The sequence below is a fragment of the Buteo buteo genome, chromosome 11 (genome assembly GCF_964188355.1).
Source record: "Buteo buteo chromosome 11, bButBut1.hap1.1, whole genome shotgun sequence".
In the NCBI taxonomy this organism is placed as follows: Eukaryota; Metazoa; Chordata; class Aves; order Accipitriformes; family Accipitridae; genus Buteo; species Buteo buteo.
In genome coordinates this window covers 20,227,592-20,335,496 of record NC_134181.1, presented here as the reverse complement: position 1 = coordinate 20,335,496, position 107,905 = coordinate 20,227,592, and the positions used below count along the sequence as shown (strand labels likewise).

Below are 107,905 nucleotides of genomic sequence, written 5' to 3'. Positions count from 1 at the left end.
CTTTTTACAGCTTGTTTGGATGTGCTCTGCTCCTTCCATAAGACACCAGCCGTGTTTTAGATGTACATATTCCCCTTACTCTTTTAACACCTTTATGGCTTAGTCAACAGTGATTGCAGTGTAACGTTTAAGTGCAGTCCCTTGCTAACATGAACTGAAATTACAAACAGACTGCCACGTGCAAAGTCTGTATCTAGCCCTCTCTTAAAAAAGAGGCTTGGCTATCGCTAACTGCTGTTTTAATCACAGTTCAGCATGAGGTGGCGGAAACTAGTTATAGAAATTGAACTGTGCATTTGTAAGATGTAACACACGGCCCCTGTGTGGTTTTTTTTTTTTCCCCCTAGAAGTTATCTGTGCAAAACGACTGCAAGGGCAGGGGTAGCATTTTGGTTAGCCCAGAGCCCCCCAGCTGGGCGTCTGACAACAGGCCCGACCTGGAGCCACTCTCCCTCTGGACTTCTTTCTTGTACTGAAAACGCTGTGGTCCTGCCTGAAGGAAGTGTGAAGGGAGGTAATAGTAAGAGGATAAACAGTGCCATAGCCCACTCGCTTCAGTTTTAAATAAATAAAAAGTTGTTGTAGTAGTAGTAAAAAAAAAAGGGGGGGGTGCCTGCTGGCCGTGTTTCGGGGCGGTGAGCGGGGAAGGCAGGCCGGGCCCCCCCTGCCCCCGCCGGGCTCCTCCTGGCCTGCGGGGCCGCGGGTGCCCTCCCGCCCCCTCCCCTCCCCTCCCCTCCCCTCCTCGCGGGGTCGGGCCGGCGGCTCGCGCTGCCCAGACCCGCCCCCGCGGCCGTCGCTCCCCTCAGCCGCCCCGGCCCCTCCCGGCCGCCGCCGCCGCCTGCCCAGGCGCCCGCCGCCGGCACGGGGTGGAAACCTGGAGGCCTGCACCTGCCGCCTGGGGGTTTGCCCTTAAATGAGACGGGCCCCTGCCAGAGCGGTTTCCCGGGGGGGGGTCGGCGCCGGGGCTGGGGGGCGCAGAGGAGCCCGAGGCGGCCGTGGGCCCGGAGGGCCGCGTCCCCGCCGTGTCAGAGGGCACGTCCGCCCCCCTCCACCGCGTCCCCAGACCTGACATCTGACGGCAAACGGCTTTCTCCCCGGCCGTTTGCACAACCAGACTGCGCTCGCAGTTGGCGTTGGAAGTTTGAAGTTTTCTCGCGACGGGCTAAAGACCAAATCCCACGTAACGAAGCCCTCCCTGCCTGGCCTGGTGGATGTGACCCAGCAGGCGGGCTGCCCCGCAGGGTTTACGCGGCTCAGCTGTGAGGGGGGGAGTCTGCTCTGAGGCCAGGTGGAGGGGTTGCGTTGAGGCAGACGGATTTTGACTGTTGGAGGCTCTGGTGCGGCAGGTAGCTTCTGGAGGTTAAGGTGTGCTTACGTTTATGCCTTAGCTGTGCAGCTTCTGGAAGCAGCACGCACCAGAAGTAACGTCAGTTTGGGGCTGCTTACCTGCAGTTTGGCAGTAGAGGCTTTATAGCTGATGAGCTGGCTTTCGAATCCAAGAGTTCTCCTTCACAAATGGAACATAAACACTTGGCAGCACACGTCTTTGAATGATGGCTTACGTCACTGGAGAAGGCTGGGAAGTGGGGGTAAGGCCTAAGTCTTTTTTCTTCTCTTTGATGTATGCGTTTATTCCTTGTGATTGAATTTGTAGACCGTGTTGTGTTGCAGAAGCCTTATCAAAGGGATTGCTGTCTTTACTTGCATGCGGTTTAATGGAATAAAAAAATAAATATATAAAGTGATAAGCTTTAACTGTTTCACCAAAGAAGAAGTGAGTTTTGGGAAAGAACTGTGATTTGACTGTTACCGTTGTTAAAGAAAGGGTCGTCACACTCTGTCATCAGCCACAAAACTTGTTTCTCACCGTTGTTAAAGAAAGGGTCGTCACACTCTGTCATCAGCCACAAAACTTGTTGCTCAAAAAGAAGCTTATTCTATGTTCGCAATCAGCAAAATGGCTTACCTGCACTTGTGTTGCCATATTATATAACTGAAGAACAGAATTAGCGTTGTTTATATTTTGTCTCTTAGTTTCATGTTCCTGATAGTGCTTAGTTTGGAGATGATACATTTAGTCACGTATTTTTGCTCCCATTCTCTTGATACTGATAGTTTTACCTAGAAATTATTTATATGTTTGCCTGTCCCACAGGGTGTTTCTCCCCAGTTTAGGGAGAAGATAGCTTATTCTTACTACTTTTGTTTGAGATAAAGTGAGAGTGAGGAGTTTGAAATGGCCATTCTCTATTTTAATAGTAGCAGCTGTGCTTCAGATCAGGTGTTTTGTGTTGGAACTTCTTCATGTGCAGAGCAGACTCACACTAGACAGGCTTACAAGTTTTTCTAGTTTATGTGAACCAAGATGTTTTCAACAAACTTTTGTTAGTGAAACTCCATTCCTGATTTTTTTAAAGAAAAAAAAACTTTCAACACTTTCATTTTTTAAATACTGTTTGTTTCATTTCAGTCAGTTAAAAGGAATCATAAGGCTTGCTCTTTCACTAGTTGCATCCTGTTTTGTATAGATCTGTATTTGACAAAGTCTGTGGTAATGCATTTTGAGTCTACCACTTGCAGTATCCTCTAAAAGCTAATTGCATCTCAAGATAATCTGAAATATTCTAAAGCAGAAAACTTTCCTGATATGTGCCAAGGTTTGCCTTTAGTCAGCTTAAAATTTTGCCTTTTTAGATCTACTTGTTATATAGATTTTTTTAAAAGTAAACCCCAAAAAAACAGAGGCCTGATTTTTTGTCTGTTTGTTTGTTTTTGTTTTTCCTTTTATGTAATCAGCTGAGGGCCATTGTGTTATTTAGCTGGATATGCAGTTGGAAGTGTAAAAATTTAAATAAAGATGATGGCACGTTAATTCCTGTTTCTTATATGGTTGTGTTATTATATTCCTTTTTCATTTCACTTTATATACTTAAAAAAAAATTAGCTATTTGATGTTGCTTTCTGTGTGTTTGCTGGTAATAAAAAGTAGAGTTTAAATAAAATGCCTTCCCTTCTGTAAACATTACTAAAGTACTGTTTCAATTTTGTTTATTTAAAGTTAGATGTCTTTGAGAGAATATCCTTTGCTGTGTGTTTTGTTTTGATTTTTTTTACTTTTTTACTTTTTAAAGTAATCTTTATTTAGTGGCAGGAGTAGTAGTTTTTAGATTTGTCAGGAGCATCAGTGGATTTTTAGTTTGGCATTGTAATTTGGTTAACTTGGTTTGGCGTTTACTGCCTACACTAATCTTTGCTACCAGTAGATGTCCCCTTTCGATCAGGCTTTGCAAGTACTGTACTTTAAATACAAATGCATAGGGGCCTGTGAGTTTCATTGTTAGCAACTGCAGTAGCAGCTTCTGCATACAAATGTCAGTAAATAATCTCATGTCTGTTAGTCTTGAAATCGGAGGTCATTATGTTTCCCATAAAACAGTTTATTTAATTTCTTAAAAATTTTGTTCTTGTTCTTCTGTTTTAAATGTTTTTAAATTTAGAGCAGGGCATTCATTGATATTTGATAGGGTTGTTTTGAAATGTATGAACTTATTTCAAATTGTGAAAATTACAGTAGCATCTGACTCTATTTAGTTGGAAAAATAAACTTTTAAAAATTGCTCTACAAAAATAAATCATTAAAACATCTAACAGAAATCCAGTGGAAAAGGGGTGCTTTAAGTGTGACCCAAATATGAACATACTCTTTTGGAACATGAGATACTATGGGACCAAGAAATGAAAGCAAAATGACTCTTTAGTCTTCTAGCTTTAAGAAAGAAAAAAATTTCTACCAGTAGCGTAAAGCTAAGGGTTTACGACTGATTAAATTTGGTAGCAAAAAACATGATTGCAGCCTAACTTGGACATGCATGTGATTGTGATGGCTCTCTGCTTCCAACTGGTAGATCTGAGTGTGGTGCTTATGCCTTGCTGGCTGATTTACTTGCTCTTGGCCTTGTGGTTGTTTCTTGGTTTCCTTCTGTGGTGTAATGGCCTCAATATTGGGAGGGTTTCTCTCGAAGAGGTGGTGACTTTCTCAAGCTGCTTGTTCAGCTCCTCATTGTTGGGGGTTGTAAAATACTGTCGGCAGAGAGCAAATCTGCTGTTCTTGTTGGTTTGGATCCTGTTTCCAGCCTACTCCAGATCCACAGCTGCTGGATATCCTGGCACTGTGGCCAGATCTACAGGGCCACCGGTACCTACCCTTCTCCTGATGCTGCCTTTGCAGAGCAGGCTGTGCATATAGCTCCCAGGGAGCTGGAGCTCAGCATGAGGAGAACCAGACTTGATGTTTACTTTGCCCCTCCGTCTAAGGCCCATGTCTGATGTTCTGAATCATGCTGAATGTGTTAATTTCCCCTTGCAAAGAAAAAGCCAAATTGAAGACTTAGGCTTGTTTTCATTTTCAGCCTTTCCCCCATTTCTCAGGTCATTTCCTTTGGTCCTGTTGAGCACCATGAACTGACAGTCTTCAGAAATTCTCTTTGTAGAGGATCCAGTGTGTGTTAATCACTCAGACTAGAGTGTGTACATAGTATAGAAAGAGGTAACATAAAAATGGGGAGGAGTTTTTAATGTTTAGTATTAGATCTTCTTGTGTTGCTCTAGCACTTGCCACATTTTGGGCCTGCCTCATTTGTTCAAGAGAGAATTCTGTGAAATTAAGAATGATTGGGCAGGGGGACTTGTATATTAATAGTTTCACTACTTAAAGAATTAAACAAACACTCTCTCCCACAACCCTTAACCTTCAAACGCGTGAGTTGTCTTTGTAGATTTTTGTTGCTTTGAAGCATTCCCTGTATTGAGTGTCGTGATGTCTCCCACACAGTTCAAGAATAAGTGAGGTATTTTTAACTCATTTAAAACGTGAATGTAACAATAGAACTATAAGGAAAAAATCATTAGCTCTCTAAGTGAGGAGTTTAGAAAAGAAACTTGTTTCATTAAAAAAATACAATAAGCTCATTTGCAAGGTATGTTTTGAAGTGAAAGCATATAAAACCATACATTTTGACATTAGGAATTCTAGTTTTAAAATGCTTGGGGTTTTTTCCTTTTTTTTTCTTCCTCTTTCTTCCTGTGAGTGTAATGAGTATTTATTTTTACTCAGACTTCTGACCCTGCACTAAGAGTGTTGAGGTAGCAGAAAGTACAAAGGAATGGTTAGAAACAAGGGAGAGTTTAAAGAGAAGTTAGCAAGGTTGAGCCAATACCAATAGAATAAAAAATGTAGCCCTATAAGAATGCAACCCACCTTGTGTCAAAAGCCTGGGAACATTCAAGAGGGCCTTTTACCGTTTGTAGACCTTCAAGGACATTCTTCCCTTGTTGAGCAATGAGTAAAAATGTGAACAACAACATGTCGTGTTGCTTTTATTTTGGGAGAGCAGCTTTTACAGTAGACCTGATAAATGTGCAATTGTTCTGGTTTATATCAATCTCTTGTACTGATCCCTACCTTCTGGCTAGACTGTTACAGCATTGTAACTTTTGAAAGTTTTTTTTTATTCTTGCTGTTTGTTTTTAATCGTCACACTTAATTTTCTGCTTGCTGGGGGGAAAAGCTAATGTGTTACTGCCATGGGTCACTTTTATGTGTGTATTCCCTTTTAAAATAACTTAGGGTGCTTGAAATTCATTCAAATTAGCTTTTAAAATACTCTTTGTGCAAAAAGCTTCAAAATCTTTACTCTGGGTACTTTTAAAAGAATAATACTAAAAAGTATGCAAGAGCAAAATGAAGGAAACATTGTTATATTTCTTACCACCATCCACAAGAACAGGACTAGAGGTGGAAGGAAACAACATCAGAATAACTGAGGAGAGGAGGAGTGAAATGTATGATGATATTTTGGGGAGGGGGAAACTTACAGGAATTTTCTTCCAGAAGCTCTGAAAAACTGTTGATTGGTTTGTTGGAAAAATCTCTCTGATGTGTGTGCAATGGAGTAGCAGTAGAATTTAGCTTGCTTTGCTGCACTGAAAGCTAGCCCTTGTGGACTTGTCAGGAAGTAAGACCTTTTCCTGATGTTTTCTGTACTATTTTGCTGTTAGGGATCTGTCTTCCTAGGTCCAGGTGTTGACTGCCTTCATTATGGATGGCAGATACACAAAGACCTGCTGTGAGAGAAAAGTAAAGGTGTGATGTAACTGAACAGCAGAAAGGCAGGCAAGGAATAGGTGCTTCCTCTTCTCTAGTCAGAGCATGAGGGGTTAAGTGAGGAAAGGACAGTTTGAGTCTCATCTCGACTGTAACGTTTGTTGCTACAACTTAATCCAATGAATTCTTATTTAAACATGCTCTGAAAATATGGGTCTCGTTCCCATTGGATTAGGTGTGTCCATCTTGTTTGATGCAATGCAGTCCTTGTGCAATCCTGATTTTTACTGTGAAACTCCACACAAACTCAATTGAATATTAATTGTAGTAATAGCATTAATTTAAAATGTCCTTGAAAAAGTCAGGACTACCTTTTTTGAAAAGCAATGCAGAAATTTACAAACACAATCAATTTTGCTTAATTTTTACCGGCACTGAAGTAATCCATGCCTGATGAATATAAACTGTAAGTCTGCTTACAGTGCTATATGTTTTGTGTATGGTATTTACAGCTTAAATCCTTCTAAAATTACTTATCAGAAGTACATTGTATTCCTGATGGGATCTGGGGTGCAGATTAGATGATGATCTGCAGACCATAAGTAGATATATCCTAAACAAGCAGTAAAAAGTTGGAATTACACCTGTTAGTGCTCGTGTGAATAACAGACCATTTCTTTCACTTGTGAGGAGGAAAAGACTTATAAGGATGGCAGCTTCCATGTTTTCAATGAAATGTGACTTCTGCTTGTCTCTAAATTAAAATCTTTTTGCTCAGCTGTAAGATACTGGTGACTGAGAGATAACACCATGTCAGTGGTTTTATTAGAGTAACCTGATCTTACTTTGTAAGAAGTAAGCCCCCAGAAAATAAAGGGTCCTGGATCTCCAGGTTGTGGGGACAGTTTTGGTGCTGGTTTGGAAAAGAAAGTAAATTATAATGCCATGGGCCTAGACACGATGATGGCATTGCAGAGAGTCAGTGTGCCAACAACAGGGGAAATTGCGAATGCAGTGAAAGAAATATTGAGGGTTGTGTGTTTTGGGTTGGTTGGTTGGCTTGTTTTTTCCTAGTTTGTTCAATGGCACCAGGACATCATCCAATTGTTCTTTTTTAAATATAGACACTCTAAGGAAATAGCACAGGGGTGTTGTAGTGTAGTACCTCACAACTGAAGTGGGCCCGACGACCTTCCAACTACAGGGCAAGTTCAATTTTGGATATTGTGGCTTTCAGAGGGTTTATAATGACTAGTCTATTTTGGCTAGTAACATAGAGATTAACATCGCTCTTCTAAGGATTTAGAAGGTGGTATGATTTTCTGACCTGTTTTGAACAGGAAAAGCAGGTTGGAAATATGCTGAGGAGGCAGGCTGCTGTATTAGCCAATACTGTGGTTAGGATGGGATAAGCTGGAGGCAAAGGACATTACTGCTGGCAGACTATTCTTGGGGTAATTCTGGATAAGTCAGAAATGGAGCAGTGAAGGCGGGGGGGGGGGGAAGTCAAAGCACTTTGTAGATTGAACTAAACCAGCTTTGAGCTGGGTAGCTCTGGAACTGACAGGAATGCAGCCTCAGCAGCGTAGTTACGTCCAAAAGGCTGGACAAGTAGGGATGCAGTTAACAGCACAGAGGTTCTGCTCATGTTGCTAGTCTCATGAGCTGCAGTCACAACTGATTGGAAAATGATGGACTCTAGACTTTTTTTGAGACAATTAAGATAAACAAAAGTGTGGGAAAAGTTACTGGATACAATTGCAGTTTGTTTTTTGCATGTCTGTCGTTAAGCATAAATGAAGGTTTAGCCTCTAGATGTAGAATGGGAAATTGGATTTGAAATCAGAAGGAAGAGCCAAGGAACAGCTTTTCTTATGCCAGCACCTCAGTTTTCATCCCTGTAAAACAAGGCTTATTTAGCAAGAGGGAATATGTAATATTTGTATTGATGCCACTGTAAAAAGCACTTTGAGGTACAATTATGGAGCTGATAATGAAGCAGACACCCTTGGATCTTAGAACCCTTGAATTTTTAACTCCGGCATTTGAGTCAGAAATTCTTCAGAAAAGCTATTACTGAATTAACGAGCAACTTTTGAATTCTATTTAGCAAGCACAGCACGTATGTTCAGAAATTCTTCTCATTCCTATGTATTGTTACTGATTTCAGAAATATTCAGTTTCATATTAGCTATAGATATAAAACTTGTGAAGTATACAGGGAAATATGGTTGCTCTTCAACAGACTATGCCACTAAAAATTGAACTCTACAAACTCTTTGTGTAAGAGGACTTGCATTTTTTCCTGAATGCTCAAAACCACTGCCCTCCCTGCCCCTACTTGAATGTTTTTCTCTATTGTTCAATGTACCCAGGAAAAATAAGACTCTGTGGTTTATCATTCATTTTTATTTTTTTACCCACATAAACCATAGGGTGTTTTTTAAATTTTCTTATTAAAACCACTCCATCCTTAGTCCCCCAACTCAACAGTGGAACATTGATACTGAAGGGATTAGTTTTTCAGTACCTTTCTTGATGCAAGTAACACACAGTGCTTTGCAGTTCCTTGTTGCTTAGAAAGTATTGTGAGTGAGTAGCCATGCTGTGCAGAATAGTAACTAGTATGACAATCTGCTTTGCTGGAAGATACAATCTTAGGGAGAATACCAGTTTTCCTCTCTTCTTGCTTAAATGGGTTCTGCTGATGTGCCTTAGAAATTATATAAAGTTGTATGCTTGCCACTCTTCAGTCACTCCAAATTTGATAGATTAACAAGTTGTTTTTCATGAATGGCAAATAAAATCTAAGATCTGAAACTCAATCTCTCTGCTTCTTCACCAATGGCAAGATTTGTAAATAAATGACCATGAATAATATGGAAAATAATCCAAAATACTCCCTGTCACAGTGGTGGCTTTGCAGTGCTAAAAGGGATAAAGCATAGTAGGTTTGTTTGGTGTGTTTTTTTAATATGAAAATGGAAGTGGCAGTTTATACCATGAATGATATAATAAAATTAGTGTGAAAGGAAAGCTTTTGTCCTACCTTTTGATGCTCATGAGTAGGTCCTCAAATTGTGTTTCCAGAATGCCTTTGTGGCACAGCCTAGACTGTGTTTCAGATCTAAGGGTCTTGCATTTCTCTGGCCTGTTCTTTGTATATTCCCTCTTCAGGATATACTCCATTTCTGTATGGTGGACGCTTTGTAACCTCTGCATAGCGAACATTTTATATTGAGTTATCTGTTCTGTGATTTTTCTTAAACCTTTCTCTGAATAGATTGCACAAGTAGTCTAGGCCAGCAGCTGCCCAGAGCAACGGCCATCACTGCCCAGGTTTCCTCTGAAACCCCCTAAATCTAGACTTTGTGAAAGGAGCTCATATAGTTTTGGCTACATTTGGCTACATTTGAAGTATGATGTTAATATTTAGTTTAAAATTATCTTTGTTTTCCACATAGTATCCCAACAGTGAATAAGCTTGGTAACTTGTGATCTTTTTTTTTTTTTTTTATCCTTGCTGCCCCAACCCCCACTGCCCTGCATAAATTGTTCAGACCTTCATTTAGAAGCACAAAGAAAGAACTTAAAAAAAAAAAAAAAAAGAAGTTTTATTTTCTAGGTGAATACAGTAAATGCAGTCCATTTCAGACCAATAGTCAAACCACACATATAGCCTTTTGACTCAAATGTATTAATGTATTGAAGATAATGTTCTCTTGATAATGCTTCATGATGGGAAAGCATTCCTCCCTTTCAAAAAGTGCCTTTGCATTTATCTTACTGCAGCATTCCCTAAAAGATTGCTAATGTGGAGGTTTATAAATAATCCTTTCTGCACTGCAGTAAGCATAATTTAATGGACATTTCTGGGAGGACGTGCTGATGGGAAGATATTTATAGGAAGTATCAAGGGGTGCCTGACAAACTGAGGTGCATGGTTTGGCTTTTAAGTCAGAGCTCAGAGCAGAAAGGAGGGTGTTGATGTTGGTGAATAGAGGGTTTGTGGCTGGGCAGTGTGAGCACACTTTGTGCCTACTGTTCCCAGCCCACCCACCATGTTCTGAGAAGAGCTCAGCTCTTCAACTGTTGTAAACATTGCTCCAGCTGTGTGAAGCCAGGGGAGTGGCTACAGTAGTTGCTGGAAGGCCAACCAAGGCCAGCCTTAATTATGCAGACTTTTTAGAGAAAATAATTTAAGTGTTCCCAACATTGAGCAAACAAAGACTTCCTCTTAACCCTACTAGAGCAGGAAGCCCTTTTCCTGAAGGACAAGTTTTTTCCTTTCAGAATCGCCTCTCTTCCTGCAAGCCCTCACTGAATCATCAGTCCTACCTGGCCGTGCCTCTGAATCCGGCCCCTTTTGCCAAGTATCTTCTTTCTTACAAAGGGAGATTTCTCCATGCAAAATGCTGCACTACTTTTTAGACAAATAAGGCTGTAGAGGAGGTTTTTTTTCCCCCTCACTTAATTTCCTTTGAGACATGCACTGTGGTAAATTTGGGGATAGCAGGAATCTGTTCTGTAAGATTTAATGCTGCTGTTCATAAATACACCTTCATGTGTCCTTTTCTTTAGCTGCGCTTTTGTTTTGTGGAAACAACCAGTTGTGTAATACTATCTTTCAGGTAGTGCCTTTTGTGGCAGGGGGAGACTGAAGACTTTCTGAACAGTTGTTTAGCATGGCTGGTGTTTGAGGCAATAGTCTCATGTAGTTTGCATGGTTCTGTACTGTTGCAGGAAGAAGAGAAGAACATTGAATTAATTGTTCATATCTAAATTATTCACTACTTTTAAATTAATGAAACTGAGAAGAGAAGCATGTGTTAAAAATTTCTAGGGCTCATCAACCACCATCTGTTACTTAAGTGAAGTTGATGTTGCGGCATAAATAAGGCATTAGGTGAACCTGCGTATCTTTTGGTAAGAGCAGAGTTTTGGAGCTGGAGGGTAGGGCTGTACATATGAAATAATAGCAACAGAATGGGGTGAGGTAACACTCTCTAACCAAAGAGTTGACAGGAGGCATTACTGCCATTGCAGATGTGTGTTGTAGATAATACAAACACTTGAACAGCACTATCCTGCCCCGCTCCCCACACATTGGCTGCGTAGCAGCTTGCTTCCTTCACGAGCATGGTGAGAGCTGGGGACCTGTTGTCAGTGCATCACACGAACCTGTCTAATCCTGGCTTTTGAATTAGGGTTGCTAGCTGGGATGATCTGTATTGCTGCTCCTTCTCTTCTCCCAAGTGGAATCTGATAGGTAGGATTCACTAAGTGGCATGGAGGGGGAAAGAAGCAATTATCCCTCCATTAGCACCTTAAATTTCCTCTGGCTTGGGACTGACCTTAAATGGTGAGTCTATCTGGGGGGTGGTGAGGGAAAGCATTGATAAAGCTGTGAATAGTTGAAAGTTTGAGTTATGGGAAAGATTGGTGATGAAACATGATCAATATGTGGTATGTTGAAAAACACTGAGACTAAAAGGTGTACATCATAACCGATAAGACTCTAAAATGTTTTATATATGTGACCTGAGATGTCAACCAAAACATATGTTGAGTTCTGGGAACCGGGGATCACAGTACTTAACAGAGATTTTATGTTACCTCTGTGGGACATAGTGGAAAATAACTTGATGGAATTCAAATGATGATTGCTTAAGAAAACACTTACCGTAGTGGCCTGCACAAACTCAGATAATTATGTCATACCTACTTGCAACTCATCTGTATTTCAGCTAGCTATGATATTTCTTAATTTCTTGACTTCCTATGATTAACATTAAACACTTGCTGCATTCCAGCTGAGTGGAGGTTGTCTCCTTGGTGACTAACATGAGTTTTTTGCATTTATTTGAAATATCTCATAATGGAAAGTGGGTTAGAACCAAAACTATAGCACAAATTGACTGTAATACAGTGATACTGAAAAATTAGTAGGTTGTAAGACATATTTGTCCATTTTACCAAAGCTTATTCAGTGCTGTGCTGTTCTGCCCCCTTGAGCCTTGGGGTTCAAGTATGTACCCAATAACCGATTGCCCAGCTGAGAGCCTCCAGTACGGCCAACAGTTACTAGTTATCTTTGCCTCCCTGGCACATATGCTTCCAGGCTTCCCTGGGCCCTGCCTTTTGAATTGGGCCCCCACCCCGTTACTGTTTCAGTTGAGTGGATGAAGTACGGGGTAGCTGGGTCATGTGTCCTGAGGTCTCGGTTTCGAGATGCACCATGTGCCAGGGTAAGGAATGCCTTGCTGTTACCCAGAGTCCTTTAACTAGCCGGAGTTACGTGTGAGTTAGATTGAGAATACTGGGGTTAATCATAAAGCTCAGAGTAAGCGGTTTTGGGTTTTGGTTGGGGTTTTTTGTTTGTTTGTCTTGTTTGGTGTTTTGGTTGTTTGTATTGGTTGTTTGTATTGGTTGTTCTGGTTTTTTGGGGGTGGGGGGTTGGTTTGGGGGGGGCGGGTTTTGGTTTGGTTTGGGGGGGTTGGGTTCTTTGAGGGGGGCTTTTTGTTTTTTGGATCTTTTTTGGTTGTTTGGTTTTTTTGGGGGGGGTGTTTTATTAGGTTTTGGGGTTTTTTTTGTTTTTTTTGTTTGGGTTTTTGGTTTTTTTTGTTTTGATTTTTTTTTAATTTTGTTTTATTTTGGTTTTGGATTTTGTTTTTGGTTTTGGGGGGTTGTCTGTTTTTGGGGGTTTTTGTTTGGGGGTTTTTTTTGCTTTTGGGTTGCTTTTGGGTTGCTTTTGGGTTGCTTTTGGGTTGCTTTTGGGTTGCTTTTGGGTTGCTTTTGGGTTGCTTTTGGGTTGCTTTTGGGTTGCTTTTGGGTTGCTTTTGGGTTGCTTTTGGGTTGCTTTTGGGTTGCTTTTGGGTTGCTTTTGGGTTGCTTTTGGGTTGCTTTTGGGTTGCTTTTGGGTTGCTTTTGGGTTGCTTTTGGGTTGCTTTTGGGTTGCTTTTGGGTTGCTTTTGGGTTGCTTTTGGGTTGCTTTTTGTTTTGGGGGTTGTTTTGGGGTTTTTGGGTTGTTTTTGGTTTTTTGGGGGAGTTTTGGGGGGTGTTTTGTTTTTTTGTTTTTGGAGGGTTTTAGGGTTTTTTTGGGGTTTTTTTGGTTTTTTTGGGGGGTGGGGGGGTTGGGGTTTTTTGGGGGGGTGTTTTTGGGGGGGGATTGAGGGGTTTTGTTTTTTGGGGGTTTTTGGGGGTTTTTGTTTTCTTGGTTTTTTTGGGGGGGTTGGTTTTGGGGGTTTTTTGGTTTTTTGGGGTTTTTTGGTTTTTTTGGGGCTTTTGGTTTTTTTTGGGGGGTGGGTTTTTTGGAGGGGTGGTTTTTTGAGTTTTGGGGGGTTGGGGGGTTTGGGGTTTTGGGTTTTTGGGGGGTTTGGGGGGGTTTTGGGGGGGTTGGGGTGTTTTTTGTTTTTTGGGGGGGTTGGGGGGGTTTGTTTTTTTGTTTTGTTTTTTGGTTTTGGGGGGGTTGGGTTTTTTGGGGTTTTTTTGGTTTTTTGGCAGGGTTGGGGTTTTTTGGGGGTTTTTTTTGAGGGTTGAGGGCGTTGGGGTTGTTTTGTTTTTTTGGGGGGTTTGTTTTTTGGGGGGTGGTTTTTTGTTTTTTGGGTTTTTTTTGTTTTTTTTTTGATTTTGTTTTTGTTTTGTTTTGGGGGGTCTTGGGGGTGGGTTTTTTTTATTTTGGGGGGTTTGGGGGATTTTAAGGGGGTTTGGTTTGGGGGGTTTTGGGTTTTTTTGTTTGGTTGGTTTTTTTTTTGGTTTTGGGGAGTTTTTTTTGTTTTGGGGAGTTTGTTTTGGGGAGGTTTTTTTGGTTTTGTTTTTTTTTGGTTTTGGGGTTTTTTGGGGGTTTGGTTTTTGGGGGTTTTTTGGGGTTTTTTGTGGTTTTTGGGGTTTTTTTTGTGGGTTTGGGGTTTTTTTTGTGGGTTTGGGGTTTTTTTTGTGGGTTTGGGGTTTTTTTTGTGGGTTTGGGGTTTTTTTTGTGGGTTTTGGGGGTTTTTTGTGGGTTTTGGGTTTTTTTTGTGGGTTTTGGGGGTTTTGGGGGTTTTTGGGGTTTTTTGGGAGTTTTGGGGGGTTTTTGGTGGTTTTGTTGTGGGGTTTGTTGTGGGTTTTTTTTGATTTTTTGGGGTTTTTGGTTTTTTTTATTTTTTTTTTTTTGTTTTGGTTTTTTTTTGTTTTGGGGGTGTTTTGGGGTTTTTTGTTTTTGGGGGGGTTTGGTTTTTTGGGTTTTGGGGGGGTTGGGGGGTTTGAGGTTTTTTGGTTTTTGGGGGTGGGGTTTTTTTGGTTTTTGGGGGGGTTGGGGGTTTTTGTTTGGGTTTGGGGGCGTTGGGTTTTTTTGTTTGTTTTGTTGTTTTTTTTGTTTTGTTTTGGGGTTTTTTGTTTGGGTTTTTTTGTTAATAAAAGACATAGGAGTAGAAATAAATAAACAACCCCATGTTTAGTCTAGTTGCACTTATATTATGTGAGAAAGCTCTCTTTTCGTGCAGTAAACAGCTTTGCTCTTCTCTCTTCTAAGAGCTACTTAAGGGTTGAGCCTTTGTGTCTCCCACCTTTTCGGTGGGGCATCCTTAGCTTTTACGGCCATTATACCCTTTCAAGTCTTCTAGAGGGTTTATACCAGTTTAATCTTTCCTGCTGTCCCCCTTCTTCCACATCCTATTCTTTTCTTGACTAGGAGAGAGTTGGACCACCCTCTTAATTAGAATAAAGACTGTTTCCCTTCCTTATGTATGTAAATGTTTCCACATGTTAAGCATTAGTTCTTTCACTAAACTGCTTAGTTTTTGCTTCAGTGAGGTGTTAAGTTCTCTTCTGTCCCTTTGATGGATACTGCCCCTGGCTGCAGAGCAGTTTCACTGAGGCCCTGTGTTCTGTCTCAGTCTGTACACCGAAAGCAGCATGCCGTAGTTATATGTAGCTTATTACTGGCTCTTGATAGAGACCGCAGGCTACCCACCACTCAGGGGTAACAAATTTCTAACCTTTTCCTCTTTGTAGGCTTCCTAGCATTTTCTCATTCTAAAAGCAAGTCTCCACTGAACTCTTCTGCTGTGTTCTCCTCAGCCCTGTGATTAAGTGTATCTGACTGCCTTATTAGCAGCAGTACCAGAAACTGGGACTTTGCTTTCAGTTGGAGACGTCGTATCTTGGTTAGCTGTCATTCGATTAGTGTCTTCTGGGAAAGGCTATTTTCTATCACTGTTTATGGTCAGAAAAAGATATAAGACAGTCCAGTCCCTAGCTAATTGGAAGTAGAAATAGCAGTAACTTCACTGGAGCTTGGTACCGAGGGACACTATAGAAGCTGCGAACCTCCTGATAAGCTCTTTGATTCAGTGCAGGGGGGCCAAAGCTGTTTTCCACAGTGACCTTTCTGCATGTGAGATTTCACCTCCTATTTCTGCTTGCTTATGTTTATTTTGTGGGAGTCATACTGAGAATAAAGCAACTCAAAATATACAAATGGGGAGAAATAATTCAAACTGCATGTGATCCTAAACCTCCCTCTCAGTTGCAAATAGAAAGCTAAAGCTGGTATGCCGTTAACTTTATGCCAAATATCTGTGCCTTTGGGAAGCTCGCAAAGTATAAGCTGGATTCAGGTATGTTTCGTGAGCACTCGCATTTCACTTGCTAGACAAAAGAGACTCCAGAGAAGTGTCCTGAAAACTCAGTGAAAAGATGACTTCTGTCTAATTGTTTGTGAACTTTTTTCTTACCTCTGACTTCTTGGGGAGGGAATCGGAACAGCAGGCATAAAGATAGGATCTCTACATTGATTAAATGTTGTAGCAACCTTGCCCCTACCCCCCAAGCTGCAGTTTGCCTTCTAAAAAAAAAAAAAGTAATCCTAAAAAAGTCAGTATGCTGACTGAGAGTTGATTGTATCTATCTGACTTAGTAGAGTGCCAGCAATACCAAATGAAGACTTAAAGGTGCTTTCTTGTTTTAAACAAATTTGAGAGCTTGAGGAACACTTCCAGAACAGCCAAACAAGGGAGTTCCACATAACTCAATAATGTGACTTCTTGTTTTTTTAACATCACCACTGAGCATTTTTTATGTTACATGATACCCAGTTCTGATTCTGCTTTGTTGGGCCCATCTGCAGCAGAGCTCTACTGTCTGCAAAGTGGTCTTCAGTGATGCACAAGCTACCCGAGTGTATTTTGGATGAAAGAAACATCATGTAGTTTAAAAACTATCTTACAAGCTGAGTGGAAAGATAGAATTTAATTGCCTTTTCATTTTTGCTACTTTGTTTATGACAGACTTAGTCACTGTTTAACTATTTAATGTCACTCAGTATTATACTGTATTTAGGCTGTATTCTTCCAACCAAATGGGATTTTTTTTTTTTTGCTACAAATGGTAGAACTCCATTTTACTCAGCTAGTCCAAATGTTGTTTGAACTGCTAAGAGTTCATGTACTGTTGGAAAAAATCTTGAGCATAGTGTAATACATGTGCAAAATGATATAAAGCAATGAAGGCACAGTCCCTGTAGGGGGATCCAGGAGGGAGGGCAAAAATGGTACAGAAAAAAGGAACAATAAACACTAAAACATGCCCTGCTTAGCCAGTGATATGTTTAACTCTTGCTTATCTAAAGGGTGTTTTATACAGCTTAACTGCTATCTGAAAAGTATTGCTAAGAACTTTGGGAGAGATTTTTCCGCTTTCTGCCATGAAGTAAGAGTTGAGGTTAACCTTTTCTAGTAGTGGAAGACTGCAACTGGAGACAGACCTGCTCAGTAACTGAAATATTTTTTTCTTCTTTTTTTTCTTTTGTATGTTTTGTGTTCCTCTTTCTAGCTAAGGAAACCTTATTGGTCTCCAGCGTCATTTTAGCAGCTGGATTAGTTCCAAAGGTTTTAGGCTCAGACAATCAGCATTTTAGACTCTTAGTGAAACTCTGCTGACAGCCACAAAATGTATATCTGTCTCTGTCTCCCCAAACCACGATGTCATTCAGCCCAGTATTTGGCCAGTGTTGGATTACTTGTTTCCTTCATTGTTTGTGCAATTTTTCCATTATAACTTCTGTCAGTGGTGAGGTCAGATGGCAATGATGACATTCTTGGCATAGCTTCTTTTTTTCATATCCTTAGAAAAAATAATCCCATAGTAGCACTTAATTCAGTTTCAGTATTGCCTTATTTGTCCTATTGGCTTGATGACTTGTATTCCTCATCCAGCTACTGTGACTACAGCCAGGCAAATGTCACAGGGTGGTATTTGCTGTTACTTGAATAAAGTTATCCTTGACCTCTCATATTTGCTTTGTGTTGAAGATTTTATAAGCAAATTTTTATTCCTGGTAAGGGAAGAATTGGTGGGAACATGGAATTGTGCAAATGCATGTATCGGCAAAACGGTAAGTGTGCCAATTATTGCAGCTAGAGACAGAAACATTTACTACAAGAACTTAAGATGATCACACAGCACAGACCTGAACAGAAACTGTTGTAACAGGCAGTTGTAAGGATTAATGTCTTATGAGCAACCAGTACGCATGGAGACACTGCATAAAAAGCACACAGTGTACATGTTGAATTAATGGCAGTAAAACTGTAAATCTGCACATCTGTTGTAAACTGAAATGGTTTCTGATTTGTAAATGGTCGCACCTTTATTATGATGCATTTCTTACAATGCCAGACCTTAAAAGTAAAACATAATTCATTAAATCACAGAAAACCAGTGCTTTGGAGCAGGCTGTGCAGCAGCTTTGAAGGCACTTGTTCAAATGACAGCAGACTGGAAAAATCTGTTCTTACATCATACTCACAGAATTTCCTACTTGAAAACAGTGACATACTGACTTCTAAAAGTTTTTCTTGTCCTTTTCCAACACATTGTAAGAAAGACTTGGCTGGTGGATACACCAGGGAGTTCATGGAATATTTACAAACAGATCCTTTTATTGCAGTGATGAAAAATTTATGATGCGAGTGAGAGAACCCGGAGAATGCTCGGCTATTCTGTTGTGTATGTTTCTTGCAGTGTTGTTGCCACCTTGGCAGACAGAATCCATCTCATGTTTTGTACCAAGCTATATTAAATTTAGGAAGGCAACCCTGACCTTTCATGCCTTGTCCTAAAAAATGCTCAAAACCAGATTAAATCCTGAAAGCTGATGTTAGTGTTAAAGCAAGTGCCATGATAGCTTTACTCTTGCTACTCGCAGAAATCTAGTATGTTGTTTGATATAGGAATTGTATGTTTGGCACTAGATGCTACAGTTGTTAAGGTGTAGAGGTGCTTGTTTTTTAAAACTACCTGTTTTCTAGGAACGTTTGCTTTCCCAACTGTCAGGATTTTCAACAGTCTGCTTCCTTGTCTTCTCTGCTTTTTATTAAAAGAGTTCACTGACACAAGAACTCCTAAAAGTACTTGCTCCCTTTTCCCTCCAACTTATTTCATGTGATACCACTGATTATCCAACACTGCATTCCCAAGCAATATTTTCATCAATGTCTGAGTCCTTTTTTGGTGCATTGCTTTTCTTTGTAAATTATTACACAATCAAAAATTACAGAAGAGAATGGACTGACAGTAGCTTTTCTCATATACTGGAGGTCAGGTGGATAGGAAAGAGAATGAGTGCATGGGAAGATGGAACAGCATTGATACTAGAAATAAAAGTGGAGTCTGATTATTAAGGCTGGTGGAAAAAAAAATAAAAAAGCAAACACCCAGCAAACAGTATCTGGGGTTTAAATACTCACTGTTAGTTATTTGCAGTATGAACTATCAGAAAGTTATCTGTTAGCATTGAACTTGATGCAAGGGGCAGGACCTCTCTGAACAGAAATCCTCTTTATTACTTTCAGACTGTCTCGCTTGTATAACTTTCAGGCCCTTCAGCCCCTTTAGACCCTCTTACCTAGAGAATCAATCTGTCCAACCTTCAGGAATTTTCTGTGCTGTACATCTTTTTGATTTCTTCCAGACCCAACTTTTTATACTTTCATTGGTTCCTTTTCATCTTTACGGATGACAGAGCTCCTACATGCAGAAGTGCTTATCATCAATATATTTGTCTTTTTTTTATTTGCTTTGTCACAGTGAATCTTTCTGTAAGAAAAGTTGAATGGCAACATCATCTTCTGAAATAAATCTGCAAGGGCTTAGGCCGTTGGGCATCAAATCCCTGATTTGAGAAGGATATATATATATACATACGCACATGTTTTCTAGATGTCACAAGAACTACTTCTAACAAGATTGGGTTGGTTAATTAATGGTCTTGCACCAAAACATGACCTTGTTGAAAAAACAGTGACTCTCTAAGATTTTTTTGTTCTTTGCTTATTTGCCCACCCAGTTTTATTGTTCTTCTCTGAAATGCTTGTGTTTCATTATCACTGTATATATGTGACTGGGTTTATGAGAGGTTTTTCAAGTGTTTCTTTATGGAAGGTTTAACTCTTTCTGCAGTATGTTAAGAGGCCAGGACTAAATTATTAGATGCACACAAAAGCCAGCATAGCTTGCTAACAGGCTGAGCTATGCACAGGCAGCTTGATGTTTGGCTTATTTAGGCATGAGCTATTGAAATTTTCTTATATCTACGACCGTATGCATTTCTCTGTGATGTATGTCAATTGCACCAGCTAGGTATTTTTATGAATAAAGGTGTCAAATGAGAAATATCATAGAATGCCTTTTTTTTTTTTTTTTTTTTTGGAGGGAGAGCCCTTGTAATGGGAGCAAGCACAGACTACAAATGCTTTTGCAGCTCTTACCAGCAGATGTCACAACAATGACAGTAAGGAAGAGGTATGTTGGGTTTTTGTTTGGTTTTTTTTGGTGGTTGTTTGTTTGTTTTTTCAGTTTCCAGACAATATTTAAAGATGATAATAATAATAATAATAATAATAAACAAAAAAAACCTTCACTCTAAATTTGCAGAAACAGCTCAGAGAACTGGTGTAGTTTGAGTTCTTCAGCAGATCAATCTTTTCTAAAAAATAAAATTCATGGTGCATACAAGCCTTTGCAAAACAAGTATCCTATTTTTACAGTTTCTTTATCTTAGTCTGGTTTTTTTCCTTCTGTTCTCTTTTACGTGTAGCAGATGTTACTGGTAACAAAGGTAAAATAATTAATTTCTTAGAGAATCTCAGCAAATGACAGTGCTTTCTGTGTGTTAAATGTTATCCTTTTTAGTAGGCAGAATAAAGTTCACTGTTAACATCCGTTGCCAGAGCAGTCTGTATGCAAAACTATCAATGAATTTAAATATCTATTAGAAAGCCTTTTTCTTTTCTGAGTTGGACCGAGTATGCTCTTAATGGCCTTTCACATACCTTATTACTTCAATCACTACAGCACTCTCTAGTTCCTGAATATTATTCTTGTAAATTAATTAAAGCCAAGGGGAAAAAAAAAAAGATGGGGGGACCATTTGGAAAAGATCTCAATCCTCTCCTGATTCACTACAGTGGAGTAAGCATTGGATTCAAAGCATACAGTGGTATTTTGAGTTAGGCTGAGAGAGATGGCAGGGAGAGGGATAGAAGTCCAGAAACAAGCAGAGGGAAGCAGATGGCACAAGTAATGCTGTGGAGTATCTCAAAGAAATACTAGCTACAATGACAAAATTAAAAGGCCTTCATGTCTGCCAGTACTTCCTTTGGGTTTGGGTCCTAAATGAACAGAAACTACTGATTATTCTTCTAAAGGAACTGACTGTAACAAGACACTCCTTCTCTCCGATTACCTGACATTACAAAACAGTGTTTTGCAAGGTAGAAGTTATGTTTTCACAATGCCTGGAATAAAGACTCCTCTCTGCAATACAGCAGATATGTGTGTCAGTGTGAGTGTGCAGGGTTAGCCGTGCTCAGCTTTAAACGTCCTGGCATGACTGCATATCCTATCATCTCTTTTATCCTATCAATCTTAGTGAATCAGCCTTCAGCCCATTTGCATCTGAAAGAAGGCTTGAATTGACAGTAAAGTATATGCAGTCAACCCATGGATTATTACTAGCGTTGGTATATGCTAATTATATACTGGATAATCATACTAGAAAACATGTGGAACAGCTTTCAAACTACTTGTGCTATTTTTAGTAAAACTCAGATATAATTACTTTGCACTCAGTTACTGGCACTGTAGCTACCCCCTTCTGCTATATTTATAGATAAAAAACATTGGTGAAGGTAATGGGTCAGGACATGCACTCTGAATAAGAGGCTAACCCTAAGCTGGTCCATGTTCCCCCTGTGCAATGTGAGTACGAGATCATTGTGTGATCGCTGCTCCTGTTCTCTCGCGCAGGTGTGCATTGCTAACCAAAGGCCAGAGCTTTTGCTTCAACGTTGAATTTGGAACACTTGCGTACCTTAATATGCCTAGGGATTCCACAGATAAGTAAAGACCCTGTAACAAAACTGTAAGGGAGATAAATATCTTTTCAGTAGCACTAATAACCCTGAGAGGAGATATAGATTTTGAGGCCTGAATCTACTGTACCATTCCCAAAGGCACTTCCCTCAGTACTCCTTGATCAGCCAAGATTTGGCAAATAATTTAGACTTTGTAGGAATTTTACATCTGTTTCTGAAACTGCATCTTGCCTACGATAATATCCTTTTAGGAATGGAAATTACTGTTTATGATGTGTTCCCTGAATAATAATTTCTGGAACGATTTCTCAAAATAATCTTGTGATCATCTAATTGAAACAATGATACCTACAAATAGGAAATCGCTAGCTACTGTGCAAACTGATACTCTGTAAGCACTGCTGATGATTCTTTATGTATGTTTTAGGCTCATTGTTGCTGGCTTTCAGTTGAGCCACAAACTCTTATCATATTGCTTCGAAATCACCACTCTTCTAGGGGGAATATTAAATGTTCCTCATTTCATATGTCACAACTGAGCATGGTCGTTTACCACTGCATCGCAAATAAGGAGTTTCTTCCCGCTCTGCATTTGGGTCTGCATTTTAAATAAATGACAATGCATTTGCATTCTTTTTATTTATTTGAACACTATGATTTAAGAGCCTAAATGCAAGTTTTTCCCTTTATTTTTGCAAGTAGCACTGCAATCATAACTTACAAAAATGTTTAAAATACAAAATGTACATGAAATTACAATACAAGGCTCTGTAAACATCTAGAACTTAATCTTTATTGTCCCACATTTTTAAATATAAAACTTCAATTTGAACGATTTCCAAACCTCAAGGAATGACATCCATTATGAGTATCAAAAATAGAATTTCAAAGCTTTGTTTGTATCAGAACAAAACTGTCATGTTATTTTCATTCTTTGGTTTAAAAAGGATGGCAGTTCCCCTGATAACAAAGAAGTTTTACTACAGAAATTCAGATTGCTAGTTCATGGTAATTTCAGAAATCACCACCCCCCACTCCACCCCCCAGATTAATATACTACTCCTTAATCTTTTGGTTTTAACATTGATCTTTGACCCTCCTTATAGAAAAGCTACCTCATCATTAAGGCTTGCCTTCAGGATAATCTTGGTTATTAAAAAGTTTTGGAAAAGTACTCGGGGAGAAGAAAGGAATTAAGGGCAAGGAAGTGGATGCCAACAAAATATCAACAGTTGCCGGGTTCTTTTGTTTAATTAAATTTGCATAGTCCAATAGAGATTGTGTGCTTTTTATATCACTAAATTTATACAAGATTAACAGTCTTTACCTACGTTATCACACAAGCTAAAATAAAATTAAGACCCTTGTATTGAAGCTTTTACAAGGCAAATACAAAACTGCTTTAGTATCCAAAGCTATATATATTTTTTTTTAAATTTGATTTTTAAATAGGAAAGCATCTCTAGGTCTACAGGCATCAAGGTATTTAAAGGCATCAGGAAATTTAGTGCATAGCAACTCCGGATTGTTTGGGCTCCTATATTTTAGGTACAGTGTGAATTCCATCTACTTGGAGAACTTGCAAGGAGAGTCTGTACCAGTAGGATAAAGGAGCATAAATCCCATACAGTATGGAAAGCTTTTAAGTTAGAATTGTCCTACAAACAATGGTTTAATGCAAAAGACCCAATACATGAATGAAAACTGGAACATGCCACCAGCACACAGTCTGAAGACAATTACATAAGTTTACAGTGTTGTGTGGTTTCTTTTTTTTTTTTTAAGGTGTTAAAAACATAAGTAGATGTATTTCTGAGCATGTGAATCCTTTTCTAGTATCTTTAATGTAAATGAGTAGAGGACAGAGTAAAGCACCACTGCTGAGGGACAATTACAATATCACACTTTTCAGATTACAGCCCTGCCAATTTTTTTTCTGCAAACTTAAAGATTTGCACCATTGAACAACACATTCACAAAAAGGATGCTTAAGATTCCCAGCATGCAGGTAGTGGCTTTGCATTAAGTTGTTTGAAATAACTACAAAATATCAAGATAGTAGCATTAGGCTGCACTCTTAAAAGGAAGTACATGATAAAGTGTTATAATTTCACCTGCTTAATGTATGGTCGTTTTAAAAGTTCATGATTCAGCTATCACAAAGATGTGATTATAGCTACTTTAGTGATATTGCTTGGGCACTGACTTGAATTTAGGTGTAATGTTTTGCCTGCAAAAGGCTCAATGGAAAGTTTTCCCCATGACGGTCTGCCAAAATGCAACATCAGTAGAATCTGTGTTTATTCTTACAGGTATTATAATTCAGTAATGGTATCCACTTTAAGACTGTTTTACTTAATTTTAAGAGTCTATAGTAGTTTTCTACAGAAAGAGGCATGTGTTCTGTATGTGCTAAACCACTAAAATGTCCACAATTGTCTGAACTAGTTTCAGTGCAAATACACTTTCTATATTTCAAAATTTTTGTGTGTATTCGCTCTTAATTTTCATTAGAGCATCATCGCTCACCCAAATGAGGAACTAAAACTAACATCTTGAATGTTTTGAGGTTCAGTGTATTTCTGATCGATCTTTGCTGTGATTGTTGTACCCTGTATGTTCTATATCAGAAAGCTTTGTAAACGACAGTGTCTGCTGGGGGAGGGAAATGTGTGTGGCCTAAGCAGGCAGTTTCAGATCCTCTCCTAGGTTTCTAATCATAGAGGCCTGAGATTTTTTAATAACTATGTAAACAGATTGTTTCAAAGGTATCGGATTATGTGGGTAAGGGAAATGCATCCTTTGAGCACAGCACACAGTTTACTACTGCTATGAATCTTGTGTATTTCTTTGGTAGCTTCTGCTTCACACATTCACAATTAAACATGGGCAAATTATACTACCTAATCACTAATTCACAGTAAATGACTTTTCAGCAAACTGATGTTTATAAACAGCTTAAATTTAGGGAACTGTAATTGTCATCTCCTTAGGGCTTCCAAGTGGCATGGTCAGGCATACAGCATATAAAAGATACAGATGTGATCAAATGATTTATTGCATGGAAAACTTGAATGCCACTGAATTGGTGATTTCAAAACCATATTCTGCAGGGACAACAGGAACACTTACATCCTCAGCAAATATTAAAATTTCTCCTGTATCTAACATGGCTTTGATGTTGCTGTTTTTTAAAATCCTGCTGCTCAAATTTGATTACAAATGTAACTTTCTAAGAAAAAGCTATTTCAAGAAGGAGCCTGTGCTAATAAAGAACAGGAAGATTATCCACAAAGTTATAAAAGTTAAATTTTGGAATGTTATTTCTATCCCAACACTTTCATGATGGAATGGTCTTTTTGCAGCCTATCAAGTAACGTTTTCAGTTTATAAACAAGTGCAGATCTACATTTGGCTTTGCTTCCTATGAATCTAAGAAAGAAAACACTACAGTATTTGTATACACAATGGCTTCCGTGGCATTGGCTTCAGATGACAGGTATGATTTGCCACTGGAAGATTGTATTAAAAAAAATTTAAACAATAGAAGCTTTAAAGGCTTTCCAAAATGACCAGAAGGTGTTACAAATCATCTGCTACAAACTATACTATCTCTAAGGGAAAGCAGCACACTGAAGATGTGTATTAAATCTTTTTCCACATTCAGTACTGTGAATATTATAAGAGCAAACTAACATCTCCACACATCTGAAGCACATACAATATAAAAGTATTCTATTTAAATGCAAAAAGCAAAGCTTGTTTGTAACTTTAAAACGGTTAAAATATCTGGTGTAGATTCTATGTGTCCGTTTTAAGAAGTCTCTTTACAGCATCTGAGGAACTATAATTAAAATGCTCTGTCTCTACATCAAAAATGTAACCCACTAAAAGGGCTTTGCAAGGATCCACTGTTCCAGTTCATAAAGGCCACAGAGTTGGAAGCACAGTAAGTCTAAAGAGGAAGAGGACGAAGAAATATTCAGAGAAACTGTTATATTTTCATGGACGTTTAGCTGTAAGCTTATCCATTACTGGATTCCATCAGATATTCTTGTCTCCAGAGATCCAGGACAGGTACGTGCAGACTGGCTGGCCATTGTTGTTCCATGTGACACTGAGATCTGTGACATATCTCTTCCTATGATCTCATTCACTAAAAAAAAAATAAAAAAAAAAATTAAAAAGTGACTGTTTTTATGCTTTCCAAAAGGCAGAACTCATCAGTGTATCCCTTTTCAGTGCTAAGCCTTGATGCAGTTAAGTAACAGAGGATGAATGAGGAACCTAACTTCAGTAACAGTTGAGCAATGGGGGAGGGGAAAAGTCCTAGTTTCTCTTAGTATTACCCTTTGTACTTACCATAATCCATGTTGGAGAATCCCTAAAACACTTGAATAAAATAAGCACATACATGTTCATGACAACCAGGTAACTGAAAGGCACAGCATAGGTCAGTTTAGTACAGATTTCCCCACAGAATTCTCTTCTGTTCAAAAGTGTTACAGGCACAAATAACAAATAACTCTAGTAACTCCTGGTTCTTTCAAGCTACTTACAGAACTTCCTCAGAACTTGGATTTGGGTTAATAAAATATTCTTTTTAATATTGTATATCTATTTAATTGGCCAGTTTTCTGAATACTTGCATTTCTGAAAGTACAGTAATAAAATCTTGCTTAGTTATCAGTCAACTTTTCTATAGTGAAGAATTAAGATTAACTAATATGCAGGTCATGTCAGTTTCTAAGTCTGTGTGTGTGTCAAATTCAGCTACTGTTTACAAGTGAGGGACACCACCATGAATATGACAAAGTAGCACTTAAGTTATCAACAAATGACAATTTTGGAGCGTTACTCTAAAGCCTAGATAATTGATTGCAGTACAGTTGAGTTTGGAAGATGACAAAAATAATTGTTTGAATGCATAAGCGTAAATGAAGTGATATAAATGTCCATTTTAGAAAATGGGCAATGGTAAGTTTAACTAAGAAAACTGAATAGTATTTTAAGTGGAGATGAAAAATATCACATTAAAGAGTAACGACAAAGTTTAGACAAATATTAGATGATAACCAAAATATAAATCATTATTTAAGAGTTAGAAGAGGCAGTCAATCACGTTGTTTTCCATGATGGAGTGGCAGTAGGTATATAGTATCTCTTAGCAAGACTTTGAATATGCTGAATTATACTAACAGAAAAGCCTCTGACATGAGTTTGTTTGGACCTTCTATAAACAGGCATTTAATGGGATCCTTTTGTTGAGTAAGGGCCATTCCTAGTAAAAATAAGAACTTTTTGTTTTGCTAGTAAGCTGCTTCTATGGAAAATCTTAACAGATTTGGAAGCTAGGCTCTTTTGCTCTTTTGTTTTCCATTGGGTAACTTTACAGAACAACATTGATATACTTCATCACCCTTCTTAATGCTTCCTTAATTTTCCATAGCAGGATCTAGCTTCCTACTAACCATTCTTGTCTGGTAGAAGCATAACAAAATCAATCTACGGGCAGCGTACATTGCTCTTTACAGAGTGTTCCACAGTCTGAGCATTGCCTTTTGCTGCAGCAGTAGCGTAAGTGGGTCTGAAAGAAAATGCAGTAATATTGTGAATGCTCTGAAGTATGTACAACGTGTATAAAATCCAACTCTGAAAACAAGTTTTGTCCATATTCTTTTAGTTTACTTAGGAAAGCTTTAAAATCACCTTATGTCATATACCTGTATGTAACAATGGAGGAGGTATTTGTTTTCTAAAAGTCAATCAATGGCAATGGTATGCTCTTGCATGAATGCAAGGACAGCATGTTAAAAATACATGTTATTGCAGCCTTTACGTTTTGATAGATATTTATCTGTACTGGTAATATCAGAACAAACTGGTCCATGCTGTTGCAATGTTTTGTAGTTCCCACAGGCAAAGGTGTTTAACTGAACAGCATGTAGCCATGTGGTGTTAAATTTTCCTTAAATCACATTACACTTCGAATACAATAGCTGGTCATGTGGTGTTCTATTTGCCAAGTTCTGCATAATTCATTATGTAGAGTATTAAATTAAAGTTACAGCTTAGTTCGTGTGGTGTGTTTTGTTTTTTTTTTTAAATAATCATTGATTTGTTTACAAGAAGCTGTTTTATAGCTCAGTGCAATAGCTCTGTTATGCTTCTCATTTTGCTGTTGGAGAACTTTTTTTGGCAACATTTTTAGCATGTGGCCAATACAGATTTATCTGGTTTATATTGATTTACATTAGAAACATCTACCATTTCTAAGGGAAATGCAGTACCTTGTCTTCTTCCCAACAGAAAATTCTAGTGGAGTAGTTCCACTTGCCACAGTGATTTTGTTAGGATTCCTAATTTTTAAATCCAACCAGTATTCAAGTGTGGTTTTTTGGGTGGTTGGTTTTTTGTAATAAGAAGTATCTAAATTGGCGTTTTGTCAGAGCGCCATGCAGGCCTAAACAAAAGGCCAGCATCCTTTTTCTATTGTGTCTGGCAAAGGTGTTTTTTCACTTTTTCACAGACTCTAGCCTCCTGATTAACACGTCTTCCTATTCTATACTTTCCAAGAGTGCTCATTTCAGCTGTCTGGAAATCTGTGAGCAACAAATGGATGGGGGAAGCCTGCAGACTCCGGAAGACTATATGTAGATTTAGATTATGTACAGATGATGGTAAAAATGTTTCAAAGAAAGCCCAGCCTGCAGAAGCCAGCAGCTACGATCAAAGTGCTCTAGCCTTTTCCAGTGCAATGGTCTGGCTGCCAGGTTCGAGACAACAGGGCAGCGTGGTATCGAGAGTACTGCCGTAACAGGCTATTTGAGCAGGCATGGGCCTGCTGCCAGACTGGCTGTGCCCAATGCGTTTGTGAACAGTGCAAGGGATGAATAGGGACAGTGGGGAGTACCAATCTAGCATGCAGGCTAGCAGATGGAGGAATGGGCATTTAAACCAGGAAAGCAGCTTTTCTAGAGAAGGCTGGTCTTTTCAAGCCCCAAAACAGCATTGTAAAGAAGCCATATTGAATATTTATCAAAATTAGGCAGCCTGAAAGTCCTTTGGAACAGCTCACTGAAGAGATGTACAACTTGGCTTCACAGCAGCAAATAATGAGATGCCTGCATGTATCTAAATTGGGAAGCATTTGGCTTTATTTGAAGGACATCCTGTGTTTACCAGCATTATCATTAACTTGTCTTTCTGACAGTGGAGTGGTATAAATTCAAGTTTAAAATGTAAATCATGTAGTCAGTAAGAAGAGTTAAAACCCTGCATAGAAATGTACAAGACTGAAGGCGAAATCATATGACGTTTTCCTTTTTGTATTAATTTGTGATGGAGAAAATCATATTAGTTTAAAGACTAACATAGAAGTCTAAAGGTTAGTATTTGAGTGCATGACACGTTACCTTCTTCCACACAGGGTCAATCACAGAACCTTCAGTGGTCTGTGATTAAAACTGAAAACTTAATTCATCAGCATAAACACAGGTTTTCTATAATGTTGTCTAGCAAAATCCAAGTTCTCAGGGGACAAATTGGGAGAGGAAGTCAATTTCAACAGTCCTGAGAAAGGACAGAGCTCAGGCTATACTGATGATGCTTTATGAACAAAAGACAACTTCTTTTCTATACTTCCAGAAGAACACTTTATCCCTCCTTTCCTGTTTTTGACTATGGGGTGCATGGGCTATGCTGTCCTAGAAATATAGCTAGGAAGTTTTCATATGCCCTTTTGTTTAATCTTAAAAGCCATCCAGTTACTAACTAAATACTGGAAAACCAAGATGTATGGCTTTTTTTAATATATGCACTTATTTTTTTATAAAATTTCCTTTCTTTCTTCAGCACAAGTTTCTAGGGGAAGGCTGCAGAACTTGCTCAGGAGTCATTAATACAGATCTCACGTATGTTGTTAAGGTTCTCTGTGGTCTGTCTGCCAGGTTCACTTGTGTTGTCTCGTTTGTACTTCTGTTGGCTTTCTTCAAAGAGGCAAGATCATGAGACTTAAGATGGAGGTGAACAGTTATGTGAGTAGGACCTTGACTCTTTCAGACTACTATCCTCTTCCCTGCTCCCCCACCCCCCCCAGTTAAATCACTGCCTGTTTAGTATGTTTGGTGCCAGGTGTTCTGACTGCTAATCCCATACCCTGGACCTCTGCTGTCAGTAGATGAGGAACCAGAAATATTTTACATACTAAATAATTACAAAGGTCTAGCTAATATTTAGTACTCATTTAGTACCCACTGATCACCTAAAATTGTTTTGGATGATCAGTGTCAATTGAGCGGATAACATCAAAAGTGTTATCAAATGTTTTATGTGCTAACGAATCCAGGTTGCTAATCTTGAAATAATGACTGGATCAGATCAAAAGAGGGAGGGGTGGCACATACTACACTGTATAGAAATGTGTCAGATTCTTTCACTACAAAAGTGATAACTGCATTTTGAGAACTTGTTTGTCAAATATGGCATGGATCAAAATGCAATACAGCTTTGCTTTTTTTTTTTTTTTTTAAAATTTGGCTGCAAAATGGAAGTTATTTTAACAACTTTCCTATGTCTATTTAATTGATCTCTTTAGCAGTTATCCCAGATTTCAGAATTTCAGCTCTTACTTTATTTGCAATAGTTTCACCTTTTTCTTCCTTGGTATTTATACATAGTATAAGTTGGCTGGTAAATTTATACTAAGAGTTAAAAATAGATTGTGCAAAATTTAACCTTCTGCTACAGACAGATTAGATTGGACCTGTCAATACTGGCAATACTGTAGTATTGTACTGCAAAATTTTTTGTGGTTTTTGTTTTGTTCTTCCCCCTCTGTGCTGCATCAAAAAAGCATGAACATGCTACACTGAAAAAGCACTGAAAGTCATCTGGAGGCTCAAGCCCCTGTAACCTTTCAAAAAAAAAAAAAAATTAAGCAGCATACTATTGTCAATACCAGTGGACCAGAGTAGAAGATAACCAGCTCTGACTTTCAGATCTGCTGTCAAGCTTGTAAAATAAGAGCAACCACTTATTCTGTTTTACTGGATTGTTCCCACTGTTTTGATTTCACATAGTGTTCTGTTTGTTTTTTTAAGTCCCTACTGACTGCACACATGAAAGACAGCTGAGCCACCGAGATTGACAGAAAAGTGGGCCACAGCTCCTTGGAGGCCTCTTCCTGCCTGCCTGTCCCCCATCTTTTTAGGCTGAGGGCTTTGCCTCTTGGTCACTGAAGACTTACACTGGGACAGCTGATAAAGTTATTTCTCCAGCTGTTTGCTGCATGAACAGCCAGACTGTTCATAAAGATCTCTTAAAACTGTTGCAATTTGCAATCCAGAGTTTTAAGATAAACTAAAATTAGGTTGAACAGCTCAGCCATTTGTGTGGTGAGTGACACATACAGCCAGGGGTAGTAATCTTATCAGCTATTCCAATAGAGATGCATCCTGTGAGCAGTACTGACCAACCTCTCAGGAGAAATTCTCACCTACAAAAAGTTATCCATGCTAGCCGGTTTGAACAGAACAAAGTTCTTGTGTTATGAAGCATGTCAACATCATGGAAGCTGATGCTTTTAATAGTAAGTTGCTGAGTGTTTTGGATAAATAAATAAATAAATAAATCTATAAATTTAGAGTAACAAGTTCTTAAAAGAGGAACTGGTGCTTTGATATGTTCTTAAGATCTATGCTTTTTTCCCCACTGGTTTGTTTAATCAATTCTACAATGTCACCTTTATTTTTATTCTCTCAGTGTGAGACCAATCCATAATTAGTCAGTCAACTTGTATACCTGTACCACCTTACTGAATATTTTATATTAGATTAAAAACACATTTAGATGTAGCATGATCTCCAAGATAGGTGTTTGAAGTTCTAACATCAGAAGTAAAGGCATTATCTTTTAAAATCAAATGACAACCAAATACTAGCATGTTTCAAAATTGCTCTGTACTAAATTCCCCCTATCTCTGTGAACGCTAGGAGACAAGTATTTTGTACTGGAGCACAAAGGAAAATGTAAGCAATTCCTGAACCTAAAGGTGTTTCTGGGAATAGTGCAAGTGACCTCTTCTCCCTTGCAGGAAGCTGGTGATCTATAATCAGCATCTCTACTTTCTACAGGACAAAAGAATCTCTCTGACAGGCAGTTACCAAGCATTTTAGGTTTTTGTAGGTCAAAAACACTGCCTGAAAACCTCCACGGAGAACTACAAGCAGACCAGTTCGGATTACAAACCATTAGGTATGTAATGGGCAATAGTAGAGACCTAGGGAAAATACATCATGATGCTTCGCCAGGATGTTCCACCAGCCTCCAAAATGTGTTTGTCCTAGGGAATTCCTGAGCCAGAGACAGTATCTTCTGTGCTGAATGGTCCCATGTGGATTTTTTTCCACAGGGTCTTTAAGATCTGTGCAAAATTCTGTCATCCGCAACATTCTGAGACAGTAAGTTCCAAAGCTTAACTACATATAGCTGTAGCAATGCTTTTTATATGTGTTGAACTTGCTGCATGATTACTTGCTGGACACTTTTGTTATTTTCTCTCCCAAGAAGTATTTTCCATTACCTTTTCTGTGCCATACATTCATTTTATTATACTTAGCATATTTTCATTCATTTTTCTGGCTGGAGAGTCCTAGCTGATTCAGCATAACTTCTGTTCCAAGTCTTTGGTCATGCTAGTTGTCCTTAACCAAATCACCCCACAAAACAACATGTAGGCATTTAATTCTTTTGTGACACCTGGGTCAAGATGTGGGCACATAACAGATCTATATAGTACCATTTGTTCATTCTCTGCTGGTTTCCTAAATATTCCTAGCGTTTATCCACCCTTTTAAGATTACTTTTAACACTACTGAGCAAGCTTTCATAGAGTTGTCCATTTCAAATTCAAGACAGCTTAAACGAGAATAGTTTGGAGAGCTTGTCGCTGTATGTATGGAATTAGGGGCAGGTTTTTTTTCCTTCCTTTACCCTAATTTCCACTCCTTTAACTGATTTTCTTTAATCACAAAGTCTTCCTGTAGAGGTTTCTAGACAGTTTTTGTTTTTCACTACTCTAAAGAGTTGAGCAGCAGCCATGTCACATTTACCAACTTCCAGTCTGCTGGCACTGAATCAGATTTAAGCAAAAGGTTATACATTACAGTTAATAGTTCAACTGTTGCTTACTCTTCCAGAGCTGTTGTCTGTCATGTCATGTAGTTGAGGTGAATTGTCACTGTCTGTTCATCTGTTCTGAAACCTTTTTACTGACACTTCAACTTGAGACAGGTCCTGCAACATGTCCCTTTTTCAAAGGACTTTGGCATGAGAATCTCTAGTTCCTCAACTTATGAACATCAATACAAAAAATTTTCTAAGTTAATTTATCTAATTTTAACTGAGTTCCTGATTTGTCACCTATTGGCCAGGTTTCACATTTACCCTAATAATTTTCATGTTCTTTTCTGTTTTCTGCATTTGGAAGCAGCTTATAGTCTCTCTCACTGCACAGTAGTTGTACACTTAATCTGAACTTTCATAAATAGTTTGCAGACTGCTTGCAACTATATTACTTAAGAAAAAATAGGTGGTCAAAAGGGTAAGTTTTATTGTTTTCCTATAGTTCCCCTTTTGAATTCTGTCACAGCCTGTAATGCTGAAACTGCTACAAAACAAAGATAGATTTTTTAATTTTTATTTTTTTTTTAAGCAGTTCCTGTATGCTCCTTTGGGCCAAATAAAAAGATGTTTCCCCTTGTGGGTTCTTCTCATGACTTAGTGCTCCATGAAGCAGTCATCACGCTTACCTATTCTATAAAGGATGACTCAAGTATTCCATTAGTGTATTTCCTGCCTTTGTAGATTGTCTGATCTGCAGCACACTATAGTTACGGTTGCTCTCCTGTTCAGCAGTATAATTTAGAAGCTATACTCTTCCTAATTTAAGCCTGAAAGTTAAAACTGTAAGCATTCTGTACTACTAGCTGATATAGTTAGCTTGTCTGGTTTGACACTAAGCATTCTTCAAGGTACAGAACCATTCTACTTACTTGCCTGTGTAAACGTATCTCTTGCATTAGTACCACACTGACTATCTTTCTTACAGCAAATACCTAAAACAGCCATTATTTTATTTTTAAAAAATGCCATGTTTCTCAATTGCATTTCTCAGATGCTAGCATTTGTGTGTAAGCATGTTTCTCTCTGGGTCTGGTTTTCTGTTTATGTGCCCTTTTAAAAGGGACCTGTCAGCATATGTTTCATAATTCTAAGGCTTGCAAACCTGTGTGTCGCTCTTTAGTTATGATACTGGTAATCGGGGGTTATTTTATTATTAAACTGAATTTTCATTTTTCTAGATCTCCTGCTCTTCAACGCTTATTCTGTACCTACCAGATTGTGAATTGCACAGCACATAGTCTGGAACACAGAAATAATCTAAGCCATAACTGGTATTTTATGAATTGATTTGCTGTTTCAAGATACAGAAATGTCAACTTGGTGTAAAGAGTCCTTTCCCTAGTTTTGCCATTCTGAATAGTAGCTACTTAACTTACTAATAACATTTTGATATGTAAGGAAAGCAGAACTAAGGTTTTGAAATATGGTAAAAGACCAATTTCATTATTTATTTTCCTTTCATGGGCAAACTTAAGATCAGTCTACACACTAAATGTGTGAGAGTTTTATTAAGGCTACCCATGGAGCTTGGTTACTTTACTGTTAACAATCCCACATCTACTGAACACTTACAGCTATTGTCCTTCAAATATCTATGGGGAAAGTAAAATGTGTTATATGTGTTTATATATATGTATGTGTGTGTATATTGGGGGGGACAACAGTATAGTTCTTTGGCATTTTAGGCATGTTTGTAATAAAGTTAAAAACACTTAAGAAAAAACACAAACATGACCAATATACCATGTGTCAATTTCTAATATTGTTGCTATTTAAAAGTCACAGTGCATAATTATCTTGTTTATATGTGAAATAAGCTGAAAGCACCTTAAAATAAATCCAGACCATCTTTCCCAATTATAGTGCACATTCAACTAGAAATCTATTTATGAATCTGTATTCCTAACACTTAGATCAGTAGTACATACCACTGTGTTCCATCTATTTAAATTGACATTGCTTCATCTTTTAAAAAAGGAGAAACATTCTATATTTCTTATAGTTAACTAATCTGGCCACTCTACAATCTTGCCCATACTTGGCTTAAGATTTTCATATCCTCCTCTGTTGTTTTACTAGATCCTACAGCACTCAGGAAGTTCTGTGGCAGCTATATATATTTTAAGTGGAGGTTTTTACTGAATGAGTGTACACCTGGTTCACAACTTCTGAATTTCCAACTATTTCAGAATACACAGGTGTCCAATTATAGCAATACTTAAGTATTACATAGCACTTTTCACTTGTAGATCTTAAGACTATTAAAACACTTTCCCCTTTCCTTCGTGCTCCAATTTCAAACATTGAAGCATTTCAGTAAGCAGACTCACCCTCTAGATTTTCCACATAGGAGTTGGACATGAGTGCTGAATGTTGAGTCCATTTCTCTGTTGAACCTGATGGCTGGTATTCCAGGTCAGAGATAAAACTGTCTGTGTCAGAGAAGAAGACAGACATAACTACTGACTGGACTAAACCAAGAAGTTACAGTTCACTCAACCAGGAAGTGACTTTCAGTTTTCTTTTAATAGCACTAACTTTAAATACCCCGTTTCATTCACAACTACTACATATGTTGACATAAGTAACTATTTATAAATTATCAGAGTGCCTATTAAAAACAATACCACTTATCCTCTATATTTAGTTACTTTTCAGTTAGCAGCCAGAGCCATAAAGGTAATGGTTAATATTTTTGGATGTCTACCTAGTTGTACCATCACGAATTTTATACTACATGACTTTCATTTTAGTATTTGTGTTAGTTTAGAACATTCCTTCTGCAATTTTCTCAATCTGCTTTACTTACTGTGGTCAAATTAAAAGTGTTTATGCCCCTTGACAGCACCTCTACTGAACAAGGTAGGCAAAAGAGTACTAGTAAATAAAGCCTTTCTTTTTCCTAGCCTTTAAACAAAGGAAACTGTTGCTGTAAACAGCTGTTAGCTTCCCCTTTACTTCTCCAGACTATCTGTACATTTTGCCCAAGGTACTGATCTGCAGTCAGGCCACACACAGTCTGAAGTGTCAGATAACTAAGTATTATCTTCGTATAGGTGGCTCTGTCAGACCAAGGCAATGTGAGAAACCAAGGAGGAAGTAGAGTATTCCAGTATTCCACTGAACTGTGTTTCCTGGAGGAAAAATGAATGTAGAATAGTGTATTTATTACTTTAACCAACACGTGCGTGTTTCTTCAGTTGTGATTAGTGACTATGCTTACAACAGTATACTGGGTTGGGTTTGTTGGTTTTTTTCCTGCCCAAGACAGAGCTGCAAGTTTTAGTAAATAAGGCTTTAGTGTAGTAAACAAAATTACTCTGGAAAGTGGCGAATTTGTGCCTTCTGGATAGAGCCACAGATTTGCTTTGCCAGCACGATTTCTAAGCCCTGCTTAGGGATGACTCCTGAGAGAATGAAAGAATCTGTTCTTACTTCTTCCTGAAATTCAAGCAGTTCAACTTACGTCTTTGGATGACTTCTTATGCTTAATTGTTTAAAGCATAAAGTTACATGTGTTTAAACAGGAAGTGGAAAGCATTATCTGAGTTTCAATGAAAATGTCCACTGCCATTTTGGAGGAAAGGAATAGATAAAGTACAAATTCTTGTCAAATAATAGGAGATTAAGAAAAGAACATTTTTCCCACCAACTATGGTAGAACCAGCAAACAAGTGACATTTAAAGAAAGATCTAATGAATCCAGGGAGACAGGCAGAAAACCACCTTGGGATGAAACAAATTAACTTTTACCAGCAATCCTCTTTAAAGCTCAGGCTTTCAAAGGAGCAGACAACAAACACACTGACACCCTCCAGAGAGCAGAGGAGTTAATTAGCTCTTTTAAGCAACAGTCTCTGTACCATAAAGTCTACATAGCTTATACAGTAAGGATTATCTGTCACTTTAGCAGAGAAATACAATTCTGAGCAATTTTTCTAATTAATTTAATACATAGAGGGATACTGAGGTTCTTGCATGTCCTAACAAAGCTGCTGACATTATTTAGTATTTACTTTTATAAAATCCCTGACAAAACTTGTCATGCATAGCATGTAACATGTCTCCAGCCAGCACCTCCTGGAACAAAGCATGCGCTTGCCTCAGGCACACAATATTCGTTGTTTGTGAAACATGGTAGATAAAGCAACAGCCTTTCAAAGTGTGTAATATAGCATAAAGATTTTGTTCAATGCACACTGAAGTTAAGATAGAACTTGAGGTACCAGATAAACATACATTAAAAATACCTTTCTAGCTTATAATTTCATAAACATTTGAGAAAGGTTTTTACTTCCTTAAGCAATACTAAAATGTGTTTTGTACCCAAAGAATGTAACACTAAAATAAAAACTATTAAATTGAAATAGAAATCAAGAAAACTGACATCCTGTAGATCTGCCTATTTAGCTGATCAGAAATCCATACTTTTATGAACCACCTCTTTGTCTTGGCTCCTCCCCTAAGAAAGGTTAAGAAAAAACTTTGGGTCAAAGCAGCACATCAACTTAAAATTAGAGTTCTATTATGGATACAGGCTGACCAAAAAGCTACTGGAGTTATACCATTTGGTTTTCAGGATCTCTTCCTACAGGAGTCAAGCTACTTCATTTTTTTAGCACTATCCAATTAAAAGTTTAGCCTGTGTATCCTTTACTACTTCTGAACTGAAGTAGGATGTGTGGGCACTGGGACTTAACCTAGAAGATGTACTGGTTTTAGAAGAGTAGATCCCCCAAAATATTCTATAATGCATGATTGTTTGCAGTGTCACTATAGTAAGTAGCACAGAGTGGTTTTTTTCATATGCTTTGCAAAAACAAGTTTGATATAATTGTATGGCAGATTGTATCAACTGTCTAGGTTTGGTAGTATTGCTGCATCCACCTGGGAATTCATGTGTTTTAGAGGACAGATGAGTCAATTGCTGTATTTACAGAGCTAGTGAGCTGATGAGGATCAGTAAACCTCAATGAACATTATGGATAAGACTGCAGCACATGCTTCCTCAGATACAGGCCTTCTTTTGTCAACTCCAGGTAGACCTATCAGCTGCATTTATGTGACAAATCCCTGCAGCTACGTCACATGGGTTAGTGCAGTATATTTAGCCCATTTTTGACTCCACATGACCAGCAAGTAGTACAGTGTCAACTTTCCCTAAGATAAAAAAAAAAAAAAAAAAGTTGCCAGGCTATAATTAACCCTCAGTCTTCTCTGCTGTGGAGCAACCAGCTGATTCTGTTGGTTTGTGATCAGAAACAGTCATAATGGCAGAGCCACGTTTGCAATGGCAAACTATCAAGGACATGGTGGGTTGCCTTGCAAGTTACCATTTCAAGCCATAAGACAGGCTTACTTCTAATAATTTCAGGTTCAATGCCAAGTTTACCAAGAAATACTTTTTTTTTATTAACTGATAAGATAAGGCTGTATGAAATGTTAGGAGTATAGTTTTCCTGTGCACATTATGTTTATAGTGATATAGACAGACTGAATGTGCCTGCAGAGTCACAGCATAAGCTCTGCAGTTATTTGGTACAGTAATAAATATCCCTGTTCATGTCATGGTTATGGTGTCACACTCTGCATTTATGTATCATGGTGAAACCAACTCACTTAAGTCATGTTTACCCCCTCCTCTCATGCAAGTAGATAGACAAGTATTATATATATACAAGAACACAGTAAATATTAAGCGTGAACCTTGGAGCTAGAGGACACATGCTGTGCAGTGGAAAGCAGTGCAGAAGTGTCTAAGTGTATTTTTGCCAGCGTCACAAGGGCACGCCTAACTCCTTCCAGTTCTGCTACTGCCTGTTGTGAGTGTCTGCACCATGGTGTAGACATGCTACCTGCATTCACAGAATAAATTTCTAACCTCTTCTAATTCTTAAATGGGAATCTTTTTGCAGTGGTGCAACTAGTTGAGCTTACTTTGAATTGGTTACAAGGTGTTCTGTGGCTCTCAGAGGCAAACAGGAAGTTTCATACCTTAGCTGGTCATAGATACCTGAGGATTTACACACCAGCAGTCTATCACTGGTCTTCTCAATAGACGTCTTGCTGGCACAGAATTTATGAACACAGTGAGTGAATCCACTAGAAGATAATGGTCATAGCATCCTTTAACTGTTGACAACCCCAGATGGAGAACATTCTCTTCACCTTTCCTCACTGTTCCAACCTTTTCGTTCTAATCTACTGCTCAGTCTGGATCTTTCTCTATTTTCATTCATAACACCCATTTCTAAAAGTAGATTCCCATTCTCTTCCAATACATTTCAGATTCTGCCTTATCACCTTACTTAACCTCAACATCTCACTGCAGGAGCCCATAAGCTTATGAGAAGAATTAGAATTGTACACTGCTTTTTATTCCTAACTCCATATGGCCTGACAAAATATATTTAATATACAGAATACTAGGAAAGGAGGAGTTTGAACACAACCTTACTAAACAATTTATACTAGTATGATTTTCAGAATGCCTTTTATCAACAGGAATATTCTAAGAGTTCTGTGTACAATGTAGGCTAGAGTTCTTGTCACACAAATCCATGTTGGACATGCTGCAAAATGCAACATTTTGTTCCGTGCTTAGGAGACAGTAAAAAAACCTTGAGTCTGAGATGTACATCTCAAGAACATCTAGAGTTGCACTGGCAAGAAGACAGGTTTTTGAGCTGCTCTCCTCCATACTAAGCTAGACTCCAGCATTCAGTATTTTTTGTGCTTCTGTAAACCGTCAATGCTCTGTTTGGCAGGGTGCTGCCTTAATTAAGAATGACCTGTTAATGCATAAGTTTTAAATATATAGAGAAATACAAAGTACAGTTGTTCTCCAATACTTTCTTATTAGTTACTACTGTGATTCTCTAGAAGTTAAGCTGAAGCTCCAGGTAAAAAACTACCTGTAAAGATGTACAAATTTTCTAGCAAAGATCAGAATAATCTCTGAGCTTCCCAGCAAGAGAATTTATCAACTAGAGGGTTATCACAGAACTTTTAAAATGAATGAATGCAAATGGCTTAAAATTCTACATGGAATGTGTCTGACAAAGCAGACTTAACTGCTTTATGTACACAAACCAGTTATGATTTATAGTAAATCTACACACTGGATTTTCTAATCTCCAGCTTTATGTAATGGAGATGCAATGAGTAACAAAATGTAAGAGGATTAGTAGAAGGTCATCCTCATTTGCTGAATACAGCCTAACATAATACCTTAAAAATGGTTAACTACAGTTGTACATGTTAGAAATCTCATTGCTGTAGGAAGCCATGAAATCCAAGGTAAACTCTTTCCTAAACTGCAAAGCGTAACAGATTAAATGTTAGATCAACAGTATTAGAATAAATTTAAATCTAAAACTCAACAGTGGGATAGGTAAGCCACCACAGTAGGAGCACTTTTTAAAAACAGACTGGGGAAAAAAATGAACAAGGCCTCATCATATAACTAGATTAAGTCTAACTTTGACTAGCTTTTTTTTTTTTTCTAGTGGGGAAGAAATGGGACCTTTATTAGATGAGTATACAACAGAGCACAGTATGGATGATGGATACAGGAAAGGACAGAAATGACCAACTGCCTGTTTCTTGTCATTTCAGCTGCCTTGTTTACACCTATTTGCAGCCCTAAGTATTCCGCTGTCTATACAGAGAAATGTTAGCCTGGGGATTTGGGCAGAGGCCACACTTGCTGAAAGATGTTAAGGGAGAAAGAAGGCTCAGCACAGTGGGGTGGGGAGGGCGGGAGGCAGGGAGGAAAAGCGGAGGGGCCAAATAAAGAACAAGAAGCTGCATTTGCATAGTTCCAGTTCAGAAGTTTACAAGCTTGTGCAGATTGACTATTGCAAAGACCTAAGCAGAAAACAAGTACTGTTTTTCAGAAAACCTTTAAATTAATAGCATACAGTACAAATTACTTTAAAATTGTGTTGTTTCAAGTGTTTTCTGTAATATCATTTGAATTTCATATCTAGGTGTCCTCATGCATTTTGATCCCTTGTTTCTTCAAGTGAATTAGAAAGTGTTTCCTGTAGGAAGCAAGGATGGGAAGAGGGGAAACCAAATAAAAGAGCCAATTCAAGGTGGAGATTAGAAAAGCCTAAAGACATCAGTTGGATCCTGCTGAAAAACAAGAAAACAAAGAGCCACAAAAACTTCAGGGCAGGGGGAAGGAAAAAAGTGTACTTTATGTAGACACCCAGATAGAGAATCTGCCGTGCAATTATGTAATCCTTTTTCATAGTCTGAACAGAGCCTAGCTTGCTCTAACTGGTAAAGGGTGAACGAATACAACAAAATTTAAAAAGATACTCCATCCTGGTCATTGGCATGCATGTTTGACTGCAGAGAAGCTATAAATGGTGAATCCAGATGTGTTACACCTTCCAGGAGATGCTGGATCAAGACTAATCCAGATGCTCTTGGCTTGAGCACTGATAGATAGAGCAGTTTTGTAGTTTTGTACTAAGTAAGTAGTGGATTTGGTGGTTTTTTTGGTGTGTTTTGAAGAAAAAGCCTGAATGTTGGCTAAGAGGCAGTAAGATTCACTTTTAGGAGTCTTGCTTAAAGGCATTTATATAACTGTTATCCAGACTGCCACTTCTGCAAGTGGGGTGTGTTGAGTTTTTTTGGTTTGGTTTTTTGTTTGTTTTGTTTTTAAAGAATTTTAAATCATACTCTGTCAAGCTAAACAGCTTAGTAATTCGAGGACTAATTTTATCATGAGGTAGCACTTCCATACTCCACTCAAATTTTGGTAAAATGTCTTAAATTATTTTATTTTCTTGGCAAAGAAAATATTTACTATGCTAATTTTGAAATAGTGAATGTTACATAAAAGAAAGAAGATCATTTATACTGTCAGGGGTTTTTTGAGTTTTTGTTTCATTTTTTTAAGATTACTGGCTTAAATATTTAAGGTCAGTAATCCAGACATGATTTATAAAATTTTCATTTGGGTTTTTTTGAGTTTTTGTTTCATTTTTTTAAGATTACTGGCTTAAATATTTAAGGTCAGTAATCCAGACATGATTTATAAAATTTTCATTTGGCTTTGCCTTAGTGTTTTATTTTGAGAGGTTTATTTGCCTTAATTGGTAACCCTTAAAAACCTATTTTCCAACTAAATATAGCTTTCAGGTTTAATATATTAGCTGGGAGAACATACTGTATCAACATTCATTTAAGTATGCAATTATGTTTGGATTTTTTTCCTTAATTGTTATAACATTAATGTAGAATAACTGATTTGCTATTTGTGTCTAGCTTGTTTTGTACAGAAACTAAAATTCAACACAAAAGAAAAATTTTGAAAATTATTTTTTAAACCACAATAATATGTTAAGATACATTATAAAAAAGTGTTCCTGTCTAAAAATGATTTTTTATTTAAAGCTGATTAAGCAGAGGAAGTATTTACTCATGTTGAGAGAACTGAGTAGCTTATTTCTTGTCACTATGCCCTTCAAGATTTTTGGAACAGGTTTCAGGCTAGACATCTGATTTGTATTTGCAGATTGGAAAAGGAAAAAAAAAAAACCAAAACCAACCCACAACCCAACCCCCCAGGCAATCATCAAATGGCGGTAATATGAAACTGAAATGAAGGTAATCTCTATGCTTGCAAATGTATTGTTGCTGCCAAGTGCTAGTGTAGCATTTAAAACCATGTTCAATTTTCCATATAGGAAGCGTATAGTTTAATCACCAGTTATCAGACCTTCTTTAAACTTCTATAGCAAGCATTATTTAAAAAAAGAAATTAATAAAGCTGTGGCCATTGACTCATATGTATATTGATTATACTTCTCTAAAGTATTAGCAAGTGGCCACGCTTTTAAGTATGGCTCTTGCAGCTTTTCCAGTGATTTGATATCTTTGTCAGCACAGGAACAACTCAGTAATTTCACTGTGTTAAGCAATGGAAATAGTTTCTAAAAGCAACTAATATTTGTGATACGGGGAAAAAAAAAAAAATCGGCTTTCTTTTTACTATGCATTCATTTTAATTTCTGAGCAAGTATAACCAAACTGCCGAGATGATCATAAATGCTAACTCTTCTGCTTATGTTGTCAAAAGTTTAACTATGGTATTTAGTTGTATTTTATTTATTTCTACATCTTTTTTGTGGATGTGGAGGGCAGGAGTATGAGAAAAAGCTAGGTTCTAACATGACACTTCTTGATACATGAGTTTTCTTTTCCCCTCCTCTAGTACAGAAGTAGAAAATGCTATTTTTTTTGTCGCATTCTGTTTCATAAAGCCTTGCTCTTCTCCCCTCAGCAAGTCCTTGATAGAATCAGTCCCTTCCTTTCTAAATGAAGTTGATTGATAAGCAGTGTTTCTAAAAAAAGGGAGCTTTGTTTAATTAGAGTGGCCATTTAACTAACTGAAAGCCCAACTACATTATCAATTTCTCTCATTTTCTTCCTAGTATGCTGTGTCTTTAAAGGCATTATTTACTAAATTTTCTTACTATTGACTGGAGGTAACAATAACAAAGCTCTGTTTATGCAAGGAACTGGGACTGACATCGGTATTTTAACATACACTTAAGTCTTTACACTACTGCTGATGCAATTAAGTAATTAGTAAGGATGATTAAAAAAACCCAACCCAAACAAAAAAAAAACCCTAAACAAAAAACCCACAAGAACCCCCAAAACAGTTAAGACTACTGTAGAAAAGAGATACTAGTAAAATTCCCATCATCAATATCAAACACCTTTTACACACCTTTTAAGGCCAGGCCTTCTGTTCTTCCAGTCTTATTAACAAGACATGTTCTTTAAATTGCTTTGCATCTATGCCTCAAATAATAGTCTGATGTTTAGGATCTGGTATCTCTTTCTTTTCACTTTGTTGGACAAGTTTTGTAAATTAACACTGTCCAAGTATTTTAAGTAAAGAACTTTATAGCCTGGCCTTTCGCACTAGAATGTCCTTGTTCTGTTTATGTTAAGTGAATTTCTCAAAAAGCTAGCCAGAGTGGTAAGGAGAAGGCCAACAGCTACTGTGAGCAGAGGTGCTGAATGATGACAGCAGATCTACAGAATGTCTGTGAAAAAGACTAAGACAGTGCCAAAATGCATGTGATTGATATATTTTCAAAAAAACTAGCCTGCCCTTCAAAACTGGGACAACTCCAAGAAACAAGACTCCAAACTACATTCATGCAACTTAGATATATTGTTATGACTTTCCCTGAAACATACCAACAAGACAATAAGAAAAGGCTTCAAATTAATTCCTTGTATATAAGGTGTCAACGTGTAGGAGTTAATTCCTCGAGCCCTGTTTTGTGACAACAACAAAGTCTATGGGCAAATTAGACTAAAGTATTTGAACTGTAGAACTACAAATTTACAGCTGATATGATTAGTTTTAAGTCATTGCTTTGGACACAAAAATACGACTCCATTTTGATGATACCAATTTACTTCTGTGAAGAGGAGCGTGTTCTAAACAAAACAAAACAACCCTCCCACAGCCACGTTGTAGTTTAATGTAGATTATATCCCAGTATTAGAATATTATATCCACTTACCATCATCTAGTGTGATGTCTTGTAGTCCTATTGTTTGAAAACTCAACTCTCTGTCTTCAGGTTCTGGTTTAATGTTAATAGCTGCCCCATCTGGTGAAAATGGAGATGAATCGCATACGGTATGGTGGACTAGGGATGATGCTGCGTTAAGACCTCCCAGTGCTGGACTATGTGCTTGAGGGGAGTGCTGTCCCGAGTGACTTACAGTGGTTGGTGGGGGAGATGAGGCAGGTCCTGAGCTAGGAGATTGATAAGGCATAGGTTGTAGCTGGGGTGAAGAAGGTCCAGACAGCGGTGAATGGACCAAAGGGTGGGAAGCTGTTGGGGATGGGGATGAAGTGGATGCTGGATTTGTAGAATGGTATGGGACTTGCTGCAGCTGGGGAGAAGCCTGCCCAAGGGACCGACTCATTGCAGAAGGGATGGAGCCCTGCCCAGCGCTGGGGCAGTGGTATCCCATTGACGGTAGGTGAGAAGATGACTGTCCTGAATGAGCTGGGTGTGCTAGCGGGTGCCCTGCTGTACTTGATGTCGACACAGAACCTGCATTTGAAGAATGAAACTGCATTGGTGGTAGAGCTTGGCAGCTAAGATTTATCAAATGAGGTACAGCTGTGTCTTGCTGAAATGAAATAGTATCAAATCCTTGGCTGGAGGCAGAGTTCATAGGAAGACCAGACTGTCCATTGTATACATCGTTAGACTGCATAGGCTGGTAAGAAGGCCTCGCAGGAGGTGCTGATGTTACCTGAAAAGACTGAACCACAGCAGGAGGCAAAACATGACACTCTTCACTTGGACTAAGGTTTCTACCTTGCATATGTGGCAGGTGGGATACTGCTGAGGTCACCATTGCTGTGTATGGTGGTTGAACTGGACACACAAGGCTCCTGGGTGATGTAGACAGTAAATTGTCATGTGGATGCCCTTGTTCTGGTGAAGGCAATTGAGTTCGGATAGAATGCAGGCCCTGGACATTGCTTGTGTGAGGCAAGGCCAAAGACGGAACAGCAGACAAATCCACCTCATCTCTGTGCTCTTGCTTCATTATAACTAGAAGAAGTAAAACACTGTATTACAATTCCAACCCATATGTATCCTGTGATAAATACACACTAATTGCTGTTTAACAGCCACAACAGTGTTGTTAATGTCCTTGCTCTAATTTCCTTTCTTTTGCTCTTTTTTTACTTTACGCCTGCTATATTAACCCTTAAGAGTCAGAAGACCTCTCCTAGCATTTATTCAAAGTCAGTTACCTTCCCTTCTAAAACACCCTGCTATGTAACGCATGTTTTTTAAAGACATTTGCAACCCAGCCAAATAAAGTCCGGTACATCTAAAGAATACAGCTCAGAGGTGTGTGGTGGGGGCTGGGGAGCACAGGGTGCGCTGCTGCTGCTGGGCTCCACTGAAAATAGGCAGACAGGAGTTCAGTATCAGGCACCACGCAAAAGCGGAATGAAATTTTTAGCTGGCTTCAAACTTTCCTTAGCCTCTGATCAAGATGACAGCTGAACTTTGGCAACACAGTTAAACTAGCTCAAGTAGTGCATGTTGGTTTAATCACAGCCGCTCTTTCAGCACATTCCCCAATTTGAATGATGGTAACAATTGTTCTTATAATACAGAGACTTAAAAATTGACACACTTTCAGTTACAGGATTTTGGTGTTTTGTTGTTTGTTTGTTTTTTTTTTTTTTTAATCTATTGGTAGGCTCATGAAAAGATATTGATTTTAAGCACAAATAGAAAAATGCTAACTCTTAACTGCTCAATTACTACTTTATACAATACACTGTTAAAGAAACTGTTATATATATTTATAGATAAAAGGGATTTTAAAACATTCATGCAATACCAGCTGCAGTGATAATTAAACTTGCTTCTTATTTAAGCAGTGTCATTACTGCATTCTACCATTTAAACAATTTAAATATGGATTTCTCAAAAAAAAAAGTTTTAAGACGTATCTTATAACTATCTTAGGAGCTGATATTCTTAAGAAAGCTTGAAAAATACCACATAAACATGATAACACATTTAGTGTACACTTAGTGTACCAAATACCTAGGTAACATTGCTTAAATTGCACGTGAAGGTATGAAGTAGGTAATTTTAGAGCACACGTGAGCAAATCTTATTTTAAATAGCGTAAGCTAATGGTAGTTGGCTTTGTTGGCATACACATTAGCTTTAAGAAGTTTATATTAATATCCATGTCTGACTTTAAAGACTCCTTCAGATACCTGACTTCAAGTCCTCCAGACAGTACTAGAGGGTCTAGCACCATCACTGGTACCTTGTGAATTCTGACTACTCTAAATGGGTATGAATTTCTTAAAAGGAAGTAAGTGGCAGACAAAGGAGTAGCCATTGCATATCTAGTAGCAAGCACTTCCTCACACTAAACAGAAGGGATTAAGATGCTTTAACTACATGTACAGTTAAGATGTACAGTTTTCGCTTCTGGCTAAATTACTGTGGTGGGTTGACCCTGGCTGGATGCCAGGTGCCCACCAAAGCCACTCTCTCTCTCCCCCTTCTCAGCTGGACGGGGGGAGAAAATACAACAAAAGGCTCGTGGGTCAAGATAAGGACAGTTTAATAAAGTGAAAGCAAAGAAAAACAAATGATGTTATTCTCTACTTCCCATCAGCAGGTGATGTCTAGCCACTTCCTGGGAAGCAGGGCTTCAAAACGTGTAGTGGTTGCTCCGGAAGACAAAAATGCCCCCCTTCCGTCTCCCTTTACTTAGCTTTTATATCTGAGCTGACATCATATGGTATGGAATATCTGTTTGGTTAGTTTAGGTCAGCTGTCCTGGTTATGTCCCCTCCCAAGATCTTGCCCTGCCCCAGCCTGCCATTGGGGGGGGGGGGGGCAAAAATGTTGGAGAGACAGCCTTGATGCTGTGCCAGCACTGCTCAGCAGTAGCCAAAACACGAGCGCAGCACTATGAGGGCTGCTATGGGGAGTATTAACTCCATCTCAGCCAGACCTAATACAGTTACAAACTATTTTCTCTCAACATGTTGCAATGTGTCCGGAGAGGGGAAAAAATATTTTTTTATCTTCCTTGTACCTAAACCTGTTTTGTTTTGTTTGTTTGTTTGTTTTTGACATTTGATGGGGTGGGGCAAAACGTGTAAAACCTGTTCTTCTGTGATCTCACTATCCTCCATGTCATCCCTACAGTTATTTAGAAGAGCAGCTTCTGAGATTCACCATCATTCTTAAAGAAAAGTAGAATAAAAATTATTCTGTAAAAAGTGTAATGAAGAAATACCTGGCTGTAATTATAGCACTGTAGCTTATTAGGCTAAATTTCAGCTTTTTAATTAGACAAGCATAAGTAAGCTGTTTTACAAACAAGTCAAAGCTAGTCTTATCTACCTGTCAAAAGTACAAGACTGTCCGAATTACTTTCAAATGCCTATTTTAAAAAACAAAATAAAATGCAACATTTTAGTTTTTTATTTAATACCTGGTGTATAAGTAAAACGTTGAGACTGGCTTTTTTTCCTCTTGCCATTGCAGAGATAAAACTGCACCTGAACTGCTGCTGTAATGGTTTTGTTATGGTATGGAGGAACTTCAAGTATGATGTTTGCCTATATGAAACAAAGTTTTACATATCAAATGCAAATGGAACTGCTCTTAATTACAGAAAAACCAAAACACATTGCAAAACTAAAGCAAACTAATATTTTGAAATTGGTAAACTTCAAGTTTGTGTATATTACATAGTAAAACAATACTATAAGCAAACTTTTATTTGGAGACTTTTTTCTTCTTTTAAACACCAAGTGTTCTGAAGGTAATGCTTTTAATTAAATAGACACATCATCTAAAGGATGCTTTGTTTATCTGCCAGAGCATAAAAATATTCTAGCAGTCAAAGAATTGCATTTTGGATCATAAAGCTTTTAAGAAAAATTTTAGTGCACTGGAAATTATTTGTCATCTTAGCAAGATTATCTTCATTTTTCTTTTTTCAATTTTTTCCTTGCTTTCACAACAAGCATACTATTTCCAGTTCCTTCAAAGCATCATCTTAATGGCTACTTTATAGTATTAAGCCAATTTAGAAGTCTCCAGTTGTCTGTCTGAATCAGCCACTGATCTACTTTACTAAATGAAGTCTAAATTTCAGAACAATTAAGATGTTTAGTTTCTCATTTTAAAACAGAAAGCTTTCTAAAGTAAGAAAAATTGTTTCTCACCCCTTGACACTTTTCCCTAATTATTTTCCCTTCTACCTCCCACTGAGGTCGTCCATCTGTTGAAAGAAATTTACAAATAATTCAAGCAAAAAGCATTTTCTCAAACACTTAAATACTTAATCTTAAAAATACTTAAATACTTAATATAAAACTGCATGTATTTTCAGTCAGAAAGAGGCCATTCAACTGACAGAGATATACTGTAAACAAAGTGTAAAGTATAGAGATGCTTTAGGAGTTTCAACACTACAGACCTTGTCCATAAGTTGACTGGTGTGCAGGATTCTGCATTTTAACATAATCTGCTAATTACATACAGTTGGACTTAATTCCAAAGGAGACAGTGTGTACTGTAGGTGTACAGAGGGATTTTTTCCCCCCATTTTTCTAAAAACATTTTTGAAAGGTAGTTAAATTACTACTAACATTTGTGATTATTCAAACATGCTGATGCCTTAACCTACAAGTCATCATGTGAGAGAGAACATATGCCATATCTTCATGTACATACTCACAGGTTATACATTTAAACACGCTCGCATGAACCGAAAGACCCACTAGTTCAAATAGCGGGCAGGTTGTCTGTGTTGTGAGGGAAGTAGATCACCTTGGTGAACCTCTCTCTGCTCTGACCTAGCATAATCCATTATCCTTAATCTAACACTCGGTTCTGTGTTATTGGGTTTGTACAGGCTATGAGGGAAGCTATTATCTAGCAGCAGTACTTCTTTAAAAGGCACTCAAGTTGTGTGTCAAAATACATTATTACATAAACCCCCCACTTATGTTGTGCATTTGCTAATAAGAAAAACCCCCAACTCCCTTGCTTACATATTTAAGAAAATAATAAGTCATAGAAGAATTGGACTTGGTTGCAAACTTTTATTATTAATGATTTACTTTTGCTAGTGTTTCGCAAAAGTTCAAATCAGGTATTCAAGTCACAGTAACAACAATTTACGTTGTTCAGATTTTATGCTCTCTATATCAAAGGGACAATCAAGGAAGAAAAGGAACTCTATGTATTAAGACAGCTAGTCCGAAATTTTCAACTATTTTTCATGCATTTTATTCTAAGTAAGAAATATTAAGAACAAGATGTGTATCCAGAAGAGCTACAGAACCAGGAAGGAATGCTGAATAACCGAACATATTTGAGTAATATGTATGTATGTACCTGAGCGTGTGTATGTGCAGCTGTGTACAATACAAAACCAAAACAAAGAAAACTTGCTAAACTTTCATTATATCTGGTTGTAGTAAACTAAAAATGAAAATTATTTGACAGCGGTTTTTTGGTGTTCAATTCTCTAGTTTATGGAGTTGCATAATTATGAAAGTGGTAGAAAAGAGGAAGAACATGGGATTAAGAAAAAAAAAAAAAAGCTTTCAAACCCGTACTTACATTTAAAGAAAGATGTTTTAGAAATATTCATCCAAAATCTGCAAGTTTCTTGCTTACTTTGAGATTCTATTTCCTATATATTAGACTACAAAATTTTATCTACTACCCTCCCAAAGAATAATTTGTTTAATTTCATGAGATCAGTTGGAAGCAGTTAAATTTTTCCACAGATTTCAATGCATGAAGGAAACGCTATGTCTTTAGTATACCTTAACTGAAATGCATGCCTGCAACATAATTTTTAACTCTACTTTGCTAATATACAAGTGTAAGCCTGCTGCAGTTCTCACCCATGACTAAGTGTTGCCCAGAAGACTGAACTTGGATTCTAGAGAATGAGAATCATGTAATACAACTGACTAAAACATTTCTGATTTCTTGGCAATTAAATACTTGACCAGCTTGTCAAGCACACAAATGTTTAATATGTGTACAAAAGGTCGCTGTTGTTTGTACCACAACTTATTGCCAGTACTTTACCTACATGCACACTTGCCTGTTTACAGATGCAAATTAGGCATAGACACAGCCGAAGCTTACACTGCACACCAAATCTGAGTCTGATCTTAAGACTTTTTTAAAAACTGCATCCCTTAAGAGTAACTTCCATAGAAAATCTTATGCAAATATATCGGAAAAAACCAGTAGTGTTTTCTAGCTAATATTTATTCCATTGTCTTAGGAGTAAGTCAGTTCCTATGCAATGATTAAATCAGATACAACGTGACATCAATGCTAAATAGTACATTTCCATTAATTCCCATTTTCTTTTTCTTTTTTTTTTAATAATGAGGAAGAAATACATGGTATGATCTGTCCACAGCATCTTTCCAACACACACAATTCAAACTTAGTTAGCCTGTAATTGTCTGAATCAGAAGTACTATTTCATTCATAATTGCCAACGAGTAAATAGATCAGTGCCCAAACTGAAGTTTCAGATTACTACTTGCGACTTAACTTTCTTTTTTTCTTTTTCTTTTCTTTTTTTTTTTACTTCCTAAAATCAAGCTCAGGTAATGTTTTTGGTTTGGTTGTCAACAAAAAAAGTAAGGTAGTATTTACCTTGTCCTTTTTCAAAAAATATAATTTTGGATTCTGGAAGAAAATTGGATCCTGTCACCACCATTTCATGGCCTCCATTTACTGAGCAACTATTGATGCTGTACTTCTCAATCTGAGGAAGTTCTTGAGCAGACCGCTGAGCTTTAAAAAAAAAAAAAAAATTAAGGGAAAAATTATTATTCACAATCTTAATCACATTGACATTTGTTTTACGATCTGAATTTGAAGAATCAAGGATGAAACTAAAACAACCATCTATTTACATATACAAATCATATTTGTGTATGATTTTATCTTTGTTTTTAAAATTATGTTGAAATTATATAATTATAGAAAAGAAACACCAAGAAGCCATGGAATCCTAACAGTCTCTACTGTTAAAGCAAATGAAATTTTTAGTTTAGGAATATTGATTTAAAAATTACTTCAGCATTTTATAGACAAAATGAGTTCTAGGAAAAATTCAGATTAAGATTGTGTTTTGATTCCTTAGTGCCAGCATTTAACAAACGAATTCTCTAGAAGTTCAGCTGTTCATTAGATAACACTGTATAAAGACAAGTAATGGTGTATATAGACCTTTGTAAATGAAATAGTCTTAGTTCCTTCTGAAATGAATATTTATTTTCACTGAGATGTATCAGCTGCCTCTGCTAATATACAGGAACTACTGAAACTGCTAGCTATGTGACTGCAGTATTAGGTTTAAAGCCTAAAACATTGTTTTTCCTCGAAACCTTCAGGCTGCCACTTGGCAAGTACCGCCTTTAAATAAAAATATATTACTTTTTGGTAATTTAGCTCTTTTACACAATGCTTTTTACACACACTTGTTATATCTAATTCTGACAACAAATATTGTCAGAATGACAATACTACTGACACATGCAGAAAACATGACTATAATTATGGATAGTTAAAGCAATCTTACAGCATTCAACAGGTATGGAAGCAGTCTGCAGAGATAAGACTTTTCCACTAGGTTGTGGGATGTGAACACGAAACACAAGTCGCACTCTGGTATTCTTTCTTCCAATATCTGTCTCTCCTTTACGGAGCTCTATATCTGAATTGCGAAGTTTCAAAATACCAGCACAATCGATACTGGAGATAGGTGAGGACGGATGGATCAGAAGAGAAATGGAAGAAAATGAATCAAACTATTGCCAAAGTATACTCTGTAAGCCTTTCTTTTGTTAAAGAATGAAAAGCATTCTATTTTTTCCCCATGTTACGCTATTTTGTTATTTTAAATGTCTGAGATTAAAAGTTCTGTTAGCGTCAAAAGTGGCAGCAAGTACTCTGTCAAAACATTTTTGTCTTGTAAGTGTCTAGCTGCTGGTTTTTTTGAACCTTTAAAAAATTGTGTTATTGTACATTGTTTAACCTTTGAAGTTATTTAACATAGTAAACATCATTTACAAGGAGTTAGAGACAGATTTACTTCTGCCTTAGGAAAGGCTAGAGAATGACAAAAGCGTAGCCATCAAATCCTAGCTACCATTCCACACAGTTATCAATTACTCATACGAGACACACATACTTTAATCAAGTAACATGTATACATAAGCTTATGAGGAGTGTTATCTTGCACATCATCGTGGGTTCATAGTATTCAACAGAACTAGCATGAAGTCTGCAACTAGGAAAATTTAAGCTGACTTGAGAAGTCTACATAAGAAATAAGTGTGCTACATAAACAAATAATTGTGCTTTACTCTGTTCACTGACCCTCCAGCTAGGACAGAGCAGTCTAATTGTTGCTATAACCAACCATTAAACTGTTAGCTAGCACATTCTATCTGGCAAGACCAGAAAAGTCAGAATAACGCAACTGTTAAAAAAAAATAATCAAAACAAGGAAAAGACCTACCAAGATACCAGAAGTTAAATCACCACATTCAGTCAAGAAACAAACAACTAAATTGTATGACTGTATTTTCATAGAGAAAAGTCTTATGTCTTTGTAAAATCAAACAAAAACTACCAGCCAGTAACCCACATGCAATGCTACAAAGGTGGAGTCACATGTATGGGGATTGTATGGGGAAGTGTAATCCCAGCAGCACTCATCTCTCTCCCAGTCAATCTTATAAGCTTCCCTGTCTCTCTGCTCCTTTACTTCTGACTACCTAAACATTGTCATGTTTAAAGAGATGTGTCTATCTTAACCATGAGCCATATTTGTGGAAAATACCCTATTCTACAAGATTTTTCTTTCACCTTTGCACAAATGGTGGAAGAAAAAAAAAAAAGACACATAGCAAACAGCTAATTTATGCTGTGATATACCTGGCTGACATATTATTTTCAGGAAGAAGTGGTATTTCCAAAACCTTTGTGCTGGCAATTATTATCTCTTGGCTAGCTGTTGCAACTGTTTTTCCAGTAATTCGGTGCACCTGGTAGAACGCATGAGGTCTTAAGTAGCGATCATCTGCAGTTCCGATGAACATTTGTAGGTTTACCGGCTTTTCACTGTAGCCCAGGAGCTGATGAAAAAGTAGATGTAATATTAAAATATTAGTTGACTTTTACTGCATTTGTGTGTGCATAATGTAAATACACAACTAGTACAAAGACTTAAGAGTCAGAGTAGTATTTAATTGCAAACTTCTTCAATCTTTTCAGAAATCAAAAAACTGAGTACAGATATCTGTCCCCCAATACAAGTATCAGCAACATTTATCAGAACAAAGGGATATCAAAATACTTTTATTACTTTTGAATCTCTCAAAGAGAAAAGAATCATTTTATCTACAGAATTTCTACATCAAAGCTATGCTATGTTATAGGTCTGTTTCTGATATCATTTTTAATCAAAGCCAAATTATCAATTTTACTAAGAAACACCTAGTTTCTAGAAATACTACAAGTATTTTAAAGTTTTTCTACTATGGAACACAATACTGAGTTTTATGAAACTTAGAGTTTTTGTGGATGCAAATGTGTTATGTTAGAACAAAGAATATTTAATTCATAACTAGAAAATCAATTACGGTTTATTTTTGGCAATGAAAATGTTTTAAAAACCAAAATTTGATAGATGTTAATTCATGCATCTTTCCTTTTCTTAAATACAAGACTAACCACCAGTGCACTCAGTTGTCACAAAACTCCCTCTTGCTTGAGCTAATGGTAGTAATTCTAGGCCCAAAACACATTGAAACATCAGGAAAAAAAATAATCCCTGAACTCTAAAAGAAAAAGCTACTTTTATGATAGTACATTGGTAACATATTATCCAGGAGATTTAAGGAAACAATTTTAACCAACAGTAACATGCAAGTTTCCTTTAGCCACTGCAATTTTAAATCCAAAGTCTGTAAAATATGTCTTATAAATCCATGCAAATACTGCAAGTTATATAATTTCTAAAAAGCAATGCAGCAAATTTACATTGCATCAACTTTGACATCAACTTTGACATCAACTTATGTTCAAAAGGAGGGAGGGCTAGACAGTCATTCTTTAAACGTGGTTTTGTCATGTCAATATTTTTGTCTCTAGGGAGAGTTATTTGGTCACAGAACAATATTATCCAAGCTCTTTACAGAACTAGCACTTAAAAACAAACAAAACCATGTCAATCTAACCTACTTACAAGAGAAATTTAACACTGGTAGTCAGCAGTACAAAAAACCAAAGTACACCCACACCCAGAAATCAGAAGCACCACTGTAGATTCCTTGTATCTTGATGCACTGCTATTTGCAGTGAGTTTTATGTACGTCAAATGAACGCCTGTTTTCTATATTCAAGTTATGGCTATGATAGCACCTACCAATCCTGTCAATTTTACTAGAGCTTTCTTAGTCAAGAACAGAAATTTAGTTTCTGACAGAAGTCTGGAACTTTGAAGAGCCATTCTCAAAGCTTTCAGCCTCACATGAATGCTTTTTTCCAAGACATAATACTCATTAATTAACCCATCTGGATACAACAATGTGGTCATATTTTAGTTAGTGTTCTTCCCATTTGCCCAATGAGGTTAAATGGGACTGAGGAACAGAACAGCCAAAATCTAGACCACCTAAAACAAACAAAATTGAGCTTACTCAAACCCAAAACAACTGAGGCTTGTTCTTCACCTCTTTCTTTGTATCCAGCATGCACGCACACATACACACACACACAAAATCTAAAATAATTCCTGAAAGCGTCATACTGCAGACAAGCTACAGCATATAACTGTTACTGACCAACAACATACATATCTTAAGCAGCTGACACAAAAGTTTGATAGATCGAATACATTGTCACAATCACAGCATTCACACAGAGAAAAATGCCCATTCTACCTTTCTTGTTTTGTTTTTAAAGTGAACAGAGAGAAAAGAAAGGAAACAGTTCAGAATTACTGCTTCTATTGCTTTTCTGGGTGGGGAGATCTCTAGGAGATTACTGCAGTAAGGAGACTGTGCTGCTTTCCATGGTTGTAGACAAAGAATTCCAAATTCTGTTGTCCTCAAATCTCCTTGTATCTTTCTTGGGAGAGGTACAACATCTCCCAGCTGTTGTGCCTTTAAGATGCCAGTCAAGTTCAGCTTTTACCATCAGATGTAGACTACATTTGTACTACATTGTATATAGACTACAAATAAGGTTGTGCTAAAGCAGACTGGTTTCTGTCCTTCAACTCAATGAATTCTCATCTGTCTCCTCACCTGATTCCAATTACCATCGAGAATTGATGCACACACAGGCAAGCAGAACGAACTGACTTATTAACATTAAATCAAAAAGTCACATCTCATGGGTTTACTGATTCAGACTCTTATTATAATGAAGGAAAAATATTTGCCACAAAAAGCTAAGCAATCTTTAAAAGTCATGCAGCTTTTATCAAATACAATGTCCTGACCTATAATTGACATATTTCCAACTAATTTCTTACATGATCTCATTTATTTGCATTTTATATATGTATGTCTATTATTTGCAGGCTTTTGTTCTGTCAAATATGTAAAATCTTTTTGTTCTCACTGGAGTTCTCGGTACAAACAGACCTAAATCCAAGAAAAAAAACCCCAACAAACCTTGATGCAGGACACCAACATCTTTCCAAAAGATATTTTTTTCTTAAATACCAAATGATTATTTTCATAATTTCTATGAATAATTTCATAATTTCTATTTCTATTTCTGAATTATTTTATGAGTTTAAAGAAAATTTAAGTACATGTATTAGTTTAGCATTTACAGCAGTCATCTTGTCCCAAGTTCTCAACACCATCCATTTTCCTCAGAGTTAAAATTAAATCTTAACACAGTGGAATACAGCCTAAATGTGATGTTTGTTAAATGTGTTCACTCTAATACTGGGAATTATATAAATTACAAGCCAGGCCTATTAAAAAATTTGAATAACTTCCAAATGGGGTCACTGTGACAAAGCTGATTTCCAATTAAAGCTATCTTTCTTCCCCTTTCCTTAACAATGGACATGTACAGAACAGTTCTAGAGATACTAGTGATATGGGGTGGAGGGATAGTTGTAAAACCAAGCTGGTCTGTCTACAGTCGGTGGAGAAACTGTCCTCTACAGAAGCCTACCCAGAACAGGAGTTTAATTTAGTGAAGCAAAATATACCCCTTGCCAGCAGTTGCAATGGTATTTTGCCTATGAGACTCTATGGTCATATACTACATTTGAATTGCTCCAAGCAGCATCTAACAGTAGTTCTGCTTCCATTATTCTGGAGCAAAGGTTCACCTTCTACACTTGCCCAGACACACTATGGAAGACATATAAGGCCTGGCTTCTGCAAAGCATGTGGTGGGAAGGGAAAAGTGGTGGGAAGGGAAAAGTGGTGGGAAGGGAAAAGTGGTGGGAAGGGAAAAGTGGTGGGAAGGGAAAAGTGGTGGGAAGGGAAAAGTGGTGGGAAGGGAAAAGTGGTGGGAAGGGAAAAGTGGTGGGAAGGGAAAAGTGGTGGGAAGGGAAAAGTGGTGGGAAGGGAAAAGTGGTGGGAAGGGAAAAGTGGTGGGAAGGGAAAAGTGGTGGGAAGGGAAAAGTGGTGGGAAGGGAAAAGTGGTGGGAAGGGAAAAGTGGTGGGAAGGGAAAAGTGGTGGGAAGGGAAAAGTGGTGGGAAGGGAAAAGTGGTGGGAAGGGAAAAGTGGTGGGAAGGGAAAAGTGGTGGGAAGGGAAAAGTGGTGGGAAGGGAAAAGTGGTGGGAAGGGAAAAGTGGTGGGAAGGGAAAAGTGGTGGGAAGGGAAAAGTGGTGGGAAGGGAAAAGTGGTGGGAAGGGAAAAGTGGTGGGAAGGGAAAAGTGGTGGGAAGGGAAAAGTGGTGGGAAGGTCTGACAAAAAATACCCACCCTACCGAGAGATTAGTTATATATCAATAGGTTATGAAGTGTGTTCTCTGTATGATACTCTTGTGATACAAGCTTGTGTGCTTGTTGACTGTCTCACATCACTGCAGTACCTTAGCTATACCAGAGTAGAAATTTGCAACTATGTTACTACAGCTTCAGAAAACTACAAACACCCCACAACAAGACCCCACACAGTAGTACCTACCACCTTTAGTCACTTTCCTTCTGGTTTATTTATTCAATTAAATGAAAACAAACAAGAAATCCAAGGAAACTACAAGGAAAAATATTATAATGCAACAGAATACACTTTCATAGTAGTTTAGAAGAAACCTATGCATGTTATAATACAGAAACATATAAGTAAGGCATCTCATAATTAAAAATGGTCTGTAATAACATCAGGACAAACCCCTGAAAATTTCATACATACTTAAAAGCCATGCTAGTGTAAACCAGTTTCAAAACAAGCAAGCCAACAAGGCCCCTCCCTGCCAAACTATGTAAATGGGATGCTTACACTATAGCTTTGTCTGAAATTAATTGCTGTAAAAGATCTGCAATGAAGTGCTGCTAGAAGTACTGAAATATATGTATATACACATACATATATGTGTGTGTGTGTGTGTGCGTGTTTGTGTGTGTGGATGTAGTTAGGCAGAGTAGTAATATATTGCCAAGGTAGCAGAGACTTCATAAATTTATACTTTGCATTACAGATGATTTATTGCATTTATTCAAGGTTGAAAATAAAAAGAGAGAGAACAGCATAAAAGAAAAACAATATAAAGCGACAAATATACCCAACATGTGCAATTAAGTGTGGCAATTAAGTAAGCTGAGGTATGGGGAAGAAAAGAATAACCCCCTCTTCCGCATTATAGAGTGTAATTCAGGGCCTGATCACAGTAATGAGCATGCATAAAAAGGAAACATAACACAGTCTTAAGCAAGCAATGAGCAGGTTGCAGTGTCCTCGTGTTTCCAACACCTGTATTTACAGCAAAGAAGACAGTAAGCTTAACAGGCTGTGGATGCTAATGAGACAGCCTTATGCGCTAGCTAAAACTTTGAGGCAGCTGGAGAGATTGTCAAAACCAACAGGTTGATGAAGAAAAAAAAAGTTGTTTTTTTTTTTTTGTCAGTTGTTTATTACACAAATTTGTGCTTTAGAATTAACACTTTCCCCTTAAATCTTGTCTAATAAATAAGTGAGCTGACAACTCTAGGCATGACATGATTCTGCAAGAGTAAAATAAAAAATTTACACAGTTTCTGTAATCAAAGAGAAGAGCCTAGGGGCCAGTGAGCCAAAGGGTATGCAGAATATGATCCGATAGCTTGCGGAGAGGATGCCTGCATGTCCCATGTAATTTCTACCACATAATCATTCAAAGCCTTCAGTGAAACCAACAACACGCTGTGCCTAGTACCACATAATTAAAGACAGCCCATGTCATACCATTCCTGAGAACAGGGGACAATGCTGGATTACTTTGTTAATTCACCTGAAAGTACTCCTACCTTATCTAACTGCAGGTACATTCAGCAGTTTGCTGAAGAGCATGAAAGTATTCTGAAGTCCATTATATGAATAATCCTGGTGACAGGAAGCCTTGGATGTCTCTCCCTACACAAAACCTTTACACAGTAGGCAAAGCAGAACTTTCTGCCCACCACACTTAGTCCCCACAGGAGACTGAATTTTCAGTCTGAACTACCTTCTGTCTCCTAGGAATGGTGTCATCTCTCCCCCAAAAGAAAGATGATATTTGGAGCCTGAATTGCTGTTATTGATGCAATACCTGTCTTTTGAATAATGGAGACCACTTACTACTCCAAATCAACTTCAAATCAGGAAAAATGACATATTTTGGAATTTCAAATGCATTCCTTTTAAATACAGTTTTGTTCCCATTTAAAATAAAAAAAGTTGACTGTTCTTAGTTTCACTGACAGCAGGGTCACACTTTCTTATTACCTCATCTGCTTTACACACAATTCTATGTTGAACAGTCCAAATATTCAAGTCAGTATAAAAAAAAAATTGCTAATTGTTCTTCAGTGAAAATACCTACATAATTAACTTGAAAGAACAGATACTACATTCTGTTCAAATACCTAATGAAGGCATGGTATCTGTACCTTTAGTGCACCTTAGTAAAGAATACACAATATATACAAATAAGAACATAGTGTCTCTATACAGACCATAGGTATTTAAATCAATAAAACATTTTACAACCTACTGGCAAATGCTGCAGAATCACACAATGAAGATGCATTACAATAAATTGCTACAATATCAGCCTGCCCACAATTCAGTCATGGGTCACATAGAAAAAGACAGTAACTTAAACTACTAGTTGTGCACTAAGTATATTTTCAAGTATACCTTCCAGCACTTACTCTCTTAATGTGCAATCCTAGAGCTACACACTACAAAAAAAAGTTACTGATTTTACTTTAAAAAAAGAGATATGATATACCACTTTTCCAGGAGTAGCAAACAGTGTGCTGTAGACAACTAGTAAGTTACTGCACACTGTCACTACTGACCTCTAGAAACCCTCCTCTGTAACAGAATACTGATACACCACCCACTGCTTTGCTGAGGAAACTCAGCCAAGTTGTTTTTGTGTTTCTATATCGTTTCCATAGCAAAGGTCAGTGCATGCGTAAGTTAAACTAAAGCTGGAAGGCTAAAGACTGAAGGTCACCACAGGATAAGCCAGAAGGGCTTCACGCCAAAGCAGTTCCAGCCGTATTCACTATACTGCATACAGTAAACTCATGCATGCATGTCAATACTTAGCTTACAATTTCTACCAAGTAACTACAAAGACAGTAAATTAATGAGAGAATTTTTGGATCATCAAGAAGTTGTATTTCATATTACAAAAACATTCATAGGTTCTTAATGCACATATGGAACATCCTTAAAAACAGCGTAACACTAGAGACTAATTTGATTAGTTTGATCACCAAAGACAGCAGCATTTAAACTTGGAATTTTGTGGCAGTGGTAAGAACCTTTTCCCTGCTGAGGAAAGCAAATAGGTTACATTAAATAAGAGGCATCAACCTGGAAAAAAGAAGTTAGCATTCTTTTCCAGATTACACGCAGATTCTATTTGGGCCATATCTGGCTCATGTGTCATCAATTCCATGCTCTGATCTAAAGGAAAGCGTGCAACACTCAACAAGCTTGCGAGAAGAGTTTTTTTTAGTCTCTAATATTTAGAGGTTTTACCTCTCCTCCTTGCCTTCTTTTAAATTAAGAAGGTTCTGTCTATGTTTTCCATTTATTGATGCAGCCCAAGTATTACCAATCTCTATTCAAATGTAAATGTTATTTACCCACGAGATGTGATTTCTTAAGACCTGTAACAAGACCTGAGAAAAATATCTGACAGAAAATATACACTTCACAGCAAACAGGTACTTATCAGACAATAGTAGTATACTTTGAAACAGTCCGTTTCTGTGAACCAAAACCCCCTTTATTTATTTACAAAAAACCCAACACCTAATAGTGTCATTGAATCCAGAAGTGATGTCAGGGTTTCACATGCCTACTCATTCAGACTAAAAACTAAGGAAAAAAAAAAATAGAACTAAAACTTGGGGGAGGGGGATAATTAGAAAAATCACTTCATTAGCTAAGTTGTATGCTCAGCAATCAAGCAATACTACAATACTAATGACATTCAGACAGTGCCAAACCCCATTTGATTGTATTTTTAAAGCAATTTTCCTGCAGAACTTTCCAGCATTTATTAGGAAATTGCCACATTTAACCAAACTTTCACTGGGGTTTAATACTTATGTTTTTATGTGCCTTTTCTTCGCTTGCTAATTGAAGATTCTATCAACACTTTAGTGCTCCTTTGCCTTTGCACAATTAATTCACTGCTTATGGCATTACTGGATTGGTGAAGTAGGCTGATTAGAAAGAAAGCTTTTACATACAAATAGGCCTCCCTGAAAACAGGACATAGTCTTGAAATACAAGGCATGTCAGGGGAAAAGTTTGGGATAACTTCAGTGAACAAAAGACTTGATTAACAACTCTATCTTCACCAAATGCACCAGTATCCAAATAAAAATCCTCAGTTCAACCATGAAGAATGGGGAAGGAAACACACAGCTGTGTAAAGCACCTAACTAAGCATTTAGTTCAGATGGAGATTTCCTAGGCTTTTCAACACCTTGATACCAAAAGCATGTTGTAACTAGTTATATCCTCCTTGATAGTCTCATGGCAGCTAGATGCATTTCAGTGACTTCTGTATTCCTTAGAACACCCCCCAAAGTTACAAGGTAAGGAGGGCAAAAGAGGAGAATAGAGGCCCCATTATATGGAGGTGAAAGGAAAGATAAAGCTGTTCTCTTGAATTAGGTATTTTTACTTTTACTTTGGAAGACTGTATGAGTAAAGATATGATATAATTCACCATGAAACCTAAACAAACCTAAAATAAAAGAACTTTCACTGCTTAAATTTTAGTCCACTTCTAAAGTAAAATAATTTTATTTTTTTAATTTCATTTAAAGAAAAAAAAAAGTAAACCATGCCTTTGAAATGTTTTGCCCTCTGAGACAATGGAGATGTTACCCACAAGCTTGGAATCTTTTGGACAGCAATATCAAAGAGGCACTGGTGCATGGCTTTGAAGCACCAAACTTTTTTATTCAGATATTTCTCCACAAGAATTTCCCCTTCAAGTGCTGTACAGCAACTTTCCTAAAGAACTGTGAAGCATGTTGGTTTAAAAGCTGAAGGGCTACTCTGCCAAGATGCACAGTACACCTATTAACAACGACCTGGGAATAAAAGCAAGGGATGACAGAGATCCAAAGGCATGAAGATGAACATAATTTGAAACAAAAGACAGACAGTGACTAACACCAGTGGTACAATTTATCATGAATTTGAAAAGCTTGAAACAAACCATATATATAAAATCAAGAAATTACGAGTTCAGGGAAGTTATTGAAAGTCAGACTGAACACAGTCATCCCTTATGACCTTGCAGAGGTGCAGTGAGTGCTGATCTATAATCTTCTATGGACTGTTTAAAAGAAACTGGAGAAATTCATGGAAGAAAACTCCATTCAAATCTACTAGGCAATACCCCAACTACCGGCCCAGTCTTAACAGCACATGGAATTTTTTTTGTTATTTCATTCTGATTCTGCAAAGGTTATAATATTACAAAAAGTTAAATGTCTGATCTTAAAATTAATTATGTTAAACCAAAACAACATCTACTTCCCTTTCCTGAAGTGCAGTACTATTTTGTATCACTTGATTATTTGATGTACCTTTCCATTAACTGAGAAGGAAAAGCATGCACATCAAAAAAGCATCCTCCTTCCTCTTGTGCTAAATGAACTTAGCCAGTAGACTGACTGGAAGACTTTAAAATAGTACAGACCGTTGCAATTCTGAAAAAAAATAGTGAGATGTAAAAGGAACAAACTTTAATAAACTATTAGAGTAGTGGCACAAGTCCAATTTTAAAAGCATTGTAAAGGTCGTCACAAAGACAAACGGGTCCTGCAGAGGACTAAAGCAAACAAGTAGTTGCAAATATTAGTGCGTTATTGGTCATGATACCATACGTTTACACAACATACAGAACATCCTTCAAGGTTTAAAAACTTGGATTTCTATTTCTGAAATCTCACACTTTTACATACTCACTCACTGCTTGCAGACAGGACTGAAAGTGTTTTAAATACTAATTTTAGGCATATTTTGCAGAGAGTTTTAGCTCACAGTCCTGTCCCATTCTACACTACCCAAAAAAAGGAGATCAATTCATAGCTAAAATAGTGTTAGACTAATAGCACAACTTCACACAGTGCAGAATTGCCAGTCACATCTAACTAGCCATGACAATACACTATCCATCTGCAGTTTGCTCTAATCTCTTCAGGAAAAAAAAAAGTGCTACTCCTGAAATACCAACTCCCAATGCTAAATTATGTTATGGACAGTTTTTGGACAAGCATTTCCAGGATAGAAATGGGTTATTCCCACATAACCTATAGAAAAAAACCCCCATAAATTGGGTTTTACTTTGGAAAAAAAAATATCACTATTTTCCCACATTTTAGTAAACTTATGAAACAAAAAGCAGATGACTGTTGTCCAGTGTGCAAATTTTTAATGTTTTTCATCTTAATTACTGCATTTTCTAGATTGAGTATTCAAACATATAGTAGATGCATTAATAAGGCTTTTACTATCTTTTTGGGGGATTCTGGAACAGAAGATGCCTAAATTGTAATCAAACTGTTCTTGAAAAATATCTGTTTTTAGAAACTCATCCAAAGGTCAATGTTTTTCCCAATACAGCCCACTACATGGTTCACACAGGCCGAGACTTACGTTCTGCCATCTAGATTTATTTGCAGGTTGTTGTCACCAAACAACAGTAGGCAATTAGAGCTGGGATACAGCCTGCCTTCTGGTGATGTACAAAATAAGGAAGAATTCAAGACAAAAATAAAAATTGAAGAGTGAAAGGCAGGAAGAATAGGAAGGGTCATGAAACACAGAAAAAGCATGCTGTTTATTCAGCTTAGACAACAGGGAGAACTCTGATGTTATACCTGTTATTCAAGTAGTTACATTAATTGGCCACACAGAACATCTGGGAAAAGGTGACAGCCATGAATTACAAGCCAGCAAACATATACTCATTTAAACAATCCTTCGTTAATTTATTTTTATCGGATCATTTCTGACATTGCTCGGTTAGATCCTCTCCTGTAGGTTATAGGTTCTTCCACCACAACTCAGAGTTTGACAGGCTTTTTGAGAACACATTCCTGTTTCAGAATTTTCAAAGTAGTTCAAAATTAATTTACTTTAGCTCAATTAGCTTGCTTTTTCTTCAGCTCTTCAGTCATGATTTCAAGCTCTGCAAGCACTTTAAACAGAGCAGACATTCAGTCCCTCTTTCACAGGTCTCCATTAAATCTCACACAGGAGGTTACTGTTTGCTTGTCAGTGACTAGAAGTGTATAACCATTTAAATAAACCAGGTTTTATTTAACATTTCTTTAATTTTTGATCTTACACCTTTCTTCAGCTGTAATACTGCTGAGCTGTCCATATGGATTACATGATGCTTCCCCTCCTCTGTTACTGCTGAAGCAACTAAAGTAAGAATTTTGCTTACAGCAGAGGAATTGATGAATGATTCTATCATTAAACCCTTCGTAGTATGGCAAAAAGACACTTCTGGTACAGGCAAATTCTTAATAGCTACCACCACCCCCAAATTTGTCTTGCATGTGTAAGACACAGGTGGATTCTATACAGTGTCTGTTGCAGATGCATCATGAATTTAGAATAAATTACCCTTATATAGTTCACATCTAGAACTGATTACCACTGTGGTAAATGGCCACAGGACAGATACTCCTTATTGTATACAGAATGGTGCTAAAAAGTAGCTGTTAGCTCAACAGTCCCTCAGTACATCACATTGTATGGTTATTAAGAATTTCATGAATATGACCTTCTTTACTAGTAACAGGACAAAAGATAAAGAGGAAATACTTCTTGTGCATGACACAGCTTACAGAATTTGCTACCAAAAGATATCATTAAATTTAAAATACTTAAGAAAACTCAGAAAATTGCAGAAGTCAACATGAATAGCAGGAACACACTATTCAAAACAAGTTTGTTTGTTTTAAGAAGAAAAAATCATTTTAGATCAGAAACCTAAAACACAAAAGTAAAGAAGAAAAACTATTCATGGGAGATCCTTATCATGTGCCCACCTGCTCTAAAATGCTTATGTTTTTGATCATAAGCATTATCCAAGTGAAGTCTCATGAAGAACCCTAAACATTTTAGATAACAGAAAAAACTCATTCTAACAAATTGTAAATGTAAACATTATTTTATTATGTATAACTTGTCCAGTGGGAAGGGTGGGAAATTCAAGCAATGATGATCATTCACTTACAGTCAGATGAAATGTGGCAGCTATTTGTTTAAAAGGCTTCATAGATGGGTAAAGTAAGTACTCTAGCCTACTGAAATAGAATGGTAAAGGTAGACAGTGCCCAGAGGCTTTCTATATCTCCTGACAACACAATACAAAATTTCAACATAATCTGGATGACAAAAGTTCAACATGCCACCTTTTCCTTGCTAACAATTCTGCCAAGTTATTTATTCCTTCCCTGTGAAAATTGTCAGCGTTACCTTCCAGATTCTCTACTAAGGTAAAAGAAATTGTTCCAGATGACATGGATTAGCTAGAACATACTCCCAGGAAAGCAGAGATTAAAATGAGAGGTATCTGGTATTTAGAACATTTTGCACTAAAAAAAGCTGAAAACAAGCGAATTTCATTACAGAATTTGCTTCCTTAAAGTTAATGGACTTACAAAGCAAAGCATGACGCTCCACTCATTTAATTTCCTCACATTTGGAAATAAGCTGATTAAACGTACTCACAACAGATGATGCCAAATTTGTCAGAAGCTTAGTCTCCTAGCAACAGGTATGGTACAGTATTAGCAATAGATTAATGACATGCACTAATAGATTAATGGCTTTAAGGTATGTACTATATTAAAATCTTTATTTTAAATAATACATCAACTGCACACACAGAACTTTGTGTGCACAGAGGTTTCACAGTTCAGAAATTAAATACTCTACTCTAGCTTTCTACAAAATAACGTTTAAGAGCAAAACAATTTGTGTAGGAAGCAGAGAGGCCTTCAGGCACCCCAAGATGTGGCAGCTGGACTTGATGATCATTGTAGGTTCCTTCCAACTGAAATGTTCTATTCTATTCTGTTCACCCACATCCTTTCTCGTCTCTGACACTAGTTAACGTACAGTTATTTCACACAAGAAAACATTGAGTACTTTATTACAGTGATCACACACATGAAAGTGACTGGTGTAAAGCTAAGACAACCAAAAAGAAAAAGTTAAATCAGAAACAAACAGTAATGCATATCGTGAACTGGATTTGCATAATAAGCTTCCGGAAGTGCTGGAAAAAAATTTCACTTTTGTATTTAAATACAGTAATTTTCATCTGCTCACAGCTATTTAGTAATTACCTTTCACCAAACCCACCAGTGAGTAAAAAGTTAATACAAATCAATGTTTTGTTTCATAACAACTTCCTCTCTCCCATCAAGCACAACAATTAATTTCTAATCCGGCTGGAAGAGACCAAACTGCAAAATAGAATATTGATTTACATTTGTATTCATTTTAATTTAGAGACGCATAGTACAATCCATGTGTTTAAGCATGAGACTGTCAGACACATAAATGCTATCCCCATTTTTAAAACAGCATTCTTGCCATAGCAAGGTATTTCACAATTCTAATGCAAATAAATAGCTTTTAAAATTATTGGTGTAAGTCACATAGATTACAGATTTGTTTTTTCTAACTTGCATCTAGTACTGCAGCTTAGAAGCATCTAGTTCTGTAAGCAAAAGAAAGCCTACATATATATGTCAAATCTTACAAACATCAGCAAAACAAGTTCCCTTAATGCAAATATTAGTGCAAGACACAAGCACCCGGGGGCGGGGCGGAATAAAAGAAATTGAATGTAGTTCACAAAAGCTCAGCAGAGACTTATTTTGTCAGCTAAAATCTCTCAAGTTTCTGTCCTTGTTAATGATGTGTTAAATTTCAGTGCCAGCACCTTGGCACGTGAAAGTTGTGTCTACTTGTTCTCCACCAACTAAAGCAATACAATGCTCCACATGAAGAAATTTGCCTGGCTGACTTTCAGATTCCAGCCTCGTCCAGGCATCCTCAATTTTCTCTAGTTTGCAGCATAGACTTCCCTGACAGGCACTCAACCCTTGCCTCTACTGTGCTAAGAAATCTAATAGGTCTGACAATAGGAGAACATTGAAGCTGGTTAGGCCAAGGTATGGTGATAAGCAAAACACTGAGCAACTCTGTAAGGAATGTGAAAGTTGGATGAAGAGCTCAGATTAAGAATGGAAATGGAAGGATAAGGAAAGACATTTTCAAGAAAGAAGACAGGATGCAGATAACCAGCCCTGTTTTGGAGGGAGAGAAAGGAAAAATACGAAGTCTTAAGAGGATAAAAGGAGGAACAAAAAAGTTCAAGGTAAGCTATCAGAGAAGAAATGGAGTTTGATAAATAGCTCAAAGAATATGATTAGGAGTCAGGTTGAGAGAAGTTAATCAGATGAAGAGCTTGGAGGGAAGAGATTGCTTAGGCAAGGAAAAAGAAAGAGATACTCCAAGACATTTAAATTCTGCTGGTACATCTTTATTTATGTAGGTATAACATTAGAGTTGTTCCAAAAGTGACATAATTACAAATCATGACAGAATTCACTTGCCAGAGAGAAGGAATAAACTATAAGAAGAAAAAACAATAAACATGTTTGTACTACAGTATGAGTAGGAGAAAGAGAATGGGGACTGATTATGCCAATCCTATTAGTACTTTGCATCTGGTCTCAAAGAGTAATGAGCTATTTCCAACTACTGGAATAGGATAAATATATCAAATACATTTTTTAATGTATAGACTGCTATAGTGAAAGATTAAGGACTGAAACACCAACTGCTATTTTGCTGGAAAAGAACAAGAAATATCCTGGATTTGGGGGAAAAGACAAGCCCTGCTGTAACCATATTGTAATCAGATTACTTCCCTCCCCACACACACATTTGTCTTACAAAGATTTTATAACTGTTGTCTGATTTGACTTACAAATGAACTGTTAAATTTTATCTTAACCTAGCTTGGGATTAAGATAAAGACCATTAAACAAGACTGAGGTGAGTAAGTAGAGACATTGCTTTCACCCCAGGATGTAGCAAACTGATAAATCAAGGCATCTTAAGAAGTCCCACAGTTCCTCTGTACAATCTTCCCTGAATCCAGTGAATAAGAGGGTGGGTTCCCTTTCAAGATACATGAGCCAGCTGGCACTGTATATATTAAAGGAGACATCAGTCACCACCCCTAACTAATCCAGAAGTCTTCCCTGCATAGAGTAAGATATTTGTGTACACAACTGAACTCAAAGTCAGAGAGGAGCACATCATAGCTTGTGCACACGGTTATACCCAAAATACCAAACCCACACATGTTTCTCTTCAGAGAGAATATGATGGCAAAGCTTTCCTATGAAAGCCAATCCTAATTTACGAGGACCTTACATCTAATTCTGAGCTCAACAACCAACTGAATAGTGTTTGCAAAATATTTAAATAATAATTCACTTTAGATGCCATTACCATTTGGAATATCTAGCATTAGCTAAAGAATGCTGCCAAAGCTATTATTAATGACAGGTACCAGTTATCACAAAACAGTCAGTGTATCACCACCCTCTGTTAGCCAGAAGAGGACTGATGCCTGCACTACTGCATTTTCTTGAAACTCATCGAAACTGTTTTAAGACACAATGAAGCTTCATGATTTTGTTAAGACAATGGAAGCGATGTCAAAAAAGAAAGCATGAAACAAGTGTTATTTGCCCTTACAGATAACCAGTCCAAATCTAATGAAACTAGGTCATGCCTTACTTTTTAAGGAGATAGCTACCATTAAACTGTGAGTAATAACCTTCGGTTCATGCTGAAGAAAGAAGAGACAGGTTTAATTTCCTCCAAACATTTAAGTGAAAGTTATCAGAATTTATGGGTACCATTTCACAGAAATAACCTAACAAAAACACGAACAAGAGGCATTTGTAGTGTTCAGAAGCTATTCTCAACACCAAAAGAAAGATGGTTTCTGATTCAAATGAAGCTATATCATATTTCAGTATAGCTGGAACTAATCTATTATCATGACTTTTCTTACCTGCTCCCATGCACACTCTTTTCTCCTTAAAGTTCATGTTGAATACATTAAGTAATATACTATTGCACTGTGAATCCATTCACGAGTATAAAACTGCATACAGCATAAAACTGTGACATGAACTGTAACTGCAGCAAACTGTAAATTTTTAAACATCTAAAACTAACTTTTGTATTGAACAAATTACATTTAAGGGAGAAAATCTTACCCAGGAAGGACTGTAAGCTTCACATAACGTAACAATTCACAGCATTGTAAATATCGATAACTGTAGTTAAAAAAATTATCTTCTATTCAAGAAAGCCAGACTTCCTACCTTCACTACGGGGTGTCCTCCAGTAGATGCTTTTACTGCTCCTCTGCTTCCTTCTGTTTCATAGTGAGCTCTGTGATGAGTTTTAGGCTGGACTTCTATTTTCAGTTCACACTGCCCATAATGACTTGGTAAAGGCCAGTCAAGAGGTGGCAATGAAGATGTGCTGCAATCAGATGAGCACACTATGGTTAAATGAACTATGCCATTTGGCCGCAGTACAAAGCGACTTCACTGTAAAATACAGACAATGATATCACTTTCCTAACAAATGATGACCAAATAAGAATAGATATTAGCCTAAAACTGTTACTCGAAAATTCCAAACTTCTGCTGGTGCGTTAAAATCTTCAATTTAGTATTTCTTTTGGGGTTCTTAAGAGTGGAATTTCTTCCGTCCAATACCTGATTAAAAGAAAGGTACTGTATGACACCCCCTGACACACACACATTACCAGTGCTATTCTATAACACCTTTATATTAATTTTTTTATTCTCAAGTATATCAGCAAGCAAGTTCAAATGTTGTTTAGAGGGAACAGTCTAAATTCAATCTGTAACTCATTAAGTTTTAACCCTCTGCACTATTATCTTCCAGCTTGTTGGTTTTGTTTTTCTAAGATTGGTAAGCACTGCACTTTGTTAACTATCGTTAAAATTAACACTATATGATGATCCAAAATTTTAAAGCTAGTAGTCCTATCCAAGCATAAGGACTTACTGCAACAGACAAAGACACCTGAAGTACATGCTTAGCTTATCCACAGATTATATATACCCTCACACACAGTAGCAAAGTCACTCCAGGGAAGAAGGAGAACAAACTGCAGTAATAGAAGTAATACGGAAGAACCTCAAAGGGAAATAAGCCATGTGATGTCACTAATGTTTTCATACCTACCCTTTTACCTGCATAGATTTATAGACTCATGATTCTAATAAGATGAACAGTCAGATTCAAGTCAGTAATTACCTGGTAGAGCAAATTAATTTATGAACATTTAAAAATGAACGTTTATAGCATTGTGTACCAAACAAGAACACTTTCAATAAAAATAAGCTTCTATTAAAATAGTTTTGTACTACCTTACTCTGACCAGCAGGGAAAGCAAATTAGGTTTTAAAGAGATGGACAAATACTGATTTGTATCATCATCTGATAAAGCTCAATTACATTTCTTTCTGCTTTACAGGAAGTCAGGAAAAACCCCACCACTGATCCAAAGCCATGCAAATTTCCACAAACATAAATAGCCACAGGTCCAGGAAAGATAAATTATACCTTCTGGAGAATTTAGCTAAGATGTATAAAACATATCCACAGTTGAGAAGGAAGATAATGTTTGGAGTGAACAAAAAAGAAAAGAAAATACCGTCTTTAGCAAGTATCTGGACGGACTTGGGCTCAGCCTGCAGCACCATACATCTATCTTTTACTACAAAAATCACTGTTGCTAAGCATGGAAGAGGGAGAAGAAACGGCACCACTTGCTGGCCTCCTACAGGAGAACAACCTACAAGCCTGTTGACCTGCTGCTTCATGGAGTACCTCTACTGTACACTTCAGGAGAGAGCTAACATTGTAATGTAAGCCTTATCTCCTGAAGCACCTTTCTGAGAGCAATGGGAGGAACAAGAGCATTTCCCTTTCTTCTTACTGAAAGGAAGAAATGTGAGCAATAGATCATCTCCACAGGCATTCAGTGTACAGCAAAGACTCTTCTTCCACCAGTAACAAGGTCTGATGACTGGTCCTTCCACAGCAATAGTATTTACTGGGTAGGAGAGGACTGGTGATGTCAGCAGTAAGAGAGGAAACTGACAGGAATGCAGTATAAGCCCAATCCTTCCAGATACTTACCACAGGCCAAGACGTACTGCCTAAATGCTACTATTGGCTATCAACTAGACCTTGCCATTCACTTTTATAGCTACTGAAGGAGAAGAGGACTCAAGTCTTCAGTCTGAAAAAAGGAAAGAAAACGTCAGGATTAGAAGATACTAAAAAGAGTTTAAAAAGAAATGTAGCATGCAAGAAATTTTTTTTAGTATTTCTGGAAACCTTTTTTCCTCGCATATAACCAAATGGTCTATGTCAAAATAGTTGGTATACAGAGTGAACATATAGAGTCTCTAAGAGAACTTGGTATAACACACACACACACACCACAGACTATATACCAATTAATGGGAGGTATTACTGAAAGTTTCATAATAAACTCAGTCAAGAAGAAATTATTTGTTGCTTGTGACCACTCTCCATGCAGCCTCTCTGTGAGGTTTACTCCTTCTGCAATTAACTAATAAAAACGTGGCACAAGCTGTATCAGACTCGCATTATCTCCTGAAAAAATATTTGGAATACTAGAACAAACATGGAGACAGGAAAATAACCAAGTCTCAAGATTTTGTCATTCTTTGAAAACAAATAGAAAATAGCAGCATGAGAGAGCAACCAAGCACACAATGCATGTGCAGATGCCTAAAACATCAAAAAATTGGAAAGCTTTCAAAACACAGTTCTCCAAATAAATTACACAGCCTTTGAGGCTGTGCTGCATCAAACTGATATTTTCTAGTTGTAGCAGACTACAGAGTTACAACTGCTTCCCTTTGGAGTTTGATGTTGGATACCCAAACTGTTGTTTCTCTCAATATTTTTCTTGCTGTGTCCATCACCCTCAGCTTCTCAGCAGCAGTGGAATCTCAAGTTTGAGAGTATGCTGTCATGCACCTTTCTGCCCTGTGAGGATATCAGTTTAATGTATTCTGCTTCCATATCACCCTTTCACTTTTTTTTTTTTTTGAGACAAATGCTGTAGAGATACATATTGAACTGTATCAGTGATCTAACTTTACTTCATTTTGAAAGGTAAATTTCTGAATCCTGTTAATTTACCAAAGCCCCAGCTGTCTATGCAGCTTCTTCAAACAGAACTATTGGGAGGGAGGCAGAGTGGGAACTTCCTAGCCAGCACTGTCACCTTCTGAAAGTCACATGAACCCACAAACTTGTACACTTAAAAGAGTATCAGAATACAGTCTACAAACTCTTGGGGTTTTTTTAATACTATGTAGAAATCAATATCAAATGAGGAGAATCACATCAGCATTCGGGGGCAAGAGGTAACAAGTTTGAACACTTTTTGATATGAAGCAATGCTATTTTTGTACCAGATGCTGGATATGGGAAAGCAAGTCTGAAGCTGCTGGCTGTACTGCATTTAATCATAGAATCATTTAGGTTGGAAAAGACCTTTAAATCATCGAGTCCAACAGTTAACCTAGCACTGCCAACTCCACCACTAAACCATGTCCCTAAGCACCACATCTACGCATCTTTTAAATACCTCCAGGGATCGTGACTCAACCACTTCTCTGGGTGGCCTGTTCCAACACTTGACAACACTTTTGGTGAAAAAATGTTTCCTAATATCCAATCTGAACTTACCCTGGTGCAACCTGAGGCCATTTCCTCTTGTCCTATCACCCAACAACCACCCTGCTACAACCCCCTTTCAGGTAGCTGTAAAGAGCAATAAGGTCTCCCCTCAGCCTCCTTTTCTCCAGACTAAACAACCCCAGTTCCCTCAGCCACTCCTCATAAGACTTGTGCTCCAGGCCCTTCACCAGCTTCAGTGCCCTTCTCTGGACACGCTCCAGCACCTCAGTATCTTTCTTGTAGTGAGGGGTCCAAAACTGAACACAATACTCAAGGTACGGCCTCACTAGTGCCAAGTACAGGGGGACAATCCCTGCCCTGCTCCTGCTGGCCACACTGTTTCTGATACAGGTCAGGATGCTGTTGGCCTTCTTGGCCACCTGTGCACACTACTGGCTCGTATTCAGCCGGCTGTCAACCAGCACCCCCAGGTCCTTTTCTGCCACGCAGCTTTCCAGCCCCTCTTCCCAAAGCTGTAGCGTTGCATGGAGTTGTTGTTACCCAAGTGCAGGACCTGGCACTAGGCCTTGTTGAACCTCATACAATTGGCCTCGGCCCGTCGATCTGTTCTCAAGAATATATTGTTCAGTCTATACTATTAGGTGAGGATCAGCAGTAAAACTGCTAGACTTTTAACTCACAGTTATTTTATCAGTTGAAAACTGTGCATCAAACTCCAATGATCTCTGATAGTTCAGAACTTACATAAGTTCAAGATTCAAAGCTGCATTAGTCTTAAAATACCCGGAATGTGTTTAAGAATAGGAAGCTCAGCTGCTGCAGAAGCGAGCAAAAATTTGGTGTTACAAAATGATTTCTGTCTCCCCAGCTTACACACAGCACGATAGCATTTGCGTTATCAATAAAGCCGTCTAACTTTGCATTCAGAACCCAGAACCCAGATTAGCTGCTGACTTTGGGGTTTTTTCAAGTCATTTTAGATCAAAAAATTAAAAGAAATAAGAACATTTGTTATTTAAACCCCCTCACTTTTCAGACTTGATGGGCGAGGAATGCATTTGCAGACAGTTCCACGTTTCATTACAAAATTCTACCCAGTTCATTGCCAAATTACTGTTACAATAGCTTGTGACTTAGTTTTTTACAGAAGTTTCTCTAATTTCTTGTTTTCTTTAAATGAGTAAAAAACTTATTAGCAATGCAGTAACCTAGTAGTAAAGCACCAAATCACATGTCAGGAAACAGAAATAATGAGTGACAGTCATTCTAAAACTTTCATTAAATCAAATCTTAGCATGTTGTTGAAACAGCACCAATCTGTAAACCTTCTTCCAGTAATACCAAGAGAGTTTTATAATCTGATTAATGCAAGCCTCCGAAAGCTCATACTCCTATCACATCAAGATTAAAGGCTTCAGAGAACAGCAGCTATTAAAGGAAACTCAGAAGTAAAGAAGGAACCCTTTAGTAGCATCCTCAGCAGAAGCCACTGCATTTAAAACCATCACTTCAGTGATAATTTTATCAGTGTTATTTAACAGATACCTTCTTCCTCTGTGACCATTATCTCTAAAACAGAACTGATTCAGGCTGCACAAATTGATGAGGAAACATCTAATGTTCAGCATAAGGACAGCCAAATGTGTCTATATGGACTTCAGTATTCATGGGCTGACTATGCCTCTCTCTCACAGGAAGAAACAAACCCCAGAAACAAGATTACTTGTTTGCATGACTGTGACCCCACAGCAGTACATGTGGGACAGAAGGAAGAACAAAGCCTATGAGAGCCACTAAAAGTAATCCAGTTAAAAACTTATATAACAGTTACCTTCCATCTGTAGCACTCTTCCTGGTTAATTCATTGGACAAACAGCTGGGGCTCTGTGCAGACAAACTACTAATGCTGGTACCTCAGCTGAAGCACACATTCGATTAGCTCAGGTTTAGTCTAATGCTTTCCTTGACTCCCTGCTTTGAAAGTTTTGGAACACAGGTGGAACTGATATAAGAACTCACTTTAGCCACTCTGTATGAACATGTTCCTGCCTCTTTGTAGTCATTAATTCTTGTAATATAAGATCTCAAGATGCTTGTGAAAGTTCTCATTTCCTTTGTTGGTTGAGATTCACAGATCTAGAGTTATTCTTTCTTAGTTGCAGCACAAATAACTCCACTTACAGCTCCTCCCAACACATCCAAACCTGTCACTGTGGGAAAAAGCTCACTGACCATACAATGGATATTCCACATCTTTCCCTCATCCCAGGTTTTTGCAGAGATTAACAAACAGCATATCCTATGACAAGTCAATGTTGCAAACCCCAAAGAACCTCAAATCATAACTATATTCCAATCTTCACTACCTAGAACAAAGCAACATTTTCCCTGGTGCAGTAATTTTGAAGTTAAACATTTTGGGCCCATTCCAGTTGCCACAGTGGCTTATCAATAGACTTTTAAAATACTGTTTACATTCAAAATATCCCTGTACTACTCCTAGCAGACCCACAGTAACTATGCTTTCAGGGTGTTGATACAGTATACTGCCAAGTAAAATCTGTATCATTTCAGAACAAAGTAGAGAGCTGAATCACGTGTACAGCACAAAGGTCCCATATCAAACAGTACCTGAATTTCTCTGGATTCATTAATGGTGTGTAAACATTACAGCAATAGCCTAGCTTATTAGAAGTCTATGAGGTTCAAAGTTCTCTTGCTTGTCTCACTTAAGTGGGTCCTTATCTTCAAAGTCAGCGACTTGCAAATATTTTCACTTTAAAGTTTTGCTAACATAGCATAGCGGGTGTTATTTATATTTATCAAAATGAGATACCTACTTAGCAGACTAAGTTTGCCTATAGTCCACTCACACTGAAAGATTTATTCTTCTTAAAATTAAGACCAAAGTCCCAATAGTTATGTTAAAAATAGAACATAATTCTGTTCCTCTCTGCTCTCCAGACTTCCAAGAGAAGGATTCAGACAAGAGAAGCAGCTTTTCCAAGTATTCAGCCATCCACCACTATACTTAAACTATTTTTTTCTCCGAGAGAGTAGGTAACGTTGTCAGCAATCCTCGTTTCCAGCGGTAACTGCCAGATAATCACAGGTAGAATACTCTCAAGTATCCATCACTAGAGATTCCTGAGCTGTAAATACATCTATCAAAGCCAGTTTGTTCATCACCACTGGAAAAAAGAAAATACTTGCTATCCCATCACTTCTCAGTGCTCTAGATTAAATTTGTGACACAGCAGTCTGAAGATAATAAGAATTCCATTAGAGAAGACACAGTAGAAGAAACTAGGTTTTATTTCAAGATTTTTGACCATTAATGAACATTGCCTGGTTATCTCCCAGACACAAAAGCACCATTTGTTCCCATCAAATACTTCAGGGGCTAAAGAAAGAAAAAAAATGAATGACTCATTAAGTTTACTACCTTGCAAAGTGCCTATTTGCTTGAGACACAAATTAGATTCTCAAGATCTACTTGAAAGTTGTAAGTTTAAAGCAAAAGAAAACAAAACAACAAACCTAAACACAAAAATAACAGAACCTCCATAATTTTCAATTGCATCATCACTGACCACTCTTCTAACAAAATGCCCCATGTTATCTACAGCACTGCTGGCCATATCTGTGACGGTTGTTAATTCCAGAACACCGTAACCATGGCTGTTAACAGCATAAATATTGCTGATCTCTTATGAATTGTACTTTCAGTGACAAGTCCTCACCAAAGGTATTGTGTTCTATTGTATTTTATTATATTATATCGATTGCTCAGTGCAGGTTTCTGGGTCATCCCTATACTCTTTTTATTCCCCTTGATCAAGTTTAAAAGAAGTATTGTAAAACAGACTTTCTAATTCTTTTTTTTTTGCACTTTCTAGAAATCTTACAACTACGAACCTGTTTCAGGGGAGATGGATCAGACACCTATATACATTGTAACCAAGACCATTAATTTCTGTACAACAACTATACATATCACTTCAAAATACTATTTGCTACTCATCTTCCTAATACGGCAGCTTTGTACTTGAAGAGGCTGACTGGAATCCAAACAAGAGCATTTTAATAAAAGGGATTAGTCTTGAGGCCTTCCCAATATTACATGGTTTCATAAATAACACCTACTAAATAGAAATCTCACAAAGTTTCAAAGACTTAAGGATACACTTAAAATAATTCACATGAGCATACTAACCCCTTTCAGATGGTGCTTCAGTGTGAGCAAGTGGATCAAATTTAGATATTTGAATATGAATAGACTCTACGAAGAAACACTTTCTCCAGTATTCTTCTAGACTATTTAAAACCTATACTGACACAAGCTATCTAAATAAGAAAATGAACTTCAAGCATCTATGTTTCCCTTCCAACAGCCAATACAGAATTCGGGAAAGGATTGAAAGAAAAAGAGAATCCAATTAATGAAAGAATCTGAAATAACTTTATGCAAAAGCCTAGAAACAGGTCTTTTAAAGAGATTTAGTGGGGAAAAAAAACCAAAACAACCAGACAAACCTTGAGTTTTTTCTGTGAGTAAAACTCAAGCTATAACAGTAGATGTGCAATAAAAAGTTGTAAAATCAGCATCTTCAAGAAATGTTAGGGTACTAAGCAAATGGGGTGGTCAGATCTGCTATAACTACATTAAGATCCCAAAAAGAAAGGTATTTTCCAAGCAGAGGGGAGGGAAACTTGAGACACACAGATAAACTCATTTCTTATCCAGCATCCTGGGAGGAAGCTAGGGGGTTGAAGAAAGAGGTGTCTTAAGTAACAGTAATAAGAGTAACAATGTAATAAAGTTATCAAATAACTTAATTGCTGAATATTCTGTAAAATGACCAATTTAATCTGCCATTGAAAGAGTGCTCATCTGCCAAGGTACTTGGTTAATGACATCATCTACAGATGCCTTCACTATTTCTAGATACAGAAGACACTACCTAGTTTCTTTTTACCTGTTTGAAAAGAATTGTTGCACTGGTTCTGTCCATTGTCACTTGTCTAGACTTATCTTTGACAAGGAAGCAGAAATGTGACTCAGGGCACATAATACACATACATTTTTCATAGGCTACACACTGGCAGATTATGGGTTTCTGTGGCCAAATAACAAGCTGTCATCTAACAAAATAGTTTGGATGGCATCTGAAATATGACTAAATTGCTCAAAAGCATGTTGCATATTTTTAAATTTTGTTAAGTATTGCACACTGACTGAACATAGAAAAAAGAAGGAAAACATGGTCAGGACTTGACAGATAAACTAGATTACAGATTTACAAAACTTTAGAAAGCATTCAGAGAAGAAGGCGCTATCTGCACGTTTCACACCATGTCACAGGGGAGGCAAGTTATCCCCACTTCTACCAGGGGTCAGTTTATTGCAGCTGACTGTGCACACTTGGTCAGTCACTTCATATGCTTGGAATCAATACTCCAGTTTACTTCATGCACTACTTTGTACTTGACAATACAATGAAGACATTTTAAAAGCAAGTTAATTGTAATATATATTGTAGTTTATGTTACAATTAATATATTACTATATAAAATACATAATAAAGATATAAATTGCGATTAATATCTAACTCTTTATGACAACTGAGGTGCTCACTTTTAGTCACTGTTATAAACTATCTAAGAAACAGTGGATTTTCTTGCATTTCATTTTTATCCATAAAACATAAGAGTCAACTTAGGTCCCCTACTTTATAAGCATCAAAATTATAAAATATTATATGACAGAATGAAATGTTTTAACATACTGAAGATGCATACTCTCCTAGCACCAGTGGAACAGGCTACAACTGCTAAGTAATTCAACATTTCACTGAGGATACAGTTGCCAAAGCAGCCATTTCCACTAATTCAACAGTCAGACTACATTTTTGCCAGCAAATGTATACAGCTTAATAGTTAAGTTCTTCAGTACCAGCTTGTAAGTAAATTCTGACATTTAAATTCCTAATGAAAACAGTAAAATTGATTTTTATTCAGTTCTGCTCAGTTGTCCCCACTACAAGAGGAAGCAGGTTTAAGTGAATATCTATTTTTGTAACTATTTTGGTCATCCCACAAAAGAACCATAGATCCACACCTAATCTTGCCACATGCCTATATGTTCATGTGCTTTTACCCTTCAGTAGTGCTCACCTTTTATGAACTATGTTAGCCTGCGGGCTAGCAGAAATGCCAAGTTAGGATTGTTGATTATCCTACATAAATGTAATGCAATTCCAAAATACACAATTAAGGAAAAATAGTTATCATTGTTTTACTTTGAAAAGATTCTAGTAACAGACTGAACATCTTTATTAACAGATGAGCAGAATGCAACAGAATTAAAAAACCCCAAAACTTCAAGACAGTTAATGTATCTGTCAACACGGTAGTTTCATATCTGGTAAAACAGAATTTTCCAGCTAGCAGCTTTGCATCTTTACTGTTAAACTTCACATTCATAAACAATTATGCAGAAGGACATTAAAGAAAAAAAAACCCAACCACTTCTACTCACTAAAATCAATACATTTCTGAGGAGAGGAGAAATTAAAATCTGTGGTTATACAGTTATGCAAGAATGACAAAATGGCTGAATAAGCATTGTTTAAATATTTTTAGATATTAACAATCTAAGCTAGTTGACAACTTGTAAAGAATTTATACAAAACTTGGTTTTAAAATTAACAGAAGTTTTGTATTGATAAAAATGAGCCTTCTGCGTGACACTCATCTATCAACACATAGGGATATGTTCAGCAGTAAAACTGAAAAGTTCATTGTTAGAACTCAGATGAACACTGAAGTCTATTTGATAGTACCCATTAGAAGTTACCCTTCGGGAGCTCTTAAGGCTATGTGCTTATCTTCCATTTGTTTTAAGGATGTTTCACTGTACCCTGAAAGTGTTGGTTTATATTTCACCCATCTATGTTTGTAACTTCCTTCTTAGGTACTCAATGGTAAAAGTTACAGTTGAATTTTCTCCATTATTTCTCTGCCTAAAACACGCATGGAAAGGGTCAGCTATAGCAATCTTTAAAAGATGACTGAGTACTTCTATGTTCCATCACTGAGAATATTCATGTACCCAACAGAGAATGAGAACAGGTATTCCAAAACATTTTTTCCAACAGGCTTGTTCATTTGACAAGTCATCAGGAAATAACATATCAAGAAATTAAAATGATGCAAGAATAATATCTGAATTTGGAAAAAGCCACTAGAAAGGGGAATTATATAAAAACTAGCATGTTGCCATGAAAGCCAACATCCAATTTTCAAGAAGTTCTGCTTTTGAGAGAGGTCCCTGAAAAGAATACCTCTTCAGTAAGCTTGGCTTACTGGGCAATAGTTAATTCTAGTTTTCTGCTAAGAATTTAAAACTCCAAGAGGCAGGGAAAAAAGCCTCCTATAGGGCATCTCTGAAGCTTGGTCAGAAACATTTCTTTCTTTATTTTGCTTCACTTACTTTGGGGGAAGGAGGAGGTAGGGAGGAGGAAAATGTTAAAACCATGAATATTTTCTAAGCCATTCTTTCTAAAATTAAAAATACAAAGTGTGAAAACAAGTGCTTTGCAAAGATGACTTTGCAATGAGAAGAACGCTTCTTATTGAATATTTTGCCATTAACTTTTAGGATTTAAGCTTTGCTTTTTTCCTCTATCTCTCCCCGCCCCCCACCCAAGAAAGAGGAATTGCTTCATCCACTACATCCTTGAAGTGCAAACCTTAAGCATTGCCTGTGGACAGAACAATACTATTTTAATCAAAGTTATTTTAAAATCAATACGGACTAGCATGGAAGCATTGACATTCAAACCTATAACATGGCTTTTATATGGATAATTGTGCTTTATAGATATTAATCTAATGTACCTTTCTTACAAAACATCCATGGCTTCTCCCTCCCAGTACCTCCCTACCCCTTATTTTTAACACCTAGTAGAGCAAGAAAAAGGTTCAGGAATCAAATGGATAACTTGAGCTGAGTAATCACAGTATCTGTCCATCCAGCAGCAACACTGCTTAAGGAGTTCTCATTCCTACTCCACCCACTGCATTGTACTGGCAAAGTGATTCCAGGAGCTACATAGTTGGAAAGATTATGGAACTGCTCCATCTAGAAAGTAACAGAATGGGAAAGAGGGTGAATTTTTCCCCCAACCAAACTAGTTCCCTCTTCTGAGCCTCCACAAATCATCCTGCTAGCATGTGACAGGACTACAAAAGGAAAGAGCTAGTTAACTCAGCGCCATGACGATGGAAATACCCTTGGAACTACAGCCCAGAAATCAATTCTTTCTGGATGATTTTCAGTATGGCATGCAAATTTTTTTCTCTATTTCTAGAATTCTATCAGCCCAAAGAAACAAGTACAAACAAAAGCAAATAAACTCCCCACCTCTTTTGTGGCCTCACAGTTTTATAAAATCGTGTAAGTCAGGTTTCTTTAGCTATATTAAAATGTTAACTGCTTAGATGGAACTACAAAGCATGCACAAAATCTGCAGTCATTTGATTCAGCTGGGCTGTACATGTATCCAAACAAACTTTGTTTAAATAAAACTAATCCTATGTTACAATGCATCTACTGTATTTTTAAAAGAAGAAAAAGCTGGGTATTTGGTGTCTCAACTTGTTTTTTTCCTAATGGTATCATCTACCTGCCTACAAGAAGTTTTCTTTAAGAAGTCTTAATGCATCGGGACTTTCTAATCACTTACCGAAATATAGGAGTATGACCAGGCTTTGGTTTGTTCCAAGTAAAGTGCGAAGGAACAGAAAGAAATTGGTCTCCGGGCAAATCTTTTTTCAAGGTGTGCTGAGATCCAGAGCAGTCATCTACTGCAGTTTCAAGGGATAAGTTACCCTGTTCTTCAGGACAGATATCTATTTTTCCAGATAAAGTGGCAGTCTGATCCTCTGAGGTCTTTCTTGTTTTTAGAGGAATATCAGTCTCTGTACAACACTGAAATGGTGAAAGGCCAGAATTAAGGCCTTGTACGTTATGGATGGAAGTGTTTAGCCACGTGTCTTCTGTTATGCTTCCTCTGGGAGAATGGCCAGGTGATGGAGTTGGAGAATGGTGAGGAGAGAGAGAACCAGCATAGCAAATCTCAGCACTGGAGTGTCGTCGTTTCCCACAGGGGGATGTAGGTCTTGATGAGGGCCTTGATGTTGGTCTAGGGCTTAGCCAATTTTCATCTGTAATACTAGTTCTAGGAGAATGACAGGGAGACTGTCTAGGTGACAAGGCATGCCCAAATCCATAAGGCTGCTGCCAAGATTCATCACTGGGACCTCTTGGAGAACCACCAGGAGATGCCAAAGGAGACCCAAGGGTAAATCGAGCAGCTGCTTCATTTAGCTCTGAGTCTACATCATCATAAACATGGGAAATGGATTCACAAGAGGAAGCATCTGAAAACCAACTTCTGGATGAAATGCTGCTGGCAGGGCTTGGACTAAGGGATGATTCCCTATATGATGGCTCAAGAGGAAGATAGAGATGGTCCCGTGAAGGCCTTTCCATATATTCATTTTCTGTGCCATTTGTGTGCAATTCATCTTCACTGGCTTCAATCCCTTGATGACAGTTAGGTGAAATAGATGTAATTTGAATACTAGGGCACTCAAAGGGTTTGGGTCCACCTAGTGGACTATATTTGGATTCTGGTACCTCGCAAGTTCCTTCATAGTTCTTATGACTCTGAAGTCTTGTAGGTGGTGACAGAGGAGAGGAGTGAGATTGCAATCCATGGCGAGGAATACAAATTGGCTGATTTACAGAGGATGATGGTTGGTCTACATTAAAGATGTATATGGACGCACAGTCATCTGACTCAAGATCTGAAAACAAAATTTAAAAGAGGAACAGAGTCAGAATGCAATACTCAAAAAATGCCATTAAAAATTCCTTTGTTTCCCAGGTATGGCCCGTTTTCAATGTCCTAGACATTTCCCATTACACTAGCCAAAGTGCAATTCTTAATTTTAAATTTTCCCCAGCCACATTTACAGCTATATATGACTACAGCAGTTTTCTGTCGTAAATCTTGTTTTCAACCAGATTCCACAGTTTATACACATCTTCAGTGGCTGAAAACATAATACACACAGAAAACAGGTTTAAAAATCTTGAAAGGATCTGAGCTAGAACACTTAATTCAAACTATATTTTGTAACTACATTCCATTCATAATTAAACATTTTCTATCATAATCCATTAAAAATTAATCTTTTTTACATGAATAGGACTATGATACTGTCTGTAAGCCCACTAGTCAACACTTACAAGCACCAGAATATCACATACATAATATTTCTCTCCTTTAACACTAGAAAGCATCTTACAGTGACTCATACTTCAGTCAAAATTATAAACACCTAAAAACATTCAATCAAAAGAGGCCTAACAAAGAATATTATTAAAGATATTATGAAGAATCTTATTCCAAAGGTCTTTTTTGGTTGCTTGAAAAACTCTCAAGTACCCATCCCACAGAATAGCATTTTTCAAGTGCAGTGTCACAAAGTTTGAGCACAAGTTGTTCAGCAAAAAAAAGCCAAACCAAAATATTCTCAGATCTCACTAACTTATCCAAAACACAGGAAATATTCCAAAGAAAAACAAGCAATTGAGAGGGAACACAAGTCCAGTTAACAAAATCAGCAGCTTTGTCTCACAGAACCAAAGCAGATTTTCTTGCCCCACTTCTCAATATTGAATTAACTGCCAATATGAGACATTTGTCTGAAACAAGAGTAGAAAACACATCTTTTTTCTTATTTTGTAACCACCATGCTTCCTTCCCCTTGTGAAATAGACCTTTCCCTCTATAATTATATAAAGTAAGTATGCAGGAGACCTCAGGTAAGTTCATTAGTCTATCACCTCCTAGCAGATGAAATTAAATGTACTTGGAACATCCCCACTAGATACTGAAACTAGTCTCAAAATCTGTTAACAATATTGTCTCTACAACCCGAGTTATTTGTTTTAATGCTGAATCACTTTGAGAGCTTTTGACCCATCACTAACATTTAACACCATCATCAAAATTACACAGTTTCTAGTGCTTTGTGTGTGGGTTTTTATTTTTTGAAGTATTTTTTTCAGTAGTAGGGGAATATTATGCAGAAGCATAAATGTTTCTGCAAACCAAAATGCTCCTGTGTCAAATGTGACAATGAGACATCGTGTTCATACAATTATCTTCCATAAATCCAGACTGGATTATATTAATTGCAGCTCTGGGCATTAGCTTTTTTTTTTTTTTTTTTTTTAGAAAAAAACCTTTTTATCCTAAGTATCAGTAGAATATTAATACTTGTTTTAAAATAAATCTAGTCTCTCTCACAATCAGATAAAATATCCAGACAGGAAGTTATGTATTTTAGGCCTTTCCATGATAAAAACAATTAGTATGATAATGAAGTCATTCTATTATCAGTTCCACTAATAGCAATCAGCTTAAAATTAACTAAGACAGAAACAAACAAAACAGCATCTCCTCAGAGACAACAAGGAAGCATTTTCAAATGGAGAGAAAGCATACTGTTACCAAGGAACAGACTATATTTCTCTGACTTAAAAAAACCAAACCAAATCAAAACAAAAAAAAAACAAAACAAAACCTGAAGGTTCGTGGGCAGGGAGCAGCTCTATTAGTAATCTATTAAAGGAGGCACAAAATTGCATTTAAGACAAGTACTAGTTTTATAAGCACTTTGTGATTTTATATATATTACATATAGTCATATATAACAATTGTCCATATTATGTCATCAACTACTATTGTATGTGTTATGAGCACAAAAACAAAAAATTGGTATAGGTTAATTTCTAAATACGCATATCCTAAAAGGATCAGGATACTCAGGAAGGACTATTTTGTATATCATACAAATAATTAACACAAGCTCACTATGTTGAACACTATCAAAACGGCATTTCCCTATCCTTTCACTAGGATAACAAACATTTTTAAAAACTCTAACTGGGGGGTCTTTCATTTTGCTGTTTCCCATCACAAAACTTGAAATGCAGACAGTAGCCAGCTACAGGTTTTCCCACATCTATTGGTATATTCATGTGCAAGATCACAAATGTCCTTGTTTCCTAACTCATTGTTAGTATTAGAAATGTAGGTCAAGGGAGAAAAAAGCAATTATCCAGCTACTCAAAACTTAGAAATGAAATTTACAGGTACAGGTACAGAAATTTTGAAATAATACTTAAAACTTCATAGGAAAACAACAGTTGGAAAACTTCAAGTCCTGTGCATAACCATTTACTGTCATTAATGGCTTTACAAACAGTAGCAGCACATTGTTTGTGCTAAAAGTCTCACTATTGTAAAGAGCCTTATTTCTCTTGAAGCAACAATCAAGAATTTTAAAATATTTAAGACAATTTGTCCATTTTCAATGTCACTGGGATTTACAAAAAGCAGGTATACATTCAAAATTTAAGTTTCATCAAGCTGAGGTGGAGAGATCAGACTAGCACAGAATTACCAACACCAGCTGGTAAGAACTGGGGAAGAGATGGAGAAGGCAGGAGAGCGCTCTTCTGACTCAGGCTTCTTTGGTCCCTCTCCACAACAAACAACTAATGAGTCTGGCATTGTGCTCTCCCATTACCCCTCCCCAGCAGCATACATGCACACACTCAAAAAACAGGAAGCTAGAAACTTGGAGCAAGAACTATGCATCTAATGAACACCAAATCCCAAAAGGATGCTTAAGACTGTGGAAACAATATATTTTGAAGTCTAAATCACCCAAACCATTTTCAGACACGATCAATAAACAGGTAGACTTATTTTAGTTTGCACACACAAAACCTCCCGCTTATAGTCATGTGTTAAAATAACCTGTTAGTTGCTCATACAAAGGACAACACTAACTACTAAGATCTTTACAAATCACGTCATTAATTCTACTAGACTATTTACCAATACTTATTTTTGTCCTATTAAAGACTGTAGAGAGAATCCAATCTGGAAGAGCCCTCTAACCAATTTGAAGGAACTAGTAAACATACAAAGATGAATACAACTTGGGTGAAAGAAATGGGGAAAAGAAAGAAAGAAAGAAAGAAAGAAAAAAACCCAACAAACCAGCTGACAACCCTTACGATAGAAAGGAGTGAGAACACTTCAAAAAAAATCCAACACAGAGCTTCGAGAAAGCAGAGAATAAACAAACTCAAGGAAGTCTCACAATAGGCAAGTGTAAGGCAAAAAAGAGTTATGAAGAAGTCCAAGGCAAAAGACAGAGTTATGGAAATCTGGTTACTTTTTAGGAGAGCTATTACATCCAAACAATCCTATTGGGGGAGAAAAGACTGTAAAGAAGTGAAGTTGGCCAAGTCATGAGGCCTTCACTGACCATAAAATATAAGAAAGAAGCATTCAAGAAACAGAAACTAAGTCAGATTACCAAGGTAGAGCATAAAAACTATCACAAGCACATGCGGGCAAGATGCTAAATAGGATAGACACAGCAAAATACAAAGACCAAGAGAAGCAGTGCCATTCACATCAAAAGCCTGCTATGACCCTGAAAAGGCAGGTGTGTTAAATGCTTTTTATTTAGTAAAGTCAACTGAGTAAATTGCTAACAATGTTAATAGCAATGCAGAGTAAAGAAAACTGGACTAAATAAAAGGTTAAAAAGTGCTGAAGGATTATAGGCCAGTAAGTTTAACTTCAGTTTTAGAAGTAGTATTAATAGTTTATTTGTTCCAGTAAGCATTTAAAAGGAGACAGGGAAACAAAACAAGAAGTCAATGTTGGCTAAGAACAAAACCATGTCAAACAAATTGTGTTTTACGATCAAAGGAGTTCTTCTGGATAGCTAGCACAGAAAGAAACTCAGCTTTGTTTTAACTTAAGACTTTTAACACTACCATGCATGGAGAAGCCACTAAGTCTTTAGAAATTTAGTGAAGTCTTCTTCCCCACCCTGCTGAGATCAGGTTTACTACTGAGGGAACACAAAAGTTAGCAGATGCTCTATATTCACATAGTGCATATAAGCTATATAAAGCTGCACACTTCCACTGCAATCTTACATCAGGCATCTGTGTCATCCTGTATCAATGAGAACCAGAAGGTCTGTCATTTTGAATGTACATTTGCTACTGTCTGGAAACAGACTAGTTTACAGAAGCTCCTGTTCAGTATTAAAACAATGCTGGCTCATCCCTTACTAAGCTGCTAACTACACTTCAATGTAAGCTGCCTAACTGGAGAATATAATTAAATAATATCCAGAACAACTGCTCCTAAAGTACATTTTGCTCTCTATTTGCCATATTAGACTGCACATTCAGGACTAGTAATGCTTGCCCACCAGTTGTTCACTCCTCAACGATGTACTGGCACGTGTATATGTGCAGCTGTGCAGTGAGCCAGATTTCTCTGCAGAAGGAAGGTCAATTACCATCAAATGACTGAACACAAACCCTGTGCCAAAATTATCCAAACCACTTTATTATTCTAGGTTTGTAAGCCCACAAACAAACAGGTTCAGACATTAGGAGTTGTTATAAGGTACTAAGAAAGTGCAACACAATCTAGGTCTTATAAAAATACTACTGCGAAAACAAGATCAGTAATCAAGTCCTTTAAATAGCATGAGAAAAGACTTGAGCATTGCCACAGACATCATGTGTATTCTCAGGTAAGTCACATAATCTGCCTCCACTCCCCAACTTTAAAAAGAATTACAACCTCTTCTGTTTTTCAGTTCTTTCATGACAGTTACCATTATCTCTTTCTGAACATGATGGTATTATAAAGAATGCCACAGAAATATCTGTAAACAGGAACAAAAACCATATGCAGCTCCATTTTTTCATTTCATTATCCTACTGATTTGCAGCAGTTCATAAAGACCCAATAGTCATAGTTTTCCTTTGTGCACTTAAAAAGACAATGGATGAGAGTTCTTGTTGGGTATTTAACTCCAGTTTTCCATTGCAAGCTGTAAGTTCTCCAGAGACACTTCCTACAAGTTTAAACATCAACTTAAAAAACACAAACCCAAAGCCCCCTAAAAAACCACAGCAATGCATTAGTTTATAAGGCATATAACTGGCCAGTAAGCCACCAAAAATAGTATTAAAAAAGCATAAATTGTGAAAACAATTAAGGTAGCAAGGTGGAGCAGGGGTAAGACACATCCTTATAGACCAAGTTTAGCAACACACAAAACACTAGTGCAAGTTTAAGCTTTCAGAAAAGGATGACTTACAACAACTGTCATTTTATGAAGCAGTTCTCCCTCTTCCATGATTTTGTGCTCTGTTTCATGGCCATATCAGATAACGCAAAAAGGATAAAAATAAATTTTACTTCTGTCAATCATGTACTCTAGAGGCAGCTCTGTTGGTGTTCTGGCACCAGAATTTCACTCCTTTTCTTTTGTTAAGCAAGAATACCGGAAACGTACAAGAAAAACAATCTTCTCAACAGAGGGGTCTTATCAGTCTCTTCCAAATTCTAGTCTGGATAAGAATTCATTATCCTCAGTAGAAATGCAGAATAATAATGAAGCTGCACTAGTTTAAGCAAGAGAATAATACAGCATGTCAAATGTTTACAACTGACATTGAATAAAATAAGAACATACTGGCTCTCAGGGTGTAACTACATGTTATGTTTTTTTCAGCAGCAACTACCCTCCCACACACATGCATGCACAAAGGGGGAGGGGAAATGAGAAGAAAGGTATTTTTAACCCAGATGATTTTGGCAATCAGATTTGCAGGGCACTAACGTAAACAGCTGTACATATATACACAACTGACAGGAAAGCAAGCTTTAGGACATGGGGAGAAACAGGCAACCAGGACAGGAACTGCAGGTGTTTTCACTATCAAATAAAAATGTAACATGCAACTAAATCCTTAGGCCATAGCCTGGTATGCATTTAAACTAGAACGGCTGTCTTCGAGTACATCCAGCTTTACTCTGAAGTAACAGAATTAAGTTCCAAATAGGGAAAGAACAGTCATGAAATTTTATTTGGTGTATAAGAAAAACAGACTAAATAAACACAAAAATCAAATGCATCTGGCTAAGTCATAAGCATGTTTCAGAAAATTATGTGCTTCTGTTGCAGCAAATGGAGTTAATCTCAGTTGAGGGGTTTTTCCTTCTTTTAAAAGATGTAAGTTCTCATGATCTTTCATAGCAGAGTGCTTTGAGATACATTGATAAAAAGTGATGTACAAAGCAGGTAAAGAATCCAGCTTGTAACTGTAAGGTTCAACAAGAATTAGTCATTCTAAGTTCAGTTACAAGAACAGAAAATAGCAACCGGAAGTGCTAGGCAGTGTTTATACGTGTGCCTTCTCCAGCTCTCCTGGTACTTCTGGTTGATTATGAAGCATGTCTTCAAATGAAAACTTTATAGAGCTTGTGGTTTGGTATTTAAGGATTATTCATTAATACTCATAACAGGTTAAAAAAGAAAATATTTACTTTTTGCCTTAAAAATCTGTAAATTCTACAGGCTCCTCTCTGCTTACTTTTTTTCTCTGTGGGTACATCATTCAAGAGGGCACAGTATTTTACTGCATAATACCCTTGTAGACAAAATGGAAGCTGTTGCCCTCCAGTTTGACGGAGCCTCATTTGTCATTAAGCGTTAGATAGCAAGTCATCTTAACATGACCTGGTAGTTCAGAAGATATTAAGAAATACACTATGGCCTTTGGGGAGATTCTTAAAATGACACAATACATCTGTGCAGGAGTTACTAACATATAGTATTAACAGACTATTTGTCACTGCTATTCTGAAGTTGAAGTATATTATTCTATATGATCGGTTGTTAGAATTTGTGAAAGGACTGCAGCCCTGCAATCCCAGGGCATCTGGTATGTGTAGACATGGGAACTGAGAGAAGATGGAGCACTCCAAAACTGGTGTGTTGTGCCTGACCCACAGGAAGAAGACTGATAGTAAAGATAAGTGAGGACATTAGGCAAATACTGATTGAAGAGAATAGGGGAATTACGTGCTGTAGTTGCCAGCCAAAGGTTTGTCTAGATTCTTGGTATTGCAGGCCAATTTATCATCCACAACCTAACTCTTCCTTTATGGGGGCAAAACTAACGGACTATACAAAAGGCTCCCCAGTTATTCAAAGTTCTGGTTTATGCTGTACCCATAAACTGAAATCCTCACCTAACTACCTACATGGATGCCTTTACCACTGATCAACTTCTAACACTAATGAGCTTGCTGATAGCAACCTGCTGCTCTACACAGACACACCTCCAGGTTTACAGTCTGCTCCAATCCTGAACCAAGCACTGAGCAGAACCCAAGTTTCCAAGATCAGAATGTGTAAGTAGGGCCACAGCAAACAAGACAGGAGTGTGCAAGAAAATGGATATTTTGGTTTACAGGAGAACATGGTGACATAGGGTAGGGTCTTTGTGAAAACTGGTAGAAAAGGAATGCAATAAGCCAAGGCACGAAGTTTCAGTGGGGGGAGGTTACACAGTAAGAGGGAGACCGAAATGGGGGCATGCCTCTTTCTGTTTATCAAACAGAGCATGACACACAGAGGCAGAGAACTGGTATTGATAGTATCTAAACAAACTAGTTTGGAAACTCCTCGCAGCTCAGCAAAACTACACTGTACTTCTGCAGCTGTCCTACAACATGACAGAGTGCAAACCATTCCACAGCAGGCAATCCTACCATATAGTTAACTCAGTATTTCAAATCATTAACATTACAGCTTTTCACCAATATATTTTGCAATACAGCTTTAACGTAGACTTCAGGTGCACAAAATTCAAACGCTCTGTACATCAGAGGACTGAAATGAGCCAAAATGATAATCTGAAACTTTCCTGTTTTCCCAGCTGCACACATGAATGTAGGATCAGAAACACCTTGAATTCACTTGGCTAAGATTGACACAGTAAGCATAACAGGCAGAAACAGGAATCACAGCCAAATGAGAAAGGGGACGCTGAAGCTGAGCACAAACGCCATTTTTTCAGCAACTTTCAGAATGATCACCCAAAATACAAGGGAGACCATATTAGCATGCCTCACAACTGTACCACATCCAAGCCCTTGAAACTTTGCATCTCTTCACAGAGTTCTAAATGGCTTGCATTTATTCCAGCAGGAGTGGAGGTTTCACCACATACTGTACCTAATCAGCCTAACCTCCTGCCCCCAGCCAAAAAAGCTAGGCAATTTGAAAGACAGTAGCATTTGCTCTCAGAAGCCTAAAATTGACAAATTACATTGATGAAATACAGAGACTCTGACCTAATTTAAAGAAGCTATGCAAAATACAAAATGTTGATAGATTTTCTTAGTGGTTCTTTGGATTAAACCACACATTCTCTTGTGGCCTTGTCACTTGAGTACAGTTATCCCACATGACACTGTTAAAGCCTTTTGTAATCACACAGTTACTCCATCTCCTCATCTCTCTTGTGTTCTTGATTTAGAGAACAACTACTAGAAAGCATCTAAGATACACAAGTAGCTATAAATCATTATAGACATTATTACAGCCCATTATGCAGCCATCAAAAGCAGTGAATCATTGTCACTAATGGTTAATAAATGCACCATGACTGTGTTATCAGCCCGCCATTCTGTTTTTAGAGTATGCTTTCATTTTGGGCATGAAGATGCAAAGGGTTACTCTGTAAAACAACTCTGGTTAGAAGGTAACACTTTGTGCCCTGTCACAGCTACAATCAAGTCACAATTCCATTCCCCTCCAGCATAGTACACTGTTTATCCCTGAATTTATGTTTAAGCAGTCTTCCCATTTTTTTTATTTACAAAACCATAAAAAAATTAAATAAATCTCAGATGAAAAAAAATTTCTCCCAGAATTTGTTCCTAAAAAGCGAAGTTAGCAGCCGCTAAAACATGAAGTTTTTCATTAAGCAATGAATTCAAAGTTATTTACCTCCTGCAATCTTGAATAACCTCATACATAAAAAAAATGGAAAGATCTCAGTTTGAAAGGACCCAAGAGAAAGTCCAAAGAGGAATATCTACAAGACTTTGAAAATAACCCTCTCCACCAACCTGTTAAAAAAAACAAACAGAAAAAAATCCAACTCCATCCAGCAATTTTACTATATTAAAAATATTTCTCATTTTTAGAAGTGGTGACTAATCTTCCAAATGCAGTCTGACAAGCCATTTTTTAAACTAGCAATTGCTGTTAATCTAAATATTAATATGAATAATATGATTCTACATTTCTGGGAGTAATATATTAGCTCTAAGTACCTGCTCATGTTTCTACCTACAAATGTCTTTTATGCAGCCTCAGATGAAGTTTTTGTTTCTCCTTTAGAAAACAACAAAAATGCAACACAAACCCAAACCAGCGTTCTATTTTCATTAATTTATTGCTGAAAGATCATGGGTTTGTAGTCAGATCCCCAGAAAGTTGATTCTTCTCTCCTTCACCCAGGTACATAAAAATGAGGACTGGGCCTCCCAAAGAAAACTGACAAAAGTATCTTCTCTTCTATCACACCTATCCTCCTTTGTCTGAAACATAACCATAAGTATTCAGTGCCACTGAGACATTTAATCAGAAGAGCCACGTAAATGATTAAGTGCAGCTGTTCAGTTAACTCATGAGATGTGCAGGCCACAACACAACCCAAAAGACTGCTTATCAACCAGTTCTGCAGTTCTTCAGATTTAAACTGACCTTCCCCGAATGACTTTGAACAGTCCCACAATTTTTTTTAATGTTCTATTTCACCAGAATATTCAGACATAGGTGCACTAAAGGTAGAAGAGAATGATGGCTTGTTAATAAGCTTGCTCCTGCCTTGCAATTTTACTTAGCCTTACTGATCATTTCACTCATCTTAAATTCCACTGTCATTCGAACCCCACATGGCATGCCTGGACAAATGCAAGGACTTGGATGTTGTTTTACAGGCTGGGCTTACTGCCAAATCTGCTCCACGTACTTCCCTGGCTCACTAGGGCAGCTTCAGGCAACAACTCCCGAATTTACGTTACTGCTGTGAACAGCCAAACTGCTGCTTACTATTGATCCAGGCTCAATCTACTCTCATTTCTCACTCATTCACAGCAACATTACTTATTTGGCTACTCTTCAAGTGGGATATGATAAACTGCTTGCAGTAGTACAACACAAACAAAAGGAAAAAGACTGTCATGTTTTAAGCAGAGGACTACTTTTTACTTTGAAGAAAGAAAGAGTTTATTCCTAATTTTCAGAAATATGTAAGATAAGAGCATTAGCATAAATGCTTTTGTACCCTGCCCATCTCCCACATCCCAACTCTCAGGATTTGTTTTCATTTGCACTGTGCCCATAATTCAGATGGAAGGGAACGGGACAGAGTATGAGGTGCGACTACGAATTCACACACAAAGTAAGTGATATTTTGTCAAACTTGAAAACAAATCTGAAACAAGGATCTGTTTCAAATCCCTGCACTACATAGTGACTCACTACATTGTGATTCTCAATGCACTATACAGTGATCCAAGAACCATATGCCAAACCATAAAAGTTACGAAGTTAGATCAGGTGCAACTACAACTGCTTTGCAACAGCACACAAGAGAGTTTGGTATTTTTCCAAATGGTCTCATCCTGGTCAAGCTTTATCCAAACAGGCAAGACTTCAAATAGCCAGCATACTGTGAAAAAAACACAACATATCCAAACATGTCAGCTTCCCAGGATTACCATCTTAATCCGTTACTCTTAATGGCCAGGCAATTCTGACTCCATTGACACCAGATTTGACTTTAATACACATTTTCCTTTAGTTCTTCCTCAGCATCTCTCTAAGTTATCTTGAAGTCACAACGTTCTTGTCAAAGACCCTCTACTTTTGGTCAGATGCAGCTGTTTTGTTTTCCCTCCTCCCCTCCATCAGCAGATTATATAACCACAGCCTATGACTGATTTGCATTGCGTCCCTGCATGTCATCCTTTTACATGCACAGATACCAGCATCCACTAGCTTGTAAAATAAAATGATAGTAAATAAATTTCCCTCAAGTGGTGGTTCCTATCACAATACATTTAATGCCTAATATCTAATAAATAAACATTTCTGTTTAAAAGTATCATTTATGTCTCAGGGAGAAAAAAATAAACAGACTCAAGCAACTTGTCCATTCATTCCTTCTTAAAGTTGCACCAGTTGATCCTAGTCTTAATCCACATGAGCACTCTTTTGTACAGCAAATGCTTACAGGCCAGCACAGACAGCTGTATGTATATGGATGGCTCAAATTATACATATTAACCACAGAGTCACTATCTTGTGCAAAGACTTTCTCTCCTACCCATTTATATAGGCAACCAAAGCTAAACAGAATAAAAAAAGACTTTTAGAAGGAATAAAAAAATGTGAACCATGCAGGTGTGCAAGATGGTTTGTTAAAAAGACTTCAGAAGACCATGTCTCACAAGTTTCTCTTACTCAGCTAAGGAAAACAAACTTTGTAGCAGTTCTGGATCAGAAGCATGTGATGACAAAAATGAATTTCACCAAGAGCAACCCTCAGTCAGCTCACACCTCAAGTTCACAATTATTGCCACCATCCAGCCCTTAATTTTCCATTCAGTCAAATTATAAGACTACTCTCTTTCCTATCACAACTTGACTTAGTATTGCTTACCTTAATCGCCATCTTAGGGAAAAGAATGAAAAGTTCAAGCACACTGCAAACTTCTGTAAACAGCTTAGGCTGTTTTCTACTCTATTCCCTGTCAGAAATTCCTGTCATGAATACACACATTTAAGAAGTGAAGAAGAACACTTTACGTATTAATGATCAAGGCAAGGCTATAAAGATTAGTATTGTGGTGGTGTATCAGTACAAATCATTGGTTTTAAGACTTTTACTACATATCTAAATTAAATGACATATATAGTGCCTGGTTCTGCTACAGAGAACTCTGCCTAGCTACTGAGGATAAATTCAGCACCCATCATCACTTCAGAGCACTTAACACATGGGCAGGAGGTAACTGCTGTGCAGCCCAAGCAGCTCACAGGTGCTCATAGAGAAAGCAGGTCAGACACAGACACCTTCAGAAGAAAAGATCAGGTTTACTTTGACAGTCACAATGGCAAAATGTGTATTTCAATCTTGATATTCAGCAACGGCCTCAAACCAATAAGCTAATAGCTCAAAGCTACAGGAACCACACACCCCCCGCCCCCCCCCCCCCCCCCCCCGAGAACAAAGAGTATGGAAGTTTTCAAATAAACTAAGGATCCAAATCCAGATATGCTGTCCTTATCCAGAGCAAGGCTCCAGCTCACAAAGGTGCTTTGAATTGTCACTAAATTCATCACAGAACTGCGATATTTTTCGTAAGAGAGATTGTGAGATGCATCTGTAACGAGATTACTAAATAGTATTACTTAACCAAATATTAAGTCACAGGAAATATGGAGAACCTCTTTTCAGCTTGTTTCATAGTTTCCAAGAAAATAAAACAGATACTATGAACCCTAAGTTCAAGGAGGGTACTTTTATCAGTACTTTTAAAGCACTCATATTTTAGGAAAACAAATAAACAAAATCAACCAAGGATGATTACTTATATTGAAAGATAATATGAATTTCTCCTCCTTTACTTCATAACCCAAGAACAAAAGGTGGGTGAGGGTGAAATTCCACATATTACTCTGTTTTACTGGGTAACAAAACCTCAGCCCGTCTTTTGCTCTTAGAGGACTTAATCAGAAATAGCAGGAACATTTTAGACAGGATTCTAAATAGCAGTGTCAGTAACTTATCTGTCAGAATTTCCCAAATAATTAAATAATTCATTTTCTGGATGTTGAACAGTTTGCAGTCTCTAATTTTAAGTCAGTCCCTATTTCACATGCCAACAAGATATAACTGTGGATGTTACAGAACTGTACAAGGTCCTGAATTTGCAGCTTAGTACTACGTACCCCAAGCTCTTTAAAGGCCCTTACCTTGTAAAAACTCATTCTTTAAAATAGAAGATGAACCCTTAAAATAAAAATTCAGCTAAAGAAATAATCAGAGCAACTTGTATTTGCTCCCTTTTTGCACTGTTTGGCATTTAAACAGTATACTGCATCCTCAGCAGAGTTTTTAACAGTAGTGTGAAGAGCTTAATGCAGTTTATTTGCTTAATGCTTAATAAATTCTAGGTAAACTTCCCAGAATTATATTGAATAGTATTGCAAAACCAGGGATTGGGGGTGAAGGGGATGGGGGCATCATTAGAAAAATATTTAAGTTAAATTCAATTACTCAAGTGTCACACATTAAATGTCAAAAATCTCTTCATCAAAGACACCAAACATGGTGGCACCTCAAATAAATTAACAAAGTTAGTTACATGACAATCTATTGTAGTAGACTGTACAGAACCTGAATGATACTGTAATTCAAATGCCTACTTAGGCATTTCAAACGCAACTGATACAAGGTGGCAAGATGCAATCAGATGCTACTCCAACCAACCAAACAGTTTTGCAAGAAAGAGTATACCAAAGAGATTTAGTTCACTTCAAAGTGCACTGTAGCATTACCTTTGGGCACTGGAGGCCTGAATTATTTTGTCAGAAAAAGATGAAGCTCATTAGTGCCTCGAACTGTACCACCTGTTTTGAGTGCCAAACACTACAAAAATCAAAGTGATAATTTCTTTCTTCTTTGGGACAAGGACACAAACTGTCAGAGAAGAGAGCAAGATTTTGCAGAAGGTGCTTAGTACCCAACTTCCACTTAAAAGCAGCTGAAGAGCTTTTGACAATCTCTTATTTAGCAACCACCTGAGCATATCTGTACTTCAGTTCACAAGCTATATGAAATGGGCTATCCCTTTGATTTCAAGTAAAGTGCGCTGCAAAGATTGCAGTATTAGACTACAGACTTTCAAGCATCTTCAAACCATCTTTCATGCATTCCCCTCTGCAGCAGGAACTACAACTTTCAGATCAAGCGCACAAGCACTACTGCAGAACATTAGTCTCAATTCCTGCCACTTATCACAAAACTAAGTACATTAGTTCTCCTATCCTGCAACCCACTAAAATTGTTCTGTATAATAACTCAGAATCCCAGTTGATTTAATTTCTTATTGTCCTTTTGATGTCATAAAAAGGGTAATCTACTGCCTGGGACTAGGATTTTCTTAATAGTTCAGAAATCAAAAGTATATTAAAGGTAATGAAAGAATAGCTTACTTTCTCTTGCTTTTGATTGAAAATACAGTTAAAGATAAAATATATAAATATATATACCTATATATGTACATATATAAAAGAATAACATCCTCGCAACACTACAGTAGTGTCAGCATAAAAGAAAAAAGCATTAACGTACATTTCCATGTTATTTACACAAGAACTTAGCACTAGATGCCTCTTTCACAAGGATGCCAATCCCAAACTTCTGGACATACAGCATGAAGCATGAGAACGTGTTTTTAAGTGTTATCCATGTTCATGGAAGACTTAGTAATTTTAATATTATTTATTTCAAATTAAGCAACTTTCCCTGCGATGTACACATTTTATTACTAGCATACATTAGAAAAAAAATACCCTTACGCTGACTTTGCTGTGCAACAGACAGTATCATTGAAGCAAGTGATATGGGATTATGAAATACATGCTTTAGGGAGATCCAAGAACTTTTATTCATCTAACTAATATACTCGGAAGAAGGGGAAGTGAAAAATATAAATTTCCAATATGGGTGCTCTCTAACAGCTAAACTCTGGCAATCCTTTTAATAGAATACTTGAAGGCAGAGACCTATTCTAACCCTTTCCTCTGAAGGCCACATCTGTGCACAGCAGGAGAGATCATCTCCAGTATTCCACAAAACAGTGAAATTGCCGAGTTACAGATGCAGATGTAGGATTCCTTACTGAAAGCTACGGCAAACAAATCAGGTCATGGTCTGAATACCACATTTTCAAATTTGCCTTAAAAATAGTTTTGATTTATCAAGCATGGAAAGTTCTCTATATTCAGAGTAATAGCTGAACTGCTTGTTAGGGAATGCTACCAAAATACAAATATTACAAAAGCGAATGGAGTGCCAGTAGTATTTCCAGTTTTCTGAGCAACTTGTTTTCTCATTCTCACCTATCACTGATGGAGAAGCACAGTTTAGACTACTAGTTTTATGTGAAAAGAATAGAAATAGGGGTGTCAATTATTTTTGTTGTAATTTGTTAACATTCCCCATTGTTTTCTTACGGTACTGTAATGCATTTCTTTGGCTAGCAGAAGTCAGGCCCCCTTCCCAAAAGCACCATCTGCTATTCCACTTAAGTTGCAAAATAGGCAAAGAGAATCTCCCCTCATCTGAAGAGATCTGTAAACTAAATCTTATCATCAAGAAAGTTAGAGATTTTGTAAGAAATTAACCCCGAGTGTCCACACTGGGTTATACACAGACTGTATCAGACAATTTTTTTTCTAATCAACTTATGCAGACAACCAAGTCAGAGAACAAAACAACATGGCTGCATCATTTAGCTTGGGTACAGTCATGTTTCAGATCTATCTTATCATCTAACCAGTTAGACTTAAGACAGTGCATCACCCATTAATACTTATTTCAAGTAGGTCAGGAAAAAAGCATGCGGCCATTGAACTCTGGTGCAGCTACACACTGCACAGCTGGCTCTTATTGATTCCCCACACCATAATTTACAGGGAATACTTCATTTTCTGCGGTTTAAAGAAACACGAGTCTTTTTAAAAGGGATTTTCAGGCTCCGATACTACAAAACCGAATAAAATGGAAGCACTCTGAAACGTGTGTACATACCCGTACATACGGACCCAAACAGCCATCACAGCTCAACTCGCAGTGTTTTGCCCATCCACACGTACATACATGCATGTACACAAAGTTTCTAAGAACACGCCGGAGTAACGACGATGCTTTATATACGAGCAACAGTTCGGTTGAAACTTTTCACCGCGAGAGTCCCACCCAAGTCTCTAGTCCAGCCCCATCGACGTTTTGTTGCTCGTTGCCGTATGCCGAACTTAACGGCGCGCTGTACCTCACCGGGAGGCCCCGCCGATCGCCCTCCCCCAAGCCCTACGAGGCGACCCAAGGTCGGCGGCGGCAGCCCAGGCGATGGCCGGCCGGTTCCCCCCGCCGCTACCTGCGCCAGAGGCGGCGGCGGGACGCGGGGGGGGGGGGGCGCGGGGGCAGGCCCACCAGATCCAAACCGTCCCCCCGCCTCCGCGAGAGCCGGGGCCTTCCCCCCGCCGAAGCCACCGCGCCCCGGGGGAGGCTCCTCCCGCACGGCGCGGGCTCTTGGGTTTCTTTTCCCAAAGAAAGTTGTAACGGCGGCGAGAGGCCCGGAGAGCCGCGGCCTGGTCCCGCGGGCGGCATCGCCCCCCTCAGCCCCCCACTTCCCGCGGGGAGGGGAGGGGAGCGGCGCCGTGAAGCGGCCGCAGCCTGAGGGAAGAGGCACGGCGCCGCTCCCTCCCCCCCCCCCCCCCCAACCTCACCCCCCGCTCTCCCGCCTCCGGCGGCGGCGGGGCAGGCGGCAGCCCCCCCCTCCCCGCCCTCGCCTTACTCGCAGGAAAACAGGAAGCCGACCTCCCCCAGGCCGGCCCGGCCCGGGCCCGGCGGGAGGGGAGCGGCCGCGACCCGGCTGCGGAGGAGCGCACCTGCAGGCCCCAGCGGCGGCCCGGGGCCGGGCTGCCCGTCCTCCCCGAAGATCAGCCTGAAGTCGAACTCGTCGGTGGCGCCGCAGTTTGCCGTAGTCATGGGTTTGGCCGGTGAGGCGAAGCGAGACCCCGTCGCCCTGCCGGGCCGCGCCGGGCTCCTGCCGGGCTGCGCTCCCCGCCGCCGCCCCTCAGGGCCGCCTCATAACACCGGATGGCGCCGCGGCTGGAGGGAGGGAGGGGGCGGGGGAGGGAGGGGAGCGCGCGGGGAGGCGGCGGCGCGAGCGGCGGCCCCAGCCCCAGCGCGAGCTCCCGTGCCCGGGCGCCTTCTGTCAGTCGCGGCAGGGGGAGGGCGCCTACTACGGGCCGCGGCTGGCCCCGCCCCCGCGCCGCACCGCCCCGGCCCCGCGCGCCCGCCGGCCCCGCCCCCGCGCCGTGCCCCCGGGGCAGCGCCCCCAACCACCCACCCCCCCCGCCCCGCCGGGCTGCCCCGCCCCTCGCCGACGTTTCCCACAGTTGGTCTCTCTTTCTCGCGGTGACGTCGGCAACACCGGCGGCGCCTCGTGACCCGCACCGATGCCGCTGAGGGAGGAGGGACGCCTCGCGGCAGGTCACGCGGCGCGGAGAGCCCGCCTCGCTCCGCGCCGCGCGGGCTGCCGGGGGTGGTAGTCGGTTGGTCGGCCCGGCGCGGGCGCCCAATCCGAGGGAGGCAGCTGAGCACAAAGGGGCGGGGCAGCGCGCGGGGCGCGGGTGCCACGTGTCGCCCGGCGGCCGAGCGGTGGCCGCCGTGCCCGGGGCTCCGCGGGGCCCGTTCTCGGCGAGGCGGCTGCCGCGGGCGGGAGCGCCGGCCCGCCACAGCCGGGACGCGACGGAACCCTCCTGCAGGGCGGGAATTGCCGCCTGTGAGAGCCAAGGCACAAAATCCTTGGGGGATGGGATGCGGGTTTCACGTTAGGGTCTTGAGAAGAATCGCACGTAGATAGGTGGTGTTCTTGGCACCGATTAACGGCTCGGGTGACTAGGTAGGTTCTCGTAAGCTGGGGAATGTGGCTTGGGTAACAAATGCTGGCTGAAGGACTCTAAGCTGTTAGCCACTTACCTTCCAGGCTCCTCGGAAACAGTGGCGATGAAGCAGCTGTACGGAGACTAATTAAAATACTTTCTAGCAATGTATGCTGTCAACGAAGGGAACCACGTAGTCATTAGGAAGAGCACAGAAGTTTCGGAATACTCTGCCTGCACAGCAACACACCATCACCTATTGTTTTGCCTTGCATTAAGGTTGAAAGACAAATAAAACGGGCAAAAGAAAACGTAGAATTTACATTGTTCGTACAGCAGGAGCATCTGTTCCCAGCTGCGGATGGCAGCATAGAAACTGTAATTGGCCTGATGTGTCTGCAATTTGCAGTGTAAGAAATCCTAGAGCAACTTAACAAAACCTTCGCTGGGTGCTGTGGAATTAGTAAAAGATTAATCCTTAGTGTATGTGATCTATCTAGGAAGATTTTAGGCTTGTGCTGAAACTTGGGCATTGATGGGAATTAAACTACTCCTCACAGCCAGGCACACTGGCTTAAGGATAGTTATGTGATATTTACATACATTTACAGATATTGGTTATGGACACTGAAACTCATATTAACCAGAGTATCATTGCTATATCTTTTTAAACATTAAAGGACCAGGTTTCATTACTTACGTGAAAGATTACCTGACCTAGAGTTAGTGTCTCATGACCCCCTGGCCATGTAGAAATTACAGATTTATCTGTTAATATTGTTTGATTCATAAATAACTAATTCAAGTTGTTCCTATGCTCAGGGTCTTTTTGTGTTTGTTGTTGAGATGGATCCAAACAGGCATATCATAATCCCATGCATGCAATTGTATCTAGATGTTCTCTTTACAGACAGTGCATGAAAGTGAGAAAAGAAGGCTAGCGTGAAGAGAAATTGGCTACAGTGCAAAATTCTCAGTCCAGCAGGCTTTTGAAAAAGTTCCGTTAATTCTCTCTGTGCACTCATAAGGAAGATCAGTAATCTATGCTGAAGAAAGCAAGCCTAAATGAAAAGCTGCTTTGTGACCTCGCAGTTCTAGTGGAAACAGAAAGCAGCACATTGAAAAATACTGTGTAGAACTTGGGACAGGAAGAGTTTGCCCAAGTGAAAATGGGAAGCTGCTTCTAGTGCCCAGGCTACAAAGCAGCCATATGTTTATCTTAATCTCCTAATGCACCGTCCTTTCTGTTGTCACTTCCCACACACCACTAGCTATTTCTTTACCTAAAACACATGAGCAACTAAAGCTGCTGTTCCTACAATACTTAAACCAAAGGTTGATGCTCTTGTTAGGGTAGCCAACTCCCTCTCCTGAAGGAAGCCCGAACCTTTGTAAGAAGCTCACACCCAGTTGGCCTGTAGCCTCTTTTTACCTTTAAATCCAAGGTCACGTAGCAAGACAAGCTGGAAAAGAATGTGTAATTGGATTAACCGTGGTTAAGAAAAACCCTCATGTATTCTTGAATGAAAACAGGTCTACGATGAACAATTCAGAAAAATATACCACATATAAAATGGCTCTGAGCAGCTAATTTTTGTCTAAAAACTTTTGGGTAATCTTTCACATTTTCAAAGCAGATATATTAGAATTTGTCTTATTGTTAAATAATTGTTGTGTCAGATTACAGCATGTGGAGTAACTATAGCAGTTTCCTGTTCTGCTATACCAGTAGTTTATTCATTATGCATGTCCCTGAAGAAAAATACAACCAAACTTGTTCTCTCCATAAGGGGAAATTGGAACACAAGTATTTTATCCATGTTCTTTGATAAGATGCTCAGAGTATATTTCTAATGAGTATGCTAAATTTAAAAAAATGTGTATTATTGTCTTGTTCCTTTCCCTTAACTGTAAAACAAATCTTTTCTCCCCTGTTTGAGACAGTATTCATTCAGAAAACTGTGATACATGCAGGTCATTAGGCAGTACTTTTAGTCCTACCTACAGCTGTCAATTAAAAAGGACTATATATCCTAAAATAAAATAGAGTAATTGGTTATGTTGTGACTATCTAGCTAACAAGATAAGAATTTACAGAACAGTAGAAGGTAAGGTGGTATTCTAAGCAATTAATAGTTATCTACAGTAATCTTTATAAGGCTTTTACATCAAAATCAGACGTATCTGTCTTTGAGTTCAGAACTTCCATTTTTTGCCAGCAACATCCTTTGTCTTGTCTTCACCATATTTTTCATTTTGCTCTGTCCTACTGCACCAAAATGCAGATCCTTTCTGCATTTGAATTTGTAAAAAGAAAAACACCTTCAAACCCTTTCTATACAGCTAAAGGGTAATTGGGGCGTGACTGAAAGTGAGTTGGCAGAAGCCCTAAAACGACTGACGTGGGCTTACATCAATTTCCAGGGATTTATGTCAACCTCTGTGCTTGAGGTCCATGGCATGCATGGCTGATTTGGCTTTTGCTTGCTATTGAGAGATGAAACGGTGGCAGTAATGAGGCTAACTTTATTTCACTCGTGGTTTTGTGAGGAGGGGGTGCTTTTATTTATTCATTTATTTAATATGCATAGGTGGTTTCCATCCTTGCTGCTTTTAGGCTGTGTTATTGCATCCAGATGGGGATACACCTTGATCTGGTCAGAAGCTGGAGTTACTGCATGTGCCTTGAGAAGGAAGGAACGTGCTTCCTGTGGTATTTGAATCCTTTCCAAACTGGGGCTATTTTCTAGGCGTGTTGTGACTTTCGGCTCCAAAAACCTGAGGGCTACATTGTGCTGTGTTTTATTTTCCACACATCATCCTATGCTGGATAGCTAGGAATTCTGGATCTGCAGCCACATCCCAGATCTGTATTTGTCTTGGAGTAATAGGGATTCCTCCCCCCTTCCTATGGGCAGCAAATCAAACCCAGCTGTGCAATTGTAGCCAGAATAGGCTTTGGAAGAAGCATGGTCAGGCATTCGTTCTGCATGATTCAATAAACCAAACAGCCTCGAATTAAGAATTAACACATAAGGTTGTATTTCATGTGCTTGATCTTGTTCCCATTTGTGGTTGAATCTGGACCTGTTTAGAAGCCACACACACCAGTGTGGCATAGAAAGGGCAGATGAGAAAGCACAGAGAAAGACTCCTGGAATCAGCAGACAGTGTTCCTTGGCTGTACCTATGGTTATGCCTTTTACAGCTGCTATTGAAAAAAGCACGAGTACAAGGGAAATTTTTTGACAAGTCTGAATGTATACTTACACACTTAAACTCATTTGCAAATGGCATAAAAACAAAATTATCACAGCCTTTACGTCTCTAACAGCTAACAAGGCACATCCATTTTCTAAGCTTGCAGAATGGTGTTATGTAGGAGAAAGATACTATTTCAGTATACAGGCTATGTTCAAGAAAGTTAAATTCAGCAGTCATATAGGAAAGGGGCTTGCATGCTGCACACAAGGTCATAGGTTATTTATATTTAATATGTGACATCTGGCATTTTAAATAATTTCCTTGGCTAATTACCAGTGCCTGGGTGAAATGTGAAACTTCTGCCGTTGGGGAATTAAAAGGAAAACAAAAACAAAAGCAGATTGGAAAGTTTTGTAGGAAAATTAGGAGTTGTCCTAATTCAGGCATTAGAATACATGGTAACAGCAGATAGAGTAAAAGGGAGTAATTTGACTGAACTTGGATAAATTTTAAGTTTTCAGTGAAAATCTGCAGCCATCCTTTTAAGATTCCCTATGCCACGACTGTTAATTACAATTTGATCAATGGGGCATTTGTAATAGCAAGATTACAAAGTTTAAAAAAAAAAAAAAAAAAAGATTGCCTACAACGTGTGTGTTGACAAAAACATACCTACATAAAAACTTAATGAGGTCACAGTCTCATGTAACCATTTTACAGTTTTCCCCAAGAAGTTTCATCACTCTCCTAAACTTACTACATTCATATTAGTACACTTTAATATATTTTTCTTCAATATATTTTTACATTAACAACCATTGCTTTGCTTTATTGTTTGTTTAACATTCTGCCACGTAAAGCAGACATTACTTCATAAAGTTTGCTGCTACTTTATATTTCTATAGTTTTACGGAGCAGGTTGGAATCCTCCCATTTAGAGGTTACCATCACACATGTTAAAAAGACTAGAGGCTCTAGAAATCTGGCACTTAACTGCATGGCTCTTTTCACAGACTTTATATTCATAGTATTCTGCTCTCAGATCACCAAGTGAAAGGAAAGTAAAATTATCAGCTGCTTTATTACTGATATCAATATATAAGGACGCTCCAGGCACGAGTTCTTGCTTCTGAAAGGATTGCTTTTACAGATACTTTAGAGTCTTATTATAAAGCCTAAAGTGGTTTGTGAGTGAAATCAGATGACAACGGAGATTGCTACCAGAACAAGAACAACCTCCTTTAATGCACAGTGATGTTTGCATAAGATAAATATTTGTGAAGACTCAAATGAGGTTTCATAAAAGCTCTTAGCCTTGATACAAAGACTAAGGTGTCATTTTACTTACTTTCCATGTTTTAACTTTCAGTTTTGACTGTTCATTAGCCAGCAGACAGTCCTCTTGTACACGACTGCGATATAGAAAATATAGGTTCTGTTCCAATTTCTTGTAGTCTAATTTTCAGACTTTTTCAAAGCGGCACAAGTAACTTGCTATTTATATGGACACTTAAAACACTGCCTGAGTTTCGCTCTAAGGTGAGGATAATACAACTTCTGTTGTTCCTCTTTTCACTTAGACTGCAAATGCCTCTGAGTAAGGACTCTCAAGTCTGGAATACTTCTTATATGCTGTGTTTGAACAGTCAAGCAGCCTGGCTAGATGATTTGCGTTAATGTTTCTCTTTGTACTGGAAAAGGAGAAGCATCGCACAACTGTTATAGCAAAATGGAACCCCAGTCTCTGAGCCTTTAGCTATTCTATTCTAGGATCTATACATACTATGATACGGTTCTGTTTTGTTCAAGTGTAATGCATGTGCAGTTTTTCTGTATTCCATATATACATTTGATGTCCTTTGATTAGCTTAGATACAACCACAATCTCATGTGCTTAAGTCATTCCTCCATATACTGTAATTTAATAAAAGATACATAGCCTTTGCTTATGTATGTATGCCTTATTATGCCTTTGTTTATGCTTATGTATACATAGCCTTTACTAGCCTTTGCTAGTAAATTAAGGTTTCTTTATCAGTATATTAATTGTCTTCAGGGGTAGCAAAAGAATATTTTCCCTCATTACAGCTTTTCACCATAATTCATAATAAGAAAACAGAATAAATGTATTATTAATCTTTTCTTGATATGCATATTCCCAGGTTTCTGTGTAAAGCCTGATGGGCTCGCTTTTCAGTGGGAAGGACTGTCAGCCTTGTGCAAATCACTCTTTTGTCCTTGACTCAGATCAGATTAAGCCAACATAAAACAATGGGTTCTAGTGCTGCGGAAAACTTTAAAGGCTCCCTGGTAGCTTGGATCTTGGACTTCTTCTACCTTTTCTCTGTGGGACTGGATCCATTTTGCAGTTGTTAGATCACATATGCTCACACTACTTGCTTAGTCTGTGCCTAATGAGCTTTCTGACCCAACATCTTAATTTGGATACAAGAGGTTTCAGCTGAGAGGCAACAGGTGTTGAACACAATTACCATATCCCAGCTATGGCAGGTGTTTGTGTGTCTTTTTTGCTGTGATCCATTCCATTATAAAGTCAAGCAGGCTAGCCAGGTGGTTTACGTTTATTTTTTCCTTTGCATTGGAATAGAGGCAGTAGTTTTCATTAGCAGCTCTTGCCTCTCGGTTTTTCAGTTGACTGAGTTTCCGCCTGGCTTGCTGTCCAGATTGCATGTAAGAGGGTTGATTCTTCTTTGACAGAGCGAGGGCTGGGAGGTTTAACTATTTGATTCAGTTACAGAATCAATCCTCACTACAGTCAGTCATCTGATATTATGCTGCTTGTCCCCGTCCTTATCTTTCTACCTTAACCCCTTCCCAGGAATAGGCTTAGTTGCATCCTCTGGCTCCTTATATGACAGACTGGATTGGGATAAAGATACTGCAGTATATTAAACATTTATGGAAAGCAGAAAAGACAAAATACAGAAAGGAATAACTGATTAAATACTATCTCAGTATTCTTACGAGCTGGAGAATGAGCCATTCAACTAATGAAGTGACCCCAGCTCTGGAAGAGTATTACTCAGTAAAGGTTCACCCATTTAAAATTAATTTATTTTTGCTGTACTTGCAGATCCTATGTATTAGTTCATCAGATACGTATAAAGAATGGTTTAGCTGTTAATTTATATTGAACAAAATAACAGAGTTTCAATGAAATCTCACATAAAATGGGTTTTTAACATGTTTTCAAACTAGAAACCTTATCCCAAGGATTCATGTCATCTAGTCGGTGAGCAAAAACAAATCATATGATCAGTCTTTTTGCTTTCATTATCAAAAAGGCCAGAGATGTCTGAATATGCACAAATCATCTGTCTACAAATGCAAAATAAAATGTTTGACCTGCTGCTTACTCCTCTGGAGACCAGGTCCTGGTGCTCCCATATGTTAAGAAGAAATAATGCCAATAAGCCACAAGGAGGTAACTAATGATAAACTACAGAACAAATATTTTCAGATTAAGAAAACTAGTAAGAGAAAAGGCTAAAGTTGTTAATTCAGCATTATGTCATCATTTGATCAGTAAATAATTCTTACCAAACTTAAATAGATTATCCTCCCATTAAAAAAAGAAATTTGTCTGAAACAATTGTATGAATCATGACATTAACAGTGATTCATGTTAAAATAAAGAATACATCCATTCTAAAGCATGATACAGACTTTTGAGTGGTCAAAATCTTTTTTCTCATGTACTTCATTGCATAATGTCCTTTTGAGGCATTAAAATTGCTTGGGTTTGACAGACCGAATATATGATTATGTGTACAATATGTTATGTGCCTTTGTCACTTAAAATGTTATCTAGTTTACATTTAAAGCATTCAAGACTGCACTGGTTACCAATAAAAAAGGTAACTATTAATTTTTATTCTTATTCAGTTTGATTTTTTTATAAAGCATTTGCTGATACCAAAGTTCACAATCTGTTGGTTGATCAGAAAGCAGCCAACAATTGCAAAATGTATCATTAGAAAATTGCTCAGCATGCAGGCTACTCTCTCATCTTGTCAATTACATCTAGTTTCTGTCATTGTTAGGCAAAAATGTCATAGTAGTTACATCCAGAATGGTAGTAATAATAGGGAGGCAAAGAATATAAGGTAATGGAAACAAGTCACCTCCATGATAAAGGTAAG

At 38.1% G+C, this 107,905-nt stretch overlaps 1 protein-coding gene across 4 annotated transcripts; it reads right to left on the bottom strand.

Moving 5' to 3' along the window:
- Positions 1–22,122: 22,122 nt before the first annotated feature.
- Positions 22,123–99,851, bottom strand: NFATC3 (nuclear factor of activated T cells 3). Of its 4 annotated transcripts, none has more exons than XM_075040281.1 (11): positions 99,540–99,851; positions 81,551–82,676; positions 69,401–69,563; positions 53,193–53,392; positions 51,832–52,004; positions 50,901–51,041; positions 48,431–48,486; positions 47,692–47,818; positions 44,205–45,257; positions 34,971–35,072; positions 22,123–25,612 (listed from the first exon to the last, which is right to left on the bottom strand). In XM_075040281.1, the coding sequence occupies exons 1-11, from the start codon at positions 99,637–99,639 to the stop codon at positions 25,488–25,490; spliced, it is 3,366 nt and encodes a 1,121-aa protein (XP_074896382.1). In that variant the 5' UTR covers positions 99,640–99,851; the 3' UTR covers positions 22,123–25,487. The 4 variants fall into 4 exon arrangements, with proteins under 4 accessions (XP_074896382.1, XP_074896384.1, XP_074896383.1 ...); XM_075040283.1 differs by having other exon boundaries at positions 45,018–45,257; XM_075040282.1 differs by lacking the exon at positions 34,971–35,072.
- Positions 99,852–107,905: the final 8,054 nt, after the last annotated feature.

What these genes read in the sequence shown, in the direction of transcription:
- NFATC3 (XM_075040281.1), bottom strand. Translation starts at nt 99,639, where the DNA reads ATGACTACGGCAAACTGCGGCGCCACCGACGAGTTCGACTTCAGGCTG. An exon ending in GCCGCCGCTGGGGCCTGCAG is followed by an intron (nt 82,677 to 99,539) that starts GTGCGCTCCTCC and finishes TTTTGTTTTCAG; the next exon opens with ATCTTGAGTCAGATGACTGT. An exon ending in GAGGACACCCCGTAGTGAAG is followed by an intron (nt 53,393 to 69,400) that starts GTAGGAAGTCTG and finishes CTTTTTCATCAG; the next exon opens with CTCCTGGGCTACAGTGAAAA.